Source organism: Thermobia domestica, chromosome 7, assembly GCF_964235325.1.
Source record: "Thermobia domestica chromosome 7, izTheDome1.hap1.1, whole genome shotgun sequence".
Taxonomy (NCBI): domain Eukaryota; kingdom Metazoa; phylum Arthropoda; class Insecta; order Zygentoma; family Lepismatidae; genus Thermobia; species Thermobia domestica.
The window spans coordinates 241,994,642-242,127,317 of record NC_137460.1 but is presented as its reverse complement, the minus strand read 5'-3'; the positions used below and the strand labels follow the sequence as shown (position 1 = coordinate 242,127,317).

Here is a 132,676-nt window from a genome sequence, read left to right as displayed (position 1 = left end):
ACATGATTGTTTCCTAGTGAGCGAAATTTCAGTTGAAAATAAAGTCACTTTTGAGATTAAAAATAAGTTTTTTTTTGTAGTAGGGAAATCCACTTGATAAACAATGTTTTCAAATGTGGGGACACTAATGTAAGGAATGAATTTTTTTTTCCATAATTGCATTGAAATCTGAAATAAGTTTTGTCATCATAAATCTTAGGGTTGATTCCATATTAAGATGGATTCGCTTACTTGAAGGTTTTAATACTGCAAAAAGCAGAAAAGGCATGTTCACATAAGTAAGTGGTAGGGAAAGGCATCAAATGTGGCAATGTCTTTGAAGTCAATAGAAATGACTAAAATTTACATCTTTTTTTTTTTTTTTAATGAAATTGGTGGTAGTGGTAGGATTTTTCACCTAATGAACACGAAATCCATGCAATACCGAGGAATCGTGCATATAACGTTCAACTGCATTTGAAAAAGTGCCCTAACAAAAAAGGAATTTCACTTGAAGTAGCCTATATAACGGGTGATCGGCTTCATAGCAGAAATTGAGTAAAGTAGAAAAATATTTAAATTTGCAAACAGGTATAATTTATAATTGCTTTCCTTTTAGTAACTGAAAAAATATTTCTAGCATAATGCTGTGCGTTCCATTTTATTAGAACAATTCGTGTGTCATATACCCCATGGCTAGGACCCGCGGACCCAACTTTGAGAACTGCTTTAGAGCATGGACAAGTTCAAAAGCGGGCCAAACATCTGAGGGTTCTGGTGTTATACCAAACGATTTTGGTAAGTCTGTATACTGACGTCGAAAATTTGTAATGATATATCGTGATCAAACTTTCTGTAAAGTAACAAACATTGAACACTTGACACGTCAACAACCCAAGCAAGAAATGGCCATCAGCCTTCTTTTTGTGAATAGTAGAGCGATAATATGATAGAAACTAATGTGACAAATCCACGTCACTCTTACTTGAATTATATTGTTCAATAGTTCCTGGTATCCAGGCACGTAGCCAAGGGGGGGGGGTCCGGACCCCCCCCCTTCGAGACCAGAAATGAAAAAATTAAGGAAGGATAAAACAAAATGAAATGACAAAAAGAAGGATCAGCGTTAAAAATTAAAAAGAAAACTACAGGAAGCTTTTGTTTACTTTTTCTTATGAGGAGATTTGTATTACTTGCAATATGGTGGTGAGGTAAGCGAGGTATTTTGGAAGAGTCAGGGAATTTTAAATTTCAAGAAAAGTTATGGAATTCTCAGAATTCCTGCTATTAGTCAGGGAGATTTCAAGCTTTCGAAAGCATAAGTGCCGTTGTGTAACAGCGTGGGCATTTTTAATCATAACTTTTCGTCATCGCATCCTTGCAGTATCAAACATGTTATTTCAAGGACAATTTTCTGTTGCTCCTTTAACCTGTCATTTGGAACCGACAGTAGTTGACGGAATAATAAAAACAAAAAATTACGTTGAAAGAAAGTTCTGTTAGCATTTGATTCAACAGAGAAAGGAACGCATATATTGTAAAACAAGTTGAATATACATATGCTTCGCACAGGGGCTGTATTTGAAAGTCAACGCCTGTGGGAGTATCACCATTGATCTCAGCGACCGCGAAAACTATGGATTTGATACTAATATCGGTCATTTTGGGATATTTTTTATATGCCTCGGTATCGACACCCCGCTGGCTCCCGGCCCGTATACTTGCAAGTCATCGCTAATTGAAGTGTCACCATTGATTTCAGCGACCGCGAAAACTATGGATCTGACACTAATATTGGTCATTTTGGATTAGTTTTAAATGTATTGGTATCTCACCCCCTTCCGGTGACCCCCGGCCCGGAGGCGAATAGCGTGAATTTGGAAGTTAATGCGACTGGAGTTTCACCATTGATTTCAGCGACCGCGAAAATATGAATTCGGCACTAATAACTCAAATGGTAGAGCGTTGGCTTCGCATTTGGGGGGTCGTGGTTTCGAATCCCGCTGCCTAGCATTCTGACTGAGGTTTTCCAGGGTTTCCCTCAGTCCTACCAGGCAAATGCCGGAATAGCACCTACTAAACAGGCCCTGGCCGATACCTTCCCAAATCCTTTCCATTGTTAATGTTGTTGGATATCCAATGTAAAATGGCCTCTGAGCTGTATCTGGTGATTGTTAAATAAATAAATAAATATTGATCATTTTCTACTACTTTTACATGTCCCGGTAAACGCCCCCTGAGACCCTCCTGGTTCGAATTTCGACAGAAACGTTTAACTCTGGTCTGGAGCCTGGACCAAGGTATTCGTGACTAAAATTTGGTAACTCTAGGTCAATTTGTCTGGTTCCCAAGCCGGTTCCGGTAAACGCCCCCCTGAGACCCCACTGTTTCGAAATTTGAAAAAAACACTTCGTCTTGATCTGGGGACTGGGCCAACCCCTGACCAAAATTTGGTAACTCCCGGTCCACTCGTCTGGTCCCCAGGCAGCACACAGACAGACAGACAGACAAACACACAAACAAACTCTTCATTTTATTTATATTAAAGGATAGTTTACAAGACAGTATTCAGTATGTACTTTATAATAATTGAGGTCATAACGAAAGGAAAATTGTTATATTTGAATAAACAGGAGAAGAACGTAAATATTGCAAAATCTTTTTCAATACTTTCTTTTTATTATTTTGCTCGAAATTTCTTCATAGTTTGTTATTAAAATATTTGCCAACATATTCTCATTTTATTGTCCTAACAGACCAATATATGTTGATAGTAAAGTAGTTTAGATTGATCGAGCGCCTGGGCCTTCAGAATTTCATGTCCATCCCCCCCCCCGCCGTTACGAAATCCTGGCTAAACGAACCAATATATGTTCCAGTAAAATAGTTTAGAGTGATCGAGCACCTTTTGTGATGACCACAGTATTTCATGTCACGGACCCCCCCCTTCACGAAATCCTGGCTACGTGCCTGTGGTATCTCAATACTGATTATTTTCTTCTCGACGCGCTAGTATAGTGTTGAATTCTTTGCGGGATCAATTCGATCACAGTTTGTCAATTGTAAGTGATCCTTTCAACGCAAACATAATGGATCACTTAATGACCTTGTGGCCAACTCAAAATGTGGTTTCTTTTTCCATACTTTTTTCTCTGGCAAATTCACGTTTCGAGAACACTTGTTTTCCGAAAAAGTTTCGGTTCCATTTAAATCGTTTGAACTTAATTCTTCAAGTAACCGAATTGAGGTAAAAAAAAAAAAATATCAAAACAGAGTTTTGTATCGAGTTGAAAATTTACAAGATCTACTAATCTAAGCACATCATCATCTCCATGTTCAAAACCTGTTTCTGCGATTCGTGCGAATTTTCTAGCATGGAAAGTCAGCTTGAAAATATATCCAGAAGGATCTGTCATGACTGGAGTTTAACGTTTCATGGTTATGCCATAATGGCTAAATGAGACGTGGACCTACTGATAATAGTGGAATCGAAAACTACTTTTTCCATTCATTTGTACCCGCACCGTGGAATTAAACCCAGAACGATACGCACTAAAGGCAAGCAGAGACATTTTTTTATATATATATACAGATAGGCATCTCCCCACTCACATTTTAAAAGTTAACCTGCATAACTACAAGAACAAATGAGTGAGCTGCTTGCCCATCTAACGAGTAATCACAGATTACAAGGACAATAATTTGCCCACATTTCCCTTGTGGGCAAAAGCAGTGACTAAAAATTTTAGTATTATGGATATATTTTGCTGTGAAGAGTTCGCACTCTCTTCATGAAAGAGAAAAAATAAATACAAATCTCTCGATTTTGAAAACACATATTTCCCAATTTTTACTTCGTGTCTTCCCCTTCGCAAAGTTGCCAGTCGTATTTCTATACCCCTCTTACGAAAGAGTGACACCGTGCTCGTGGGTTTTCACGTTTCCTCCCACTTTCTTCATTCAACCATTTCACTCATATCTCATCATCACCGTCTCCTTTAGCCTAACCGGCATAACCGTGGGACGTAAAACTTACAGATTTCATTTCATTTATGAAACTGAACATAAATTCTCAAAAACTAAAACACACAATACACTAAAACTTTCTTCACCAAAATTGGACTAAATATATCACTGACTTGTCTGTAAATGTATACTTATATCTTTCAAATCAATCCAACTGGGTCTTTCACCTGAAAACTCATTGCTCTCACCTGAAAGAGAGCGAACACAGCGTCCAAATATCACACAAAAATGCAACAATACTATGACGAGACAGACTCCAAGGCTAAAAGCAGAAGTGCCAACCCGTGAGTTTCAACGCTATGACGAAAAATTGCCGTGGCAACTTTAGTTGCCAACGGGCTGCAATGCGTTATGCTTTCTTGCTGCACTCAATTTCTCGCTTTGGATTTTGGTATGCTTGAAGTTTCAACCGCGAGCGCTCAGCAGTAAATTATTTGACCAAAACCAGAAAATTGATGTGCTTTAAGGAAATTCTTTATGCGAAAATACTGATATCAAGAATTCCCTAAAATGTAACTTAAGTCCGTTTCTACAATAACATTCGCATTGTATTTGTTAAATTATTAAACATTGGAACAGAAATAATTCAATGGCGTAGACTAAATGTTGGTTTGTGTGAAATGGTCTAATAACGAGATTTTAATTTTAGATCTGGAGTGTCATGAAGAAATTTATGCTGTTTATGGATAAAAATCGGGTACCACAAAGGAAATCGGTTATCGAGAATCAACAATCAAAATATGTTTAGTATCTTTCACTCTGAAGATTTCAATGTCTAAAATGCAAATCACAGTAGGCAAATTTCGCAGTAAAGTAAATGTTACTGTAAAAAAATTGGAAAAGATGTGTGTGCAAGGTCAAGTCTTCGCCAATGGCCTAAATACTCATCATCTGACTGGTAACCGTTTGAAGAAAGGTGATCGCAAAAAATAACCTCGACGTTGGGTGCCGTATGTTCAGCATAAGAAAACATTAACTAGATCACATTTATATATATGACTACTGCACCAACGAACTCGAGCCAGTTCTGAAGCGGTTATTCACAAATGATAAAAGTAGATAACCTGCAAGAATTTGGGGGTGGGAGGAGATCGTTATCGAAGTGGCACTGTCTGTAGGAAAGCCGATACTAACGCCCAGAAAGATTAAGTATATTTTCGAGAAGTCCATCCATTCAGTTCTAACACTTCTTTCTCTCACATCATCTGGCTCTCTATTCTGTTTTTAGTCCCATCCCCATATTTCTTTTCCGATATCAGGCAAAAAACAAGCCTCATACTTCGCACAGAGAAATAACGAGAATTAATTTCTACAGCTGTACGACCTGTTTGTTTCCTCTGGATAAGATTTGTACGAAAAAAAAAATATGAAAAAAGGCTAGAAGTTATACAGTAATTTTGTTTCTTGTTTTCGGATACCATGAACACATCTCTGTTAAGGAAGGTACTTGTTTTTTACGTGATAAAAATGGTAATCAGATATGTTCTTTGTAGCTATATACAATAATATAAATTTGGTAAAAATTTCTATGTATCAGTTTTGCTTTTAATTTGCTGTAACAACTCTATTAATAAATTAGTAAATTTAGTTTATTCCTCTGAGTGTGAATGCTTACAATAATTTTACAATTTTCATGCATGAATAATGATCATATTCTGTGCTGTGATTGGTTTGGATGAATTTACTGTTTACATGTGTTTAAGGTTAACATATTAATTCAGGAATTCTGGAAATACATCAAAGAAAGTGATTAAAACATACACAACTACCAATTGTACTGTTATTTATTTTGCGCTAACTAGACACTGGATTTCAGAAAAGATATATCAACACATTCTAATGGTATTTTATCACTACAGACAATGCAATATTTCATCTTTGGGTGTTCCATACTCCTGTGCCGTAAAGTGTGGTCAAATTTAGGGTAGAGGGGCGCATTTTGTTCAGATATGCCTCCAACTATTTTCCATTACTCGTTACTGTAATGATCAAAACAATTTTCGCCTCGAATTACATAAACCTAGTCACTTATTATATGACATGGCATTTGGCAGAGTTGGGGATCAAAAGTTACCAAGTGACAGCTTATAGCTTCCTATTTTACCAATAAGACCATTTTTTTCTTACTTTCGTTTTCCCGCTGACTGATGGATACCTGAATTTCTTTTTAACTTATGACGTGGTAACTTTCGTTTTATATATATTTATTAAAGCATTGGGCCACTTTTGTTTAGTGATTGAATTGATTACTTTTGTTTATGCAACAATGAGGTTTTGAGCGATAAGCTCTGCGGTTTTCTTGGGCTTGGAACCACACTAGAACTTGCAGAGTCAGATTGCGGGTGGTTGGTAAGTGTCGGAAGGGTCTGTGGACGTCTTACTCCATTTGCGAAGACGTGCACCCATCCTGCCTAATGGTGTGTGCGTCCACTCTTTGTGTTCTCCGCTGTGTTGAGTCTGAAAATATAAATAATACAAAAAAAATCAAAATTTGAAACTTAATAAAGAGTAAATTTAAAAATAAAAAATCCGCACCTTTTTGTTTTGTTTTTTCTTCTGGCCTAGTGGGAATCTGTCTCTTGGTTGGCCAGGTTTCTTCTTTCCGTTTCACTTCTTCCCTTTCCGGGGCCAAGCGTTTCTGTCGATGGCAATGCTTTTGTTCCAACCGCATTTCCCTTGACCAAGTCCGCCACACGCAGAACTTACGGTGCGGGCGTGCGAATGAAATTACCAGAGGGGAGTGAAAGTTATCCTCTTTAGCGCCTCGGTATGACGTTGTAACGTTCACACACCTTTTTTTCCCTTTCTAAATGTTTATTCCAACTATACATAATATGTGTCCAAAAAAATTAAAATCGGTTCATGCTTGCCTTCTCGTAAAAAGCCCAAACCTAGCAACAGTGAGATAAATACGTCAGTAAGAATGTGGAAAAGACAAGTATCGTCTCACCTACAGTCCGATATCTTGTAGTTAAAGTAGTAGAAAAATGATCGATCTGAAACAGGATAGAACATAAGAGAACATATATAAGGGGAGTGCCGGTTCTGGGTTCGAGTTCCAGATGTCCGTGTTCGAAGCGCCAGGTATAAGGGGAATGGGGTTCGATACTCGTTTGTTCCAGTGCGAGAAGACCGACTAATAATAATAATATTGGGATTCGAACCTTGGATCCCTCAAAGTCTCCTTTACAACTTCATTCAAATACACAAATTAGTAAATAGACGTAAGAAACTGGCAATAAACAAGTATCTTCACTCCTCCACGGTCCTAAGATTCGGGCGTTATATGTGTCAGAGGCCTGGGCCATATACCCACCATCGCTGTTACGTCAGCTCCAATATACATTGGTCAATACCTGTAAAAAAGTGCAAGGTAGGATAGCCATGCGTGATTAACACCAGACGAGTAGTGGGAGACGAAAGTAAATGTTTGTTCTCCGCTATTTAGGAGTACCTTACCTGTTTGGTTCTACTGAAAACCATGTACACTACTAAAAGGTAATATTCTCCTTTTGCTGAGAAAAAGACAATATGGATCACACACTTTGACATTAAGAAAAACTGCTTTCACTTTCATATTGAAAAAGAAAATATTTTGCATAATATTCATCTTTAACCTTTAATTTCACTGGAAATAAAACATTTACAAGCGTATGACAACACAAAACACAATACTTCACTTAAACGAAAAGATGGCCCAATCACTGCGATATGTGCACCGAAACGTAAGCGAATTAATACGCGAAATTATCGACCGAACGCAGTTTACTGCCGGCACTTCACTTCATCACTATATGAAGCTAAGTTTATTTGATGTTTTCAGGGTACGGCTCACAGTGACACTCCTCTCTGCGTATGTTCATTCAAAAGTCGACCATAAATATGAGACGAATATGCATTCCTCACACAACAAAGTTACAAATTACTAATTTTGGTGGTTATGCCATTGTAAATATTGCGTGAAACTTATAAGGGAACTTAAGAATATACTGAATGCTTCACTTGATATATTTGCTAATATGATTTCCATGTTAGAGAGCTGGTATTTTTGCGTTTGTCTTGCTTTGTAGGTGATGACGCTCTCCCCGCCTTTTCGCGCGTACTGTTGCCAGTTCACAGCGCAAGAATACACTGACTAAACTAAAATATAGTTCGTAGAAAACATTAAGCTTTGACTTTATTCTATTGCTAATAATATATAATGAATGGTTCATAAGTTAATAGAAATCACATTAAAAACACTGATTGTTCGAATAAGTTGTACAATCGACGATTATTGATAGACTTCACATTGTCACGTATATCTCTGTCATCGTCATGAGGACTTGTGCGTGGGCGTTTCTCTCGAGGGTAGCAAAATTTTTCTTCTTAATATGGACTGACGGGAGGAAGTAAGAGTGTCTGGAAATGTGAGGTACCTTTTGGGTGAGAAATTCCTGAGCATTGTTCTTCTCCAACTGTTGATTAGTCGCATTTCATTTCCAAGAATTGATGTTGGAATAATACGAGGGTTGGTTTAAAAATTCAAGCCAATCCATCTTGTCACACATAGTAGAACAATCCAGGTCCCGCCTGATACGAAGGACTCGATATTCCAGTGTCGCATGACACGTGATACCAGATGTATCGCCCAGCTATGGAAAATCGAACACCCTGAAAACTTTCTCTTTTACGACCCCTCTTTAGGGGTGTACCCGTATCCTTTTATGAGCACTTTTTTCAACCCTTAATTAACTCGTTCTCTTTTGCGACTCCTTTTTTCAATGAACGCAACATCCTATGTAACATAAAAGAGTGTGGCTTATTTTTTCAACCCCTATTTAACATACCGCAGATTACATAAATTATGAACATATATTACAACCCCTATGTAACATAACAGAGTTGACCACCTTTTTTTAACTTTTATGTAACATAGTAAAAGGGTGTACTCGTTCTTTTTTGTAACCTTTAATTTAACATAACAGAGCTAATAAAAGAGTATGGCGCATATTTTCGCAAACCCCATGTAACATACCAAAGCTGCTAATTAGATTGTGACTTATTTTTCAACCCCTTTTTAACACAGCAGGGAATGGGCCAATAGCAGGGTTCTACCTTTTATCAACCACTTTGTAGTATAGCACAGAATACGTAAGACTATGAACACATTTCCCAACCCCTATTTAACAACAGAGAATACATAAGACTATGAAGCAATAGCACAGGTGTACTCGTTCCCTTTTATGGTATCTTTTATCAACCACTATGTAACATAGCAGAAAATACACAAGCATTCATAAAGTACTACATGTCCAAAACGTACTGACCATCGTGGTCAGAGGTCAAATATTTAAATGTAAATAACTTGTAAACGAGGCAACGCATTGATGTACTGTTTCGACATTCAGTAATACGTCATTTAGTACTACATATCCCAAAACTACTGACCAACGAGGTCAAAGGTCAAATATTTAAACCCAGTAACTCGTAAACTTAGCTACATATTGACGTGGTGTTTCCACATTTAGTAATAGGTAAACAACTACTACAAGTTCCATAAGTACTGACCATCGATGTCAAAGGTCAAATGTTTAAACCCAAATGATTCGTAAACGGAGCAACATATCGAGGTGCTGTTTCCACATTTAGTAATAGGCCATTTAGTACTACATGTCCGCAAAGTACTGACCATCGTGTTTAAACAAACGAACGGTTAGATTTGAGTAGCATATTCAATTTTGTACCAAGCAGAAAAAAGGTAAAGAAATCTTATTTTAACTACCTGAAAACTTCTGTACCATTATGTACTATTTAAATAAACGAAAAAATAAGTTTCAGTTTCTTATTTACATTTCTATTAACGAGAAACAAGCAAAGAAACGCCATTTTAACTAGTTCAATGTTTTATACCTTTTTGGGCTATTCATTTTAGCGAAAACATAAATTTGGATGGAGTATTTATTTTTGTACTAACCAGAAAAAAATATTGAAATAAGCAAGAAAGGTCCATTTTAACTAGCTGAGAATTTTATATCATCTTCTACTATTCAAATAAACGACGGAATAAATTTGAGTATTCTCTTTAGTTTTGTAGCAATCAGGAAAAAGCTAACAAGGTCGATTTCAACTAGCCCAGAATTTTTACCGTTTTGAGGTATTGAAATAAACGAAGGAGTAATTTTTGTGGCGTACCAACTAAAAAGAGAAATGTAATTTTTAACTGGATAAGAATATACCTTTTGACTATTTTAACAAACGTAAGGATAAATTTATACTAACCAGAAAAGTGAATAAGAGCCATTTTATCTAGCTCACTATTTCTGTACAATTTTGTACTATTCAAATGAACGAAGGGATAAATTTGGGTGTTCTACTTTTTGTACTAACCAGAAAAAAACATTTTAACTGGCTGAGTATATTATACCATTTTGCACTATTTAAATAAACAAAGGAATAAATTTGTACTAACCAGAAAAAAAGCGAAGAAGAACCATTCTAACTAGCTCAGAATTTTATACCTCTTGTGCTATTTAAACCAACGAAGGAACGTTAAAATAGAAATTTTGTTTCTTTCAGTAATCAGCCATTTGGATCTAATTTCCTATCATTATTGTGCGATCATGTCTGTTTATTTGTTGGTTTAAATATTAATTCGTCTTTAAAACACTTTAGTCAAAAATATAAACGATTTACGAATATGTTCCATTGGCTAAAGAGAACGACTGTAAGCGCGAAAATATTATGGTGAAATAATATTGACAATGTGTAAAGTAGTTTGATTAAAACATTGGAGGCTTCTCGGAAAGCCCATGCACATGACTATCATCTTAAGTTTTTGCGTCCTAGTATTGAATTCAGTACATAATTTACATTTACTTTATTTAGGAAAATTCTTTCTCCTGGGTAAGTTTCCTCGGGTTCCAACCCTGAACGCATTCCTATTGAATCTAAGATGAACTTGTATACCATAAATTAGCAGCCTACTATTAAATTACCTTGCTTTTGTAACTGTACGACCTAGTTAATCGATTATTAAAGAAGAACATTTTAACTTTTTAAATAAACCTCGCATAAAAGTGCTCTCAAGAATTTTTCTCTCAGCCAACAAACGAATGTACATATATGTATGTGCGTCTCGACTGCGACGGAGATCGCAGAGTTCCTCTCTCCTTCCCATATAAGGAGCTAAAATCTAGCACAATGGACAAACGTCGTCTCTAAAAATTCCAATGCATGGATTGTCATAGTTATTTTTAGCTTCAGACATCAACGAACTGCGAAGCAAAGCGCACTATTGCCTAGCAACAAGACGAGACGAAAAGAAAGAAAAGTTAGTGTTACTGAGACACCCGAAGAAGCCACCACGAATGGATTAGCTGGTGCAAAAATACAGCAATAATGAAAAGTCTGACATTAGTGAAATTAGCATGAGAAACTAGAACGAATCATCGAAATGAACGAGCAACGTAAATAATATCTTTAACAAGTGTGAATAAAGTTGTTTTGGCAGTATGGAGCTGGAGAACGGCATACAATTCAATTCACCGCAAGAAAGATGAGAGGAAAGCAACCCGCAACCTGCAGGACATCTCCCCTGAATATCCAATACAGTCCACCTTCTAGTGTCAAAGCAAGTGAACAGTGCTAGTGAAAGTGTAATAATCAGCAATGTAGCGAAACATAACCAATAATTCGTGGCGACCGCGTCAACCGCGTCCTCGATAATCAACGGGCCTAAATTAAATTAAATCAATATATATATATATATATATATATATATATATATATATATATATATATATATATATATATATAACACAGCGATCAGTTATCCATTTGAAGTGCTATAAAAGTGATGTATTATTTGTTCATAAAGTTTTAGTGTTGTGAATTAAAAGCAAAGATAGAAATCTGAGTATCCTTTCAACATAATAATAATGGTTTAAATTTACATATGTTAATTTTAAGAAATAATATAATTCATTTTTCCTTACAGCACGAGTGATTAGCGCCTATGCAACTTAGTAATACACACATTAATAAATTGCATTAGCGCTAAAGAATACAATTAGAGTTGGTGTTGTGCCGGTTTCCCGTAACGTTCTGACCGAACTCTGAACCTGTTGTCCAGCGGCTATATGGTCAGTTTTAATGGTCGATCCAACCCGCTAATAGATACTAAAGAAGACATTCGAACGGTGGAGAATCGAACCTAGACCATGGTAAAAGCGCAAGCCCACTTTGGGACCGTAGGACACGAACCACATACAGTAATAAAAGGGTTTATCTCAATAGGGTGTGAGACGTACCTGGATCGAACCCAGTATTGTCATATATGGCTTTCTCTCACGGGAACGTACCAGGACTCGAACCCTAATACTGTAATAAATGGCTTTGCCAAACAGGAAAAGACGAGAATCGAATGCTTTACTGTAATAAATGGCGCCCGATAGCACCGGAACGTTCGGTAAAACCGCATAAAGGCGACGTTAATTGTATTTTCTCGATTAAGGTAAATTGTAGTGCCACATTAGTGTTATTTAATTTTGTTGTTCTGGCATTAGTAAATTAATCATCATGTCCGTAAACAGAGAAATAATTCCTGTCTTGCATGAAATGCGAAAAATATGGAAAGAAACAGAGTACTTAATAGTAGAAAGTCAGTTCAGATATAGAAAAGAACCTTTTACATTGTTAGAAGTCGAAAATGCCTTAAAGGTAGAACAGGAAGTTTGTGAAATTCATAAAAGAGCTAAACAGAAAATTGCAAAATCTCTTTTGAAAAGGAACATAGAATATAGGGCCGAAATTGAAGATAAAATTGTTGCTAAAATGCATGAAATACGCAAATCTGATTTCTATCGAAAGGTCAAAGATGAATGTGTTCTTGAATCAGAATTTATTTCCTTGTCAGACATTAAACATAAATTGAAATTCACTATGAAAATTCAGACATTGTACGTACTGCAAAAGAAAGGTTAGCTGAAAAGATATACAAAAGATATTCAAAGCAACACAATGTTAGTGGTAACCAGGATTTCAGTGATAATCAGAAAATAAATTGTAAAGTTGTACAACCGAAACGGGTTAGGTTTGCTTATCCTCTTGAAACTGTAACTTTTGCGCACCCTTTTGTAAAAGTTAATGAGTTAGAAAATATTCAAAATTACGAAAATCGTCAAGGAAAAACAGTACCATTAAAAATAAAATTTGCTGAAAGTACTTTAGAATTTGTTAAACGTGAGTTTGAAGGTATTTTGTGGGACATTGCCCCCGTAGCTCAGAAAGCATACGCACGAACAGTGAAAAATGAATGTGTTGAAAGTTGTACTGTTTTGCCATGTGTTAGGTCTCAGTCACCACCTATCGTTGTGAATCAAGCCAATATTGAATTTCTTGACAATGAATTTGAACAGGTTGAAGAAATGTATGAGAGTGAATCAAAGGTAGAAAATGAAAGCATTTCTGTTGTCAGTCACGTTAACATTGAGTTAGGCCAAGCCAAAGAATTTGTTTTGTCTCTCTCGAATAGCAGTCTAGAAAGAAAAGAAACAGAGAGAAAAAAGAATAACAAGCTCAACCCAGCTGCTTCTTTGCAACTCCCACCAACCATCAAGTTGGTCACGTCCAGCGTAGTTCTGTGTGTGAATCAGCGGTCAGCTGTTCCAGATGTTGTTTATTTGTTTTGTAAAGGAACAAAAGGCATTCATGGATGCAATCCGTGCGTCACTGCAGGAAGGTTTACTAAAGTGGTAATAAATTGCGTTGAGAATGAAGGCGAAAGCGGCCCATTAACACAGTCTTGTAGTGTATGTCTATTAGAGGAAAATTGCCTCTATGGCACCTTGCTAACCAGTAAATTAGAATGCGTTCCGTTTCACAAAACTTGTTTATTTTTTGTGTCTGTTAGGGTTGTAAAGATTTATCAAGAGAAGAGTAGTTCTTTGGGCTGCGAGTTGAAAGCTAAAAACATACAGATAGAACAAATGAATAATGTCATCTTTTGCATAGTTACTTGTATTCAAGTTGTGTATTTAAAAGATTGTTCAAACGGCTTTACGCCAGGCAGGCCTCATAGTAGTAATCATAACTCAGTAACGTGGGAAAAGAAATTGAAAACCTGTCAAGATAATTTTAGTAAATTACGAAATGTTGTTTGTCAAAGGGCAAGAAAATATAGTTCACAGGTTCAATATGGCAAAAAGCACCGGCAATATAAAAAGAAAGTACGTAAAGTCAGACGAAAACTAAAAAGAGTTAAACGTATGCTGTATTGTTTTTCAAAATTTTCCAAGTATGTTCGTAAATGTTTTTCAAGAAATAAATGTAACAGGTGTATCAATGCTCAGACAAGTAGTCGTAAATGTCAAATGATGTTGTCGCACCACGGTGATCAAAATTTTGAATCAAATCACACTAGTAACTTAGCGATCCATGGCGTAGTAAATAGGTCAGGTGCTGACCACTCATCACCTGCAGACAAACATCACGAACCTTTTCAGGAAGAATGTGGTAATCGGGTGAATAAATCTTTTACGTCCAAGCGATTTGAAAGGAAATGTAATAGCAAAATTAAATGTCAATCGCCAATTGTTGTCAGTGATGTGCTATCAGCTGATCGTGACGTCATAACAAAAGCTAAGCATACAGGTAAATGGAAAAACCTAGTGAAAAGAAAAAAGCAATCTAGTGTTCAACCTCAATATAGTAAAATTGGTGCACATCGAAAATTATTACAAATGAAAAGTAATTGCAACTCAATTAGTGATAAGTTAGTCAATTTCTTGTGTCATGCAGCAGTTATACATATTGAAAAACCATTCATGCTAGTTGTTTATTGGCAAATGAAACCTTTGAAAATTGTTTTTGTGTTGAAAAAGCCTCGAGTAGGTGTAGGATAAACGAAACTTCGTTAAGCTGGACTGCTTGTACTGTATGAAACCGACACTTGCAATGGTTTTGATATTTCAAAGAAAGAAAAAAATCTTGATATTTCAAGCATACGTAATACGAAATTACTTGTAGTAGTATTTTTTTTTTCGTTAATGCTTCACCACGAAATTTAATTTTTTGAATCATAGAAAATATAGTATTTCTTTTCGAAGTGCAAGAGTGAATTTGCGCAGTGAAAAATTTCATATATAGTGAAAAGAAATAAGTTTAAATTGTGAAGAGGTGGAAAATCTATACAGATTATTCCATCACAGTGTTGCAATTTTACAAAATTAAAAATGTTTTGAATCACAAATTTAAATATTTTGGTGAGAAACCATTCGGTAATAAACCTGAATAAGCACATTTTAAATTAACGCAGTAAAGATTTCAACTTTTAAACAACATCCATGCGTCAATTAATAGTAATGTATACTTACGATGTGTTATATCAATTTATTTGTTTTAACCAATCAGTATGCCTCTGGGATTAATAATCAGCTGAGGATACTTGAATTTTGATGTGGTAAGTTATGGTCGTTATCTGTACCCACCTTCATGGCGCGTTGTTTAGTTGAAAAGAATATACAACGAGACATTTTATTATAAATGAGTATCAAGTAAGTTGTGTATGTGATAATTATTAGCAACTATTGTTGCTTTCACTTTGTATTAATCTTTTCGTTGAATACGAAAATATTTTAAGTAGAACTTGAAGACATTGAAGCAAAGGTCCCTCCACTATTATGGGTTACTCATATTATGTAATGCCCGGAGTAGGCAATTTTCTTATTAGTCCCCTCTATATTATTTTTAAATTTTACCCAAATATCCTATCTTTTCACTTTGCTTCGGGGATGGAAATAAATGATATTTTAATGTGGGTAGGTATCTTCTAAATTTCGGAGGGCAGACACTTTGAAAAGTGTAATGGTTTCACAAACCATCCACTGCTCAGTCCATTCTTGGTTAATTTTCAACCAGAATGTAATAAATGTAAAATATTATGATAAATTAGTATTGTTGTAGATTTAAGTCACAATTTTCATATCATAACCAATATTTTGAAAATATTTACGTGTGTTCATACTTGAATTTAATTTGTGTCTTATATGTTTGTTTCATAGTAGTAATGATAATTGAAATAACACTACTAGTAATAATAACAATAAATGAAAACAGATATACAGTTATTGTGTTAGTTTTCAAGAATATTAGAAGGTGTTTTCAATGAAAGTAAATATTGAAAATGAATGCTTTTGATGTGAGTAAGAAAATTAATTCATGTCATATTTAAAAGTACAAGGCACTACATTAGTAAACATTTTAGATTACAATTATTACTTAATATACTTGTAATATTTTTGTGTTCAATGGTAAACAATGCCAGTAATTAGTTGTTCAATTATTAAATGTGATATTTTGAAAGAAAATAACAACTTTGTTTATGTTTTGTTGTGTTTAAAATTGTGGCACTTAAGTATTTTAAAAAGACAAATATTAATATAATAAAAGACATTGATAAACTTTATTTGAATTATGGCCCATTCGTTTCGTGTGGCCCACGTGTGCGTTACCGTATTTCCGAATGAACTTTAAAAATTTTTCGTTATATCATCTCAAGAAGACTTAAGTGATGTTAACCCTTTGGAGACCAGTGAATGAAATTTGGTGACACTAGTGAAGTGATCAGTGTTGCAGGGTTCTGTTTGTTTTTCTGTTACTCTCAAAACAAACGTCCTGTCGAACGCCAATGTAACTGTACGACCTAGTTAATCGATTATTAAAGAAGAACATTTTAACTTTTTAAATAAACCTCGCATAAAAGTGCTCTCAAGAATTTTTCTCTCAGCCAACAAACGAATGTACATATATGTATGTGCGTCTCGACTGCGACGGAGATCGCAGAGTTCCTCTCTCCTTCCCATATAAGGAGCTAAAATCCAGCACAATGGACAAACGTCGTCTCTAAAAATTCCAATGCATGGATTGTCATAGTTATTTTTAGCTTCAGACATCAACGAACTGCGAAGCAAAGCGCACTATTGCCTAGCAACAAGACGAGACGAAAAGAAAGAAAAGTTAGTGTTACTGAGACACCCGAAGAAGCCACCACGAATGGATTAGCTGGTGCAAAAATACAGCAATAATGAAAAGTCTGACATTAGTGAAATTAGCATGAGAAACTAGAACGAATCATCGAAATGAACGAGCAACGTAAATAATATCTTTAACAAGTGTGAATAAAGTTGTTTTGGCAGTATGGAGCTGGAGAACGGCATACAATTCAATTCACCGCAAGAAAGATGAGAGGAAAGCAACCCGCAACCTGCAGGACATCTCCCCTGAATATCCAATACAGTCCACCTTCTAGTGTCAAAGCAAGTGAACAGTGCTAGTGAAAGTGTAATAATCAGCAATGTAACGAAACATAACCAATAATTCGTGGCGACCGCGTCAACCGCGTCCTCGATAATCAACGGGCCTAAATTAAATTAAATCTATATATATATATATATATATATATATATATATATATATATATATATATATATATATATATATATATATATATATATATATAACACAGCGATCAGTTATCCATTTGAAGTGCTATAAAAGTGATGTATTATTTGTTCATAAAGTTTTAGTGTTGTAAATTAAAAGCAAAGATAGAAATCTGAGTATCCTTTCAACATAATAATAATGGTTTAAATTTACATATGTTAATTTTAAGAAATAATATAATTCATTTTTCCTTACAGCACGAGTGATTAGCGCCTATGCAACTTAGTAATACACACATTAATAAATTGCATTAGCGCTAAAGAATACAATTAGAGTTGGTGTTGTGCCGGTTTCCCGTAACGTTCTGACCGAACTCTGAACCTGTTGTCCAGCGGCTATATGGTCAGTTTTAATGGTCGATCCAACCCGCTAATAGATACTAAAGAAGACATTCGAACGGTGGAGAATCGAACCTAGACCATGGTAAAAGCGCAAGCCCACTTTGGGACCGTAGGACACGAACCACATACAGTAATAAAAGGGTTTATCTCAATAGGGAGTGAGACGTACCTGGATCGAACCCAGTATTGTCATATATGGCTTTCTCTCACGGGAACGTACCAGGACTCGAACCCTAATACTGTAATAAATGGCTTTGCCAAACAGGAAAAGACGAGAATCGAATCCTTTACTGTAATACTTTTATATCGTGGATTTTTTCCTTAAGAATGAAGAAAATTCGTTTCGTAAGGTCGGTGTTGACCCAAACATGTAGATATTAATTAGTGTAGTAACTCATGCTGGAAACAATGTCCATTTACATAAAGGTAACAACTAAAATTATTATCACAACTGCCTTCGTGAGCTTATATGGGTAGCCAGTGGCGTATTTACGATTTTAATTCGTGGGGGCTTTTAACTTTCGGGGAGCTTTGCCTGAAAATGTGAAAATTCTGCAAGATATTTCATATACTTTACTATAGTAAGTAAGATTTCGGGGGGTATTAAGCCCGGAAGCTTTCCCATAAATACGCCACTGTGTGTAGCATAAATTACAGCTTGTAAACCAACTGCAAAACTTGGATTAGTATGTATGTTCATAGACACTGATTGTCTTGTACTGCTAGAGAAAGTAATACTAGTTACATATTTAAGTGGTTTAGAAAATCCAATACGTTTACTTTATTACTGAATAATACTTCAGTATCTATGTTAGATATTTTATTGTAGGGGAGACAGGGTATGGTTGTAACAAACCGTGTAGTTTCTACGCTAGTCACTAGATGTGGTTCATGTTCCAGTCAGAACACAAGTCCTTCATTCACATTCAGTCACTGTTTTTGTGTGAGGTAAAGCGTGTTCGTCTTGAAGTTATCGCGGTTTTTGTGATTTTAGGCAGGTAAGTAGAGTAGATGCAGATGTGTATAGGGTCTAGTACTATGTTTCATATTGTGGTTATTATAATGAAAGATCTGTTAACATTTTTAAGTTAAAAGAAATGTGTCGATGATAGGCTTGTTAGGGTTACATCTCTTTAGGTAAACCTGATATGTAAAAGGCATAGTAAACCTAAATATATCATACAATTCTGTTAATTCCTCAAACTATTACATATTATATTGTATGTATTCTGTAAACTGTAGACCTAGGTATCCATTTGCTGCTAAGATACAGGGGGTAAACAAAAAGATCTAAAAACACTTCATCCTGGACATGTAAGTTTGACCCTCCACTGTACAACACGTGTTGCTGTTGCCGATCGGTTTTTGTTTTCAATGTGTCATGTGGACCTTCCTCTTCCGTCAGCAGTAACCAGTTCACCTATGAGTGTCGTGGTGTGAAAGTGGTGCGGTAAAATGGGCGACCTGACAGACTTCCAAAGAGGCATGATCGTTGGATGCCCGTCTGGTTGGAGCTTCAGTGACAACAGTGGCGAACATTGTGGGGGTATCGAAAGGCACTGTGTCCAATGTCACGAGGGCATACACACTTCATAGCTAAACGACGTCTGCAAAGCACAACAGTGATCAAAAGACAATCCTGTCAGATAGGGACCGGAGAGCATTGAAACGGATTGATTACGTCTGAACTCAATTCCGGCCTACAAAACTTGGTTTAATCGAAAACAGTGCAACGGGAATTTCATAAAATGAAAATTCATGTTAGGGCCGCTATCGCCAAACCCCTAGTGGCGAGGTGAACAGCAATTGAGGTGAACAGTTGCCAGATGTGTGACAAACTGGGACTACTACAATTCAGTGTTAGCGGAGAAACCATTTGGCGGCACCTCCATCAACTTTGGAAGCACTACAAGTTGGGTCGATGGGTCGCACATCATTTGATTCCGAACCAAAAGGTAACGCGAGAAGACAACTGTGTTTCTTTGCTGTCTCGTCTGAGGAAGGAGCCATTTCTGAGCAGGGAGTTGACATGTGGTAAGAAGTCAGTCCTGTACGAAGCTGCACGGCACCATCGTCATTGGTTAGCATACCATGAACCGGTTCCAAAACAGACGAAACCAGCACTACACTAGAAGGTCCTCCTGTGTGTTTGATGCATGGGGAATTGCTACCAGCTAGTCAGAGCATCAATGCAACTGTGTACTGTCAACAGTTGAACTGTGTTCAGAAAACTCTGGAGCTAGCACTTCTCAATCGCAAAGGTGTCCTCCTGTTACAGGACAACGCTAAGCCCCACGTGGCTAGGATGACCCAGTACACCATTCTACGCCTTGGATTGGAAACACTACTGCATTCGTCATACTTCCCGGACATTGCACCGTCCGATTATCACCTGTTCCATTCCTTGGACATTCACCTTAGAGGACACCAGTTCAAATCCCTAGTAGAGGTGTAAAATGCACTTGATACCTTCTTCGCTTCACAGCCTACCAAGTTCTACCGCGATGGAATCCATGGCCTTGGCAGAAGGTCGTCGATGCTGATGGAGACTACTTTTGATCTTCCAGGTACGTCTTAGGTGACTCGATGTTCGAAGTTAGTGGGTGAAAACGAGACAGAACTTTCTTGGTTACCATTATAGTTTGTATAAATATTTGATATATTTGTAATGAAATAGATGAGTGAACTAGAAACCCGTATACCTTTGACTCTACCATACAGAAAGTATTACAATTTACAATGCAAAACATCAAAATACAGTATTTCTTTCATGAAGAGACGTGGTTTATCTGTAAGAAAACCATGGATCACACGTGTTGGCCGAATTATTGGTTTTAGTAAGACACAAGTTGATATGTTTTCGAAATATAATATTCAACCACATCATATCTTTAATATTGACGAGACTGTTTTTTCAACGCTACGAAACAATTTTTTAAAAAAAAGATTAAACATCATCTGCAGAAAGACGCACCTCCGTAACTGTACTGTGTTGCATGAGCGCAGATACCTTCAGCAATAATCTTTTCACGAGAGAGACTAAACCTAAAACTAATGAAACAATATGGAATGAATGGTTCAACAGAAAACATGGTGGAATGCATTCCGCAAATCGATGTACTTAAATTTTGGTTCTCAATTTATCTCCAATAAAGACTGTAGTGTAACCCAGGAGAATGAACTGTCATTGGATTGTGAATAATATATGCCAACAGTGGTTTTGGAGCTGATTTCATACAAATTTGATGCCTGGATTCACATATAGCACTATTCTTTGCCTAGGAGCTCAAATTTCTAAAATATATCTTAGTAAATAACACGTTACACTATTTTAAGTTAAATCCACAGAAATAAAAAGCTAAACACGGAATTCTTATTATTATTATATTATAGAAAATTATATACAAAGAGGGAAGAATAAGTTATCGATGAAAAGAACACTGAACATTTCAGAAGCTTTCTCCGTGACATTCTTGAATGTCTTTTGGAACAGTTCCTTTGTAAACTCCAGCAGTAATCTGCCATTATATGCATACCCCATCTTCCTTGGTAACGGTCCTTTATACTTTTAATATCCTGGTGAAATCTTTCACTTTGTTCATCATTGGTGCCCCCTATAGCCCACGAAAGATATGCTTCGATATCTGACTCTCAAAATGGTGTCTAAAGATGGCGGCACAAGAATTCGTTACTCTCTCATATTTGTTCCTTTATCTTAAACATGGATTTTCATCTTGTGAACGTTTTTTTCACTTTCTTTTTCTTAATTTTAAAGTCTACATTCTAACTATAAATAAAGATCTCACGTGAAGGGAGGATAAGATTTTTTGATTTTTTCGATTTACCCTTTCGAGACAGGGTGGCCAAATGCCACTAAGGTAGTGACACTTACTTAATCTTCTCCTGTGTGAACACTATTTAAGATACCGGGATGATTTTTTCTATTCCCATATAATTGAACCATAGTTTATCCTGATGGTATTTTTTTTTTTACCTGAGTGTCAGATTTTCCTCTCAAATTTGAGCCGAAAGTTAAAAAATCGAGATTTTTCGAGTTTCGAATTTTCCTTTTAGTCTTTTCAGTATAAGAGCTCCCTCGTGGCTAAGCGGTTAGCGTACGCGCCTTTGGCGTGGAAGACCCGGATTCGATTCCCGGCGGTAGCTCATGTGGTTCGGATTTCACTTTAATCAGTAGGTTCACGTCTCATATAGCCTCGCTGCTCAAAGGGATGCTAAACTAAAATCAACTCAACTCTTTTCAGTATAACTTCCTTCGTTTTACAGAGATTTGCTTAGGACTTGTCAGTTATATAACTTATATAGACACCTAATTTTTTAGACCAACTGAACTAACTCACAATCAGTGTTGCGAATTAGAGAAATTAAAATTTTCCTAGTTTTCGGTCAAAAATTCGAAATTTTCGAAACTTATGTTTATAAATCCATACCTATACGTACGAACGCAAGTGAACTTACACTAGTCGAACATCCATCCTTACTGAACAAAAGCAAGTACAGATCGTTACAATTGGGCAATCAGGGGGCATACGAAAAATTCAAATTTAGGTTCTAAACCTTGTTTTTTTACTTTTCTCTTTACCATAATTATTTTTTTTAATGGAAGCTTCGTTTCTTAGATATCGACATGATATTCGTAGGATATATTAGTGGTGTACCAAAGTTTATTTAAAGATAGTTTGCATCTCTCTAGTAGCAGTGTTTCCAGCCATAGAATTTTTTAATTTCCAATTATAGTTCGGAAATTCGGAAAATATATCATTTTTCCCTCTATAATTTCCCTCTTGTTGGCTATGTTGGAACAAACGTACCAGTATCTAAAAGCTTCGTTGTACGCACCATATAAAGTTTCACTTGGATAATTAGGGGAAGACAGTTGAAGTTTACAGTAGGCCTTGTTCTCCAAGTGGAAAGATAATTCCGACTTTTTTAGGTAGATTTTTTTTAAAATAACGTGCTTAGTGCTTAGTTTATTAGATATCGTCATGATACTTCTAGGATATGTTAGTGGGGTACCAACGTTTAAGATAGTTTGCGTCTGTCTGGTAGCAGTGTTTCCAGTCACAGAAAATTTTGATTCCCGAACCCTCGAGTTTCAGAAAAGTGCTTTATTGCGGGCGAAAAACCGGAGATCAGTGAAGGACAAAAAGGAATCGAAAGCATCATTGATCTTGTAGTAGCAGATGCCAAATATAATCATAACACTGTTACGATAGCTTCATTATTGGTGAGAAAATCAGCAAAGTTGAAAAACCTGTGGATGGAATTAGTCTCCAAGCCTTCAATATACTAATTGGACATATTAATAGTAATGATGGATGATGGATGTCTGGTTACTATGACAAGCAGTTGAAGAAAAAACTTATTCATAACTATCGAGAGGGATTGGCCATAACATTAGGTCGGACTTCATATGGTAAAGAAGTAATATTCACATTTAGAGGTTATGCCAATGAGTTGTTGCATGAATCTTGGTAGGGATACACAAATAAAAAATAATAAATCGAAAGAACTTCGAATCGTACAAAAAACAGGAAAAATTATTAGAGACGACATCCGAATTCAACCGTACAATACTATACACCTTTGAATGAACAAACAGTAAGTGGTTCCTAAATCCCTGAAACTTTCGATTCGTGAAATAACAAAGAAAAGGAACAAGGATGGCAGTTCAGCGACTAACCATAAGCGTTCAGTGATAGCTTAGTTTATCATTTCAGGTTGTCGGCCTACGTCATTTATTTCTCCCCTGTAACTAACGATAGGTGTACATTGCCTGTCTCATACGCATCTAGACAACTAATAGATTTTTTGACTAGTCTTGGAATAAGTGTCCCATAGTAATAGACAGTGTCGCGCGTGACTTTTCTCATAGGGGACTAGGTTCGAAAACAACTCTATCTTACGCGTGAAAAATTTAGAAATTGAATAAATTTTACATAATTTAACAATATAAAGAAATACCTTAATAAATTAATCAAATAAAAAGTGAAACAGTCTTTCTTTTTAAAATTGCAAACTTAGGCTAACTTTATTTGTATATTATTGGAATTATCCTGTCACCCATTTAAAGGAATTTCTTTACTACTGTGTCGTAGAAGAATCCTTGACTTTCCAGTTTACCATCAAACCTTTCTCAATGGACGACAGGAAAAATGTAGAACTCTATTCTTGGTCTGCGTATTATGAATAGACGTCTTGATACGTTTCAAACAATTAACACATTTGTATATAAAATGAAATTGATTCTTGTAAAGGGTAAAGTATACCACAATAATGGAACGGGTAGTATAGTGGGATTAGAGTTATAGTGTGTTGCCTGTCACATGGAGACCATTACCCAAGTGATCCATGACATTTCATTCAGATGTGACAGATAGTAAAATACAAGGGATTGAATAAAAATAATAAGAAAAAAATGCATAATGTAACTAATTAATATTCAGAATAAAAGAAACAATTACACATAAGTCAAATGCACAAATATATTACGGTACTAAAAAAAGAAGCATACAATAACTACAAAAACATGTAAATTGCTAATAAATAATTTTGACTTGTCATATTATACCATACTTTAGTTTAGGGATGGTACCGAGACCGAGACGGACTTTTATATACCGAGACGAGACCGAGACGGACTTTTAAATACCGAGACGAGACCGATACCGAGACAGACCTCTATAAATCGAGACGAGACCGAGACGAGACTTAGGTCAGTCTCGAAAGTCTCGGTCTCGTCTCGAATATTGATATTGATAGATACTAAAATTGCCTTCACAGAAAATTTGTTTCGTTGCTGTGTTAGATAATATGAGAACAGTTGACTGATGTACAGTGGCGTATTTACGGAGTGGTTATCGGGCTCAAACCCCTCCCAAAATAAATTTGTGATAATTTTTTGCATTGCACGTACAACGCAAATGTTTTTTACTCGTTCCTCAAGCATCTCCCGAAACAAAATCCACTGCTGATGCAAATAGATTTCTCTCTCTGTCTCTTTGTCTCTCTCTCTCTCTCTCGCTATTATATATATATATATATATATATATATATATATATATATATATATATATATATATATATATATATATATATGGCCGCAGTGCCACCCAGGTCCGCCCGGTATGGGTTCCCGGAACCCAACTTTAATTTTAAATGGAAGCAAGGGGTGAGTGGTACCTCGTTCGATAGATCTTGAAAAACTAAAAAGCGTTGTGGCAAAAAAAAAAAATCTTTCATATTGGGCACTGCATTCAAAATGGGCGCCAAGACATGTTGCCTCTATCAGATACAGTAAAACGTGCAGTACCACTAATATGAAAACGTTTGAACATAAATGAACCGAACAAAATCTCAAATAGAAAATGTCATGTGGCACATCTATTGATATTGTCGCGGAGACTCCCAGGGCCACCCGTCATTGGGGCCCAGGGCGCAACTTCAAAATTGAAAATGGAAACATGGGGTGTGTGATACCTCGTTCGACTTATCTTTAAAACCTAAAGAGTGCTGTTGCAAAAGAATGTTCATATGAATCACCGTTTTCAAAATGACCACCAAGACATGGTACCTGCATCAGGTAAAACGTCCAGTATCACTAATATGAAAACACCAGAACAAATATTCGAATAGGAAATCACAGAGTGTATTTATCATTCTATAGCTCTGGAATGTTGCAACAGTCGAAATGATGATTAGAGTGAAAGTGCCATAATGGAGAGGAATAAATCTAACTCCTAGAAAATTATCTCTCCAACCTCACTCTGTACGTGAGTGAAACAGGAAGAATCGGTGAAATTGCAAATGGGAGCCTTAGTTTTTGCAAATTGTATCTACGAAACAAAGTTACTTGAAATGTGTTTTTATAAGAGATAAATGTCTCTGTAATGTGATAAAGTATGTAAAATTCTTGTTAAATGGTACCTTCCATTTTGATTGCGGGCAATGGTTTGATGCAAAAATGAATCAACTGAAATGCGAAACCAATTTGTCGAGCAATGCAATTTTAGAACAATGTTTACAAACGTTGGTTTTGTTCAACAGTCGTCTGCATGATATTGGTTCGCTTCTTTTCCTTCTATGTCTTCTTGCATATCATAGAATATGAGTTTCACTGAGATGTCCACAGTTACATTCCGAATAACTTTCAACGGTAATTTCAGTTGTGATCCTTAGTAACGGAACTGTACATACTGATGCAGATATGTCGCAAAAATCTAGCACGCAATGCGTTAAATTATCAGGGGCGAAGAGTCGGGTAAAATGTTATTAAACTTGAATTTCACCTTATTTTTATTCACCTTATTTCACTTTATGTTTATTCATTATAGTACCAGTCATTTGAACACAAGTGTGTCAGACAAACCATATCTATTGCAAATAAAACTGAGGTTCTCATTTGAGATTTTTACCATTCATTCCCGCTTCACCTATTTACGGACAGAGATCGGAAAGATAATTTTCTATCATTTCCTCTTTTGCATCATGTCAATTATACTTTAATAATCTTTTTCTCCGTTGCATTATACTCGAGCCGTGGAATAATAAATACCCTCTGTGCTTTCCTATACGAGTTTTATTCTGTTCATTTATCTCCAACTAATTTCATATTAGGGGTCTAGTTGTACTGGACGTTTTATCTGATACAGACACCATGTCTGGCGGCCATTTTGAAAACGGTGACCCATATGAAAAATGTTTTGCTACAACACTGTTTAGTGTTTCAAGATTTATCCAACGAAGTATCACTTGATCCATATTTCGGTTTAAAATTTCTAAGTTTGGCCCCCTTAAAAGGCAGCCCTGGGAGAACTGCGAGAACATTACTCGACGCGCCCCATGCCTTTCCTGTTTCATTTTCTGACTGTTCGTTTATCTTCAACTGTTTTCATAATAATGGTACTGGACGTTTTATCAGATACAGGCACCATGTCTTGGCGTCCATCTTGAATACGGTGACCGATATGAAAAATATTTTGTCACAACGCTTTTTACTTTTTAAAGATCTATGGAACGAGCCCCATCTTTCCATTTAAAATTTTAAAGTTTGGCCCTGGTCATCCCATGAAAGGCGCCCCGGAAGGCGCCGCGACAACACCATTCAGTGTGTCCCATGGCATTTCCTATTTGAGTTTTTGTTCGGTTCATTTATGTTCAACCGTTTTCGAGATATCTCCGTGGAAAGATTGAAATGGGCCATCCTGGATATATATATATATATATAGCCACGGACCAGTATATGATCAAGAGAGGGGCTAAACCATGGTTTGCCGCTTTATCCAGTGTAAAGAAAGTAGGATTGAAGCCCATTTTATCCAGTGCATACCTGAGCGTTAAGGGGGGCTATAGTCCCTATAGCCCTCCCCTAGAATCTGAGATATATATATTTGGGAAATTCTTCTTGATACTCTGCAATATCACTAGATAAACAAGCAATGTTGCTAAAGCAAAAAAAAGTTGTATTTTCTCAAATTGCGCTACGTAAAGTATTACATATTTCTAATTTAGTTATTTAACAAAACCATAATAGCCCATACATTATTTAGTGTAGCTTGGAAATTTCTAATAACGCAAATGGGATGGACGGTGCAATGCGCATCAACTGTACCATAGCGTCAAATACTGTGATCATGGTATAATATATTTCGAATGAATGAAGGAACAAAGTTACAAGAAACGGAAAATTTAAATATTTCTAGAGACTTTACTTCGAAAACGCTCTGGCATATCACGTCTCATCATGCAGATGCTTCCAAAAGACTTAAATGATTATAACGCCATTTACAACAATTGTTATTTCAAATCGTTTCAGAGATACCAAACACATTGGTAGTGATTGTTATACTGCTTAAAATGACGTATTTGTATTAAATTTTTATAATGATTATTGCTTTCCTTTGCTTCTATAACATTACAACAATAGTTTTTGGTGGTTTTAATTACAAGTCGCAGTTACATTATTTTAAGCAGTGTTGTCCACTTAAATAAATTGCTAAATATTATTCTAAATATGTGCAAATAACGTAGATAAACTGCAAACTATTTTAAAATTGCTCGTAATTTGTTTCATGGTGCAAGAATGCTTTCAAGAGACGACGTTTTTCACAGTCTTTGGGCTACTTATAATGTTAATGTTTGTCTTCGTTCCAGCAACACATGTAAATGCAAATTGTAACTGATACATTTTCAGTAAGACTAGTTGTTCCCCCTAAGCTTTAGGCCTGGTGTACACTTTATATTAAGACCGTGTTTAATTAAAGGTACTAATTACACCCTAATTACATTTCACTTGCTTTAGTTTGACCACCGACCACCTCAAACTCGATCCATACCATATAGGCTAGCTATATGCAATTATTCAAGGACTTACAGTTAGTAATACACAGTGTTCACTTTTGTTTTGTTTTGTTTTAGTTTAACGTCCCACAATTATGCTAGGCCGGCTAAAGGAGACGTGGAGCTAATTATAGTGGAATCCGAACCACTTCAGTCGTTCAACTTTACCCCTACCAGAAATCGAACTCGGGACCACGCGAACCGAAATCAAGAGTGCTAGCCGCTAGACCAAATGGGGGTCCTCACATTGTGTTGATTTAAATCATTCAGTCAGTGTTGCCAGATCTGAAGATTAAAAAGTAGCGTGTTTGTAGGCCTACTCCGAAAGTAGCGAATTCGAACTATTTGTAGCCCAAATATATAGAAATTGATGGTGCTAATGAAATAATTTAATATGAGCTGGAAAGTGTGCTGGTCGTATTGCAAGAAGAAATTATGATCGACGGACGAAAACAATTCTAGACTGGATCTCACGGGACAAAAACAGCCTAGGAAACCTCCCCATACAAGAAGGTGTGACGAAATCAAGAACCACGGAGGAGTAACCTGGAAAAGAATTGCCCAAGTTAGATAGTTGTGGAGAAGACTTGGAAAGACCTTCATCTAGCAATGGATTGTTAATGGTTGATTATGATGATGGTGATGATTTTATTATATCTGGACCTCGGAGGTAAACTAAACCAAGTCATAATTTCGTAATTTTACAGAAGCGAAAAACCGGTTCCTCAACTAAGACTAAATATATAACTTTTACTAGGTAAGGTAGGGTAAAAATGGATCCAAAATTTACTGAAAGTCATAGAGCGAAAAAAATATTTTTGACTATTCAATCCATCATGTTGCAGCAAAACTACGAAAATTAATACAAAAGAAAACTAGAAAGTTAAGAATCACTTGTTTTGGCGAGTGAGAAAAAATAGATACAGATAACTCGAATTACCTATATACTTATATAATACTAGCAGCGTTCACCCCGCTTCGCTGCGGTCACCCCGGAACGCAATAAACTTTGTTACTTAGATAATTTTTACTTTTTCGCTTTCAAGTGATATGATAAAAACCATAGAAGATTGCAGTAAATCTTAACATTATATCGCCTGTCATTTATGTTAACCCGCCCCGCTTCGCTGCGGTCACCCCGGAAGTTTTCGCTTTCAAGTGATATGATAAAAACCATAGTAGATTGCAGTAAATGTTAACATTATATCGCCTGTCATTTATGTTAACCCGCCGAGTGACACGGTCATGCGGGTTGCATATAAATACGTTTATTTTTACCTATGATGATCTAACAAAGGATTTGTACGTTATGGACACTTGAATGGTCAATTATCTCAAGACTCTGGTAATTAAAAATTAAAGTGATATGATAAAAACCATCTAGGGTCCAAATCCTAATAACCCCCCAAAAATAAAAGAAATTGGTTCAGCCGTATTAGCGTGATGAGGGAACAAAGGATTTGTACGTTCTCTTTTATATATATAGATGTATATCCATGTTTCGCAAGTCAGTTTTAATCAATATAAAATTTCAACGTAATGAACGCAAGATTAGTTTTCTCGAATAAAGATTGCATGCACCGTTGAGAGCTCAGGAATAAGATTAATCTATGTTACGGCACTGGATATGTGCTTACGTAATACATTACCACCTTATGAACTTGTATAAGAAACAGAATGCATTTAAAATAAGACGCAAATTATGCAAAACATCGGACTTTGAATCTAACTTGTTTTGTGACCCAACTCGAGACCTCACATAGTAAAGATTAGTGTAGTAGCTCCCACCACAAGGTCCAGGACGTTCGTGTTATAAAGTGTCAATTAAACACGGAGATGTGAAACGGCAATATAGCCTAGCATTTCATCAATTTCAAACAAAATACGTATATTGTAGTAATTTTACCCTATTTGTTAAGATAATGAACGTTATATTTTGTTTTTAAAATGGCAGTCAAAGCAGAATGTATTGAATAATAAATGAGAAATTGTAAAGTTTCAATTTCGGTACGATTAAATACATTCGTGCTGCTATGTGTTGCGTTATCCGTTAGGAGGTATTGAACAATTCTGATTCAAAGGAAGGAAATAAACTACTGTATAGTACTGGAGTTAATTTAATAGAGTTTAATTGTATACGCAGTTCTGAGGCTATATTAGACAAAATCTATTGCTGAAAGTGAAATCTGGGTTCTATTAGGGTTTTAGCGTGATATACCCACTGATCATTGAACCTGGAATACGCACATGGATAGCACTAGCACTAGCAAATTAGCTACGAAGAAGTACACCATACCCTAATTCTAAGTCAAAATGGAAGGAAAAAATAAGCGGAAACGACAGACTGTACCTGAATAATACTTTCACTATTTTAATTTCACAGTATTTATTTCGAGACTTTCGAGACGAGACCGAGATTTGGTACTCGAGACCGAGACCGAGATCGAGACAAGCATCTGTTGACCGAGACGAGACCGAGACCGAGACGGTGATTTTTCACTCGAGACGAGACCGAGACCGAGACAGTTATTTATCAACCGAGACGAGACCGAGACTGTACAAAGTCTCGTCTCGTCCCGTCTCGATACCATCCCTACTTTAGTTATACTTTCTTTCTGAGTTTATACTTAATGTCCTGACGACAGCTACTCAGAGGCTTCATGTCGAAGCTCTGAACGGAACGAAGTGAATCCGAAATGGTGGATTCCGAATGAAAGATTCCAAAAGAATGTATCTTTGGTTTATAAAATCTGTCTTTTTATACTCGTAAATGTTCTTGTTTGTCACAACTAGTTGGCACTATATTTTTGAATCTTAGACCAGTCAAAAAATAGTTTCCTAATAAATATTGTTATGTATACAAATATAAAGGTTATTTTTGTTTTTCCGTTCAGTTTTGGAAAATCCGTGTATTTGTCCACCAGAACATCACCAGATATTGTGTTTTTAACTTTTCTTACAAACAATTGTGAGATCACCGATGCACCTATCGAGGTCAGCTAGGTGTTACGCTATGGCTTGTTATGGGAAAGTTTATTTTCCAGTTCACACAACCTTGGCCTCAGGTTATTCTTATTTTTGGATGCTTTGAATATTCGCACTGAATAATATTATTTTAATTGTCCATTTTGTTCTATGTAAATAAAAAAACTTTATGCACTATTAAGTGATAATTCACTTATTATATGATACAATAGAATATCTGCTCTATAGTGGAGGTGTGTTGACTGGTATATTTTGACACCAAATAACACAATTTACATGTTTCTGGAAACTCTTCTTTCGCCAAGCCTATTTCTTTCAAGAAGTGCATCATTTCAGTCACGGTTTTGTTTGAAAAGTTTTAGAGCCTCTAAACAGATATTAATTTACTGTGCAAACTGTCAAAATTTAAAACCCTCTCTAACTTGGTTTAAGGGTTGAAAACAAACTACTGGGAAACTGAGTTTTGAAGCACTGAAATTTCTTAGAATCAAACAGTTCAAGAAATTGCAACTTACTGAGATCTTGAAATCTCATCTCCATTTTTGCAATCACAGTATCAATAATTTCATTGTAGAGACGCACATATTTAATTTTTGGATCTGTTGGGTCATTTTCTTTACATCTTTTCTTAGAAGGTTCCACGTTGTCATTTACTACTACTTTTTCTATAAGTCTCTTCAAAATAATTTCTTCCATCCCTAAGGTGAGATATCGTCCCTTACTTTTTCAATCCAGTATTCCACATCCAAGTTTTTACTTTGAAGTGTGTTGAACAGTGTGTCCGTGAGCGAAAAAATATGACTGAAAACTTTTAATAACAAATGCAAAATCAAAATTCTTGAATGACGACACATAGCCTCTTGCAGTCATGAAAGCTTCGGTGTCCCAATTATTCTGCAAAGTCCAGTACTGTGCCGTGGGGACAGCCCCGGACGCCGAAGTAAGGGGGCGAAAAATTTGGGAGGAAAAGAGAGAAAAAATACTTGGAGTATATGTATGGGGGCGCCGTCGTATGCTTTCTTCCCGGGAGATGATTTTCCACGGCACGGTACTGACAATGTCCTCGAAAAACCCGTAAGAGTTGTTTTTGATTTTTCATTTCACAATTCAGAAATTGTAATTCCATCTTGCATTTGCAATCGTTGGAAATTGTTTAGTTACTTCCGATTTAGCAAGCGTATTTCGACAAATGCGAAAAGAAATTTGGAATGTCACTCAATGTTTTAATATATATATATATATATATATATATATATATATATATATATATATATATATATATATATATATATATATATATATATATATATATATATAATATTCCCTGATGTAAATAACAAACTCTGAAAGAAAGAGCATAGCAATGTATGAAGAATCCCTTCATACAAGATCCTACTCATAATTGCTATGAGAGAAACCTTCGAAAATAAGCTCATTTAAAGTAATCGCAGTGCGATCACTACTGACATCAGTAAAACCAACGAATCTTTCTGCCATCTTTCACGTTCCGATTGACGGTTGAAAGTTGAGAGAGATTTGCAATGTCCGTTTCTTCGTCCAACATTGTTCCTGTAAAAAAAAACATTTATTGCACACGTATAAAAAACATATAAAAACTGACTTAACCCTCTATTGCACATTGTTAAAACTTTACAATATTGCGTAATAGAAAGCCATATCTCTTTATCATTATTATTTTTTTACTATGTGCATACTGTTGTTTTTCTACAACGTTGCTCTAACACAAAACCAAGTGGAGTCAATGCCCGCCATTTGTTGTTTCTGGTACTGTTTGTATCATGATCGGGACTGGAGGCACGTGTCAGGCACGTAGCCAGGATTTCGCAATAGGGGGGGTCCGTGACGAAATACTATGGTCATCACACCAGGTGCTCATCATTCTAAACTATTTTACTATCAACATATATTCGTTCGTTTAGCCAGGATTTCGTTATGGGTCATGGAATTCTGTGGTTACACACCAGGTGATCGATCAATTTAAACTACTTTACTGGCAACATATCGATATTAGTTTGTTAGGACATTCAGCCCCCCCTCCCTCCGTTTCCTCCACACAAAGCTCCTCATAAGAAAGAGTAACCAAACGCTTGCTGTAGCTTTATACTTTTCACGTTGATTTATCTTTTCTCGTTTCTTTTTGTTTTATCCAATACAAGAAATGTCTCCCGGACCCACCCCTTGGCTACGTGCCTGCACGTGTGCTCTATGCTGCTGTTTTCAGACTTCAAGCTGCAGGTATGTTGTTTCTATTTTTTCTTAGATTTTTACTACATTTTAAATCCAAACGTATTGATAAAAGTATGAAACATGATCTGTAGATATTATAGAAAGCAAATACACATTTATCAGAATTATAATTGTACAGCAACCACTAGACGAATGCTTTGTTATTTTTTTTACATTATGCAAATGACTAGAATATTTTTGCTCTTTCTTCATAGGAATAATGAATCTAAAGGTGTTCTACGGAAAAGGTCGAAGAGAGCATATTGTAAGAAGGGGCGATGATGGTCTGATAGTGAAAATGATGGTCTTTCAGAAAGTGATGATGAGTGTGTCTCCTTCTTTCAATAACATATCCGACATTACTAAATGTAAAGTTCAGTCATGATAAGGAAAACTCTGGGGAGACATTTCTTGTATTTATGTCATTCAGGCATCCATTTCTCGGCCTGCAATGCGGTATTTGTTGCGGCCAGGGAAGATTCCTCCCTTCCAGATTTTATTTACATTATACCAAATTATTTTCATCATGTAGACAGCAGATATCGTGGCTTGTGCTCTCCTGATTTTTTAGTCTCTCACCCTAGACCAGGGGAATATGATGCTCCAAGGATTCAGCCAGTGCAAACTGATAATACCATTCTGGCATTTGAATGATGTGCCTAAGGATAGCCTGTCAGGCTGGTTGATTACCGGTATAATGAAATTTCCACATTTGGGATAATGGAATATTAGAAAATTTATATTCTTAATGGGAGCAGGAAAATTCGGTGTAGGAAAATGCGGTGTACAGAAAATTCGGTGTACGGAAACTATAACAAATTTTAAATATTGTGATCGTGAAATAATTTGAATTGTAGATTTCTACGGATTTTAATATTTCATGACTCGTACATATTGAGAAATTAGTTTTTTAATGTACACGCGTATGATTTAGCGAAGCATACAGGCCACTGCATTCAATGTACTAGCATTTAATTTGAAACTCAAGTTTTTATGCTGTTCTAGAATTTTCGACTTCCAAAAATAGAGGTAGGTTACTGGAGGAATAAAGTTGAAAATTGAAGATTTTTAAAAAAACAGTTTTAACGATTTTATTTATATTCCATAAGTAAATGTTTAAATCTAAATTCTTCAAAATCTTCATAGTTTATTTATTTATCATGTGTTACTCATAATTGTAAAAATAAATGCAACTAAAATGTCTAGCTCTGATTGGAGAAGTCAATAAGGAGCCAATAGGATTACAGTACTTGTTCAGCTTAACTTAAGGTAAACAAACCGAAGTGTCTGATTGGAGGAGAAGTGAATAAGAAGCCAATGGGGTTACAGTATTTTTTTAGCTTTTGCTTAAGCTCAACAAACAATTTAGAAGGAATATATAAACAAGCTAATGGTTTGATTTCTACATATTAACATCAATCTGTGGTTAAGACGGGCATCGTAAATAATTGGTCCGATGCTTCCTTGTCTTACTCACAAGTAAACCTTACGTTTGGGTGAATCGAGTTGCTAACTGAGACACATATGAAAAAGTAGTACTAAATGTGGTCAGTATTTCAGTGAAGTTGTAGGTGCGAAGCTCCAGGGGTTTAGGAGATACAGCTACCAGAACATCACATGGAAGTACAGAATAGTCTTCATACAGTTGGAGGTAAAAGCTCTGTAAGACATCTTGTAACGACGAAAGGTGAATAACAAATATATATGGGTACATATTAGGACTAGGGGGAAGTCATATAGTAAGGGTATACCTGACGGCGGCCATCTTGAAATCCGCCATTTTGATTTAAGGTTAAGTTTTTAAAATAGGAATAAGGTCATGTGATACATGATTTAAGGCGCAAATTTAATCAGAAGAACAATGGTGACGTTAATTTTGATTTACGCGCAATTAGTAAAAAGTTACAGGGAAATTAAATATTGTTGCATCATATGTATTAGTCCTTTACCCCACCTTGTAAATTTTGTGTTAATGATAATAATTAAATAAAAAGCAGGTGGATAAATATTAGGTCTATGGTAAAAGTTGCCTTGGTGGCTGCCATGTTCAAATCCGCCATTTTGAATCAGACAAAAGTTTTAAACAAAACGCATAACATTGACACCTTATTAATAGTAAATTTTACCTTAACTCCAACGTATAACCATTTTTGCTTTATCATTAACCAGCACAAAATTAAATGGATCGCTCCTTACTATTACTGCTTTGACGGAATTGTTAACGACAAATGTGTCAAGTGTAACTTGATTGCCTTTGTCAGGTGTGCTCACTATGAGCAGAGCATTTGTGCAAGTCATGCACTCTTTTCTGAACTACATATTGATTGTACTAATTGAGGACTTTCTGGAAGAAAGACCCAAGTTCAATTAGGGCTCAATTCCACTTTGGACATTTTTCCTTAAACTAGCAACTTGTTTATGCGATAACAAATGCTGATTAATGATAAAGCAAAAATGGTTATACCGTTGGCTTTATGATAAAATTTGCTATTAATAAGGTATCAATGTTATGCGTTTTTTAAAAAAAACTTTTGTCTGATTCAAAATGGCGGATTTGAACATGGCAGCCATCAAGGCAACTTTTACCATAGACCTAATATTTATCCACCTGCTTTTTATTTAATTATTATCATTAACACAAAATTTACAAGGTGGGGTAAAGGACTAATACATATGATGCAACAATATTTAATTTCCCTGTAACTTTTTACCAATTGCGCGTAAATCAAAATTAACATCACCATTGTTCTTCTGATTAAATTTGCGCCTTAAATCATGTATCACATGACCTTATTCCTATTTTAAAAACTTAACCTTAATTCAAAATGGCGAATTTCAAGATGGCCGCCGTCAGGTATACCCTCACTATATGACTTCCCCTTTGTCCTAATATGTACCCAAATATTTGTTATTCACCTTTTGTTGTTACAAGATGTCTTACAGAGCTTTTACCTCCAACTGTATGAAGACCATTCTGTACTTCCATGTGATATTATGGTAGCTGTATCTCCTAAACCCCTGGAGCTTCGCACCTACAACTTCACTGAAATACTGACCGCATTTAGTACTACTTTCTCATATGTGTCTCAGTCAGCAACTCGATTCACCCAAACGTAAGGTTTACTTGTAAGATATTTGCATTTCTCACTGCTTTCTTACCGTATTTTCGAAAAGTCTAATACCATCTCTGCTTTATAATTGAATTCATATTTGTAACTATCAATTTAGAAATATATTGTTGAATTACATAATAATATTTGTTCTGTACATTCTTTCGTATAAATTATCAATATCATAATGTTGAGTTCGTTACTCTTGGTACACGCATAAACCTATATTTCATCATATGAGATATGTATTTCCAAAACATGCTAAATAAGTTTGGTAGAATTTTTTAGAAAGGGCAAAAAGCTATATCTTTTTACATTGAAACAATATGGCAAGTGATATTTCAAACAGAATTTACCACAGAAAATAATGTGTTTTGACAAAAAATAATTACAAAATTTATCGTAAGAGGTTCCATGGTATACTCTTCCATATTCAATTCAAATTCGGACATTTTTTTGATTGAGCATATTTTGGAAATACACTTCTCATATGTAAACGTGCTAAAGTTAGTTGAAAATATTTCGACATATCATATTTTCTAACAATCATTAACAAGAAAGGCATATGTGCCAAATGCATGTTGTTTTTGTACAACAAACCGAGAACCCTCACCCCAAATGACCTTAAATGATTTTCTTTTGTGATTCCATCAAAAAGTCTCGAATGGGAGTCTAAGAAAGACAAAATGTCAAAACACGTAACACCTATTAAGTTTATTCATAATTTTATAGTTTCTTTCTGCTGTTAGCTTGTGATGCCCTCGCTTGTTCTTCAAGTCCCCTCCAGGAGGCGAGCCCTTGGGAACTACTGGTTTAAAATTTAAGGCAATGTAAAGTTGACCCTAGTACATTTATTCTAAAGAAAAATATAGTTAACTTTACATTGTCTGGAACTACCTCGTGGCTATGTCGTTAACGTGCGCGTATTCGGTCCGTAAGATCCGGATTCGATTTCCGGCGTAATCTCATGTGGTTCGCGTCCTACGTGAAACAGTACATCCATGTTTGATTATATCCTTGGTGTTGAAAGGGACGCTAAACTCCAACGAAATGTAATGCAATTTAAATTGTATGTTCCAGTTGGTATTATATGTGGTTCATAAACAATGCTAACTAATAATGGCCATCTAGCTCAAGTTGGTGGGTATTTCTCGCGTAATTGAACCGAGCATGGCTTATCTATAACGACAGAAGTATTTGCCTCAAAATACTTCTAAACCAGACCTACCTCATTGTGATCCCATCAGCTAATACATGTGATCTTAAAAAAATGCTAAAATTGCAGACAGAAATAATATTCATGCGTAGTGCGTTTTTAAAACTTTTATTTGGACGAAGACATATTTAAGGATAGTATATTTGTACCGCGTAAAAAATGAACATAAATCAAGAAGTATAATGCATTGTATTTCACAAGCAATAATATTGATAATCTCCATTCTCTGTTTTTAAACACGCATACACACAAATGAAAGCAACAAGCATAGTAGCAGGTTGAACTTGAAATTTGTGACGTCATCGGAACATGCCCAATAAGAGTGCTACTTCAGCCATGTATTGGATGAATCTCTTGGGATCGGCGAAGATGCCGCCCAAGCTTAGAGCCTATATAACATCATACATTGCATCATACGCGGACTAGCTGACTGGATCCTGTTCCTTTCCCCGAGAAGAGCCGATTCAAAATAAGTCACATTCAAAATAAGCAGTGCGTAGAAACTGATATAATGCTAAATAATCATAAAATCATGTACTCAAAGTCAACCAAATTTTTGGGACTCTGGCTAAATCACAACCTCTCCTGGGAAACTCTCATATTTTCACTGGCCCAAAAACTCAATAAAATGCTCTATGCATTAAAATCAATTAAACATGTTTTACAATTTAACACGATTCGTAACTTATATTTCGGTCTCTTTCAGTCTTTACTTACATATGGCATAATCTTCTGGGGAAATTCTCGAAAAAGTAATATGTTGTTTGTAATACAAAAAAGGCTTTTAAGAACTATAGCAGGGGCCAAAATAAACGACCCATGTAGGCCAATATTTAAGGAATTTAAAATTTTGCCGTTACCCTCTCTTTACATGTTTCGACTGCTGCTCTTCGTCAAAAACAACATTGACTTATTTAACACACCATCAACACATAAATATGATACCAGGCGCAAGGATAAAATCCCCAGCAAACAGCACTTCACTAAGTTATATGAAAGGAATCCAATGTTTATGGGTTCTATATTGTACAATAAACTACCTCAGAATATTCGAAGGACAGAACAAAAAGGAGAGTTCAAGAGGTTAACGAAAACCTATCTGTTGCAGCACTGTTTTTATTCTGTAAACGAATTTTTAGATATGTAAGTGAATTTGTCTATTGATAGTTTTGGGTAGCATAGTAGTTTAATTCAATTGTCTATTGATAGTTTTGGAAATATATTGTTATGTAATGCTTTTATATCGTAGATGTAGCATAGTAGTTTATTTCAATAGGTATGTATTTGTCATTACTACGTGTTTTATATATTTGTACCCTTGACGAGTCTTATTCATACGCACGTAATCGTGCAATATGGATGACTAAAAAGACGAAATGAATGAATGAATGAATGAATGAATGAATGATTTAAACCCGAGCGTTTCCGATCTCTACTCAGCTGTCGCAGCCAATGAATGGGCGCGTACTAAAGTTGGATGAAAACAGGCGAAACAGTTATTTTAGAGAAAAATATATATATATAAACAGTTTTTCTTTTATTCCATTATTTATCACAAAATTCTTTAATTAAAATCCCAGGGGACTAGCCTAGTCCCCTAGTCCCCTTGACTGCACGCCGCTGCTAAGAGATAAGACGATTTGAATATTCAAGAATAAATGCAGAGAAGTCAACAAAAAATAAGTTCATTTATTCAGAGCGCATTTGACAATGCAGATATTAATACAAGGATACTTGACTGTTGCAATACGTTTCATAGTATGAGAGGAATAAAAATATGCACAAGAACTGAAATTTCCAGCCACTGAAGTTGCCAAATCTGATTATGTTGCTAGTCTTTGTAAAAAAAAAAAAAAAAAAATCAAAGTCTACAAAAGGTCAACTAAGTTAATGTGGGAATCAAGAGTTTGATTATAAAGTATGTATTATCAGGAACATATGACCAACTTGATGTTAAAAACCTAGTTTCTTGACGATATATGATTAAGCATTCACTTCTTAATTGTCTCCAAACCCTCCATGGAGTGGTTTTATGCACATCTTGACAGCAAACTCTCTGCAATTCACTGAATAAGACAGTCTCATTGAAACACTTACTCCATTGTTGCTGTCTCAGAACATTAACGTTTTGCAAGCGGAAGGAGATGCTGATAAAATAATCGTGTCGATAGCTATTGATATGTGTCTTACACAACAGTCAGTTGATATTGTTGGTGCAAACACTGATTTGTTGGCAATAATGATATAACGCTCAAAACCAGAAAATCACTTGCACTTGGTAAAACCAAAATCAGCCACAAGGGAAATTAAGTATTACGATTTGGGATGATTAGTAAGAAAATGGAGCCTCTTTCTGCTTTGATTCTGCATTACATGCATTAACAGGCTATGACTCAGCATCAGTTCTTTTCAAGAATGGCAAAAAGTATGTTCTCAAACTGATTCAAACAGATAATGAAATAGCTCACTCTCTAACTGTTTTTAATGGCAAAAATCAAGACACTGAACTTATAATTGCTACAGGAGAAAAATTCTTGATGAGACTGTACGGCGGTAAAGAAAGTGAGGATATATATTTTTAAAAAACTTTTGGGTGAATATCATTGTTACCCACCTTTGGTCTTGCGAACCTACCTCCAAAATCTGCAACTGCCAGACAACATTCACTAAGAGCATACCTTCAAGTCCAGTTTGGTTTGGAAATAAGTTGGAGCCCACAGAATGGGGTTGGTACGTGAAAAATGAAAAATTGGTTCCAATATTAACAACTTTTCCAATGGTGCCTGATAAGCTCTTAAATCAAATTAGTTATCAATGTAAAATATCTCTTCGTAATGATTGTTCCAGAAGAGGTGAATGTCGAAAATATGGACTCTCCTGTACTAAATTCTGCAGAAACTGTAGTGGATGACCAGCAATAATGCTCAAGAAGTTATTTCTGATGAACCAGATGAAGTTGTCGATGATGTCTTATAAACTACACTTGTGCAATTATAAATGCAATTAGAAACTATTATCTTAAATCATTTCTAATACATCCTGCGTTATTGTAAGTACGTCTATTCATAAGAAGTACATCAAACCCTCTAAAAATTTTTTTTAAAAAAGTACTGGTAATTACAGTTTATTGTCTACAATTTTGAGATGACATTTATATTTACAACCAAAGAGAAAAATAAAGTTTTACTCGACAAAATAGTGTTTTGAAAATTTACCTTAATTTCATAATTAACATAAAATAACCCATTTTATTTTGCGTAATTAGGCGTTTAGAAGATGGAAATCCATGTATATTTGTTCAAGTTATAGGGACAAATGTCAGAGAGTAACGAACTCTTGTACCGCCATTTTGAAAGTGAAGCCGGCATGGGATCGATGGGGACTTAGTATGCTTTAAGGTTTGAAATACCGATACTGAGAAATTCAGCTTTCATTTAATTAGCCCGATACGACCCCTATATTTTGCTTATCTTTCCTGGAGTACTTAATTTTCGGGAATACATCTAAGTGACTGTATAAATAGATCATCTTAATATTTAACTTACACTCAAGAGATTTGGAACTTTAACTCTCTCGTTTACCGGTTTAACCTAATTTTAAGCTTCGCGTTTGTCCAAAAAATTTCCGACAACTCCCAAAACAAATGAAATCCAGGATTTTCCCTCAGCCTCATTCATCGAATTTATGAAGGAAAGATCCTTAATTAATTGTCTTATTAGTGGGCCATGAAATATCTCTGCTTTAATTTTTTCGTATTCAACTGAGGCATTGTTTTCCCTATATATTCAAAGTATGGTCCATCGTTATCAAGAATCTTTACGAACTGCTTCGTAAGGCTCAGCTTAATATGCGGTAAAGGAAAAATTATTTTATCTCGTGTAACTAAGGGATCGTTCCCCAACGGCCATGTTTTCTCTCTTAGGCAACTTTTTTATAATCCAGTTGTGTGTTTTGCCTCCATCCCAGAGGGACAAGAAGCAAGGATATTTGGTGTGGCCCCTTTGCTGTCCAAGGAGAAAGTTCATCATGTTTTAAGTCCACATATATCACTCATTGATGCTCATGATACTTTATCTTCTTCTAGATCTAAGCTATGGTGTTATATTCTTCTTTCATTTTCGCTGAGTAGTTGATATTGAACCATATTAGTTTCCATTGTGTAGGACACATTTCAAACTTCGGTTTGAGTTATCAATAAATAGGCGCCAATAACTTGGAAAATACTGAGACCTCTTTTTTTTTTAAGTCATCTGATTTCACGACAAGATACAAGATTGTATTCTTGAGAGAAGAAGGATAGCAGATCCTTTTCTCTTGTACGGTAAAAAGTAATTTTGCTTCCTTGTTCCAGTAAGTTTTTGTCGTTCAACCAGAATGCCAGTAATCCAGAAGCTTCTTTTGGCAAGTTGAGATCTCTGGTGAGGTAACTTAACTAATCCAGGTTGAAACGTTGAGATATTGATGACATCCCCTCATAATCACAGTCATCTTTATCAGCATCCAAAAAGGTCATCAGAGGAACAACACTCGCCCTCACAGAGCTTGGTTAGCTGGTAAAATGTTGAAGTCGGTACTTCCTCTGACTGAGAGACTGGACGTCTTAAGAAACTAAATCAGGGTAAGTCCACTTGCTACGGTTGTTTCGATTTATTCCAGTGATATTAATTAGGAAGAAATAACAGTCATCGAAGAGTTTGGGTTCCCTCCAAACCATCAGTAAGATGAATTTCATATTTCTTCTTTACTCGGTAGTCCACTATCGTAATGTTCTGTATTAGTTTTACAGACCTGATGAGGTGCCCAGGTTTTATCCTGTTCACCAAGCCTAACACCAAACTATCCAACATAAGCTCTCTTTAAAAAATCAGTAACTGATTTTTAATTTGAACATGTATTCTCCACATAAGTAGCAAAGCACAACAGGATCATTTACTCAACTTCTTCTACTTGAACTCATTTTATTTCTGTTTAAAAACACAACAATCTACAATATAGTACGTTTTAGGTAAACTTTATAACAAGTCCTTCCTAAACAAATATTACACGAGGCCAACTTCGATCTACCCTGCATGGCGAGAACTCAGAAACTAAGTACTAACTTCAACTCTAGTTAAAACGTTGAAGGCGGAACTTAAGTCACCGGATGCTTACTCCATCTGGTATATTTTCCTGGAACTAGCTGGATAGTAGATTGACAATAGGGCAAATAACAGGGAAAAAATAAAGCAAATACAGGAAAAACTATTTCATATTTAGATTCAGTGCCCCAAATATAGCTAAAATCAGTTCTAAGGTTCTAGGCACATTTTTTTTCTTGTAGACTTTGTAATCATTTGTTACTTTCAACGTCTAGTACAACTAATAGTAAAGGAAGATCAGACGAGATTATAATTGAGGGCGTGGATGATAATCAGATACCTCCACATCTAGTTTAACATGTTATGCAACAAATAAAGAATAACGGGCAGTCTTACCAGGGGCGTCATTTAGGGGAGGGCAAGAGGGGGCAATTGCCTCCCCCAAGAGTTTGAGGAATACATATACTTTAATCGATTGTCTACTAATATACTAGTACAAAACCGGAAAGTCTTATGTCGTTGGTGCTCTTGCCCCCTCAAGCGAAGTCTGAAATGACGGCCCTGAGTCTTACCCTCAGGTACAGTCCCGTTATTCTAATATTAAGTCTAAGAATGTGAAACAAAGCCAAAAAGTTTGAAACTCTTACGTTCATGCTATGTAAGAAAAAACTGAATAGTGCTCAGGAAGAAAAACAGAAGGCAACATTTGGGAAGAAATTATTTGACTCCGCAGAAAGTTCAACTCCCGTTTCAGTGGAGCATTCATGTTCAAAATATAACGCTAAATATTGTCAATCCAGCAAAGGACTGGATCTAGTGCGATTCGTGCGAACAATGGTGACATAACGATGCAGGAGCATAGTATTAAGGGACTTCTACATATAGTTTTGTAGTTCCGAATTTTTTGTGTGGTATTTAAACTAGTGGAATACTTTCTAGTTTTAGTCTAACTTCTTGTTAATAAGAAAAGAAACTTCATAGTTTGCGCATTTTGTTTAGAGTTCATTAAAAAGTATTACTAAACAAATTTTTGCTGATAACATTCACGCTGTCGAATAGTTTTCTAAATTCTTGTAACCATATTCAGATGTTTTATAGTCAACTTTTTCATTACTCATTGGAAATGTCATTCTAATAAATATGTTAAAAGTTTGCTTGCATTATCGGATCTCTGTTTCTTAGCTTTTATACACACAAAAATGAATATTAATCTTTTCTATTCCTTTAATATTTTGTAATTCTTTCAGATGTTCCCTTGATGTTAAAAATTTATCAAAGTTTGGTCGAACTGCATCAGTTGTTATAGGGATGATACCGTCTGTAATATTTTTACATGGTAATTAATATTAAAACATATCGCATTAGTTTCTTGTTTCAATAAATAAATTGTAATAGCTATATTGTATTTCAATTAAAAAAAACATGCATGTCGATTTCCTACTTTGTGTATTTTAACGGACTTTTGGCCCCACACTGGGGTAAAATCTCCAATTTATCCATTCTGTTTCAAAGGCATTTATCTCACTAGGAAGTAAATTGATTGGCTTTGTAGCAGCCTCAAAATATAAAGCAAGATTTACTTCTATGTCTGTAAACTCAAACTGGGGACGTTTGCCCCAGGTACTCTACATGCCGGCCTTGTTAAGGATTTGTCAGAATATCAATAAGCTTTCTGTGGTTGGTCAACCACCGCGAGTGGACATCAAAATTTTCAGAACGAAAGCAACTGAACAATTTTTTGAGTGTTGCTTTTGATAACGTGTCTTGCCCATAAACCGTACAAATTTCTTTACTGGTTGGGAGGCATTTGCGTCTTTATTGAAGTAAAATTGTTGACCTTCACGGCGCAATACCTTGGATTTGATTATTTGAATTCTAATATGTTTTGCACATCTACTAGAGTCACCGCGACAATTCGTGAAGCCTGAGCTTTACACCAATCATAGAACTGCTTTGCCTCACGTGTGATGCATCGGAATGATTCGTGAAGCTGCAGTGCACCAGCATTGTTACCAAACTTAGACGATATGGTGAACGAACGACCAAAAGATAAAAACACTTAAAGAAATATAACACGAACACTAACAACGAACACTAGACTGAAACACTAACAATAATAATAGCAAAAACATAAAATAACAAAAACAAGGATAACAATAAAACGAAACTTAGCGGCAATCCGACAACACTGCATTCTCAGATGTTCTCTGTATAGCGCGAGAGAGGACACTCGAAAAAAAATCATGGGTGGGAGTTGACGACCGGGACATACCCTCGCGTTCTATTGGGCAGTGAAATTGGTACATCTAGGTCAAGCTTTACGACTCGTTGCGTCACTATAACTTCAATCAGCTGTCAAATGACGTAATGCTTCACCTGTGACTCATAAGATTTCGAACACTAACATAATAGCTAGGGCAACGGCTCAATACATTTTAGAAGACCTGATAAAATTGAAATTACTCGGAAAATACACTAAAAAGACAGGGAAAACAGGTCAATTCCTCTATTGGCTATTGTCCCGCCCTTACATTGACCTGAAAATACGATGCGGCATTTAAAAATGTTTCCCTTATTTTCTAGATTACTAATAATTACAGAACGAAACATATAATTTCATTTTACTTTATCAGTCAATCTATTGTTGTTCATAAAATAAAAGCCCTGGAAACCTACAGAAAGAAAATTATAAACACTACAACTTATGAGGTAAGAAAACACTTTGTATAATTTAAATATATTTATTTTAATTATATTTTTAAATAGTGTAAAAATATCAAACCTTCTCCAATGGCGGGCATTAAATGCCAAATATGGTTTTCCAAAAGATTTTTTTTTTCAATCAAACCTTTCACAAAATAACAATAATTACAGTGTTAAATAAATATATATATACGTACATATTTTAAAAAATCTGTCTATAAACAAATAACAAATTTGGTCACAGTATATTTTTATAGCGCTCTAAGCTCTTGTAAAATATGTTGCTACAAATATGATAATACCTTTGTCATTGCTTAATATACAATGTCTTTTACTGAATTGCTTTGTATTCTCGTGTTATATTCTTTAGAAAATATCATTAATATAAGAGTAAATAATTTTTAAAAAAGAAAAATCTCTAGAGTAGGATATTATAATAGTGTTTTAAACAACTCTTTAGAAACCATAACTTGAATTAATCTTGTAGTAAGTTAAGCATTTTCGAATACTTCTTAAAATAAAAAGAATTGACACAAAAAGTCCAGACAAATTTGCACATTTTAGTAATTTTGCCATAGTTGTCACAAGTGTTTAATTTCTCCTGCACCGGACTTTAAGATGTCCTTTTAAAATACTTTTATTTATATACACTCACACTATTTCTCCCAATGTTTCATACACACACACACACACTGAAGTCAGAAGACATACATACAACTCGGTTATTTAACTGTATTACAGTTATTAAAGTTTAATTTGTCGGCTGAGTCTTTAAAATGAGTATTAAGGTATCGAAAATGCCGCTATTGCTTCTCAAAATTATTTTTAAATGTGTAACTATAATGTAGTCTTCTTTACAAAAAAATTTAGAGTACAACACTGAAATCCTGGTACATTTCTGTTGCACAATTTTGTATCCGTTATTCAGTGCATAGACGCATTACTGACCTGAAACAAAGATATAAAGAATATTTTTAAGAAAAATGATTGAAATATCCAACAAAATATCTTAAAACTATTGGAAATAACTAAAACAGCTATTTCTAATGACAGGGATTGACAGTTTTTTCAAGCTATATTAATCTAATATATATAAGCTATATCAATCAAGCTATATCTATATCAATCAAACGACCTTCCGCCAACGTTCTGGAAGCCCATGGATTCTATCACAGTAGAACTTGGTGGGACGTGGAGCGAAGGTGTCAACTGCATTTTGCACCTCTACTAGGGATTTAACTGGCGTCCTCTAAGGTGATTATCTGACGAATGGAACTAATAATAATTGGATGGTGTAATGACCGGGGAGTATGGCGGATGCGATAGTGTTTCCCATCCACGGGTAGAATTGTGTCCCGGATCATCCTACCGTTGTCCCGTAACAGGAGGACACCTTTGCGATTCAGAAGTGCTGGCTCCATACTTTTGAGTTTTTTTTCTAGAACGCGGTTCAACTGCTGAAAGTACGCAGTTGTATTGATACTCTGATCAGCTGGTAGCAGTTCCCGATGCACGATAGTCGCGAGCAGTCCACTAAACATACAGGAGGACCTTCTGGGTCAGTGCTGGTTTCGGCTGTTTTGGAACAGGTTCATGGGATGCTAACCAATGATGACGGCGCCATGGAGCTTCGTACACGTCCCACTTCTGATCACATGTCAACATCCTGTCCGGAAATGGCTCCTTCCTCAGACGAGACAGCAAAGAAACACATTTTTAGATTATTTAGATTTATTTAGATTAGCTTAGATTAGGTGTCTGCTCACGTTGCCTTCTGGCCAGGAGTCAAATCATGTGGGACCCATCGACCCAACTTATAGTGCTTTCTAAGTTGATTGAGGTAATGCCGAATGGTTTCTCCACGCACACTGAATTGTAGTACAAAGTTCACATGTCTGGCAACTGTTCGCCTCAAAAGCTGCCTGATGATTATTTTGTACATGTGTTGTTCTTCCGGCACGTGGTGCGTCTTTAAGTGTTTTGTCACCGTCCTTAAACTTGTTAAACCATTGCTGCAGTGTCCGCGTAGTCACGACACTCTCATCACAGGCCTGACATATCTTTCGCCCCGCTGCAGTGGCGTTTGACCCCAGTTTGAACTTGTACAACATACACGTTCTTATGACGCTCTGTGGAGGTCCCATGTTCACTCTGTCCTTACCCAAGTTTACGGTGTAACTGAAATGCCACAACCAGGTAATATGTTGGATATACCCACATCAACAACTGACCTTCACCTTATCTCCATTCGCATTCAACTGACTGTGTGAGGGCCAATGGAACACAGACCTCCACAAACAGTGACTGGACTTTTTTGGTTACCTTTATACGTAGTGGAATGCAGTGCTTTCAAAAGTTACAAAAAGTGAATCAGTGTGAACAACTTCATTAGCAGCTCCAAATAAAGAACAAGTCATGTAAATTCTACAAAGAAACATTAATAGAAAAGCAAGTTCTATCACACAGCAGCGAGTGGAATGATGTAATTAAATTGACAGCTAATAAGTGATAATTAGACACCGGATGTTAGGCAAAATGCCTATTCTTTAATATTAAAGATATGATCAAAAGTAACGCCTAATTTGCCTACTTCGCCCATCCTGCCTAAATAATTGCTTTAGTGCCTAATATTGCGTATTCTGTGCATTTTCTTCAAAATAAGACCTTATTGGGGGAAAATATATAATATAGAAAGGATTCTGCTTCTTCCGAGAAATATACGAGTTCTTTGTAATGATAAGATGTCGGAAAACTGTGGACTGTAATATTTATTGATAAAGTGCTGTAAAACTTCGAACTGCTGTGTGTACTGATAAAGTGTATAAAATTTGGAGTGTTATGTGTAGTGATAAAGTGCTGTAGAGAATGTATTTACCAATATACAGTAAAAGAAGATATCAAACAGGTATGTTTCCATATTCTTTGAACATTATCTATGACGAATTTTTTTTTAAATTGAATTGTGTATTTACCTTCATTATTTTGAGTTCCAGTTTAGTGCCTATTTTTTAAATATTAAATGTCTATTTGCCTACTTATTTTCCAGGTTTTTAATGCCTAAACATGCGGTCTCTAGTGATAATTATAACTGCGATAAAGTTTACTGAATTCTATGTGAAATTGTATTTTGTAGGAAAGCTCAAAACTACATTTGAAGATGGAAAGGAAAGGATCTGGTGACGCAGCAAAAACACCGTTGCTGAAGATCACCGTGGAGAGTAAAATTTTCAATGAATGGACAGAAATTAAGGTAATTAAGGTAAAATTATGGTAATTCATATGTCTTTGCTACATAAAGTTGACATGTTTGGAAGGTAAGAAAAATAACAGAATTATGTTATCTCTCTAAAAAAAAAAGAAAAAAGAAAAAGAAAGAAAATGTAAAAGAATACGAATTAGAGAGATAATATACCTCTTTCGTTCTTATGATCATAAAACATAACAACTTCCATGTTCGCATGCAATGTAAAAATATTACTAGGGGAAGATGGGGTAATAAGAGACACTCGGGGTAATAAGAGACAAAAGTAATTTAAAATGTTAACAGTTTTCAAGTCACATTTCTGATTCTTTGTGTATATATACTTTGCTACTGGACAATGCAATAGAAAATTATTTTAATTCTTCCAAATGTATAAGAAGAATGCGAAAAAATATACTATTTTTTAAATTTCAGTTGTTGTCTCGCTGCCCAGATTTCTTCCATGCTGTGCTTTGTTATTAAACTGGGGTTACAAGGGATATGCCTAAGATGTATTCTATTGCCTTACCTTTTTACATGTTTATACTTTGGCTATTTTCGTCAATTGAATGTGAAAATTACGGTTAGTAAAAGCCGTACTTGAAAGTTGAATGATTTTAATTACAAACTATGATACAAATTACAGCCTTTCATTTTTCACTCATTCTGAACATTTTGGAATTACGAAATTAACACATTAGTCATATAAGCCTTTCTTATTGATAAGGTAGGGCCTACATCGTAAAACAATACTTTATGCTACAGTGACTTCTTACACAGTAGGCTATACAAAATTAAATAGGGGGAAATAAGAGACAAGCATTTTTCTGGCAAGCTCATTTATCAGGGAAAAACTGGCACAATTTCACTTTCAGGTATCACTAATGCTATACAAATTTATGCAAACAAATTATTTAGAAAAAAGCCCTTCCGGAAAACGACTGACTTTAGGTACCTAAAGATTTTGGTAGACACTTTTTGAGAGGCAGAAAAGAAGGTAAAGAAGTTGCTTAAAAGCAACGATTTTTTTTAGCTTGTACACAGAAAGATACAGTAAGCTGTGGAATGTCATTTTCGCTTTTTCTGATAAACCAAACTACCATTACTTTTGTCTCTTATTACCCCATCTTCCCCTATGTAATAAAAGGATATAAAATTAATTTTTCTTCTCATTGTTTACTTTTCCTTTCTATTTTCAGCCTTCCTTCATCTATTTCACCTTCCAAATAAGACAATTGGAGAAGAGACATGTTTCTTTAACAAAAATTTCATAATAATAATAATAATAATAATAATAATAATAATAATAATAATAATAATAATAATAATAATAATAATAATAATAATAATATGGGGTCTTATGCAGAGTCGTTTTGACGCATAATTAGCGTCGTACTAAAGGCCTGACTACTGCAGGCAACATATGTTAGTCGAACGCTTTAGTATTTCACTAATCACGCGTCAGAAGGACTCTGCATAAGGCCAATAATGACTAGTTAAATTTCTAAATAACAAACTCAATAAATAAGCTGTTAAGGAACACTTGATTTACAGGACTGAAGAATATTTAAGATAATATTATGAGATAGACTCATTTGGTAATATCATATTTATTATTCTAATTTATTTTATTTTATTATACTTTATTTTATTCAAATTTCATTGCATTATAATACAAGTATTCGTTTTTCTATGTCATGTAGTAAAGTTATATCTCAAATAAAAAATATTTAAAGATAAGTAATCAGCATGAAAACGAACTTCTTACAATTTTGTACTTAGTTTTCTTGTCTAGCTATATAACTACCAACTACGTACGTATACTGTATATTGCTATGTTTCTCTTTTTTATTCTTTTTTTCTTTCTTTCTCATTTCATTTCCCACCGTTCCTTATTATGAATTTTAGTTTGAATTTATTATTATATCATTTTGTAATGTATTATGTAATGTTAATTTCATAGTTAGCTTGTGTTGTAAATTCTAACGTATTAAAATTGAAAGAACGGAGTATTAGTTTCTGAATATTTATGACAAGACAAAATTATACAAAATCTATTTAAGCATTATGTTATTCACAAGTAGATGATTAGCACTGTTTATAATCTGAAGGTGACAACCGTATAGTACATCTGCGCCACTGAGGAAAGTTTTGGATAATATCAAGCAAAGGTTTAGAGCGGTTCTTTAAAAATTAAAAAAAAAAATAGTGCCACTTCTGTTACTGATATATCGATGTAATTTTATATACTTTTATTACTAGAGGAATTGTTTATGTTATGACACCTCTATACCACAATGATGGATGCCATGTGATGTGATATATTTGCTGCATATACTTTTAGATAACGTCGCTTGGGACAATAGGAGTTTTCATTGAAAATTTCAGCAACTACTAACAAGGGACGTATGCGAACCGTGACAGTTAGATATTTGTGAAAATTTGTACCCTGACTAATCGTGGATCGCTAATCATCCTGGTGATAATCACTCGGTGCGGAAATGCCTTGTTTACCCGCTACCTATAATATATATATATATGAAGCAGTGAACAGGTGAGACTATGCCGAGTTATACACCCAAAAACGCCAGAAAAAGGCAAAAAATGAAAAATGTATGCAGGTAAGCTTATACTTAAGAGAGCGGGGCGCGTGACCAAGAACACGGCAGTAGTGTCACACAAACAGTGTTGCCATCCAAATACAAATTCATAGTTTTTTTTTAGATAGAATGTATACCAATTTACGGCATTAAAACAATTGTCATAAAACATGAAAGAAAATAAGCAAAAGGTGGGTTATCATTGTTCCCAAATAAGGGAAATATGAGGCTCTAAGGTTGAGAAATCATGGGGTCCGTACAGAAAAGTGAACAATGTACAAGAAGAAGAACACTGCAAAAGGATGTGTACAGCAAGTCTTCCTGTAGCTCAGCAACTCCAATGGCATTTGTGTGGAAACGATATCTCGAACCGTTCTAAAAAGCTATAAAATTAACGGTCTTGGGGTTGCAACACTGTATAAAATCCTGCATGCTTTCCAAACCACAAAAACAAAGGCGTAGCGTCTGGAAAGAGTACAGAAAAGCTGTGGCAGAAACGGTAACAAATCTGTAACAAGAAAGTACATCAGAATCGATTCGCAAAGATTAATGGACTGTGATATGTGTCAGTCGAGCGTATAGGAAACGTATTGTTAGCATGTGGGACATCGATGAAGATAAAACACACTGCATTCAGGTTATCAGTAATATTCATAACACACTGCATTCAGGTTACCAGTAATATACATGTGCAAAATATTTTAATAAAATACACTAATGCATACAACATAAAAGCCACATATAGTATCGCAAAATACGTAGCCTACATTTCTCGCCCTAGCCGCATACTCGACATGACGTATCAAGCCTGTTAGTCACTGGATGCTTTGCAGGCTGTTCTTTACTCCCTATTATACATTTGGTCCTTCTGCAGTCTGTTGTTATACATTTGTTCGTTTCATTGTACGGACCGCATAATTTCTCAACTTCAGAGCCTCATATCTCCCATATTTGGCAACACTGATAAACCCACATTTTGCTTATTTTCTTTCATGTATTATGTCAATTGCTTTAATGTCATAAAGTTATATACGTTCTATTTGAAAAGCTATAAGTTTGTGATGGGATGGCAACACTGCTGGCGTGACAATACTGCTGTATTCTTGCTTGCGTGTCCGCCTCCGGTAGGTATCAGATTACCTGCATACATTTTTCATTTTCTGCGTTTTTCCGGCATTTTTGGTGTGTAACTCCCACAGTCTCACCCAGTCACTGCTTGGTATATGTGTTATATGTAGCCGGTAAACAAGGCATTTCTGCACCGAGTGACTATCACCACGATGATTAGCGATTCACGATTAGTCAGGGTACCAATTTTCATAAATATCTAGCTGTCAAGGTTCGCATACATCTCTTGTAAATAATAGAGTATACCAACATTAGTCCGAATGAATTTATGTGAATGTAATCAGGGTGGTGTATGTTTCATTTCTCTTATTATTAGATTGCGCGAACATATAAAAATAGTTTAATCTAATTTCTTGATTTGTGTAGCATTGTAACGAACACTTTTTCCGTTCATGAAAAATTAACTAAATAAATTATAGTTAAGTTAAACTATGTGAACTGTGACACAAAACTGTTAAATAAGTTTGCATCACAGGATAAGATATAACGTATCCAGCATGTCAAATATATCAAGAATAGCATAAGCATATACACAAGTGCACTTGTAAGGGCCTATTAGTAGTGCGAACAGATTTATTACATTTGTCCAATACAATATCTCTTGTTCAACTGCGAATATGTAAACTTAAAAAAAAAAAAAATACTAAATTCTGCTATGTCACGTTTAAGCTATTTGACGACCATAGCACGATATTATTATACTATTAACAAAATTGTTGGTAATTTTTCAACTAATTTAAAAATAACTATGAAATTTCTATAGTATAAATATTACTTCTGTTTATAATTTTGCATAAGCAAAACCGTGAGACAGGAAAATAAGCTTTGTAGTTCACCATTACGCAACTTTCCAGAGCCCTTTTCCCTGGTTAGCATACATGCTTTTGGTGCATGTGGTCTCGGCTTGGATTCCAGGTGAAAGAGAACGAAAAATTTAATTTCTCAATCATCCAATTTCATTAATCATCCGTTTCCTCTTTATCCTAAAGGGCATAACCATGAGAGGTTAAACTAAAAAAAAAAAATCATTTTTCAACTTTCCGATTTATGTATGAAGCACACTGAAAAAAAAAAAACTTTTTTTTTTTTTTAGTTTCCTACACTATTGGTACACAGTTTTTTATAAGTTACTGGAAGTACATTGAAAGCAAATGACATACTTAAGAGCCTGACTTACTAAAAATAATACAAAATTTGCCATTTTCTTTTGCTTGTTTTTCATAAGTGAAAGGAGATAATGAAATGCAACTCACCACAATCATAGATAATGTTATTCTACAACACAAAATTTGAACTTTAATAATTTTCAGTGTTGCCATCCATAGAAATTACAGTGTTGCCAGAATAACATTTCCTCCAAAATCTAAGTTACGGCAGCAACTAGAGGAACGTACTCCACTGCATTTAATTACGTATCATGTTGTTTTGGAATCCTGTGAACTACTTTTTAAGTAATAATTGTACCGTACACAAAATAGTTTTAACATACAGTTATTAAAATTAAATAATAATGTTATTTAAAAAGTAGTTCACAGGATTCTAAAACAACATGATACGTAATGAAATGCAGTTGAGTTCGTTTCTCTAGTCGCTGCCTTAACTTAGATTTTGGAGGAAATGTTATTCTGGCAACACTGAAAATTTTTCAGGTTCATATTTTCTGTTGTAGAATAACATTATCTATGATTGTGATAAGTTGCATGTCATTATCTCCATTTACTTATGAAAAAAAAGCAAAACAAATAGTAAATTTTGTATTATTTTTCATATCTAGGCTCTTAACTTTAGAAGCTTGCTTTCCCGTTATCTGATTTCTCATACATGTGTTTGTAATTGTATAAGACATTAGAAAGATGATATTTATCAATATCAGACTTAAATTTCTAGCACAGTTTCCCCGATAGACATAGCTCCATATTATTTTTATATTTTAATTTATAGGTTTATTTGACAATACTAAATATCTCTTATATATTTTATAATCTGGTGAACTTGTTTGTAAACAAACAACGAACAAGATCTTATTTAGAAATAATATGTTGATTTTAGTTGATTATGAGTTTAGCGTCCCTTTCAGCAACCAGGCTATATGAGATGTAGACTTACAGCTTAACAAGAGATCCGAACCACATGAGCTCCAGCCGGAAATTGAACGCGGCTCTCCCACGCCAAAGACGCGTACGCTAACCGCTCAACCACGAGAGCTCTATAAACAATAGGAAATTACGATGAGTTAAAATATAATATGTGTCTATACATATAATGATCAAACTAAAAAGTTTACTTCTGTACCTCATATGCCGTTATGGGAAGTCAATTACTACGCGTAAAAATACATGCTTATATTTTGATGTAATACACAGTGTGTCTACTAAATTTTAAGACTGGCAACATTGTAATGCCACCAATCAGTTATTGTGTGTAACTTTTAGTACCGATGTATTATGCACTGCTTGAAGAATTCACGAATTTATGTTCCGATGTTTTTGAGTTACAGTGATTTCAGTGAACTGTTTTTTTTTTTTTTTTCATGGATGGTAAAGTGGAGCAGAGAGTAGCCATGAAGTTTTGTGTAAAACTTGGTGAAGCAGCCACGGAGACTGTGGACATGATTCAAACAGCTTACAACAATGATGCTCTTTCTCGAACGATCATTTTTGTGTGGCATTGTAGTTTTCGTGAGGATTAGGAGGCGGTCACGGACATTAGACCTGGGCGTCCGGTAACTGTTCGAATTGACGAAAATGTTTAAAACATGTGGGGAAAATCTGACTGAAAGTCATCGTCAGTCCCTCAGAATGATTCGGAGGACTTGAACATTGGTAAGGATACTGTTCGGAAGATCGTGGAACGAGATCTACAGAAGATAAAGATTTGTTCCAGATTTGTGCTCCACAGTCTGACAGAGAGCCATTGAATGTGAGGCATTTTTGTCCCCCCCCCCCCCAAAAGAAAAGGTGACATGTTTCAACCATTCGCCCTAGTCACCTGACCTGGCCCCAGCAGACTATTTCTTGTTTCCAAAGGTCAAAATGACCTTGAAAGGAAAACATTTGTAACGAATGAACTCAACACTGTCGGAGAAGATGACTTCCAGAAGGGAATCCAAAAACTATACAGCTGTACAATTGCCCGTATATAACAAAGAGGGTTATATATTGAAGATTACAACCAATCAAGGTAATTACTCTTGTGCATTATTTTCTGATAATGCCAGTCTTAAAATTTAGTAGACACACTGTTTATTACCTTTGTATAAAACGTAGATTCCAGTTTATTGTTTGCCGTTGAGATACTAAAACTAAAACTAAATAATGATAATAATAACCAAAAGCTTCAGAATCAGCTCTTGAGTGAATTAAGGCAAATATTAATTTGTACATATCAGGGTTAAAATAAGTATGAATGAAAGAAGAGTAAGTTAACAGTATACGTACTTCAGCTCTACGTGCACTATTCTGGGGAGGAATGTCCCTGTATGAATGACCGCCGCTGCTTTCTTTATAGGAATCAGTTTGCTTCCTCTTGGGATAAAATACCTTCGAAATATGCTGGGAGCTATCGTCTGAAGTCTGCACAGCAACCTGTTTCCAACATCTATCTTGTTTGTTTCCTCTGAAAGATAATGTTGTTAATATCATAATATGTAGTCCTGTATTTCTATTGTTTTATTTCTAATGCCTTTTACTTTCACTAAACAAAAGTAGTATTAAAAAGAAAAGAAAGATTGATTGATAATAATGACGGGTAATGGGGATTCAATAAGTTTATTTGTTCGCTTTACAACAGAGGCATGAGGACAACACTATTCATTATTCGTACTGCCTTACAAAAATTAAAGAACGGGCATTAAAAATAGATATTGAAAAGAAGCAACGGATATAAAATGAAAAGTAAAATTAGAAAATATTCGTACACTAGTAGAAAAAACCTTCAGAAACCATGATCAAACATACACACTCACTGTATAGCTTGTACACTACGCATGGTAACGAGCACAGGATCCTACCCTATACACGACCTGTTTAAAACCATATCAGCTACGTACTTTCATATGAAGTTATGTAAGTTAATTGTTTCTACAACCTTTATCCAGAAAGTTTGGTGAATGATGTCATACTACCCACAGTCTTATGAGTGCGTAACCGCCGCATCCCGCACCCCGAGCGGCGGCGCTGAGAGTATGCTTATCGTGTGTAAACAGCACATTGTAGAGTGAAGATGTGTTGCGCGCGGTCGAAACCCAAAATGAAGCAGTGAATAAATTTGCTGTTCTGTTCCAAACTTGGAAAATTAGCGAAAGAGACACATGAAATGGTGCTAATAGTTTACGAAGAGCATGCTTGTCACTTCCAAGTGTGTTTATGAGTGGTTTAAACCTTTCCGAGAAGGGTGAGACAACATGAAAAACGCCCTCCGAAGTGGCTGGCCTGCAACTACATGCACCCCGGACAACGTACAGTAAGTGAAGGAATCGTCGTGGCCCAGGATCGTTGTGTGACAGTGCGAATGATAACGGAGGAAGTGAAAATTGGTCGTGAGACGGCCCACCTTATAGTGACTCAAGATTTGGATAAATGCAAGCTTTGCTCCCGACTCGTGCTCCACACTTTGACGCCGGAATAAATGTAACTTTGGCTTGACGCCTGTGGAGACCTCATCGACATGGGGGATCGAGACACAAATTTCCTAAAAACCATCGTCACGGGCGACTAGACCTGGTGCCTAAGGTACAACCCCGGAGGCAAACGTCGAAGTATAGAGTGGCCGGGTCCAGGGTCGCCGTAAAACAACAAGATACGAAGTGAGATAATCCCGGATCAAGATCATGCTCTTGGTGTTCAACTCTGAGGGTTTCTTTCATAAAGAATTCATCCCTGAGAGCACCACGCTAAATCCCGCTACGTACGTGGAAATACTGAAACGTCTGCTTCAATGGATCAAGTGGATACGTCTCCAGTACGCCAAACAAAGCGACTGGACCTGCTCCCGACAATGCCCGGCCACATATTGCCTTTCTGATGCAGCAGTTCCTGGCCAACAGGAGAGTTGTGCCACTCAATCACTCACCGTATTCCTCAGACTTGTTTCCCCCTGACTTTTTCTTGTCCCACAAATTGAAATTACACCTGAAGGGCCAGAGGGTTTCGGGCATCCAACGTAATGTTACGATCTAGCTGAAGGCCATCACTAAAGATTAGTACACCAGTAATTTCCAGGACCTGTACAACCGTTGCCAGAAGTGCACTACCATCAATAGGGATTACTTCGAAGGACAATAACTGCTTTTTCATGTAAGACAATAACCCATTCGAAAGACACATTCACCGAACTTTCTGGACAGAGATTGTAAAACAAATTTTGATTTTATTACTGCTCAGGTGGTTTTATATTCATTCTCAGTAACTTGTACCTTTCAGCAGAAATATAATATTTGTGCAGTTCTAGTTATTCTACAGTGTATTCGTTTATACTATGCATAAGGTATAGAGACCTAACATTTTTTGTTTGTGATCACCTATGACACGAGTACGAGAAATGACAGATTTAAATCACGTTTTGCAGTCGAAAGCTCACAACACGCCTCTACCCAGTTTGCATACAAATCTAGGAAGAACTATCATTGAAAATAAATTAACTTGGGTTTAAAATAAATTAGGTTGAATTCTATTCACTGAATCCTACCTTATAGGCTAAAGAAAACGATGAGAAATGAATGTTGAAAGGACAATGCTTGAGGAAGATTCGAACCAAAGACAGGCAGGTCTTGTGATTGGCATTTGAAAATCTTAGATCACAAAACCATGCCAGCGTCTATCTATTGCAAAAACAGAATTCAAAAATTTGCTTTCGTTCAAGTTATCTTGTGGAGTAACAGACGGACGTAAGTTACCGTTACTTGTTAAGATGTTAACATAGGTACGGACGTAAGACAGCGTTACTCGTTAGGATGTTAACATAGGTATCGACGTACTAATATTACAATCTTACAAGTCCCACTTGCATGAACCTACTAAACTAGAATTTGTAACTGATTTGTATTCAACTAAGACAGTCTTACAAAAAGAATCTGTACCTGTTTCTCTCGAAGTGATCTGCCTCCTTGTTATAAGTAGGACTTCGATCTCTGCGATTCTCCAGCCCGTAGAAGGCATCCTATAGAAAGAAAAGGAACAGAATAATAAATAAACCTCAGATATTGTTCAGATATCTTACTTTTTAATATGAAATGAACTTTAAATCGAGAGGATGATGAGCGAGCGAGCATGTGATACTGAAGCTGTAATAACTATTTCGAAATATGTCAGTTATCATTCACGTCAGCATATTTACCTCAAGATTAAATTTGTTAATCTCCATATATATATATATATATATATAGTGGCGTATTTACGATTTTGTTTCGGGGGCTTTGCTAACTTTAGTTCTAAAAATGTAAAAATTCTGCAAGATACTTCATTTATTTTAATACAGTAAATAAAATTTCGGGGGAGGGGGGGTGGCTTAAGGCCGGAAGCCGCCTCTTAAATACGCTACTGTATATATGTAAACGTGACTTTTTTTTTGGTAAAAGAATCTTACGTTTTTATCACTGTTCTTTTCTCATAAAGAACAGTTCTCCGTAATTTGATTCCGCAAATCATCAACATCTCAACAGACCATAACTATTTAGGTGAAGAGGTATTTAAACTATTTCCAGTCTGTAGAGTGGAACTTACCACACAGGAATATTATTAATTTCAGTACTAACTAGAGCATTAATTCCAAACTTACCTTTCCTCCAAGTTTTGGCTACCTGGATCTTGGTTATGGATGTAAAATAAATAAATAAATAAATAAAAATAAAATGAAATTTAAAAAAGAATAGATCCAAACAGCCAAAGAAATAACCTTGTCAGTCGTAGTTACAGCTGAATTTCGATACCGTAGTAACTTGAACCTATAAATTTTAATAATTTAAGTAAGTATGACATTGTTCTGAATGTTTATTATTGTCTATTACCATAGTATGCATAGCAACAAAATGTATCCTCATAACTAGAATATCAAAAACAAAAATAGTAACGTGAGTCATGTGCATGGATTTTTTTTTTTTTTTAACTTTTTCATATTTATTTTAGTTTTTACAATAATACAATTTAATCAGAATCAGGTATACAACTTTTTATGTTCTACTAAACATGAAGATACATGATACTAAGAACATATAAGGAAACTACCATTATGGAGATTCCTCGAAGATGCCTACATCGTTCCAACTGCAAGAATGAAGGAAGATCTACTAATTACAAGTTACTTTATTACAAACAAATTATTTAGTATGATAACAATAAGACTGAACATTTTTTTCACTAAGAAAACAATATTGGAATACGTTTCTTTGTATATTAAAATTTTTATTTTGTTATTCTACTACAAAATTTTGTTTGAATCAAACGTATTGAATGAATATGAAAAATCATCTTTTACCAACACATTTTCTGAACACAGCTAAAAAAAAACAAAAACAAAAAAAAACCTCTATGGGCTATGCGACCCGGAGGTTTAATGCCGCGTTCACAAAAGCTCTCCACTGACTTCTATTCTTAGCCAATTGGATCCAGTTTCTACTTTGTATTCTTATCTCTGCGAGATTCATCTTAACATTGTCCTCCCATCTGCGTCTAGGTCTTCCTAATGGTCATTTTCCGATTGGTCTTCTAGTTAAGACTTTGAAAGCATTTCTACTTTCTTCCATTCCAGCTACATGACCTGCTCACCTAAGCCTCCTAGACTTGACGACCCTAACAATGTTGGGTAAACCGTATAAATTATGTAGTTCCTTGTTATGAAGTTTCCACCATTCCCCATTCCCGTTCCTCTTGGGTCCGTATATTCGTCTCAGGATCTTGTTCTCAAATACTTTCAATCTATATTCCTTCCTCAGAGTAAGTGACCATGTTTCGCAGCCATACAAAACAACAGACATGATTATTGTTTTGTATATTTTAAACTTCAAATTCCTCGACAGAATTCGCGACGACAAGAGATTTTGAACCGAATAGTAACACGAATTCCCTGCTTTTAGTCGACATTTAATTTCTTCGTGAATATGATTTTCATGTGTTAATATTGATCCTAAATATTTGAAAGTATCCACTTTATCAAAAGTATTATTTAATATTTTAACGCATCCATAATTTGCTGTATTGCGGTCCCGACTCACTTCCATGTATTTAGTTTTCTCTGAATTTACTTCTAACCCCATGTCCCTGCAAGCGTTTAATAAGATCTCTGCATTTCTTTCTATTGTTCTCCTATCATCTCCTATTAAATTTATATCATCAGCATATGCCATAACCTGGTGAATACCGTTCAACTCTAGGCCCTGGTTGCTATCTTTGATTTTCCTTATAGCGTATTCCAGCACAAAATTAAATAATAGTGGCGACAACGCATCTCCTTGTTTCAGGCCATTTTCGACGTGAAAGGTCGTGGACAAAAATTTTCCTACTCGGACTTTACTTTGGGATTCATTTAAACATATCTTAATTAATCTAATTAGCTTTCTCGGTATTCCAAGTTCTGTAAGGACGTTGTATAATGTTTCTCTCCTAACCGAGTCGTACGCCTTTCTAAAATCAATAAATAGTTGATGTACTGGGGTATTGTATTCCCACTTTTTTCGAGTATTTGGCGAATGGTAAATATTTGGTCGATAGTTGATCGATTTCGTCTAAATCCGCACTGATAATCTCCAATAATTTCATCTGTGTATGAAGTCAATCTTGCTAATAAAATATTTGAAAGGATTTTATAGGATGTTGACAGAAGCGAAAAGCCTCGATAATTATTACAGTCAGCTTTGTCGCCTTTCTTGTGAAATGGAACAATGATTGATTCTTTCCACTCTTGTGGCAATTCTTCCTTGTTCCAGATAAGGAGAATGAGTTTGTGTATCTTGTTCCACAATTTTTTGCCTTCAACTAAAATTAACTCAGCCGGAATTTCATCTACACCCGGAGATTTGTGTTTCTTTAATTTCTTTATAGCGGTTTCTACTTCTATTCGGTTGGGTTCTGGAATATACGATTCTGCGGTGTGTATTTCCTTTTCTCTACGCACATTAGTTTTTGGCTGCGTGTTCAGCAAATCGTCAAAGAAATCTTTCCATCTATTTAAGATGCCATCCATGTCAGTGAGAACTGTTCCGTCGTCAGCTTTCTTTAATATATAAGCACGAGGTTGATAGCCATTCTTAAATTCGCTGATTCCCTTATACATGTCCCGAATATTTTTATTTTTACTATTATCTTTATCTTTATTTACTATTATTTATTTTTACTATTTCTCAACACAGCAAGTAATGTTTTTCAAATTATAAAAGGTCACACTCTCTTACTCTATAAATAAATGTACTATCTTCAATATTTCGACTGACCACGAAGATACGATGAGGTTGTTTCAAAGGTTTTGAAGAAATATTTTTAGAATGCACTGTAAATATTGTTGTACGGTGAGTACATCCGTTTAAATTAACTGTTAGATTTTCAACGGCTTCCAAATAATTTGCTTACATTTATTTGGCTATAGTTTAATTTTGTATATTTTTTTTAATGAAAATTGATTTGAAAACTTTCTTTTCCGTTATTTCTTGTTTATTACTTTATTTATTATTATATTTGGAAAATCCCTGATTTCTGCAAGGATACGGTTTGTTATCCTCAAATCTTTAGAGAGATCTGATATTGTCACCTGTTGCTTCTGATTGGAGTCCCTAATATATTTATTGATCATAGTTTTTGTACTGTGTTTCTATTAGAGACAAAATATTACTGTAGTGTACTGTGTAAAATGATTTCCTAAGACATATTTAAATTAATATTATTTAAGAAGATAAATTGAGACATGTTTATAATAATTTATAAAAACAAAAATAAGATACATTATTTATTAATTCCTTGTACATTTAACCCTTTGCGTACGAGTGACATTCATGTGGATGTCATGAAAACATATCGCTTATTAAGAGTCGTATTAATCCTGGAGATGATGAAATTTGTTAGTAGATGCTAGGCAAGACTTAGTTCTACTATTTCTCCTTAGGTGACAGCACCTTACTGACAGAAAACACAAAAAATGTGTTGTCTTAGTAGATGGGATGCCTAAGGGAGCATTCAATTACGACACACACGTGTTTGTTTTGACGATAAACAATTGACAACTTCGATATCGTATTTCGAGATGGGAAAAAAGAAAGAAAAAAACACACTGTATTTGATCTCCGGTCAATGTTGCCAACCTGAAGCAGCAGAAAATCCCTTCAGAACATCAAAATTTCCCTTTTTCAATCCAAATTTTCCACAATGGAAATAATCGTTTTTATCAGTAATGTGAATGCTCTCTTCACGCGCGCACAATAACTATGCCCTATATAACGGTCTAGACAGTCCTTTAACAGTAAATGAAACCCGCATTACAGCACGCACATATGAAAATGACACCTGGAACGCAATGGGTTAATTCCTAACACATTAAAAGTTGATTGGGAATGACTTATTTTTGTTTTTATAAATTGTACTTATATTGTGTTTTCTTTTGACTTACTTTTAGGATCACATTTACAATAAATAAATGAGTGAAATAAACTGAAAATTTATCTAATATTTTTCAAGTTCTCAACCCGGTTGTCTATATAAACAATGAACCGTGCCATCCCTTTTCCATCCTTCACACACAATTTTTAAGTCTATTGCTAAGAAAGTCTTATCTTATCAAACACCAAATCTTTAAAGATTGTTTTCGCCTTAGATTGATGTCTAAAATGAAATCTGTAACTTAACCTCCCGTGGCTTTATCCTGCAGTATAGCTGAAAGTAATAAATGTTAAACTGAAACAAATAATGAAGTAATACTTGAAATATTAGAAGGAATGATAATAATAGATAGGACGGATCATACACAAAGGAAGAAAGGATTCATCATAAATACTACACATAAAGCTTTAAGCATTTAATTTGATGCTTGAATCTTTTAAAAATTTTGAAAAATCTGATACATGAAGCTTCTTAAATTTTCAATTTCGAGTATGGTCCTTTCTCTTGTGCAAATAATTTTTTTAATCATCCCAATAAATTACTTTTTGCACTCACACATCGTTCTATAAACACACACAAAAAAAAAAAAATATTGTAAGTTCTGAGAAATAAAGATTTTTATCAGTTAATGGAAACACTTCAAAAAAAGTGCAACTTGCCAGATTAGTATTGCGTTGGGCACCTTCGTCCTCAGAACATCCCTGGAAATGGATTAGGGATTAGGAATAGGAATTAGATTTCTGGGCTTTCGGCATCTATAGCCATGTTAACCCGTTACGTATGACGTCCATCAGTGATCACTCGGACTCGGAAGTTGAAGACCTAAAAATTGCCTAAAAAGGAACTATAAAAAGACTTAAAAATATCTATAAAAAAAACTAAAAACTGAAAAAAGGACGTTTTAATCTAAATATATTAAATAAACCGGTTCACTCTTCTTTTTGGAAAAAAATTGAAAAATTTGTATGGTCAGAATTTAAAACTAGTACACAGGGTGATTATAAATCATTAATTAGGTTTTAAAGTGAAATATTTCGAATACTATTAATAAAATATGTTTATGCTAATGAAACGAAAACCATTTTTGGAAGTTTAATTTCTCATATTCATAATCTTGGCACGTGCCGACAGTTGGCACCACAAGTCTAATTTCCAAAATGATGTTTATGTAGCAGAAAGCATTCTGTGTTTTGGAATACGAGAAGTACCTTTCCCTTGTTACCGTACAGCGTGCATTCCACTGACAGTTTGCAACTGCACCGCCAAATCACCAAAGCATTCTGGGATGGTAACAACAGTTTAAGGACACGGCTTGGCTGCATAGAAGTAAAACCACAAGGTCTAAGTGTTTCTGATAAACAGTAAAGTGTTGTGTTGAAGATGATTTAGTGCTTTTCCCATGGCCTTCTTGATTTCCCGAACTAACCTTTTGTGATATTTTCCCTTTGGGGATATATGAAAGACAAAATGTATATGCCTCCACTCAGGACCGGCTCTAGGTAATTTGCCGTCCCGTTCAATGGTATCATATGCCATTCCCTTTTCTCCAGAAAGAACAAATCGTAAAAGCCACAATTTTAAGCATGCTACCCCATCACGAGCAACGAAGAAGAGGAAAAGCACACTTGCACTCAGAAAGGTCTAAGCACTACAAATACAATCTAGTTGTGTCTGTTTTTTTTTTTTTTTTCTCTTAATCTATTATGTTAGTGAAAGATAAAGCAAACACATCTGCAGGGGAAAGATGGTAATCCTTTTCATAGAATTCAATATCGAGCTTCAATTTCAATATATCAGTTTGCTATTCCAGTGTAACTAACTTTTTTATCTTTATTTCTTGACTTTCCTTCTATATCTGTTAACACATTTAAAAAAGAAAAAGAAAACAAACTTGTTTCCACCTTCAATGATAAGGAACTTATTTGTGACAGACAAGACTTGTTTTCATATCAAAACTTGATAACTAATTAATTGCAACAGGTGTTCGCTACTGTTCAAGAATTGAGTTCTTGTATTTGACCACAATTAAGCAATTTATGCTGGGATTTGTTTGATCATTTGCTTTAGCACTTTTTATGTGATCTTAAGCTAATGCGACCTAATCATAATTTATGAATGTTGTATTCAAATAGCTCAGTTTAGTGAATTGAACTATCATAATCATGAAGTCTGTTTCCAACAAGAAATGCTTATTTTAAATAATATAGTTATGACAGATATTGCCATCCCGTGGAAATGCACGTGTTGCACATATGGTAGAGCCGGCCCTGGCCTCCAGTACCATCAACTTTAGGTGAGTTCCAGGATCGCATTACAGCTACACAGCCGTTAGTAGGGATATGCTTGGGCGGGTAAGGGGAAACTAGACTACCGCATCGATATGTATTGTATTGTGTGACGAATGGAAGCCACATCCAACATTTGTAACAATATGTGTTAAACTTGAGCAGTTTATGTATAATTTTTACAAATCATTCGTTATTATGTTTTACATATTATATTAGTACAGCCATTTCAAACTCGATGAATCATTTATAATCATCCTGTACATATAATATTAAAATTAATAAAATTAATTATACTTTTCAAGTTGTTAGTAATTTCTAACCTACTTGTGATTTAACAAAGTGTCACTTACATGATTCTTACTGTTGTCATCACGTTGAAGATACTGTGCTTGTCTCCTTTTTAAATTCCTCAAGCGCGGAATTTCATCTACACGTGTGGTCATAGATTTCCTAGAGTAATTCCTCCTTGGGCCAAAGTTATTCCTTCTGCTTATAGCCCCTGTACCCTTCCTAGGGCCCCTATCAAACCAATCGCTGGTCTTCTCTCCAACCTCACGATTGTAAATGTTACCAGAAGGATGTCTCCAATTATCAAATTCTTTTGAACGATAAAACGATTCATTTCTGGATCTGGCTTCCCTGGCAGTCTGGTAGCCATAATTCTCCATTTTCCTTGGATTGTAAAACGAATTTTTCCTTCTTTTGTCTTCCTCACTGCTATTGTTACTTTGGCACGTACTACCATCGAAATTTTTACGATAGCTAATACACTCCCTTACGCTCCCCGTTTCTTCAGTAATATCATTATTCTGACGTTTGTAAATGTCAGACTCTTTAGAACGAGAAGACTGCAAATATCTTCCGATATTAACTTCTTTCATTGTTCTATTATTTTCAGATCGTTCACTCGTTTCGCATTCATCTAGATCACAAAAAGACTGTCTTGCAGTCTTAATTTCTTGTACCGAATCATTAATTCCTCGTCTACAAACTCCATATTCATTCGAATATAAACATGGCTCTTTCACATTCTTATATTGGTGCACCACATCATCATTAGGACGTCTAAAATCCCCACGTTCATTAGGATTATAGAATGGTGATCGTGCGGTTTTTACTTCTTCCACAAAATCAGTATTTTGTCTTCTGAAATTCTCTTGTTCATTAGGATAACAGAACGGTTGATTTATTCTCTTATGTTCCTCCATTAAATCATCATTATGATGATCTGAATCTTCACATTCTTCACTTCGATTAAAATTTGGTACTCTTTTAACTTTTTCTTCTTGAACCAAATCGTTACTTTCTCGTCTGAAATTTTCATATTGATTGCGATAACAAAACAGTTCCTTCGCAGCTTTTAATTTTTGCATCAAATCATTTTGATTCTTATAATCTTTGTACTCTCTCGAACGAAGAAATTGTTCGTTTGTAGTCTCCGCTTCTCGATCATCAACATTGTTTCGTTCGCTGTAACCTTCATTTTTGTCATAAATTGGATGTTCATGCACTAAAACGTTCTTTTGTTGCGTATATTTTTCATATTCATTAAGATTATGCTCGCGTCTTGCAGTTTTAGGCACTGTCATTAAATCATTACATTGATACCTGAAGTTTTCATAATTATTGCGATCACGAAGAATTTCCCTCTCACTACATATACGACCTGTGAAGTTTTCAAAATTCTTAAGAATAAAGTATGGTTGTCTTGAAGCCCGATCGTCATCTTTACTCTGTTGTGTACGATTTGAAGATTCTTTTGGGCGTAGCGACGCTGGCTTCTCGGACATATCTTTAACAATCTCACTGTCATTACTACAGCGTGTATCATAATTTCCTCCATCCTTTGAATTGCATCGTCTTGTTTCTTCATTTATGTTGTAATTTTGGCTTCTACGAATCTCAAAATCCGTTCTGTACAGGGTTGAGTGTCGACGGCCCATATCTTCTTCGCTACGAACTTCTTTATTTTTACTCGGCAGTTCAACTCGTTTCGGATAACTGTAGCTTTTGTTCATGGTTTTCGATTCTTCACCAAGCTGTAAGCTCCATGGATAAATTGAATATCGATCTGGTTTAGATCCTTCAAAATTTCCACTTTCCCGGTGTATTGTGCCGTCTGCATCTTTGGAACTGACTAGCGATACCCCTGAAGAAGCACTGAGTTCTTCTGTATTGATTCTATTTTTACGTCTGTTTGTCTGAGATTGTTGTAATACTCGATTATCCTCACGTTCTTTATGATCGGAAACAGGATAATACGCTGATTTGTTTCTGGATTTGTCACCTTCAGTATTTTGTTGTTGTTCCTGAGTTACAAAATCCTTAGAATAACAAAAGCATTCATCAGATATTTTATCGCTTTCAAAAGATGATTCAGATGTAGATTCTTCAAGTGTGTCTTCATCCTTCTTCGAATTTTCCCCGTTTTCGTTTATACTGGAAAATACATGAGAAAAAAAGAAAAAAAAGTTGTATCACTAAAAATCTATAAAATTTTACTTCATGATTTCAGTAAAAAAAAATTTTAAGAAACATCCGACTTTTTTCTGAGTTTCCACACACCTGGAAAACATATTCTCTTTGAACAATGTAAGACCAAATAAAAGTACATTAATGTAAACAATATTTAATTACTGACAAGCTTTATACCAATTGACATACATTGATTTACAAGTGCTTTTGATTCTGGTATTTAAAAAATCGTCTGTTCGATAGTTGATTATTGTTTCTCCGAAATCCAAGGTTCATGATTTTTTTTTCTGTGATTATTGTACCTTTCTATTATTAAGTGACCAATTCAATACTTTACAAATAGTGTGTGCGTCCTTGTTAGGAGTTTGTGTGTTTTTGTTAGGAGTTCGTCCGTCTTTATTTGAAGTTTACGTGTCCTTGTTAGGAGTTTGTGAGTCATTGTTAGGAGTTTGTGCGTCATTACTAAGAATTTGTACGTCCTTATTAGGAGTTTGTGCGTTCTTGTTAGGAGTTTGTGTGTCCTTGTTAGGAGTTCGTCCGTCTTTATTAGAAGTTTACGTGTCCTGGTTAGAAGTTTGTGTGTCCTTGTTAGGAGTTTGTCCGTCTTTATTAGAAGTTTACGTGTCCTGGTTAGGAGTTTGTGTGTCCTTGTTAGGAGTTCGTCCGTCTTTATTAGAAGTTTACGTGTCCTGGTTAGGAGTTTGTGTGTCCTTGTTAGGAGTTCGTCCGTCTTTATTAGAAGTTTACGTGTCCTGGTTAGGAGTTTGTGAGTCCTTGTTAGGAGTTCGTCCGTCTTTATTAGAAGTTTACGTGTCTTGGTTAGGAGTTTGTGTGTCCTTGTTAGGAGTTCGTCCGTCTTTATTAGAAGTTTACGTGTCCTGGTTAGGAGTTTGTGTGTCTTTGTTAGGAGTTCGTCCGTCTTTATTAGAAGTTTACGTGTCCTGGTTAGGAGTTTGTGTGTCCTTGTTAGGAATTTGTGTGTCCTTGTTAAGAGTTTGTGCGTTCTTGTGAGGAGTTTGTGCCTTCTTATTAGGATTTTGTGTGTCCTTATTACTCATCGTGATGTAAAGGAAAGAAAATATTATAATTATGTTTACTTCGGCCTCGCTTCTTCCGGGAACTTTTCCTGCTATATATATTTAACATGAGAGAAAATAAAATGATAAATTCTCTTTGGTGTTGTTCCTCAGAATATTAGATTAATGACACTAGTATAATAGTACTTTCGAAATGAACTACAGTATTGTGGAAAGATCCACATTTTGATTATCGTTACAAGACAGGTATTAATAAAGTAAAGTTTCAGTATTCATTTGTAAGATGTATGTATGTCTTTTAATCATGATTTTCAAATAAAAAGTAAGGACACGCGGATTAGGAACAACAGCACTCGTTTTCTCTCTAACAACGAGTCTTTTTTTTTTTTTTTTTCATTGGATCCAACTGGCAGTTATTTGTTTCAAAATACAAAAGTTGCAGGAGAAATACGAACTGGTAAGATTGTTAAGAAGCTTTAGTCTCCAACTTCTGAGTATTTCAAAACTACTATCAAAGTAATCCTATGAAAATAGACGTCATCAGAACAGTAAAAGAACGTGAAACCTTGACTTTCGTTCTTTTTCCTCATCTTCGATCTTGGGTTCACGAAATGTCCATGGCCCTTAATAGTCATCATGGAACCAGTCAAAACATCTTTGTCATGGATAAAATTGCAGGCTCAACGAACTAATTCAAGAAACAATTTTATGTAAGATTTTTGCAAGTGGCGAAAAGAGAAGAAACTTCACTGATTACAAGATTCTCGTCCTCATGGAGTGGCATCTTGAATAGATTCCTCGGTTTTAGCCTCAATAGTTACAAGTGGACTTTAGAACATCTAGTTTCTTCAATGGCTCTACATAACAAATAAGTGCCGTATAACTTTGGCTGCGGAGTTTCAAAGAGATATTCGGGATCACGACGAAGCCATTCTAGTACTTTGAAAGAAAATGCTATTCGTGGTCATTTCCCTGAATTCTTACAAATTGAAGCAAAATGCTTTTAAAAAAGAAAGAAGAAAAAAAAAGAGAGAGAACTCATTCGCGTAAATAATGTAAATTAAATTGTGGCGCAAGCGAGATTGTTTCTTCCTCTTGTTCTGAGATTTATTATTCGAAAGCTATCCTATCTCTCTTGTTCCTTCGCCTCGATTCTGATCGACATTGTTTTATTCCTGCGTCATACTCTTTTCTGACACAGAAGAATAAGAACAAACGCGTCGTATGTCCTTTAACTTTCTTAGGACAAAACAATGAGACAACATTATATTTAAAAAATATATATATAACATAATAATGATCACCATATATTTTTGCTGTTTACATTTAGCCAACTTTTAGGTCTAAGTTACATAATTTATAATCTTGAATTGAATTTTTGTTCCAAGTCCTTGTGCAACCACCAAAGTTATGAAGGATAAGACTACTATCAACGTAGACTATGACACTGGCCTACCCAAAAATTTTGAAAAACATATAAACGCTTAATGATACAATAAAGAGTAAATACAGGGTGTTTCAAAACAACACCGACAACGTTTGGGAGGTGATTCCTGGCACCAAGATAAGACGAAAAGTATTAGACCAACCTGGGTGCACAAATGCTTCTTTTCGGGGTTATGGACTGCCAAAAACATGAAAAAATGAACTTTAAAGGTCTATAGCTCCAATACTATGGGACCCACTGTAGTCGGATCAAGACTTTATTCAGGAACTAGTATGTGTCCTATCAAAATATCCATGTTTCAGAATCCTGTGGTACTCACGCAACAGTTTTTATAGAGGTAGTTGGTGAGCACTTCAAATTATATGTCTCTAGCCAAATTACCTCTATAAAAAATGTTGCGTGAATACCTTAGGATTTTGAAACACGTATTATTGGATAGCCCAGATATTAGTTCCTAAGTGAAGTCTTGACCCGACTACCTTAGGTCTCATAGTTTCGGAAAGGAAGCATTTGTGCACCCAGATTGGTCTATACTTTCCGTCTTATCTTGGTGCCAGGAATCACCTCCCAAACGTTGTCGGTGCTGTTTTGAAACACCCTGTATATTTTCCACTATATACATACATATATATATATATATATATATATATATATATATATATATATATATATATTAATGCTAGGTAATTATTTATAATTATTTAACAAATAGCATCAACCACTATTGTAAAAGTAATTTCCTACTATCATTAATGAATCAAGTGTGTATATGTATCCATAAGCGAGGGAGCGGGCCTACCCAAAATTAAAATCCTAAAGCCGTCTCTCTATGAACTATGGCCGGAACTCGAACTCAGTGCAGTTGATGGGTATACAGACTCATACAGTATCAACTCTCAACTATAGGCCGTTCCCCACCACGCTATCTCGCTTGAAAAGGAACTAGATTACAGGATCTCGGCTAGAATGTGCAATGCAATCTATTACTACAATGCCATGCAAATTAACATTTTTGGGAATTTTCTGCTTACATTTAGTTTTCTATCTTTAGATTTCACGTAACGCATTTGCTACTATAATCGACTTTAACCGTTTACTTTCGTCCTGCCTCTATCACCGTAATTATTTATTTTTGTTTAGCACATCATCGAAAAACTTAGTTACGCTCTTTTATCTTGTGTACCATGATAATATAATTTATTTCTGTTATATGCACCATGGAAATAAAGTATTAATTTTTCTGTAATAACTGTAATATTTCGTTCTCAAAACCCTAAAACCTTTCCATTAGAGTAGTCAACTTAATTCCTGACCATGAGACTGTTGGCAGCCTCTTGAATGCGTTTTTCGATTATGTGCTTAAGCCTGTAAATCCAAAACTATCCACGAATTAGCTTTCGGTGCATGTAATTATTAGAGACCGGATGTTAGGCAAAATGCCTATTCTTTAATATTAAAGATATGATCAAAAATAACGTTTTAAAGTTTATATATGGGGTTATAGTTTCGATTTAAGCCAATTTTATTTTGCCTATTTTGCCTATTTCGACCTTTATTGCCTAAATAATTGCTTTAGTGCCTAATGTAAACAATGAATGAATGAAAAAATGAATGAATGAATATTCTATTCATTTTCTTCAAAATAAGCCTTCATTGGGAAAATATATAATTTATATAACATAAATAATACGTACATATATACGTATATTAGGTGTTCGTAAACACAAGCACGTGGTACGTTACAATATATACACAGGGTGAACTTCAAAGATGTGCACATATTTCCGAGGTGATTAATGATATCAAAAGTTCTCTTGTAGTTTGTCGAATTCAGTGTCGTGTGCCAGTGATAGTGATGCCAATTTGGAATCGAAAATCGAATCTTGACAATTGGAATGGAACAGATAGATGTGCACATACGTTGGAAGGTGATTCGTGACATGAAAAGAAGACAAAAAGTCCTGTTGCATGTGGAATTCCGCGTCGTGTGCGAATGACAGGGGTGCCAACTTGGAATCGAAAATCGAATCCTGACAATTGGAACGGTACAGATAGATGTGCACATACGTTGGGAGGTGATTCGTGACATGAAAAGAAGACAAAAAGTCCTCTTGAATGTCACGAATCACCTCCCAAAGTATGTGCATACTTTTATATCTCGCTCCAATTGTCAGGATTCGATTTTCGATTCCAAGTTGGCCCCCCTGTCACTTGTATACGACGCGGAATTCTACAACATGCAAGAGGACTTTTTGTATTATTTTGATGTCACGAATCACCTCCCGAAGTATGTGCACATCTTCCAGGTTCACCCAGTATATAAGGAAACATAACAAGCTTCGCTTTTATATATACAATAAAAGAAGATATTGACAAAGAAGTCTCTATTCTTTGAGCATTATTTATGACTTGAATCTATTTTTTTAATGGTATCGAGCATTTACCTTCATTATTTCGAGCTACATTTTAGTGCCTACTTTACTGCCTATTTTTTAAATTTTTAGTGCCTATTTGCCTGCCTATTTTCTAGGTTTTTCGTGCCTAAACATCCGGTCTCTAGTAATTATAATTCTTGCTGTTGCGTATTATATTTTAGTATCATTGATTTAGACATTCAACATGTGAATTGTTTCAGTTATTCAAGACGGGAAAATAGTTTTCCAAGTATAGATACAAAGTTAAGACTAGTGACACTAATATGTCGATACTAAACATACAACAGATCAAGTTTGAAGTTATAGTAACTTACACGCGTACACATTTTATCTAGATAGTCGTTTTGTGCTGAAAAGATACAGAAAGATGGATTTTGAAGGACTCACCAGTCACTTTTTTTTTTTTTTTTTTTTTTTAAAGAAGAAAGCAGCTGCTTTTGAAATACTGCAAGTATTCATACAGCTTAAGATAAATAAATTAGAATCTTCAGTATTTGATTACATTATTAGTAATAAAATAAAATAAAATTAATATCCTTAGGAAAATCTGGGGTTAAGCCTACAAACACATTTGATGAATTAATACTGTAAGAAGATGAAGCTGGTTCACTATTTATTTCTTTACATGTTATGTCTACTTTATGTGTTAGTCGGTGAGCTTAATAAAATCTCACATACCTTTTAACATCCCTTTTAGGGGATGGTTTAGATCCACTATCACTAGTAAGATCCTGGTCTTTTTTCGCTTTACCAAATTGATCTCTTTCTAACTGATGCATCTGAAACAAAGAAATACTTGATAATTTAATTGTCAAAGGTAGCCGTGAGCAAGTTAATAAGTGTGAAACAGTCTAAAATAGCATAAATAGTTTGTTCTATTTCAAATGCCAGAATTTTATTTCCTCCCAACAATTTCCTAATACACTGAATTCAGTCAAAGCCAAGGAAATACAGACGCATATGTTCACAATATTGAATTATACAGTTAGAGTTAACTAGCAAAAAACCATATTTTTTTTACCTATATATTATTTTTACCTTAAATACTTGCTATATATATATATATATATATATATATATCACTAAAGTCTCTGTACCTTCGATCTAGCCACACGATCACGCGACCTTGCATTTCAAGGTAGCGTCGCCCACCTGGACGCTGCACAATTTCTCTGCGGCGTCTTGTTCGTATCTGATGAACTATTTAGCAAAAGTTCTTATAGTGTAAGTTTTAAGCATGTTGGATATTATTTTTCCTGGTAATTCATTTTTCATTCCCATTGTAGGATTTCGTTTTCACATGTATATGCCGAGTGTTTCAAATAAAATGTTGAGTGCTTTGAAATGACAAACGGCTGGAAATAAAAGGATTAAAAAAAAAAAAAAAAAAGCCAGGAAATGTCAGAAGGTGCATGGAATGGAACACTTTACTTGACACACAGGCCCCTCTATCATTTGGCTCTGGTAGTTATTCGAAAATTTTAAAAGGCAAGACATATTATCTGATACATCATTGAAAAGGTCATGGAAAACAAACATCTTTTTGTAGGAAACAAATTTTCATGTGGGGTACCGTTTATGAAATAGCCACCACTTAACTTTGAGTTTTATTTCAGTGAGTGTTTATCTGAAACTCTCGGTATATACATGAAACAACGAAATCCGAAAGTGGGAATGAAAAATTAATAACCAGGAAAAAAATTACGCACCATACTTAAAAACCTACACTGTACGAACTTTCGCTAAATAGTTCATTAGATAGGAACAGGACGCAGGAAAAAAAAAATTGATTAGCAGAAAGTTGTGCAACGTTTAGGTGGGCGACACTAAAGGTCGCTGATCGTGTGGCTAGACCGAAGGTGCAGAGGTTTTAGTGGCGGAATTCCTTGGACATTCAGGGAAGCTGTAATCTTTTACATCACATTGTTCCTAAACTAGTGCTCCCAGAGGTTCAGACTAAAAAAAACTGATGTACCTTATGAAAATTTACAATATAGTTATAGCTATGCGCTTGCTTTTTTCTAAAATATCAAGATTAATTAAATGATACGTACTCACTCACCAAAAGTGAGTGACAGAAAGTAGATTATTCTTATTAGAGTATCAAAGATTAATAAAAGCGGTTGTTTTTAAATATCGCACAATTGATATTAAGTTAAGTTTCGGAGAAAAATCAGGATATTTGAAATTTCTAACAACATTTGGGGGAACCGAAGAGGCACATCTGAGACGTTCGGGAACTCTACTCTTAACAACTATTTTAAGATCATCTCTCAGCACTTTCCAACCAGGAATATCTCCTCCAACAATTCGTGAAAAAAAAGAAGAAGAAGAAAAACGCTGTGAAATCCTCTATTTTGAACTTCCTTACTCAATATTATATCAGCCTCATACCCGACACAAACTATGAGTCTTCGCTATCGTATAATCACTAACCTCACGTAGAAGCTAAAAGGCTCTCTCGGTCAGCATTAAAATTATTTACCGAAGACCCTCACCCTCATTATGAGAACTGATCACTTGAATAATCCCGTTTCTCCACAGAATAGATACCTAAAAACAGATATAAAACTTGTCCTATGTTCGATACTGTAAAACTATATCAGAAAAGATCAATTATAAAAAAAAAAAAAAAAAAAAAAAAAAAAAAAAAAAAAAAAAAAAAAAAAGGACCAAATGGTAATCTACAGTTAAGGACAGAACAATTCCAAAGAAATCGTCTCCTTAGCCTAAAGGGCATAATTGTGGGACGTTAAACTGAAATATTTGATGAAATGAAATGTTTCAGTTTTATATCCCACGGTTATGCCGCGTAGGCTAAAGTAGACGGTGATGATTAGAAATGAATGCAATGGTGGAATGAAATGGGAGGAAACGGAAGAATCCCGAGAAAATCCACGTACACGGTACTTGTCCATCACAAAATCCACTTGGCATGGGCTTGGATCAAACCAGGGACCCCACGCACCAGAGGTGAACACTCTACCACTGAGCCACAGCGGCCCTGAAATATTTGATTTAATTTCTCAATTCTAAAGAGAGAGAATGGAAGTTTCAGCTTCAGCAGAAAGTGGTCATGACGTTTACAGTAGGGACATTGATTTTCTCCTACGAAAATCGCACAAAGATAATAATAGCTTTTGACTAATAACCTATTACGTACTAATGTTATAGTTGTCAATAATCATCTCATCTGTGGATCAAGAATCACCGGAAATGACGATGGAATCTGCGATTTGAAGATAGTAAGAGCAGGCGGAAGAAAACACGGTTGAAGGGTGTGGCATAGAATCAAAATGAGAGAATAGAGGTAAATACATCAATAAAGAAATGATAAATAAAGGGGAAGTAGTTGTAGGTATAGGCTGAATTGAGACGGGCGAAAAAAGTTTTAAGTAACTATTACTATACAGAATAGAACAAAACGAAGGGCGATATTTAGTATTAGTTTGATGATGGCGTGAATTATGATTTTGTTGATGCGGTTAATGCTTTAAATATCTGAAACTTGGAGAATTAGAACATCTATTCTTACCCTAAATACTGTCCCAAAGTTTTAAGTACATTGACACAAAATGGTTAGAGATATTTTAATATCCTAACATGACATGACTTACATAGGTGCCTTATGAACCAAAATCACAAATAATTATTCACAAGGATCACCATTAGCACGCACAAAGTCCTTAAGTCTTTGTGGCCACTCATCAATTGCATTACGCAACATATCAACTGGGAAATCTGCAGCTGCCTTCCGAAGAAACAGCTTTAAACTTTCAATATTGGGATACATCTTCTTGCAAGCCATCTCCTGAAGCTTGGACCACAATTTGTAGTCCAAAGGGTTTAGGTGTGGACTTGTAGAAGACCAATCTGAATTGGAAATGAAGTCTAGCACATTTGCTTTCAGCCACTACTGGATATTCTGAGCCTATGTGGGGGAGCTGAGTCCTGCTGAAGCTCCAGTTCTGTCCATGGAAGAGGGTGTTGGTGAGATTCTTGATTAGTCTCTCAACCACTGTCTCCTGGTACACTTTCGCTGACGTTTTGACCCCTTTTTCACAGAAATGAGCTCCGTTGTGCCCTCAAAGCTCACATCCCACCAGACCATGCCTGAGGCAGGATGCTGATGTGTCTGGATCCTTGGAGTCTTTGACCAGTTTCTCTAGAGGGTGTGGCATATTTCCTGTCATTCTGGGCATTGAAAAGTCTTCTCAACACTGTAAATATTTTCATCAGTAAAAAGGATTTTACGGTGCCAATTTGCCCTGGCTCTTAGTTCATTTTTCAGGAGATGGTCTTTGCGATATTTATAAGCATGGAGTCTCAGGTCACTGCTTAACGTGCGAGACAGGCATTTTCGATATTTTTAGCTCACGAGCCATAACTGACTGTTTCGTAACTAGATTTCGTCGGACACCCACAGCCACTGCTTTCACAAGTTCCTGTGTTCGTACTGCGCGTGGTCTTCCTTGCTGCGGGCTATCTTTTACAGTTCAAGAGTTAACAAAGCATTGGATAGTGCGGTAAACGATTTTTTTTTTTTTTTTTTTTACTAATTTGCAGCTTTTGAAGGGTTTTAATAATCTCCCCTTGGTGATTTGCCTGCGTTGTACAACGTTATCAGGGCTACACGATTTTCATACTAGCCCCATTCCATCTTGAACGCTTATAACTGACGCCTTTACACTTCTTCAGCTCATCCATCAATGACTCACGCTTCACGATACCGCTCTTGACGTCGCTCACTTGTACGGGCAAAAGTACAGCTACTCTCAAAATTTGAGACAGTATTTGTGCTAAGACTAGGTAAATGTATATGACAATGCTTTGAGGATAACGATAATGATGGTTGATCATAACATCATAACATAATCAATATTATGAAGATGGAGTAGAATACATTTATTGCATAATTATATCCGATTAGAATTAACTGACTTGTAAGGCCAATAGACAGAGTATTGATGTGAATAGTTTAATAGACAGATTGACATATAACTTTTTCTAAAACGTTAAGGGCTAGCAAGTTAAATTTGTTAATAGACACAACAAATACGTGTTTGATATTCCACGTTCCATCAAGAAGATAATACAGACTTTCCACTATTCTGGTAGTTATGATTCTTTCAACTTCACTTACGTTCCTAAATGCATCTATTATCCAGTCTTCAATATTAGCGACATCCTAATGTCTTTTTCGATTTGGATCAGGAATCGCTCATACTCATTTAGCGCTCAGATGGAAGCCTTGTATATTATCTTAATTGATAGTAAAAATTGTCAAATGGAAACATAAGTGTAGTACGTGAAATAATACTAAATGTTCAAAAACATATATATCCTTTTTTTTTTTTTTTTCGTACTGGTGTTTGTTTTCAAGTTCAGAAATTGAATTCTTCCTGGTACTGCAACACTCTTGATGGCCTTAAATGATGCATTCTAAGTAACCACCATCTTGCATATTTTTAAAGTTCAGTTTATGATGTTATTTTATGTATCAATTTTCATTTGAAATTTTTTGACTTGCAGGCAAGATGGCGAATTAAAAAAAAAAAAAAATTAGCCATTTTGGCAAAATGGTTGGAAAATTCTTCCACACGACAAAAGTATTTGTATGTACAGTCTTCCTCAAAAACTTTTCGCCATCCACATTGCCTTATAAGGCTATATTGTGGCAACCGTACATAGGAAATTATAATACTTTGGCTTTAAAGCTCTGAGCTGGCCAAACAAAATCCACGTTTGTTTGATTTATTTATTTTATTTTATTTATTTATTTATTTATTAGTAGGGCTGTATGCAACATTAACCTATACGCACGTATATCAGTGTTATTCTGGTGCTTACATACTGTACTTTTGGACAATTCTATGAACATATATTGTAAGGATTTACGTACTCTCACACTGCAAGCTACATGTTGTCATTACAAACACGTGTTTTTACAATTAAAAACAGTTGCAGACGATATAAGGTGATGACGCAACCAGGAAGATACGAAGAGGACTTAAGGAACTACGAAGATGACCGACTACCCCACTTGTAAGGTCCTCCCTCCAAGAAGATGTCTATAAAAGAGGGCCACAGGAATAGGAAATTATCAGTTCAAAGCTGGTCGCTCACCTACCAAAATCTTCTCCCGAGGCCGCTATGGGCTACGGAGATTCCTTCTAATATCAACTTCTCGAGCTGCCATGAGCTACCGAATTTCCCTTTAAAACCTATCTCCGAGGCTGCTATGAGCGAACGAAATTCCTTCTAACTCCTAATTCCGTAGCTGTTATGAGCTTCGGAGTAATACTGATCCCTTTCTGAGGTAGCTGCAGGCTAGGACGATTTTTCTATTTCGAGGCCACGTTGTGTGCCGAGGAACATCAAACTTATTGTATACTGAAAACATTTTAGAGACAAAGACATAAGAATTTTGTAAATATATATATATATATATATATATATATATATATATATATCACACAATTCTTATTTATAATAAAAGGTGAAAGGCTAAAACTCCGTTTACATTGTTTAAAGACTCTACCAAACAGAACATTGCAATATTATTAGTAAATGCAAGTAATGAAGTATAAGTAATGAAACCATTCAACACATACCAGTTTACGAGTTATCTCTGACGGCAACTTCTGTTGCAAGCAATATGCTGAAAGCTGAACAGCTTGTTTGGCGAATGTAGTGTTTCCAAACCAAACACAAGGTCCTTCCGATTTAGCTACTGTGGCCTCGTCCAGATCTTCACTCTCAAATTTATAATTGACGATTTGATCTGAAATAAACATAAATAAAATGGTAAGAACGAGCATTACTTATATCATAAAAACTAATTAGTCCACAATGTAAGAAAATCTAGACTGGTACTGTGTAAGGATAGAACGATATAATTTACATCGTAAAAGCACAATCTTGTTAGTTTGCAAATAAGTTTTCCTATTTGCAAAAAATTCTCACCTTACAAAAACCTTTACTTTTTCACTACTAAATGAGTCTGACCAAACCTGTAATAGTTGCTGATAATTAGCTCACAAGGAACTTATCTTTACCACTTGATATAAAAATTACTAACTCATTAAAAACATGTATACTTCTAAAAAAAAGATGTAAATATCCATTGTAATATAAACCGATTGAAGAGAATTTTATGAACATACGAGGGTGATTCAGAAAGTAATGCGTCCAAGCCAACTACTTGGCCAATAGTACTGCAAACATTCTGAACTGTTTACCATTGATGCACTGATGTTTAACCTATATAATGTCACATGTTATCTCTTCTCGTTCCAGAGTAATGGAGCAATTCATGGTATCCATTGGTGACGTCCGGTTGAAACAGCGGGCTGTCATTGAATTTCTGACTGCAAATAGTTGTGGCCCAGGAACATTCATCACCGGCAACGACTCGTGGATACACCACTACGACACAGAAACGAAGCGTCAATCAATAGAGTACCGCCACACGTCCTCTCCTTCGCCAAAAATATTCAAATTTGTCCCATTTACTGGCAAAGTGTTGTTGTCATTTTCCCTTATTCTGCCTATAGTGTGGACCTTGCGCCCCGCAACTTTTGACTCTTCCCCAAACTTAAGGATCACCTTAGGGGCCAACGCTACAGTTGTGACGCGGAAGTGAAAGCAGCAGTTCGTCAATGGTGTCGCCAGCACCCACCACAATTCTTCGCCGACGGCATGGTGCTAGTGTGTTGGCCGTAATGGGAACTATGTTGAAAAATGAACCATTTGTAGCTGACATTGCAAGCTTTCCACAGATACCTATATCGGTGCTATCTATCAAACACAAATAAAGGTATCATCTTGGAGACATTATTTTCTGAATCACCCTCGTATTTAAAAGATACTCACTTTTCCTCTTGCAAATTATTATAGATTGTCAAACATTCAAACATTATTATAGATTGTCAAACATACATATCTATCATATTCAGTTTGATTTCTCCCCTTGTGTTTTTTTAGTCCTATGGCAACGAGGAATGCATGCACTAAACATCTTGTACCTGTGTCCTTAATTGTGATAATACCACGTTTTGCCTTTACATATTCCTCGGTATTCATAATATGTTGTTTCAAACGGCCTTGTCTCCTTGGCATACGAACATGATGAAAATTCACTATACAACCTTCGTTTATAAGAAAAGCAGCATTACTTTGCAGTACTTTCTCGTAACATGTCCATAGAACTTCTGCTGAGAGATTTCTTGCTTCTCTGAACGACAACCAAAAAGAGCGATGTCCTCTCAATTGTGATTGTTATTCGTACGTAATCATGCTGGTCCCCATTACGTAGCAAATAATCTATTAGAGCCCGTAGACTTGTAGCTGATAGCTGTGAGTTTTACGTCCCGCGGTTATGCCGGTCAGGCTAAAGGAGACGGTGATGATGAGTAATAAATGAAATGGTGGAATGAAGAAAGTGGGAGGAAACGGGAGAACCCCGAGAAAACCCACGCACACGGTGTTTGTCCACCACAAAGTTCACTTGGCGGGGGCTGGGATCGAACCCGCGACCCGAAGCACCAGAGGTGAACGCTCTACCACTGAACCACCGCGGCCCTGAGTACGTTTTGAGTTCATTCATAAGATGTAAATGCGTATGTTCTTACATACGGCTTTTGAAAATCAGTCGAGATGCACAGTGGAAATTTACAGTTCACAACTCGGGTTCTTGGAGTATGGAATACCACTATGCCTGGTGGGGTGCCAGGGTACTACACCGCAAAATTTTGAAAATTGGCTGTCCTGAAAATGTAGTTTTAGTATTTTTTATTTTTTATTTTATTTATTATTATTTTTTTACAGTGAAAAATTTTCTTCAATGAAAGTATAGGGAACTTCAGGGGTTCTAAATCGATATCTTGGAACTAGTCACGCCATTATGAATATTAATCTTTAGATTTACCAATTTTAAAAGGATAGAATGCAGAGTTAAATAGAACAAAACTTAAGCGCATACTTTTGTATAATATTGAAAATGAAATGAAATATTTGAGTTTAACGTCCCACGGTTATGCCGTGTAGGCTAAGGACACGATAATGATAAGAAATTAATGAAATGGTGGAATGAAGAAAGTGGGAGGAAACGGGAGAACCCCGATAAAACACACGCACACGGTGTTTACTCACCACAAAGCTCACTTGACGCTAACTGGGATCGAACCAGAGACCCTATGCACCAGACGTAAACGCTCTACTACTGAGCTACAGCGGCCCCTTTTGTATAATAATAATAATACATTGTACAACGCAGCAAATTAAAATGAAAAGTTTGTGTTTACTTCAAAAATTAAAGTCTTATACCCCGTCCCCTCCACTCTATGAAAAACTAGGGCCCTAATAACATTTAAGATTTTTTTTTTTTTTTTTTTTTTTTTTTAATGAGTGCTGAGCACTCCTACAAAACTTTCGGGTGATACTGGAGCACCCACGGAGTCGACATCTCTGCTTACACATACGATCAGGATTTCGTATTTAAGATTCGAGATTTCCACGATTGAAAAAGTGTAAGGTCGAAGAGAAATGTTTTGGTATTACTTGATAGAGGGTTATTATTAACTTTTAACTTCATGATGCGTTGAAATGTGTGCTCATTACATAGTGTAACAATTGTCATGTACACTACACATTTCTACGCATGCTTCTGCTGCTTCGTCTCAGATTCAATAACCATCGACGACAGAAGCTTTGGTATTGAACTGGGGTCATTGTGGTAACAGGAAATCAAATTTGAATTATCAAAAGTGAACTCCAGTCCAGAAGACTTCTATAAAAAATAAGCTTTGAATATAACAACCTACTACGTTTCTTAAAAGATGTTGAAAATGAAACTCTTTTCAGCAGAGGATTTTTTCTTATCCTTAAGCGAATGTATTCTATTATTCAGTAAATGAATACGTTGAAAAAAAATTAACTTCAAATTTTTAGAAATATTTTAAAACTATAATTAATAACTTATTAAATTATGTTTTCTAGGCATTCTACTGAAGTTTACGTAATTCTATAAACTATTGCCATAAACAGTACATTTACTTAGAAATTAATCCTGAACCAAAGTAATGAACCAAAGTACGTTTATGATCTATTGCATTATTATTATTATTATTATTATTATTATTATTATTATTATTATTATTATTATTATTATTATTATTATTATTATTATTATTATTATTATTATTAATTATTATTATTATTATTATTATTATTATTATTATTATTATTGTAAAGGTCTGACAATGAAAGAACAATATTTGGTAGTCGAGGTACTCCGAGTTGGGAAAGATTGTTAAAAAGAAATATATTGAGGGAAGAAAAATTTACTTCTTAACTTTGGAGAAAAGTATTAGTAAGGAAACTTATATTTCTAAGAAACATTAAAAAAATCATAGGACAAACCAAATACAAAATAAAATGTGACAATGTATCAGTGACAGAGACGATTGATATTGAGATTTTTTTTTTCAAAGATGATTTTTACAATTCTTTTAAATTAGATTCTATTCAATACTTAAAATGTGAGATTATGCAATTGACAAAATTTAGTAGCAATTTAGGATTTGTATACCAAAAAATATCGCGGAAACTGATGTAGTTCAACAAATTAGAAAAATTAAAGGGGGTACTACACCTGGACCTGATAACATTCTGTATTATGTAATTAAAGCCTGTAGTAATGATGTAGTATGCAATAACTTTATTGAATACCATTAATATTTCATTTTTTAAAAAAAACTGGAGTATTCCCTTCGAAATGGAAACAAGTATACGTTGTGCCGATTTACAAATCAGGTGATCACGAAAATATTAAAAACTACAGGCCTGTAAGTTTAGTGAATATGTTCTCTATAAGTTTTGAATTAAGTATATATAAGCATTTATATTTTAATGTAAAAAAAATATTTTAACTGCAGTATAACATGGATTCTACAGAAACAGATCGGTTATAACCAGTCTTACTCATTTTACGGAGTTCATATATGTTGTTTCAATCACCATTGAAACGTGAACGTGAAACGTAAACGTGAAATAAAAGCAAGGATAAGAAAGACGAAAGAAACCTTTAGGAAAAAGAGAATACTATTTAGTGGAACCTTGAATAAAGAGTTAAGAAAAAGACTTATAAAATGCTTCGTACGGAGTATTGTACTGTATGGGTCAGAAACATGGACATTAAGCAAAAATGATGAAAAACGACTAGAAGCTTTCGAAATGTGGATTTGGAGAAGAATGGAGAGATTAGGTGGGTCGAGCGGAAAATGAATGAGAGTGTGTTAGAAATGGTAGGGGAGAAAAAAAACAATTGTAAATATTATTAAGAGGAAGAGAAACTGGTTCGGGCATTGGCTAAGAAGGAATTGTATCATGAGGGACGTGCTAGAGGGTATGGTGGCAGGAAAGAGAGGGAGGGGTCGAAGGAGACTACAATTAATGGAAAATCGGAAACAGGAAAATCGTATGTGAAGACGAAGAAGTTAGTGAAAGGCCGTGGAGCATGGAAGCTTCTCAGTTGCAGCAACTGGTCTGGCAATAATGACAGAATACCTATGATAATAGAGATGATGACATATGTTGTATTAAAAATCATTTACAGGTTGATGCTATATATATCAATGTCAAAGTTCTTCAATTCCATTGATCATAAACTACTTTTTCATAAGCGATCTTCGTTTGAAAACTACTCTCAAATATAACTTTTAAGGTAAAAATTGACAACGTATCATCAATAACTCAAGCATAACTTGGATTTTGAGTGAAATAGGGAAAGGAAAACCTCAACAGTCTCCCTCAGGACCCGTTATTTTCTCATTATTTATAAATGATTTATCCGAAAATATTGCAGTGAGTATGTGATTTTACAGACGCGCTCCTAGAAGAAGCCTAAATTTATATTATCTAAAGTTATTTGTCCCTAAACATGTTCCCCTTCTTTTTCTGTATCTGTAAGCCGAAATGGACATAAGAAATGCTCCCTATGTAACAAAATGCAAGATATTGATGTTTCTGTTCAAAAACTGAAACTTACCTACATATAATACATCTTTCAGTCGAAAATCACTGAGATTCAATCCAAACAGTTTCGTCCTACTTCTATGGAAGACTAAATCTTTTCCATCCTCATTTCTGATGACACCTTCCTCATTCTCCAGTCTTTTAACCACAGCCTCTCCTTCCAGCCTGATCGTATTTTGCTCTCCAAACTCACCGTCAAGTTGTTTCTCTTTCTTTTTCGCACTTTCATTTGTTGTACGTGCAACAAGAACTGGAGACAAGATTTTCCATACATGAGTTGAGACATATTTACAAAAATGTTTCGAAGGCTTATAATCTGGTCTCACCATGACTTGAACAAAATCTCGTTCTTGTACATAATCTGCCACATGCGAACCATGAGGCAGCTTCTTTCCTAGTCGCTCTAAGCTAAAGCTATGTGTAAAAGCATACACTTGAACAGTACTTGTCTTCATTCGAACTTCAACGATAAAAGCATGAGGAGGACAAAGTTTTGTGACAACACCTTCGTAAATCTCACCCTGCTCAAGCTCCTCTTCATGGTAGTTGGCGTTTTGAAAAGATTCCGGTTTAGTTCCCACCCAAGCCATACTACATACAAGCCTCACTACATGGTTATCCCCTTCAAAAACAGGCTCACAGTTCATATGAATGGCCATGCCTTTCCTCAAACACTGCTCAATGCGCTTATTTCTACAAGGCCGTTCGTCCATATACAAAACATCTTTGTGACAAATTACTTCCATCTCTTCACCATCAATAATAAAACTAATAATCGCTTCATTTGAATTAAGTATCCTAGACACATGACCTTTCATATTGAAATACATTAGGTGTTCCTCCCAAACAATATCTTTAGTGTAAGCGGATCTTGTAGATGTATGATCACATTTTCTGGTTTTCTCATTGGAATTCGTACAAGATTCACCCGTATTACGTGGCATTGTTGGTTTGATAACTGGCTTAAATCCTTTCCAAACGACAGTCGCTTTGTATGTAGCTCCACTGTTATGCTCATTCTCCATTTTAACGGCATTAAAGTTGAGAGTTTGACTTAAACTGATATAATGACTCAGCGGTGCCTCACCACAAAGAACATCATTGATGTAAACAACGCTCTTATTAAATAACACCTCTGTTGTTGTATTTAACACTGTGCACGAGAGAATACCTTCATCATCTGAGAGAATTTTCAAAACAATTCCTTCATATCCTTTCAACTGTTTGCAAAAAGGTAACAGTGGTGTATTGTTAGTGTTTAACTCGTCAACGCTATTACTGGTTATCGAATTCCACTCCTGAATCAACGAACTTGTACTTGCATTATTAGCAGTTTCTTTGGAATGTGAAGAACCATATTTTTGTGCTCTAAACTGTTGTTCTAGCTTCAACTGCGGAGAATTATCAGCGTTCTGGAAGGGAGCGTCATTAGATTTCCTTGTAGGAGTGCTGCATTCCTCATCACTTACATACAGACAATTTTTCGAGGATAGAATTGGATATTGCTCCAAAAAAGTAAAGTCAGGTTTATCTGGTAATGGTGTACACTTCCAAGCACGACTTGCACTCCATTTATACCGAAATGATTCCCATGTTTTCTTATCGTTCTGTGCCACTACTTTGACCCTATCGCCTTTCGAAACAAATTTCGCTATGTTATCACAAACAAGGGTTATCGCAGCGTTCCCACTTACGATAAAATTCTTCAAAAGTGTCACAACAGGTACGTCTTTATTTTTCAATTTAACAGACGAAACAAAAGCATACGGTGGGATGACATCTGTCACAATTGCCTCATACATGAAGTCACACATCAAGTCCTCAACATCATAAACAACAAAATTGGATTTCTCTCGCATAGCGGCCTCTCCATTCGTTTCTTTAGCATCATTTTGACCATTATTATTATTATTGGAAGAATTTTCTTCCGGTAAATTGCTCGAGTCAGTAATCTCAGTTCCAGATTCTGCTGTCTTATCTTTAGAATCCTCAACATTCTCCTCGATTTCTTTTTCCTCATTTGCTTGTTCATCTGTGTCTAAACTATCTTCAGAAAATGTCTTACCTTCCTCAGTACTAGCAGAACATGAAGATACATATTCAGCATCACCATCAATGTAATCTGAGGCCTGTTGAGCCACAGTATCCATCTGCAATTGCTTTTCAGTTTCTGATTGAACGTCGGGTGGACGAAATTCAGTATTTTCATTCTGTAAATGAGCCGTAACTTCTTGATAGCTTCTTGGCTTCTTTCCAAGCCATGCAAGTGGTGCAAAGTATACAACTTCGCCATTACTATGCATCTTAACAACATCAAAATGTAATGTTTGGCCAACATTAATGTAAGTTTTCCATAAGGAAGAATTACATTTGGCTTGGTGGATGTATACACAGCTTTTATGGAAATGGACTTGAATGTGCTCTGAACGAAAATAGCTTTCAAGAATCCCCGTTTCTCGGTTTGTACACAATATTACTTTTCCAGTACAACCTTTGAATTCATATTGCCTGTTCTGCTTCTCTCTATCTAAAATGTCCGATGGTCTATCGCAAACGCTTGTCTTGCTACCATCTGCTACCACAATATTAAAGGTGTTTGTTGTGTGTTCTGTACAATTTGAATTCGCCTCTGCAATTTGTTGTTCATTGTTTGGTGGTTCAGAAAGGTTATTCTTAGCTTCATCAATATTGCTGTCTTCTTCGCCTTGTGAATCCAAGGAACATGGAGACTCACTGCCTTCCTCACCTGATCCTGAAGATTGGTTTATGTTTAAACTATCAGAACTTGAGCAAGCACATGCTGAACTAGAAGATTCAATACTTGATGACCTTTGAGATCCGTTTTTATTTTCAACCAAAATGTTTTCTGGTTCAGTATTAGTACCTGTGCTGCTAGTGCTAGGCGTATCATCTTTTCTATTTAGTGCATCAATTGAATTCGTGGTCTCATCTGAAAGAGACGCTTTATCACCAATCCATACTCTATCTGCCGTATAGAACACATCAGTGGCTTTAGTATACTCGCGAGCAACATACATCTTTATTTTCTTTCCAACATGCAACACCTCAAACAATGGAACTTGCCGTTTTACTTGCTCTCCATTGATATACACACTCCTCTTTAGAAATTTTGCTCGTTCATCCCGATCTTGTATCGTAAATGAAGCAATTCCAAACGAGCTAGTTAATGATCTAACAACGCCATTCACTTCAAAGGATTCGGACTTCTCATTTTCATAAACGAGTCGTCTAGACTGATGTTCGCGACTCGGTTTGTTTTCGGAATTACTCTTGTCAGTATATGATCTCTTGTTAAAAGCATTTCTGTATCTATATCTACCTCTTTCTTTGCGCCTTACCCTAGAACTATCTCTCCGATCAGACTTTGACACCAACCATGCTAACGTGGTTCGATATGTAGAACCAGAAGGATGAGTACTAGCCAATGCTTCCGCGTGAAATTTCAACTTCGACCCAACAGACATAACATCCTGAAGCGCTTTACCTTCATAAGGTACATCATCCATTAAAAGAGACTCTTTTGTTAGAAGCACAAGTTTCTTCCTTCCTAGGACAAAAGTTTTTAGAACAGCTTCTGTTGATGACTTCGGCTCGAACCATAGAACCCTTCCACACTGAGAATAAATATTCTGCCGCATCTTCTTCTTGGATTTACATTGTTCTGTTTGTTCAGTAGTAGTATTAGTAGTAGCTGTAGTAGTAGTAGTTGCAAAATTTGTGTCTCGGCCAACCGAATCTATCTGTTGTTCAGATAACGATGAGGCTTCCTCACTTTGTATCACAATCTTAACCATGACTCTTTAGAAACGATTACACATGTAATCACCACAACAGAAAACATGGACAGCACCAAACATTTAAAGCAACATTTACTTCCTCTCAAAGAACCAATCTGCAAAGATAAAAATCTTGTATTACTTACGAAACACTATTCACATGTAAAAACTTAACCTAAATGTACTGTATACCTGATATGTGATAAAACTAATACAGCAGAGTTCCTAAAACTCGGCCACACCCTGGCGGGGCAAAAACACCTCACGCGCAGAACCGTTCAAGGTCATCGCCCAGTGCAGTGCGGAAAACAACAGGATATTACACACTTTTTTTTTTTTAAGTGTAGCTAGTTTTTGCAAAGTCAGCTAATTAATTTTCATTATAGACAGCTTTGTGCCTTCATAAAGTATTTTTTCTCAGGTCTGTCTCAATCACGTAAATTACTGTACAGCGTGTATTCACTAATTTTCATTTCTATATACAGTAAAAGCTCTATACTTTCATAAAGTACGTACTTTTCCTTTGTTTAAGGGTATTTGAGCGGTTTATTTTCTGTTATATTCTCAAGCAACCACTACATACAAGTACAGTTTCTGAGAAAACACTCGTACTTATTCTTTTTTAACCCAATTTCCGATAATCCGGCATTTTCACAAACTCGGCCACCCTTCGGCCCACATTAGGCTGAGTTTCCGGTACTCTACTGTAGCACATATACAAACATTTTTACTAGACATTTTGCTATTCCAAAACATATCGTTGAAATTTCATATTTACAACTTTTCTTTTAAAGCTAACTTCGGAATCTCTTTAATGGGAGGGTTATAATTATCTTTCAACCTCAGATACTTTAAATTGAATCTTAAAATTCTAACATTACATAGTATTATACTTTAATTTGGAAGAAACTATGATGATGTAATTGGTGAACTGGTGAAGGAGAAAACACATGTACCCAGTGTATATCAATCACAAAATAGCACATTTTATTATACAAGGTGTTTCAAAACAACACTGACAACGTTTGGGAGGTGATTCCTGACACCAGGGCCGTGCCGTGGAAAATCAGCGCCCGGGGCGAAAGTATACGACGGCGCCCCCATACATATATTCCAAGCAATTTTTCCTATCTTTTTTCCTTTTTTTCTATCGAATTTTTCGCCCTCTTACTTCGGCGCCCGGGGCCGTACCCCCCTGTCCCCCCCTCACGGCACGGCCCCGTCTGACACCAAGATAAGATAAAAAGTATAGACCAACCTGATTGCACAAATGCTTCCCTTTCAAGTTATACGCTGCCGGCCGAAAACACGAAAAAAATGAACTTTAAAGATCCATAGTTCCAAAACTACGGGACCTACAGTAGTCGAGTCACGACCTCACTTAGGAATTGATATGTGTGCTATCCAAAAATACATGTTTCAGAATCCCGCGGTACTCACACAACAATTTTTATAGAGAGAGTTTGGCTACGGGCATGTAATTTGAAGTATTCACCAACTATTTCTATAAAAATTGTTGTGGAACTACCACAGGATTCTGAAACTTGGATATTTGCATAGGGTAAAATAAACATACTGCTGAACAAGACTGCACTTATTTAATATAAAAACACGTGTAAGAGTGTTTTTATATCAAATAAGTGCAGTCTTGTTCAGCAGTGTGTTTATTTTTCTGATTTTATTCGCAAGACGTATGACTATGATTGTATGTCAGTTGGATAGGGTACATACTAGTTCTTAAGTGAAGTCTTGACCCGACTACGGTAGGTCACATAGTTTTGTGGCTATGGACCGTTAAAGTTTTTTTTTTTTTGTTGTTGTTGTTGTTGTTGTTAATGTTTTCGGCAGCCTATAACTCCGACAAGAAGCACCTGCGCACCCACGTTGGTCTATACTTTTTGTGTCAGAAATCACCTCCCAAACGTTGTTTATTTATTTATTTTAACATTTGATGGTTATGCCCTTTAGGCTAAAGGAGAGAGACGATTAATGGAAGTGAATCATTATAAACTAATTGTTGCAATGAAAATGTGGGAGAAAACGGTAGAATACCGAAAAATCCACAGACGCAATGTTCTCCACCACAAACTTACATGACCTGGGATTGAACCAGGGGCGGCTGAAAAGAAAGTCACATCGGGAAAAAATGCAGTTTTTCGCTTGGAACTAAAAGAAAAAAAAACTTTTCTTAATGTACCAATTGTTGTATACAAAAATTAACGTCAGATTACACTTTTTTTTTTTTTAGATCGATTCATATTTATATTCATATTTATTTGCCTGTTCATAGCTTACAAATGAGGACAATCCTCAATTAAGCATTACAGTTGTCAGATATGATTTACATTCTCTATATATTATCAGTAAGGTAAGTTTCCACAGAGTAATAGCTTTTTTCTAACAATAATTCTAACAGAGTATTTCTAAATATCCGTTTTTCGTTAATGTCCTTATACTTTGTTGGTAATTTGTTATATAATTTTATACAATTCATATACACAGTTTTGCTAAAATTTGCATAATTCTGTTGGATAATATACATATTACAATTCTGCCTAGTATTGTATGAATGAATCGTATTAGCTAAAGTAAATAAATCCTTGTGCTCGATTACATACATAATTGTGCGATACATATATAAACTAGGTAATGTCAATAATTTATATTTTTTAAAAATATTTTTACATGAGGATCGTTCAGGCATGCTAAATTATTCTAATATTTTTTTTTCTGTATTCGGAATGTACTAGCACTTATTCTCGAATTCCCCCAAAATATAACACCATAGTTTATTAGTGAAAAAACTTTGCTATAGTATAAGGACATGACAGCTTCCTTGCACAAACTACCTTGCAACCTACGGAATGCAAAGCAGAGTGAACTGAGTTTAGTATTAATGTATTCAACATGAGTATTCCATGTTAAATCTTCATTAACATATACTCCTAGAAATTTAATAGATGGTGTTTGACATAATTCTACAGTGTCTACAGTTATTGGTACAAGTTCATTTCTTTGGCCCGGGAATCGAAATTTGACAATGTTAGTTTTTCCTAAATTCATAGTTAATTTATTTATGTTTAACCAACTAATAATTTTTGTGAGCGTCTTTGTAGTGAGCCTTTCTGCTTCATTTACTGAGTCTCCACTGACAAGAACATTTATGTCATCAGCATACAATGTTGACTTCACACAGCCTAGACTGTTAACCAAATCATTAATATATACAACAAACAAAAGAGGTCCCAATATTGATCCTTGTGGTACTCCTTTTGTTACTTTCATTAAAGATGATTTAAACATTTTTCTTCTACCATTTACCTCTTTACAGATGCCAACAGTTTGACTACGTTCAGATAAATACGACTTTATCCAATTGTTTGCCACACCTCTGATGCCATAAGAATACAATTTTTCTAGCAAAATACCATGGTCTATAGAATCGAACGCCTTAGATAAATCAACAAAAATACCAATTACATACTTTCCTTTATTTATATCCATTGCTACATCAGAGATGAAATTAAAGATTGCAGTGTTGGTTGACTTCTGGCTTTGAAACCCGTGTTGACTTGTGGATATTATATTATTTAAAAGGAAAAAGTTATTTAGTCGCGCTTTCATTGCTAACTCAAATATTTTAGAAAAGCACGACAAAACTGAAATAGGACGATAATTATTTAACTCCAATTTACTTCCCTTTTTATACACAGGTATAACTCTAGCTAACTTAAGCCGCGTAGGAAAAGTTCCTGTCAAAAATGAATGATTTATTATATGACAGAGTTGATGTGCAATAAGAAGAGAACTTTCCTTTACAATCATGGTTGGCACTTCATCCCAACCTGGAGAGCTGGAGCTTTTTAAGCTTTTTATTATTTGTAAGATTTCTTCTGGTGTAGCTGGTTTCAGAAAAAGCGACTTAGTTATTCCGCTCTGTAGCTTAGAGTTATTTTCTTGATGAGCTATTTTGATTGGATTAAATGTTTCTAAAGTTAAGAAATATTTATTAAAATGATTTGCAATCTTATCTGGGTTACATACTACTTGAGAGTTTATTTTTATTGCATCAATTCCTGTTGTTTTTACCTTATTCATCTTACCATTAATTAACTTCCACATAGCTTTACTTTTGTTTCTCGCTGCTAAGATGTAATTTGTACTGTGTAAAAGTTTTGCTGTTCGTATGACTTTTTTGTATGTCTTTCTATAGGATTTTACATATTCAATAAATTGAGGTGTTACATCTTTACACGTTTTTAGTTTTTTTGATAACTCAAGTAGTTTGAGTTTAGAAGTCCTAATTCCTATAGTGACCCATGGTTTCCCCAACCTAACCTTACTGTAGTTCTTTCTGGGAAACGCAATATTGAAGTGAAAGATATATGTATCTAGAAAAAAGTTAAATTTACCATCCGTATCACCAATTTCATATATTTTGTACCAGGTTTCTTGTGCTAGCAAGTGTAGAAAGTAATTAATATTAGTTTTTGAGAAACATCTTTTTGTTATAACTTCTGATTGAGTAGGTACGAATATTTGAGATGTGTGTATTTGCCCTATTATTGCATCATGGTCAGAAAAGCCTGGCTTAAAGATATTCAAAGAGGTAACTGACTCTGTGTATTGTTTACTTATTATTATTTGATCTAACGCAGTTTTCCCTCTAGTTGGTTCTCTGATAAGAGGCTGCAACCCAAACATATCCAATATATTTTGACATTTTGTTTTTTCTCTTGATTGAACCAGCCAGTCAATGTTAGTATCACCACAAATTATTACCGTATTATATTTCTTACACAGAGACTCAAGAGCAGTTTTAAGATTCCTAAAGAATACATTAATATTTCCTGCTGATGACCTATAGAAGCAAATTATACACATGTTTTCAATTGAAATAGCAACTATTTCAAAATGCAATTCAACAACGAATTGACTTACATTTATTTCCTTAAAACGTAAATGGTCACCTACAAATATACATACCCCACCATGTTGCCTACTAGCGCGTGAATAGTTTGTAGCTAACTGATAGTTATTTAAGTGTACCATATTCATCTGATTAGCAGATAACCAATGTTCACTAAAGCAAATGACATGCATACCTTTAAGATCCTCTTCAACTAATACATCAAAAAAATCAAGTTTACTAGCTAAACCTTGCACGTTCTGGTAATATACATTTCAAGTATCTGAAAAGTATTTTAACAAGAGACGCTTACTGCACCAAAGAGATCAGGACAAGAATTGCCATAGCCAAAGAAGTACTCAACAAGGAAAGATAACTTTTAATTAGCAGGCTTAATACTGCGCTAAGGAAGAAGTTGCTCTGGTGCTATATATGAAACATTGGACTTAATGGTTCAGAGACTTAGACATTAAGAAAGTTAGACAGGAAATATTTAGAGAGATTTTTGAAATATGGTGTTGGAGGAAGATGAAATGGAGAAAGAGAGCAACAAGCGAAAGTGTTTTAAAAGGATAGGAGAGAAAAGGACGCTTCTAGTCAGTATCCTTTGTAGAAAGGGGAATTGTATTGGACACATCTGGCGAAGATTTTTTTTCATACCACCATAGAGGGAAAGATGGAAGGAAAGCGAGGAATAGGAAGAAGAAGAACACAACTGATCGATGATTTGAAAAATAGGAGAAAATATTTGGAGTTAAAAGAAGAAGCTGAAGATAGAGAAACATGAAAGACACATTTCCAGTGCCAAATCTAAAATTGAAAAAAATCATTAGTCCCAGGACCCACCTCAGAATGCTTACAATAATAATAATAATAATAATAATAATAATAATAATAATAATAATAATAATAATAATAATAATAATAATAATAATAATAATAATAATAATAATCTTTTATGAAATGACCCGATATGTTGGTGTAACGAAATGTTTATCATTATATCATTTTTCAATGTAAACTAACAACAAAGTCCAAAATACATTTTTTTTAACTATATTACATAACATACAAAGATGGAGCCCTTACGCCATAAAAAAATGCATTAGCAACAAACAAAGAGAAGATAAGTAGACAGTTAATTTATGTACGTGCAATCTAACAAGGTAATTCTTTAAGGAAAAAATACTCGATACAAGAATAGGAGAAAAATGAAAAAGAAAAATGAAAGAGAAAAAAAAAATTAGGAAACAGAAAAGTTTCACTAACTCACCGGGGCGAAAAACGAAAAAGGAAAAAAAAACATTCTAGTCAAAATGGCGACACGGACAGAGGTATGTACCAGATAAAACATTTTTTTTTTTAAATAATAGTAAGATTTTTTTTTCATTTCTGTAACACTTCAAGAGCGCTTTATTTTCCTTACGGAAGATCTAAACTTGAATATGCCTCACTTATTTCGAACACTTATATGAAAACACGTAGTCAAAATATCGAGCAGATACAAAGCAAATTCTTACGTTTTCTCACATACAAAGAATAGGATTCTACCCAATATATGAACCTATGATAATTTATTTGGTAACTTTACACTTCTGACACTTTGAACAAAGACAGGCATTGAACGACTTCCTTTTCTTACATAGACACTTGCACAACAAAACATACTGTACAGACATAATTGAAAAAGATAATGATCCAGGTTCCATCCCTTAAAACACGCAAGGAAAATACTGGCCCGTTCTACTGCCCTACATTATTTAACATACAAATGCACTGCATATGTCACATACATAGTGTTACATACAGTAAAATAAGTAAGGATTATAAAGATGCAGATATATTTAATAGTTGTGAAATGTCGTTGAAAAGAGTAATACTGCGTATTTTGTAAAAAAAAAAAAAAAAAAAAAAAATCAAGGAAAATGTATTATTTTAATTTAATATTCTATATTCAAGTATCATAATAATTTAATATTTTGTATTAAAATATCAAAATAATTTAACGTATTCAAGTACCAATGTAGACACTGTAATTGGGCAGTAATACTTGCTGTGTTGATAAATAAATAAATAAATAAATCCGTATCATATGATTCAATTTACAAGTCTTCATGTTTCTGTCCTCCAGATTACCAAAAATGTTGGAAATTATTTTTCATCATATGTGATTAAACCTGGGAATATATCCTATATCTATTTGATGAACTTTGTTCACTATCTGACAGTAAGCAACTTAATTATTATGAAGCGTTTTTCCATTGTATGTTGTATATTTTATAATAGGAATATACCAACAAACGCTTCTCTACAAAGTTAGCTTTTCTGACTTGTATCCATCTCCGATTAAAGAATCTATTTTTCAACATTAAGAAGTTGTATCTCTCATACAGGGCCGGTACTACCATATGCGCAACACATGAATTTACATAGGGCTGCAAAATCTGTCGTAACTATATTATTTAAAATAAATATTTATTGTTGAAAACAGCCTTCATGATGATGATAGTTAAATTGACTTCTGATGACTAAGTTGACCTTATATTTGAATATTACGTTCATAAATCATGTTTAGGTCGCATTAGTTTAAGATCACATGGATAATACTAAAACAAATGTTCAAACAGCATGAATTGCTTGATTGTTGTCAAATACAAGAACTCAATTCTCGAATAGTAGCGAACGCCTGTTCCATTTAGTAGTTATCACTGGTTTGATATGAAAACTAGTCTTTGTCACGAACAAGTTCCTTATCATTAAGGTGGAAACCTTTTTTAAAAAAATTCTTTAACAGATGAGAAGGAAGATCAAGAAATAAAGATAAAAGAGCTAGTTACACTGGAATTGCAAACTTATATATTGAGATTGAAGCTCGATATTGAATTCTATAAAAAGGATCACCTTCTTTCCTCTTCAGGTGTTTTTGTTTTATCTTTCACGAACATAATACATTATTATCTAATAAAAAAATCAGACACAACGGTATTGTATTTAGGCCTTTCTGAGTGCGAGTACGTTTCCCCTCCCCTTCGTTGTTCATTGTGGCTTTTAAGATTTGTTCTTACTGGAGAAAGAGGGCGGCAAATGGTGTCAGTGCACGGGGCGTCAAATTGCCTAGGGCCGGTCCTGCTCTCATGTGGCTTCTTATATCAATGTGATACGTCAAAATTCTTAAAGTGAAAGTAATTACCTCCTTCCAAGTTACTGTATATGAAAATTATAAAGGTTTGAACTTAAGTAATAATGTATTTGGAAGAAACAGAACAGGAAACTTGTTTAGTTACGAGGGGCCGAGGTGGCTCAGTGGTAGAGCGTTCACCTCTCGTGCTTGGGGTCCCGGGTTCGATCCCAGCCCCCGCCAAGTGTGGTGGACAAACACCATGTGCGTGGGTTTTCTCAGGGTTCTCCCGTTTCCTCCAACTTTCTTCATTCCACCATTTCATTCATTACTCATCATCACCGTCTCCTTTAGCCTCAACGGCATAACCGTGGGACGTAAAACTCAAAGATTTCATTTTCATTTTTTGTTTAGTTACGAGTAATGAATGCTCCTAAGAAAGAAGTCTGAATAGATTTCTTTTGAAATTTTATTTTCTAAATCTGCAGAAACAACTAAACGAACTTTCTCGTGTGTATCTCTTTTAACTACTTAAGTTCGAAATCCGTTCCTGGCGTTCCAACTGTGTGGAAGAAAGTAGTACCTCAAGCTATCGAAAGTTATTCTGTCACGTTCAAGTAAAACAACATTTGAAAGGTGGGACATTCCATGTGAAATCAACCAACGAAATGGCAAAATCTGACCTGACGATCTTAGATTTTTGTAAAAATTGGTGCACAGCTTTATTACAGTGGGAGATTTAAAAAATCCCAAATATTACCTCTCTCCTCCTGAAAGTGTCCCCATACAGGGTGTTCAAAAATGTCAAAAAACGACATTTTTTCAGTTACAGTGATTATTAAAAATTGTCATAAAATGGTTAATATGTGCACTAGAGACGTGGAACAAACACCATTGGAAAGCTTAAAGATTGCTCTACAAGCTGTACTATATTTTAAAAACCTGTAAAATAAAAAAAACACTTCAAAAATTCAAATTAAGATTTGAATTTTGAATTTCGCATAGAAATGTCCCTCTCATTTTTTTCAAAATTGTTCAGATTGTAGTCTCGTATGTGTACTACAACACCACAAAGTTGCATTTTGGGCACTCAATGGGATCCGATTCAAAATTCAACATAAACCAAGCATTGCACGGTATTGACCATGTGAATATCTGGATTCAGATCGATAGCCATTTGCCTGCAGAATCAAAGGAATTTATATTCAGTTTCATTTGTTTCTTGATGTATTCATTTGTTTCTTGATGTATTCATTTGAATTTACACAATTATCCACCTTTCGAGTTATTTAGAGAGGTAATACGTTTCCAAACTACTTAATACAGGTCATTATTCTTGTTAGTCAGTATGGATGTTTCTAAATTTATAATGGCTACATTGGTACATTTATTTTCATTCCTTTGTTTCAGGATTGCTATTACAAAACATATTTTGAAAAGGAGGGATATCTTTTCCTCTTTTTCACAATATTTGTATCAAATATGTTATGAAACACAGTGACACTGCTCACAATCACTTCATACACTTTCAGGACAAACAATTAGTCAATAAATTCTTTTTCCTATTTCAATTATCCACTTCCACATATCTGTGACAGCAATCCTGAAACAAAGGAATGAAAATAACATATATCAATGTAGCCAATATAAATTTAGAAACATCCATACTGACTAACAAGAACAATGACTTGTATTGAGTACTGTTCGGAAACGTAATACCTATCTAAATAACTCGAAAGGTGGATAATTGTGTAAATTCAAATAAATACATCAAAAAACAAATGAAATTGAATATAAATTCCTTTGATGCTGCAGGTAAATAACTCCAGGCAAATGGTTATCGATCTGAACCCAGATATTCACATGGTCAATAAAATATCGTGCAATGCTTGGTTTATGTTGAATTTTGAATCGGATCCCATTGAGTGCCCAAAATGCAACTTCGTGGTGTTTTAGTACACATATGAGACTAGAATCTAAACAATTTTGAAAACATTCAGAGGGACATTTCTATGCGAAATTCAAAATTCAAATCTTAATTTGAATTTTTGAAGTGTTATTTTTTATTTTACAGTGTTTTTTTAAATATAGTACAACTTGTAGATCAATCTTTAAGCTTTCCATTGGTGTTTGTTTCACGTCTCTAGTGCACATATTAACCATTTTGTAACAATTTTTAATAATCACTGTACCTGAAAAAATGCCATTTTTTTTACATTTGTGAACATCCTGTATGGAGACACTTTCAGGAGGTGGAATATTTGTGATTTTTTTATCTCCCACTCTAATAAAGCTGTACACCAATTTTTACACAAATCTGAGATGGTCAAGTCTGATGACTTGTTGATTTGACATGGAATGTCCCAGGTACAATGTCTACTTTCTCTTTCTTTCTTTTTCTTTCTCTTTTTAAATGTTTCTTTCTTTCTTTCAGGACAATTTGAAGTTTTATAAGTTTAAATAACGTAACTTAATATAACAGTTGTAGTTTCTACTACTTCGCAAACAAGCAATACCGTAATTGCGGGCTACTTGGACCCTTAATGGACTACTTGGACCCACAAAAAAAAAAAATGTTGCGTCGTTTTAACTCCCATATGGAATGCAATGTTGAGTGAGTTCACTGTCAGATCCGTTAGATGGCGTCATAATTAAGATGTAGACATGTTGAAACTAGTTCTGTGGTAGGCTACGAAATAGCAGCATTGGTGAGAATAATCGTTGACGAAAAGAGTGTGTTTATTACCCGCCAAACTTTTGTTTGGAAGTTATTTGTAAGGAAGTGGACGGACAAGTAAACACATATGTAATTAATTACATATAGGTTAATGAAACTGACAGGTAAACTTTTTCATATACACTAAGGTGTGTGCGTAATTTCATTATTTATGAGGTATGTACCCATGATCTGGAAAACAGGGCTACTTGGTCCCACCCCATCCTTTGTTATCTTTATCAATGTAGCATAGAGGTTTATTTTTACATGTCACATAAGTAAGGATTTTTCATTGTTTCCTTACAGAAACTGGTACATAATGGTACAACAATATAAACGATTGCCTGGAAGTCGAAACTATGCTGATTTTACAGAACAACAGCTTGAAGAATGTTTGGCAACAATTCGGTCGGGGAAAATGTCGCAAAGAAAAGCTTAAGCTCGCTTTAAGATAAGTCGTTCCACCATAAAGAGAAGATTGAAGAACAGATCAAGGCAGAATCCAGGCCATTCGAAATCGTTCACTGAAGAAGAAGAATTAGCCTTCGCTAGCCATCTTGAGAAAGTCTGTGATTTCGGATTTCCCGTTGATGAACTTTATTTCAGATTTATTGTGAAGTCTTATTTAGCTATTCATGACAGAACTGTCGTTGCTTTCAAAGACGATCTTCCTGGTCGAGATTGGTTGAAGTTATTTTTGAAACGACACCCGCAGTAAATGACTAGATTCGCTGTTAACATAAAGAGGAGTCGTGCAGTTGTACATGAAAGACTAATCAGCGATTATATGGACAATTTAAGTGAGTTGCTTAAGGAAGTCCCCCCAGAAAATATTTATAGACCTAATTATGATGAGACCAACATGAGCGACGACCCTGGAAGAAAAAATATCATTTACTGTCGAGGATGTAAATATCTAGAACAAATAATGAGCTCTACAAAGTCAAGTACCAGCGTCATGTTCTGCGGTAATGCAGCAGGATTTTCACTTCCGCCTTATGTAATTTACAAGGCCGACAATCTTTGGACAACATGGACAGAAAATGGACCCACTGGAATGCGTTACAATAGGAGTAAACACGGTTGGATAGATTCGGCAATTTTTGAAGACTAGTTTATATCTCATGTCCTGCCAACACAGAAAACAAGAGGGGAAAAAGATCCTCATTGGGGATAATCTGTCCTCCCATTTCAGCGTAAATGTCATAAACTGTGTGCGGAAAATGATATTCACTTTGTGTGTTTGCCACCAAATTCCTTCCACTTGACTCAGCCCCTAGATGTTGCCTACTTTAGGCCTCTTAAAATGAAATGGAGGGATATTCTCACAAAATGGAAACAATCAGATGTTAGGAAAAGACTGTCAACTCTGCCGAAAGATCAGTTCCCAATGCTACACAAAAGAGTGCTACTGGATTTGCGACCAAATTTATCTGACAATTTAAAGGACGGGTTCAAGAAGTGTGGGATATTCCCACTAAATAAAGAGGAAATCATGAGGCGATTACCTAATCAAGATAGAACCACAAATTTGGATTTAATTGGAGAAGCATTCCTGGCACAGTTTGAGGAGAAAAAGAATGAATTTGTCACCCCTCGCATCAAGAGAAGGAAGAAATTGCAAGTGCACCCCGGGAAAAGTATTTCCGAAAGTGACCTTCAGTCACAAGAATTGTCTATTGGCACACCTAACAAGCAATGTAGAGAACAAGGCACGATCAGATCCGACTCAAACTTAGCCCATAGAATACATAATAGAAAAGAAGAAAAAATGCCAAATTGGAGCTGCCCCCATCCAGAAACACCGGAGATATGCTCCGCAACATAACGCACCACGCGACAATATGATATAAGGTAAACATCGCAAGATACCAGTTTATGTCGGAAACGGAAAGGATGGGCAGCACCAGGATATCAAGATATTTGATATGCTATAACACTGACTTGGCGGCCATCTTGGATATAGCGTAAGGTATTGAAATGAGAAGCGGGGTGTATGATATATCAATGTAAGGTAAAATGCAAAAGGAAAACCAATGATGTAACCGCGAAAAACATATGTGTAATGGTATGGACGGGACGAAGTGTAAAAGGCTTGGGCAAAAGAAACGTGTACTCGAAGGGCAGAATAATAGAGCAATACCCCACGATAAATGGTACGCTACAAGTAACTGCAACAGTGTCTGTGCATGGAAGTGCATCCGCCTTGACAGATTATGCCTTCCGAGGATATTGGTGCCTTTCTCTAATATTGTGACTGTTTGGGACCGTCGTGAAACAGTGTAACAAACCGTGCGAAGGAAAAGATACATTCGTAAAGAAATGTAAGCTAGAACAGGGCTGGCCTTTCCCATCCGTACGCACTTTGCTTCAGATAGTGTTGTTTAAACAAACGTGGGCCGAAATGTCTCTTGTTCACACGAAACAACAAGAAAATTGAACAAGAAACCTACAAAACGGTGTCCAGGAGTGGGCTTCAATCACAGGTAGGTCGCGCTTTTGATCACCAATCCAAGATGGTATGTCCTACACTCCGGAGTGAGGTGCCGAATTGTTGTTCCATAAGAGGTAGTCCTTTGTAGATTATGTAGTCTCCAAACGAGTGATCGTATCGCGGGTTGCAATTGTGGTTTTCACTGTTCCAAACGGAATCCCAATATCCTCGGAAGGCATAATCTGTCAAGGCGGATGCACTTCCATGCACAGACACTGTTGCAGTTACTTGTCGCGTACCATTTATCGTGGAGTCTTTTATTCTTCCCTTCGAATACACGTTTGTTTTGCCCGAGTCTTCTACACTTCGTCCCGTCCATACCATCATACATATGTTTTTCGCGGTTACATCATTGGTTTTCCTTTTGCATTTTACCTTACATTGATATATCATACACCCCACTTCTCATTTCAATACCTTACGCTGTATCCAAGATGGCGGCTTTCAAGATGGCCGCCAAGTCAGTGTTATAGCATATCAAATATCTTGATATCCTGGTGCTGCCCATCCTTTCCGTTTCCGACATAAACGGGTATCTTGCGACGTTTACCTTATATCATATTGTCGCGTGGTGCGTTATGTTGCGGAGCATATCTCCGGTGTTTCTGGATAGGGGCAGCTCTAATTTGGCATTTTTTCTTCTTTTCTATTATATGTTCTCTGGGCTAAGTTTGAGTCGGATCTGATCGTGCCTTGTTCTGTACGTTGCTTGTAAGCAAGATCGTTCACCAAAAAAAGGGGGAAACGACAAAAGAAGAAAAAAATGGAAGATGAAGACTGTTTTATCCTTCAGTCATCGGGAGGTAGTGATCTATGTGCTTCTAGTACTGATGATGAAGTTACCAGTCATTTGGAACAAACCATCCCTTTTTCCAGGAAAGAGAAGTCAAATGTCAAACCTTCATTTCAAAATGTGCGGGCAGGGGATTTTGTTCTTCTTCTGTGGAATGGGAAAGAATTTTCAGATGTAATAATGAACACTTTGCCTGAAGGTGCCATTGTAGACTGTATGGAGTCTACAAAAGAAGCCTGGAAATGGCCCAAAGAGAAGGACACACTTTTCTCCAAATGGCATGATATTACGACGAAGATAAATTCTCCTCAATTAATTAAAAGGGGTTTGTTTTCACTACTTCTGAGACTTGCAACCTAACTACAATTTCTGAAGATGACCCACGACAGATATGCCTCATTTTATTTTATGTTCGTAACTATGTATTATTTAATTTCAAATACTTCTCTTGGGCTAAGTGGGAGAGTTTGTGCCATTAGAGAAATCAATTTATGTTTTTAGCAGCAACATGTTCTTGTGCCTACAATATGTCTCATAGCTTATTTGATAGTACCTCCTAACATATTCTATTTCTGATTTGCAGTAAATAAAAAGTGTTATTCTTTGAACACTTGCGTCCTACTTAGTTCCAAAGCAGATTTCAATGGTATTTTTGTTAGAAAATATGAGGGTGGGCACAAGTAGTCTGAACGCGAGTCTTACTTGGGCTCATGAATATTTAAATGATTCGTTAAGTAAAGAATTGGTAACAGATACTTACTCGTGAGTACATGCCTGATGTGGTACAAACGATTACCTAATTACAATGTAAATGTTCATGTATATACTGTGTATACATATTTCATATATCTTATTATATGGTTCTATATTTTAGAAAGATGCATAGGTACAACATGTTGTATATGAGCTCCTTGTGGCTAAGCGGTTAGCGTATGTGCCTTTGGCGTGAGAGACCCTCAAACCATCTTACTTTCACCTAGTAATGCGACCGTGTTGCTGCCAACGAGGAAGAAATATGCCAAGGTGTTTCCTCTCGACGTTTCTCCCATTGTGCGCTTGTTTCAATGGAGGCACAACCAACCCCTGTTTCCATGTCTAATTTTGCAGATGACCCCCGTGGTAGATATTCACGATACGCCACTGGTGTCGCTACTATTTTTATTGCATTCTACACATACGATTTGGTAGTTCAATTGTTTGTTTGACGGCTCTATGTGCATTATTAGCTGAGATAAAGGCCTGCTACGGGTAGTCAGATACAAGTCTGCAACAACGCCTCTAGCGGCTAAATGGGAAAGGATATAAGAAAGTTTGTAAGTTTGTCCTCTAAAAGTTGCCTTACATTTAATGTCCTCTCGAACGATTCCAACAGTTATACCACTTTCCATTGCAAATTTTGAAATTGACCCCCGTTGGAGGTATTCACGAGACGCCACTGGTCTCGCTACTATTTTTATTGCATTCTACACATACGATTTGGTAATACAATTTTCGTTTGAAGGCTCTACGTGTAGTATTAGCTGCGATATAGGCCTGGTACGTTCTTATTGAATCGCCCGGTGTATATATATTGTTATCAGTGGACGAAGTGAGGCAGTATGCAGTGGTATGCCATACCGCCTCTGGTTTTTCAGTGATAAAGTCATACCGCCTCTGATTTTTAAGTGAACAAGACATACCGTCACTGGAAAGTGGATGCTAATATATATTTAATAAATCCATTTTTATACACAGTAATTGACAAAGAGCTTTGCACGTAAAATATTTTATTTCTTATGTAGAAATAATTTCTAAGTTGGTAACACCAACATTTTTTTTTTTTTAATGAGGTGTCTACAAAGAAGTTCACACCCTCCTATGAAAGAATTCGTGTTGGTTGCAGGTAAGGGTCATATGGCAGGCCCAATCCAAACAAAAGGCAGTGTAATTGAGGCGACTAATTTAAACTCAAATCGGAAAATATTGTTATAAGTTTGCCAGAACTTCTTTTGTGTATAGAATGATAAAGAAATATATCTAGTATAACAGTTCAGTAGTTACGAAAAAAAAAAAAAGATATAGGCCTATTTCATGCAATCAAAAAATCTGTTTCTCGTAAGTGTTCGGTTATTATGCGGTATGTCAAAAAGAATAACTTGATGGAGCTTATATATTTTCATTAAAACATATTTTTACGTCTTTCTAATAATTGGATAACAACCTTCCGAGAGCCTGGAATACCCCTCAGTCGTATGGGGAGTCCAGGAGTTTTCCTGCGCGAAATAGTTTAAAAATTGTTAATATAAGAAAATCGGTTTTAGAGCATTTTTGTGTATAATTTTCTACAACATAACGGAATGTTTCCATTCTCAGAAAGTTGGGGCGGGGACAAAGCCTCTCCATGGCCCCCATAATTACGAAAAGTTCTCCCATGGTTTTGAGTCATCATGTAAACATAAGTAGAATATTTTAGGCAACATACCCTCACTGTATTTCAACATTTAGATAGCCGGTATGTCGAGTCAAAATCGTAATAAAACATACTACCTCTGCTTTTTTTTTTTTTTTTTTTTCATTTCGAACACTGAATGTTATATTATGAAAGCATTTGACAACTTCTTAAACTTTGTCTGAATACATATTTTAGTAGAGAATTTCTGTTATAATAAACATTAAAAAAAAAAAAAAAAAGTGTCAAAAGAGTAACAAAAATACGAGGAAGAGTCCAAAATAAGTAGAGATGCAAAAAAGCGGGCTTTTTTGAATCGATGGTTTTTTTCACATAAAAAGCCGGCTTTTTTGGGAAAAAAACGAGAATTTTGGAAATTTTGGCTTTTTTCAGTTTCATGATTTTTCTATCTAAATAGCTTTCTTATAGTATATTCTATACTTAGATAAGAATTCCATGACCTAAATGCCATATTTCGCTCTAAAATTCACCATCAAGATGGATGGAGCACATGTTTTACGAATTAAAGCTAACATGAAGAATGTAGTATTTGAGGGCAATTTTAGAGGCTATTTAACTTTATTTTAACTTTTAAGTTATCGATATTTTTTCTTCTCGATATCATTTCAGTTTGTCGTCTGTTTCATTTCTAAGAGCTTAGTACTCTAGCTTCTAACGCAGGAGTTAAACTTACGTTTTTCTATATATCCGTCAAAGCGTACGTTTTTCAATATATCCGTCTAACCGTACTTCCACATTTCTGTTATACTGTAGCTGTGCAACGATTTAGCAATAATTTTCCGTATACAACCTTGAATACTAATTTATACAAATAATCAGTAGCGGATTTAGAAACGTACTTTGGGACGGGTTTCTCTGATTGTTTCATTTTCTAAAATGTCCTAATTTTATTTGGGAGGAGCTTGAAGTTTATGAGTACAGGCATAACTAATACTGCATTTCGTTTCGTTTATATATTTAGCGATAATCTTCCGGATACAACCTTGAAGATCATTTTATACTGAGAATCAGTGGCGGATTTAGAAAAGTATTTTGGGAGGGTTTTTTTCTTACTAATGTTTAGTTTTTCTAAACATTCGTAATTTTTATTTGACGGCAGCTTAAAGTTAATGAGTAAAGGCATAACTAATAGATATTTCGTTTGTTTTAGACATTCCGTAATTTTGGGGAACAGGCTTTAGTCTGAAAGACCGCCCCCCCCCCCTAACCCTCGCAAAACCGTAACTGCTGGTAATTAGTAATAATAACGATTTAAAAATAATAAGAAATGAAGTCAGCCAACTCACAGTACACGCACTATTTCTACTTCATAGATGGAATGAAGAAAAGTTTTGTCAGAATGGTCGAATGCTGAGTTGAATTCCGGACTTCTTGATAGAAGCGCAAAAGCTCCAGTCAATCATGTTTGTTGTGCAGTTGTATTTATCTTAACTTAAATATATTCCGTAGTCCTTTTTTTGTGTGTGTTGGTGGGGTGGGGAGAGTTCCATAATGATATGAAGGGTGTGAGCCAAGAACATGGTAACTAACAAATTTTCAATTGCTGAGTTACGCAGCATCAGATAGGCAGCAACGCATACCGCTTCGTTTAATCCCTCATGTATAGACTTATGTGAAAAATCAGCTTTCCGACTTTCAAAATGGATTGTGCAGCAGAAAATTTCTAATTTCTTAAAATAGTAAAATTATGGGTTACCATGTTCTTATCTCACACCCTTCATGTTCAATCCCTCTTGTTAAAAATACAGAAAACTTGAGGACTGAATAAACCGTGATGGTGCTTATATAAAACTGTAGAATTTCAAGAATATACAAAACCAAAAGCTCTAGGTGTGCAGCCTTTAAGTGTACCATATAAATCTAAGTATTTCTCTTATGTTTTATTTTAATTTTATTTTGTTCCAAAAAGAGGGTATGGAATATTTTGAAGTAAAAATACTACATAGAATTTTGCTACTTATTTGAGTATTTTTTAAAAGTAGTATTTACTTTTAGGGTTGGCTGGTTTACACCAGCTGTTTTTCTTCTTTTTTTAAAAATAAACAACTGCTTTAAACCGAAAAAAAAGGTACGAAAAATGCGAATCGTGTGAACTTCATGGTGACGTTTCCATACATCAAACCATCTGCATTAGTTTTATTTCCTTTTCACCTTTTAATCAAGGTGTCCCATGTTCAATTCTCGGTCGAACCACGACCCTTCTTTCATGCGTAAACAAAGTAGCGGTTCGGATGTCACTTTAAGCGAAAGTCTTCTCCTTGATAACCTCGGTATTACGTAAGGATGTTAAGCCTGAACATACGAAACGAAACTAAATTGTATATTTCTGCATGCCTGGATGCCTGTTGTTTTATAAAGAAGCCAAGGTTGCTTAAATATACTGATATAAATTGACAAAATTTATCGATTGCCTACGTAGCTTCCAACATTAGCTTGGATTGTATTTTCAATGATATGTACGCACTAAATTTGTAATTTAATACCTCAGTTTTAGCGTACTGATTATGATACATTGACCTTTAAATTTTACATGCAAAGCAATAACAGGATTTTTCCGTTATTGTTTTACATTTAGAGTAATGACGGGATTTTCCCGATGGCTAGGGCGAGAGTTTCTCAATTTAAGAAATTTACTGACCCGACTTCTTTAAGCTTATGTGACCTCTTCCAGCATAAAACCGTTGTTGCATAATAACACCAAGGCGAAACAAACTTATTTCTGTCAATATGTAATATAAATACATAAAGCAAAATATCTAAACCCAAAAAAACCTGGTTTAAACCAAAAAAGCCTAGTTTAAACTCCCCCCAAAAAACGGGTTTTTGGCATTTTTAAAAACAACCATGGCTCTTGCCAACCCTGCTTACTTCTGTATGTAGGAGGTTAAAAAAAATCTTATTATATATATTGGTTAATCCTTTGGAATTCATAATGTAAATATGTTGAGAAATAAAACTGTTTGAAATATCTTTTCGAAATTCATGGTTTATTTTCGAGGTTTTATATTATTATTGGCATCAACCACTAATTAAATGACTTTTTGTGTTGTAGAGAAGCGAAACAAAATCTGGTTTATCAATTTAAAGCAGAATTTTCAAAAAAGCCCAAAATTTCCCAAGCAAAAAAGCGAAGCAGAAAAAACCGAGTTTTTTTTTCCAAAAAAGCCGGTTTTTTCCGAGCCCTTGCATCTCTAAAAATAAGTTTCCTGAGGCGAGTGTGGACAAAGGTGGTAATGCAAGACCAAAACTAGCATGTGACATTAAAGATAAGACGTACCTTTATTTTTCCACATAAGTACCACGTCCATTGAGACATTTGTCATACCGGTCTATAAGCTTCAAAAACCCTTCGAGGAAAAATTCCAGGCTCTGCATACGGAAGAAGCGTTGAACTGCTTCTGTGAATTCAGCATTCCTTCCAAAGCGTCTGCTGCCGAGAGTCGTCTTCAAAGCCGGAAACAGATCGAAGTCACTGGGTGCGAATGCGAAATCAGGACTTCCCTCATTGCTGTTCACTTTCCTAGGGAAAACTTATTTTCGGACTCCCCTTCGTATTAATATACAGGGTGGTAGGTAACTCCACCGACAAACTTTGGGAGGTGATTCCTTATATGAAATGAAAGAAAAAAAAAGTTCTTATAAACATAGGTCGAAAAACGTCTCATTTCAGACTTATCAACCGCAAATTTTCGAAAAATCATGTTTCGAAACTCCCTGCCTTAGAAACTATAGGATCTATAACAAGCGGTTTAAGGAATTACACAGGAACTAGTATGCGAACTATCTAAATATCCATGTTTTACCATCCTCCGTTATCGGCGAAACGAACGCGTTATTAGTACTTAAAGAAGTATCCCTATACCTGAATTTCCTTTTTACGAACGCGTTATTAGTACTTAAAGAAGTATCCCTATACCTGAATTTCCTTTTTACAGTTCGTTTCGCCGATAATGGAGGATGGTAAAACATGGATATTTAGATAGTTCGCATACTAGTTCCTTTGTAATTCCTTAAACCGCTTAGAATCGGTCCTGTAGTTTCTAAGGCAGAGCGTTTCGAAACGAATTTTCGGCGGTTCATAACTCTGAAAGGAGACGTTTTTCGTCCCATGTTTATTAGAACTTTTTTCTTTCATTTCATATAAGGAATCACCTCTCAAAGTTTGTCGGTGGAGTTACCTACCACCCTGTATTTTCACAATAAAATGAACACTTTAATTGGTAGAAAGCATGGGCGTAAGACGAATGTAGTATATTTGATAACCACAATTAAGGACGCCTTTGGTTTAAGAGAGGTTTGGCAGCATAGATAAGTCAAATTGTTTCCACAACAGTGATGTATTTCGGGGGGCTTCCAGACTTAAGACTTCCGAAATTTTATTTAATATTTTGAAGTAAATGACATATCCTGCTGAATTTTCATGTCCCCAGGAATAAAGTTAGCAGAGCTTCCCCCGAAACAAAATCTAAATATGCCACTGTTTTAGAATCTTATCTGTATCTATCATCATAAGCAGATGAGATTTTTTTAAAAAAAAATAAATATACTGTAGCGTTTAATAGGTAATTAACATGTTAAAATTGCAACGCTTGTAAACCATAGTATGCTAACGGTACACCAAGATGGTTTTGTGTTCAATGTTTTCATACTACAGAAATAACTTTTGTTATATATTATTTTAAAAATAGAAACTAATGCAAGTAAATAATACTAGCAAACTCGCACGTCCTGCGCAAGGGTAGAATATTATTATTGTCTTCGAATTTAAGACGTCCTTAAATCTAAGATGCACCCCGATTTCGCTCGGTTAAATTAAGGAAAAATAGTAATATGTTCCGTTTTTACTATTACTAAAGCTCTCTTTGATATTGGTCATTTTCGGTGATTTTATATATCCCTCTCCCCTCCCCATGTTGCGGGGCACGGCATGATAAAAATTATCCCAGGCCCGAATGCCATGTATGTTGATAATTTCATCGACATTGGTTGGGTGGTTCAAGAGTTATTAAGTGTTATTTATTTTTATATATCTCTCCCCTCCCCTCCTCCTTCCCTAAGTTCTACCGTCAAAGGGATATGATAAAAACCACCCCAGGTCCGAACCTCATCTATGTTGATTATTTAAGATCGGTTCGGTGGTTTAAGCGTGATGAAGTCACAGTCACTTTTATTTTATTTTATTTTATTTTATTTATTTATTTATTTGGGGGCGCGGTGGCTCAGTAGTAGAGCGCTCACCTCCGGTGCTTGGGGTCCCTGGTTCGATCGCAGCTCGCGCCGTGTGAACTTTGTGGTGGACAAACACCGTGCTCGTGGGTTTTCTCGGGGTCTCCCGTTTCCTCCCACTTCCTTCATTTCACTCCTCTCATCGTCACCGTCTCCTTTAGCCTAACCGGCATAACCGTGGGACGTAAAACAAAGATTTCATTTCATTTTTATTTATTTATTTATTTATTTACATATCGTCGCATGAGAACCAGAGGGACGTAACTCCAAAAATGCGGTTTTCGTTTCCTTCATGTTTGGACGTAATACTGAAAACCCCGCTTGGTGTAAATGGAACGGAACGCCATCTGCTCTTCTTGTCGATCATATATTGTAATGTAGCTCAATTAGGCCTACTATCTTATTAAAAACACATCTTTCTAAGAAAATAATATTTTTGTCCTCTCCCCTATAAACTTACGCAAATGGAGTTACGTTCGTCTGGTTCTCATGAGACGATATGTCCCCTCTTCCCCTCCCCTACATCGTGCTGTCAAAGTAAAATGACGAAAACATCCCAGGTCCGAACCTTATCTATGTTGAAAGTTTGTTGTTGATCAACTAGATATAACTTGGGCCAATTTGTGTCAAAAAATTATTACTATAGAGAATATTTCAGTATTACATATTTCTTTTGAACTATTAGTGATGTGCAAGGTGACCAGACGTCCCGTTTTAGCCGGGACAGTCCCTTATTTTCAACCGTTGTCCCGTTTTTTCTGATTCTCAAACGGGACGCCTAAATGTCCCGTTTTTAAGCAAACATGACCCAGGTGTCCCGTAATTATTATTCAAAATATAAATGGCCAATGCTAATTCTACACTCTTCCGTACCAACACGCATTCGGAAGGTTCAGCCGTGCCTAGAACTTCTGAATATTCAAATGAGAATTGAGTGTTCAGTGGTTCAAGTGGGAATTCTGAGTGTTGAAGTAGTTAAAAGTATTGTTGGGTAGTACTTAAGTAAGAAATGCTGTGTTATCATTCTTACTTGTGTATTTTGTAAATTGAAAACACTGCTGATTCCCAAAATGCAATGTGCAAGTCACTCCCCCCCCACCACCACCACGTCGCTGATTCGTATGCGTCCCGTTTTTGAAAGTAAAAGTTCTGGTCACCTTGGTGATGTGGAAAAAGAACTAAGTTTGGTATTGTAACGGAAATTTGTAAAATAAAAAAAAAAAAAAGAAAAAAGTTTTGATCTCTGAAATCATCAAAAACTTGACAATAAGTTAAAAGTAATAGTTTGCAGTTTTGCCGTCTGGTGGCTTCTTTGATAGAGAGCTTCTGTGAACATTAAAGACATGGTGCCAACTATCGGAAGTGTAATGAACTTCAAGAATTAACGTGAAAGAATGTTACTTTGGTGCAGTTGCATTCAACGTTTTGAAATCGAGGGAATACGGCCAAAACGGTAACGGTCTAGTCCAGCGTTTCCCAACCTATTTCAATTTGCGGCACACAGAATCTATACTTTAATTTTTGAATTATCGAAACCGTAAATTTTTGTTTCACTTGTGTGTGCTTAATACAAGCTCATTGCGAGGTACTTTGTTTCATATTAATAATTAAAATGGAAGTATTTGCTTTTTAAACATTAGAACAAAATTATATTACAGCAATTTTAGATTATATCAATACAAAATAGGAGCATTATGTTTTATTCAACGTTTGCACTCAATTTTCTACTTATCCTTGGTTGCTTGTCATGGTAGCAGTAATAGGGTATGGTTTGAAGTGGCTAAAGGTAATGGAAGATATTTGGTGCATCTAGCAAGAAACATATAATTTTACACAGAAATGAGTAGAATTCGCAAAGTTGAATTTAATTTGGTAAATGTGATTGTAAGAATTTAACTAGTTTTGAGTCAGTTTGAAAATTCTCTGTAGCGTTATTTTTTAGAGGGGGCATAAAATAATTTAGGGTGCAGTACCCCTCTAGCCCTTTCCACGCTACGGGCCGGAATCCTTACCAAGCCTCTCCTTTACGCCGTGAATACAATAAAATACAGTATATTCCCTAAAAGACTGCCTTGAAAAGAATATTTTCTGTGTTGTCGGGGTTCCATTAACTGTAGGCTGATTCCTATTCCACTTTAAATTGTTGTCCAATCTCATAGAGCTTGCTAGTACTGAGAACAACATTAAAGAAAGTTCCACAATTTCCAGATTCACTTCTTCCTTTGCTATTCCATTTGTGGCCCCGCGTAACGTAGTTGCTAACGATCCCAGGTCCCTGGTGCGAGCAGTCCCGGGATCGATTCCCGGAGGGGAACACTCGGTCGGAAAGGTGTAAGAGCTTCTTAGGCCAGCCATTCTGAGTTAGGTTTTTCCTCATTCCCACCAGGCAAAATGCCGGGATGGTACCTTACATAATGGTCCCCCCGTTCCTTTCTTCCTCTCTAATTCCCCGGGCAGTGTGATCACCTAAGGACGTCATCCAAGGGCGCCAATCCTGGGGGGCCGGAGGGCCCGGACCCCCAAAGCTCATATGTGCCCTCCTATTGTATTTATGAATATACAATATTTGGCATAATTTAAATGCAATCTGTCTTAAAATCCTCATATATATACCTTCTGCATCTGAATGTCCCCCCCCCAAAAAAAATACAGAGAAATCGGCGCCCTTGACATCATCCCTCATAAGTATGACGAGCTAACATGTCTATAGATGCCGAAAGCCCAGAAATCTATTTCCTAATCCTATTGCACTGCACTGGTCAGTATTTTGGCATTTCCCTAAAGTTCCAAAAAATTTCAAAATTCTAAATTCCTAAATCATACTCCAAGGATGTTTCTTTCACAATTATTCCCGAAATAAATAAGTAAAGTAGCATTACGTTCTGTACACCACATGAAGAAGTTTGGTTTTTATGGCGTGATATTTTTCTCAATTATTATTGAAATCGAAAATGGAACATATTCTTGGAACGCTTAATCGAATGTAGGAAACCATTTATCACTATTTGGTGTCGTTATCACTCTATTATGATCAACCTTAAAACCGGAAGTGGAGCTCCCTCGTGGCTAAGCGCTTAGCGTACACGCCTTTGGCGCGAGAAATCCGGGTTTGATTCCCAGCGGGAGCTCATGTGGTTCGGATTCCACGTTAAACTAAAATCAACTCATATCAACTCAAAACCGGAAGTGGTTGATCTGCCCCTTGCGGTTTTAGTAGAGATATTATAGTGGCAATGGAATGCATATATTCTTGGGACACTAATTGATTACAGAAAACAGCTTTTCAGTAACTGTTACAGTTTTCACTCTATAACGATTAACATTAAAACCGGTAGCTGTTTGATTTCTTACTTCCGGTTTTAGTAGACAGATTACAATGGACATGGAGCATAGTTTTGGGACGCTTGATTGATTACAGAACACCATATCTTGCTATTAATTACGGTTTTGCTTCTATTGCGATCAATGTTAAAACTAGAAGTGGTTGATCAGAGCCACTTCTGGTCTGAATAGACGGTTAAGAGAGAAGATGGTACCTATTCTTAGAACGGTAAATCCATTACAGAAAAAGCACTTCTCGTTTCTGTTTTATGTAGATGAATATTGAAACCGGAAATTGCAGTGGATTCCAACAATTTACTTTTGATTTTAGTCGAGAGCTAAGAATGGAGGCGTAATGTATTTTTCGGACCCTTAATCGATTGCACAAAACCATATGTCTATATCTATGACAGTTTTTGCTCTACAGCAATCAAAATTAAAACCGGAAATTGCTCATTTCTACCGCTTCTGGTTTGGGGATCAGGTCCAAACCAGATTTTTTCCCTAACTTTTGACATCCTGAGCAAATTTGGTGATGACTGATCGGGAAGTTCTTGAGTTTTTTTTCTTTCTTCCAGACGAATAAACGAGGTCAATTGGTAAACCAACTCTTTAATAATAAATACTAAAAAAAAAAAAAAAAAAAGCAACTACGTGTTTTCAACCCATGACCCTGATTCTGAGGAAATTATATTGATTTTTTTTTCCTGTGAATAATTTAACCTTGATAGTTGCACGTGGTACAAAAGGTAAAATCATTTCCTGTAAGAATAATATTCAATTCTAGATATTATCATAAAAGTGCTTATACAAAAAGCGTTCAATAAGTTTTGCACAGATGGTCATAAAATTATTATTAGTTCCAATGTGATGATTAAATTTTAGGTGAACATACTTTGATCCTTTGGCTATAAGGCCATCCCAGTCAATGTAGCCTCCATCTGCTGTGACGCATCTTGTCCAACGTTCTTTCCACGCCTTGAATGCACTTTGGTAAAATTCAGGTAGATTACTTTTACGACACGACCGTTTCATACAAGAAATTAGGGCCTTATCACTGTCGAGTGTTTTTCCTCGCAGGTGGAACTTCAGATAACCTAATAGGAAGAAATTCGGAGGAACGAAGTCCGGACTATAGGGAGGATGAAGGACGACTTTCCATCCCATTTTGATTTTCTGCTCTGCCATCATGGCTGTGTGAGGCTTGGCATTTCATGATAAAGGTTGATGACCTTTCCTTGCAGCTCTGATCTTTTGGTCGGAGAGCACGTCGTGGCTTATTCACTGACAAACAATAACGCTCGTTGTTAATTGTGGAGCCATGTTTCAAGAAGTCTATGAAAATGACACCACTCTGAACCCAGAAAAAGGAGGCCATAATATTTTGGCCAGATCTGCAAAGTATAGGTTATTTAAACCGCTGCAACCAACGTTGGATTCTGGCGCGGTCAAATATGTGACTCCCATAAGCCGGTAGCAACTTTCTATGAATGATGCAAAGGCACCCATCCCCCCCCCCTATGGAAATTGTACTTCAGAATATCGAAAATCCAATGGAATTTTTACATTAGTTACAGCAAAATTTGAAACTATTTTCGAAACGTCGCTTATATTTGCCCCCTCTTGGAAACCACAACATGGGCGCCCTTGGAATGATGTGGTTGATTCATTACCGGTTTTGAACAGAAATTCGACTACCGACCGTTTCGGTTCCTGATGTCTACTATAGCGTCCATTATGATTTACCTGTGACAATAGGGAAAAAAAATTATCATTTTGAAACCAAATTATCAAAGTGTGTTCACCTAAAATTTCATCATCATATTGCAACTAATACAATTTTATACCCCCACATGTGCAAAACTTATTGAACTCTCTTTGTATTTATACCATGAAAAGCAAGTATATAAACTTAGTTTATGAATTCATTCACTTTATTTCGATGAGAAACTCGAATGGCCACATTAAACATGAAAGGCAAAATATTGATGTTAAGAAAATTGAAATGAATAGAAAGCAGCAATGAACCCATATTTTCTCTCTTCAATTCAAATAGTTTTTCGACGATGCTTTTTATCGGAGCAATTTTCCTTTTTTTTTTTTTTTTTAATTATTTCACATCAAAATTGAAGCAGTCCTACGTTCGCCACTGAGTTCTTCAGCACTGTTTTCCGTAAACCTATAATGCACTACTGTTTGTGAAAATATGTTTAAACTGGTATCATTTATAGAGCATATAATTTTAACAAAATGACATATGCATAAAACCAGCAGCACCCTCGGCTCGTTAAACGCAATAATTAAATAAAGAACAACCGTGTTAATTGTAAATTAATCCATTTTAAAAATTACAAAATTACAGAGAAACATGCTTGGTGTAAGCGTGTTGATTGTTTAAAATTGTATAATTGTTGTGACTTTTATTAGTAAGAAAACACCAAAAATCGTGTTATTGAAATTACTTTTCTGTGTATAGTGTTTGTTTTTAAAGAAAAATGAACAGCGTTAAAAGCAAACTTTCCAGGTTTAAACTTGGAAGACAAGTATGAAATCAAGTCGATTGTCAATATTTTTTCATTTTCTTCTAATGATAATCTCTTTGCGGAAGATCTTAAAAGACATTAAAAATCTCGCGACACACCTGACGTATATTCAATACACCAATGTGTTGCGACATAGCGATTGAGAAACGCTGGTCTAGAAGTACTTTTCTCTGTAGTCTGTGGTACAGTGATTACATCAATAAAATGGAGGTCTCGCTTCAAGAACTTGCAGGGATGACTTTTTGTTTTTTTTTTTTTTTTTTTCTGTACAAGGTAATGCAAGCAGTAATGCAACCGCTAGGTTATATTGGAACAGATATCCCGACAGGATAGATCCCAAATACTTCATGTTCTCTACTATTCTTCCGTTTACGGATAACAGGGCACTTTTGACCAGTCTTTTATGGCCATAGCAGGAGACGAACTGCCTGGACTTTGAAGAAACGGTATTTAATCGTGTTGCAGAACAACGTCAATAAGTACTCGGAACTTAGCACAGATATGGGGCTGGTGCAAAGTACTGTTTGGAAAGTACATGAACTGCAAATGCACTCCTATCATCCACAGAGAGTTCAAGGACTCAATAGAAATGATTTCGAAACTCGTGTTGTATTCTGCGAATGGCTAGTTCAAGCGCTGTTTTGTCAGACCTTCCATTTCATCCCTATATAAGCCTACTTTTCACAGATGAAAGCTGTTTTACGAGAGACGATGTACTTAACAGCGGAAATAGTGCTGTATGGCTGAAATAATCATCTGTGGACCGATGCAAATTCTCATGATACAGTTGTGAAAGGAAATCAAGAGAGAAAAATGAAATGAAATCTCTGAGTTTTACTTCCCACGGTTATGCCGGTTAGGCTAAAGGAGACATGATTATGAGAAATGAATTAAGAAAGTGGGAGGAAACGGGAGAACCCCGAGGAAGCCCACGCACACAGTGTTTGTGCACCACAAAGTTCACTTGGCGGGAGCAGGGTTTAAACCCGGCAGGTGAACGCTCTGCCACTGAGCCACCGCGGCCCGAAATCAAGAGAGATTTGCACTAAATGTGCTTTCAGACTGCAGTTGCATGGGATAGGGAACTCATACAAGTAATGCAAATGAGTACCTCAAAAGTTATTAGAACAATAAATGAAAGTGTGTTTGTTCTTGCTCACTCGGCACCTGAACACACCCATCTTTGATCTCTTGCTCACTGATGACGAAAAGTGGATCCTCTATGACACACTCAGGCGTACCAGACATTGATTGTCTCCATATGACCCTGTTACTCACACCTCAATACCACCTCAGCATCCACGAAAGATCATGTTCTCTGTATGGTGGAATTGTCGGCAAGTGGTGCATTAAGAGCTCCTTCTATCTGGTCAGATCATTACTGCTGAACTCTACTCTCAGCAGTTGCAAAGGATGCACTGTATGTTGCGGCAAAAGGAGCCGGCAATGGTGAATCGCAAGAGAATGCTATTCATGCATGGTAATGCCAAGCCATATGTGGCAAAAAGGGACCAGCAGACCCTTCAGCAACTTGGCTGGGGACACTTTACCATGCACCATATTTACCAAACTTTGTGCCAACAGATTACCACTTGTTTCATTCCCTCAAGAGCCACCTCCTTGGCAAATGAGAGAGATCTGCAGAACTTCTTTGCATCCACGACCGCTGAATTTTATCACCAGAGTATTATGCATCTGCAGAAACATTTGCAAGAGATATTGGATGCTGATTGAGATTACTTCGAAACTGAAAGGTTCGTGCCGTCCATTATATTGCTCTTTGTTTATCACTGCTCTAAAACGGCAAGAACATTTTTGGCTATCTTGTATGTTCTCTCATCGTGCTTTTGTATGACGTGCCAAATATTCTATTTTTGTTTGAGAGTGCCCTTACGCAGCCTCTGATATTACCATCAGAAATATAAAAAGATATGAAACATAAAACTAGTTAGGTATTTGTCACATAAAACTAGTGATTTTTGCAAAGCATATCTATGCGTGGACGAACTCTGAACACAGTCTCATGTCCAGTGTTTCTTCCCAAAGAAAAATGAACAGCGTTAAAAGCAAACTTTTCAGTTTTAAACTTGGAAGACAAGTGTGAAATGAAATCGATTGGCGATGAATATTTTTTTTAAATAATCTCTTTGCGGGAAACCTTAGAAAACATTAAAAAATCTCGCGACACAGCGGTTGAAAAACGCTGCTTCAACGTATTTATTCTTTTCCAGTCCCACATTTTTACCATGTTCTGCCCACTCTATTCGAAACAATTACGGTGATTACAGTATATAGTTTCTCGTCGTATTTTGTACTTTGATCCTACTTTTGTTTGGGATGACCACTGATATTCCGCTCCATTTTTACATTAATGGAGTCCAACAACGACGACACCGCACCTCAATCCGACAACTCTTTTTCCAATTGTAGACATTTTTGTATCATTCAGTCAAAAATTTTGGCGAATTACAGCTCAAAACCGACACATTTCCGGAGAAGGGTTCCTTATTTCAAATTCTTTCTTTCATCGTTGTCCGTTATCCCTTCCAAGGTTACAAACACCCTGTAGTTTCATTTTGTTCTGGTCACTCTTTTTTTTTTTTTTTTTTCCTTGTTACAATATTCCCAAACAGCAGTTCAGTTTATTAAAGAAATTTTCAGAAAAAAATAACCGAAAATCGTCCAAATATTTTGGAAATGAATATTAAGTATTCCAATTGAATGGCACAAAATACTGTTCAATAATACCATAATGAAATACCATACCGCCACCATCGGTGATATTTTATGTAATGGCCGTGAGTTTGGGCTATTGCTCTGAAGCGGAGTTTCTATTGAAACTAACTCGTGCGAAGTACAGTCACGTCGAGATTAGTCTACTCTAATGGTTCTCAACTGTTGTATCGCGACACACTGAGTCCCGCAAAGTGTGTATTGAAATTCGGGAATTTAATGAGGCAATTAATCAGAATCAATTTAGAGACAAACTGTAATAGCCAGTGCCTCCAACGACAGTAACAATGATCAGTACTATAGAGTCACTACTTTTTATAAACTTATAGTTTTATACTATTATCAGTGGCGTAAACCACAAGGAGAGTTTCGGGATTTTAACACCCCTGAACAAGATATTATGGGAAAATAAACATTTGCTATATATTCTCCTAAAGATGTACACTCATGTCCAAAATTATTGTCGCATGTCTATAAATATGTTGTTGTAGGAATATAATTTGAAAACGAATTCGCCCGATATTTCTTATAATATTAGTATGTGTATAATCGGCAGACATGTATGTGGCAAATTTTATGTCAAAAGAACGAAAATAAAACTTTCTTGTCCATTTCGCAACAATTTGTTTTACTCATTCTAATTTTCGTATTTATAATTATTTTCCTATAAAATTTATCAGTAATATACATTTCCCGATTATACACATAGTATCAGCATTAAGAGTACGCTGCAAAATCATTATCAAATTATATTCTTACAAGAAGACAGTTATAGATATGCGACAATCATTTTGGACATGAGTGTACATAATCATGCATGTGGTGAAAGAAAATGAGTTTGAATGTTTGACACCCGCTTGATGAAACTCTTCGTATTCCACTGAAGTGAAATTTATATAACTTTAATATATCAAACAAGTGTGTCATGATGTCGTATGTGCACAGTAAACTGTGCCGTCAGTCAAAAAAGGTTGAGAACTACTGGTCTACTCCCAATGCTTCGCTTTCCAGAGACTAAATAGTATGAGTCGTCTGCATTCAAGGGCCCTTTTCCATTAGCGAAAACGCTGCACAGAATCACATGTATTTTCCTTGTATGTTCTCTAAATGACCACCATACCAGCGGGAGTGCTAGGGGGCGTTTGCTAGTTTAATCTATTTTAAACTTATAAATATGACTACTGCTTGTTTTTGATGACTTAATCAAATGAAGTTTCTTCCCTCCCAGCTAATCAAGTGGCCACCGCATGTGGCTTTGGTGCACGTGGTCCCGGGTTCGATTCCCGGTGCGAAAGCACAAAAAAAAATTAATTTCACATTTATTCACTTTCGTTAACCTTTTGTCTATTTTAGCTTAGATACGAGGGTGCATTAGAAAGTTCGTGGCCTGGCCTACAAAATTAGAAAATATTTGGATAGCTAATACCGTAAAATGGGGGAACATCAGCACCCAGGTGTAACATTTGCACAGGAAGGGGTAAATTTGGCAACGCGGTTCTGCAGAAAAAATCTCTCTTTTTTAGCTCTTTTTTTCCTTTAATCTCGTTTTCAACAATTACTTTAACATAGACCAACAAATAGACAAGCATAGTATATTGAAGCGGTTGCGAACAGCTCCACCAATGAAGACCAATATATCTTTTGTTCATATCTCTGAAATAATTATTCAGGCCTGGACTGGATTCACTGGGTGAACTGTTTAAATTGGGTGTATGGCAATTGTAGTGAGAACACTACAGACCATAAGCGCCCGAAGGGGGGGGGCAGGGTGCGACCCCCATGGCTCATGAAAATGTATACGTAATATAGCAAATCACGTATATTAAATACCAGAAATGCCAGACATAATATATCAATCAACAGACAAATTCTGACCAAAGCATATATTAACTAATAAATAATAGCGTTACAGTTTCGGCAAATTAACTTTGCCTTCATCAGACACATTATCTGTTATCTGATAATGTGTCTGATGAAGGCAAAGTTAATTTGCCGAAACTGTAACGCTATTATTTATTAGTTAATATATGCTTTGGTCAGAATTTGTCTGTTAATTTATACAAGAAGTTCCAAAGATAGAATGAATATATCAACCATGGAGATGCCCCCCTAGAAAATTTTTCTTCGGGCGTCACTGCTACAGACCCTTATTATGAATGTCCAGTGTGCAATACCGGTATCCCTAATTGAGCACTTCAAATTCTGTTATAGTATTTCAGCACTATTTTTGTAATTTATTCATCACTCAAGTTATGTAATCAAGGGATGTCTGTTTTGCTATACATAAATTATACAATTAGTGGTTTTAATAAACTAAAAATATAGTAAAATATTTTTTTAAAATGTTTTTAGGTGCCAATGTAGCCTCCATTGAATACAAATTTTCTAAAAAAAAAAAAAAAAGCCATATAAATGACTTGCCAAAGTTACCCGTATACGGGGTAAAACTGGTATAAAAAAATTATGATGATACAAATTCGAATTTTGAAAAAGGTGTTACAGATATTACAAGAGAAAGGTTCAAATGTCATGTTGACTTTTTTTAAAAAAAATTGAATCTTCAATAGTTTTTGAAAAATCTTTTAAAAATCTCAAAAAAATTGCCAATGTTCCCCATTTTACGGTATTTTTTCACTTAATCCCCCTCGACTGAAATACATTTACGCAGGTTTCTAAACAAGTGAAAGAACGATGGGGGCAGATCAGGCGAATAGGACGGGTGCAGCAACAGTTCTAACCTACAGGAATGAATTGCTAACATGGATACAAGGGACGTATGAACGCGCGCATTGTCGTGGTCATTTTCTACAAGTCACAAATTTCCGTCACTTCCGCCGACTTAGCGCCTTATAAACTCCTCACCTCAAACAACAGAGAAATGAAATTTTACACAGTGAATACCAACGGACATAGCTACGCACCTAAAGTATACAAACATAAAATAATTGCTTTCTTCCTAGTCAGGTCACGAACTTTCCAAGTCCCCTTCGTATCAGACAACTATTTTTATAAGTGGGTTAATATATATATATATATATATATATATATATATATATATATATATATATATATATATATATATATAGATAGATATAGATAGATAAAGAATATGTGACAAATCATAAATGTTGAGTTGTGACCACGTGAGAGCTAGTTTCAAATCGACCTACAGCAATATTTTGGCTCATATTCAACATATCATATCTTAACTACTGAATTTAAAACTTTTTGATTTAACGTCCCAGAGTCATGCCCTTTAGTCTAAAATACGGATGATTAAAGGCAGTAAATGATTGTGAAATTAAATTTTTGTGCTCTCACACAAGGAACTGAACTCAGGACAACGTGCACCCAAGACACACGCACCAGTCTGTAGATCAACGGCCACGGCTTATCTGAACTACTTATTGTATTCACGTTTTTTTTTGTTTTTTTTTTTAATTGAACGTCCCACTATTATGCTCCGAGATAAGGAAGACGATGACGTTGATAGTGAATGAAACGATAGAATGAAGAAAATGGAAGGAAACAGGAGAACCCGTGCAGATGGTGTTGGTTCACCACAAAGCCATGACCAGAGTTGGGTTCGAACCAGAGACCCCACTCATCGGAGGGAGGTCTCTGAAGTTGCTTCTGATGACCAGTAGCGTAGAAAGCATCTCATCAAGGGAGCTTTAAGAAACCAAGTTTATATCATTTCAGAACGTGGAAGTAACATTTTCAAGCCAAAGCCCGAAAACTAATAATAACCTCATTAGTTCCAGGACTTGCCAACAGACAGTATATTTAATAATAATAATAATAATAATAATAATAATAATAATAATAATAATAATAATAATAATAATAATAATAATAATAATAATAATAATAATAGTTTCAGGACATGCATGATTTTTGTACACTTAGAGCTTCCAAATCTGGTTGGAGGAAGATGTAGAAAGATAAAATGGACAGGGAGAGAGTAACAAACGAAAATGTCTTAAAATGGATAGGAGAGAAGACGCTTCTAGTCAGGGGCGTCATTTAGGGGGGCAGGAGGGGGCAATTTCCCCCCAAGAGTTTGGGGTTTACGTATACTTTAATCGATTGTCTACTAATATATTAGTACAAAATGAGAAAGTCTTACGTCAGTGGTGCTCTTGCCCCCCTCAAGCGAAGTGTGAAATGACACCCCTGCTTCTAGCCACCATCCTTCGTAGAAAGATTAATTGGATTGGACACTAATTGCGAAGAAATTGTCTTCTTCATACCACCATAGAAGGAAAGATGGACGGAAAGCGAGTAGTAGCAAAAAGAACACAAGTAATTCATGATTTGAAAAATGGAAAAAAATATTGGGAGTTAAAAGAGGAAGCTGAAAATCGAGAAACATGGAAGAAACATTTCTAGGTCCAAACTGAAAATTAAGAAGAAAATGAAACAACTCATTGGTCCAAAGACCTTCCAAAAGGCAGATTACTTAATAATAATAATAATAATAATAATAATAATAATAATAATAATAATAATAATAATAATAATAATAATAATAATAATAATAATAATAATAAGAAGAAGAAGAAGAAGAAGAAGAAGAAGAAGAAGAAGAAGAATATGGTAAAGTTTATTTTTATACGAAGGCTATTTCTTCAACCTTCGATAGAGCATAACACAAGAAAATGTGAATCACAAAATCATTTTATTACCAAAAGTCAAGCACAATTACAGTTACTTCTCCGCATAGTCACCATAAAGATTAAGGCATTTGTCATATCGATGAACGAGCTTTCCAATACCCTCTTGCTAAACGGTTGTCGCCAGCGTATGGAGATAGGTTTTCACATTGAAGTTCTCCATTGGTGCGAAAGTGCTATCCCCCCAGACCTTGTTTCAGCAGCCGAAAAAGATGAAAGTCACTAGGCCACTCATCTCTCAAACCACTTGATCCATTTGCTCAACAAGGTTTTTGTCATTGGCGACAGACTTGCGTCTTTGTCCACCTTCATCATGAACATCCGTTCGGCCTTTTCTACACCATTCACACACAACACCCTCACCAATACAGTGTGCACTATAAACACAGCTTATTTTGCGATGAATTTCTGCTGTACTATTCCCTTCTGCCTGTATAAAACGAATGACGCTTCACAACTCACACTTGGCAAGAGAATCAATGATTGCAGCCATGTTTACTCGCCTGTAGCTTAACTCCTACTAACATGCTGAATCTTGCCGTGGCAGGTATCATGGAATGGCCTCCTCAGTCTCCAGATCCTAAACCCCGTCGAACTTCTCTGGTAAGAGCTTGTCAGAAGTGTACGAAAAGACTGTCCAACATCTGCTGATGATGTGTTTGATATTCTGCAGAACTCCTGGAATAATAATTCAGATGAAAATCTTCAAAAACTCGTAAGCCACATGCCCCAATTCGTGAAACGAATGATAGCGACGAAAGGCGGTTTCTTTGACGAGAAGAACATTTAAAGAATTTGCCAATTTCCTTTGTTGGATAAAGTTATTATGTTATTCTGATGTTAAAACTATCACTGTGTTCCTAAACTACCAAGTATCTTGTCCAAAATTGCATTGGATTACAAGCCAAACTTAATATTTCCCTGTTCTTTGGTCTGTCCGGAAACTTTTGACCGGCAGTGTATATATACTATTGGTAAGGCAAATATGTCATCCTTTTTATCGGATATGACACAAATTCGTAAAAAATAGGAATAAAATCAGGGGTAAAAGTGAGGGGGAAAGCGGGAGAACGCCGTTTCTCCATTTCCAGAAAATACAGGGTTTTCATAAAGTCTGGACGGATTTAATTTGCTTATAATTTTCATAAAAATGCTCATAATGAAATCAAATAAAGTGCAAACGGTAGCGGAAGGATTAAATTTTTACCTGTAATCTGCACCAGCTCAGTTCATTGACCGCCACACCTCCAACTGGGCACCATTTACGTCCACTTCTGTGGGCTGTTGATGATGCTTTCCCTTACCCTGCTCACTGTTGCAGGCGATGTTGGCGGCCTCCCACTTCGAGGACGGTCCAGGACGCTTCCTGTATCCAAGAACTTAGCATGCCACTTTCGGATTGCACTCTCAGTCGGTGAACACTTTTTGAACTCTTTGGTGAACTTTCGACACACCAGAATTGGTGATTTTAGCTCTGCGTACTACAGAACACATTGCGCTTTCTCTTTCACCAACGCCATCTTTGATACGGTAAAAAAATTAGTCTTCTCAGAGGAGTTTTTCATTTATTTATTTCTTTAAAAGACACACACACCAATACAGCTTACAACTTACTTTTAACAGTCAACATTGAAACAACAATGAAAACAACAATGGATGAAATTTGGTAAGAAACTGACCCTTCCCCTCCCTCTCCCTCTCTCAACGTGTTCAGAGTTGCCGCTTATCTAACAGTGTTGCCAACTAAAAATTTAATATTTCCGCTACGGTTTGCACTTTATTTGATTTCATTATGAACATTTTTATGAAAATTATAAGCAAATTAAATCCGTCCAGACTTTATGAAAACCCTGTAGTATCCATGGCGTCCCTCCACTTAAAAAATTACAATGGGCAGATTGGTACGGGAGACGGCGTGATCCACTTTACCCTGAATAAAATTGCCTTTCAATTGTTTCAAATTGCCGTCAAACGTTCCTTTTTTCGCGCATCCATAAATTTTCAAGATTGTTTGTATAAATAGACGCAGAATTTGGATTTCAAAAATCTGATGCGTGATAACGTCATGAAGATAAAATTCCATTTTGGACTTCCGCTGGTCATCCATCGGAAATTATGCGGCTTCCTAAAAGTATACCATCTAAAAAAAAATCTCTCAAAGTTCTCATTTTCACCCTAACTTCGACAAGGAAAATCTGTCACTAGAATCTGAATTCCTGCAAAAATCCGCGGTCTTCTCGCTATAAAATAATATATTATCTTCTTCAGAATTTAGTTTAATCGATTTCGACAGTAACGGGATATCATTTGAAGTTACGATTTCCGTTAGTAACGCAGGTTTCTTGCTAGATTGTAACAAGCCGATAGCCAGCCCAAAAATGTAAGGGGGCGGTAGAAGTTAGGGGGACTGATCCAACTATACTATAGTTTATCATCATATTACAGTTCATTTGCAAGCCTACTGTGAAAATTTTAGGGGGCCAGTAAAAATTTATAGGGGCCGTCCCCCTCTAGACCCCTGGATATGGGCCTGGATTGTAATACTTGGCAGCCCCGAAATTCCTGTAGGATTGAGTATAGCCCGCTCTTTCCAGTGATTTTTAACGAATCATAGTGATTCTAACGATTCATATTAGTTCATAATGAATCGGAATCGCATATAACGATTTAAGATGTAAATCTTGTAGTAATCAAGTTTTAGTATAAGTAGTAGTAGTAGTAGTAGTAGTAGTAGTAGTAGTAGTAGTAGTAGTAGTAGTAGTAGTAGTAGTAGTAGTAGTAGTAGTAGTAATTAGCAGTAGCGGATCGTAATCTGTACAAGCACCGGTTGCAATGTTGCAATATCAAAGGTATGTAGGTACGCGCAAGTGTTCCTCTCCCCCAGCATTCTTGAGTCTTATCCAAGAAATATTCAGGAAATATGAAGAGGAAAGTCTTTTAAGCTCTACTTGTATATTATTGATTAAATTATTTCTATAATATTAATTTAATATATAAGCTATTTCCTTTTTTTCAAACAACCACTATCAATGTACGTTTATACACTATTTATATACAAAACCTCTACACTCATGTTATTGAACACGAGATAAATCGAATACATAGTATGTGCTGTAAGCCATGAATGATGGCGTTAATCCGAAAAGAAAAAAAAAAGCAAGAAAATTGCATGCACGCAGTTAAACAAAATTATTTAATTATATAAACTATGCATTATTTTAGAATGGAAGGTCTTTCTTCGATCTTTCGGGCTTCAAATTTTTCTATTACTTTATTGAAATCTGAAATGCTGCTCGCCAAGTTTCTCTCAATAGAAAGCATCGCTACCGCAAATATTTTCCGCTTTATTTTCTTTAGGGTCCAGAAACACCTCTCTCCTCCGACAATATGCATTTTGTTAGCATTTCTTTGTATAAATATACGGAACAAAAAGTCCATTTTCAGGAACCACGTATTTTTTTGTCTGTAAAGAAGCATGAAATCTAAGATGTTTTCCTTTGAAAATGAAAAAAAAAAAAGTTTAACATTCCAGCAAATTAGGCGAAAGAAGACAGATGAGTATTGGAAGTGAATGATTTGATATTAATTTATGCTCTCCGTCGGAAATCGAACACGGAATCATGTGCACGAAAGACACAGAGCTAGGAATTAGACCAGTAGTAAGACATTTTCTTCTTGGAGACTCGATTGACACCCCCCCCCCCAGAATAGGATTTTTTTTAAAAATAAATCTTATCCCAAGGATTTTCACCTTTGTATTATAAATTTTAAATAAAATCTATTGACTTCGAACGACCGCCCTCCAAACTTTCAGCCTGAATCCGTCCGTGCTACCACCAGACTTATATTTGTTCTTTGCGAGTTTATGTTTTGTGAATAACTTCTTTCTTCCACGCGTCTGTATCTTCCTCACCCTATCAATTGAGTCAAGCGCTGCTAAGCGGAGGAATTCGTAACTGTTACAGAAGCTGACCAGTTGCGAAGAAAATGCAACTGCAAGGGACCAGTACGGGAAGATAGGAGCGTTGCAAGAATAAATCCACTTCCCCATGTTAAGAGATAGGAGCTCGCTGCCATATGCTCAATGTTACTGCTTCCAGTGGCAACGTTCGCTGCCACTGGAAAGGTAAATCTCTCTCTTTCTTTTCGTTTTTTAATTGACTTTTTTCAGAAATGCATCAATTCTGTTTTGCGCTCAAGAGCAAAGGTTTATTTTTTACTGATACACTAACACTTAAAAATATTTTTAGTATTTAAAAAAATATCCGGTTGCACAACCATGCAACATATAGTACCAGCCGCCACTGGTAGTTAGTAGCAATAGTAGTAGTAGTACTAATAGCAGTAGTAGTAGGAACGGGTTAGAAGCCCCGCAGGGGTTGGTTGGGTTCTGTTCTCGATATAAGTAGCAGTAGTATAGTAGTAGTACCGGTTGTAGTAGTAGTAGTAATAACTACTAGTAGTAGTGACTCTTCCAGTTCCGGTGACAAAGAACTGGGGGGAGCGGGACTACACAAGCCTTACTGTACACTAATAGGCGACGCTTGTCTGTATTACCGAGCACGAAAATCTTAATGATGATAAGACGTACATGGAATAAGCCTTTTGCCGAGTACATTATTAATTAGCACTTTCAATGATCAAAATAAAACATATTTACGAAATACGAAACCTGAGTAAAGGGGCTGAGCATAAAATAAAGAACAAATTCCAATCAAGTATCAACACAGTACTTTCTCCTAACTTGATTCGTTTGACCTCATACTCGATCAAAAAACTAACAAAATACTACTGTCATTTATTTTGTGCAATATAGCGAACTACTATCACATCAACTAATGCTTGTTACACATTTGAGTTTTTTTAGCGAATGCTAGATAAAATATTAAATAGAGAAGAACATAAATATGTTACTTTCTTACCTGTACGATTTCTCTCCTCAACTGATGCCCTATAGATAGAGTTTATTCTTATAATGCATGTGCTTATACTATGCACGTAGACGTAATGAGTATGATAACACATTTAAAAGCTAACTATACCGAATATTTTTAATAATAACGTAAATCGACGACTTTAAGCACACCATGAAAGACGGCCTTCATCGCTTCATTCTCCACCAATGAGATGACAACAATCAACAATATCATGTTTGCCAGATGTTCACAGGATAAACTTAATTTTTTTCTTCTTTCTCAATTGAGGTTTTAGTCTTAAGATGCAGACCGACATGCAAGTTACTTACATATATCAATAAGTAATGTTATTAATGACCTAAAATATTTTATTTTAATTATAAACTGAAAGTTATATTTTTCTTGAAGCATATACTAGAAGTAAAAACTCACGGTAATTTTATGGTTATTATTTTATGGTTAAGTCATATTAGTCATGTCGGGAGAGTAAGGAGTCTGACGAACCACAGGTGTGCTCTGTTTAGCCAGGAAAATTTGTACCAAATCCTTCACCTCGGAAGGTCTGTCGAATCTTGCAGATCGTTTCCACTTGGGATTTGTCAAGCTCGACACAAATTTTGTCCAAAATGAAATTCCGACACTGCTAACTTAAACCTCCTCACTCATCGGCGTTCTGCCAACTGACTGCTTTTGCAGGCTGGCAAAGTATTACTAACACGTACTAAGATCATCTACAGAGATATATCAAACCATGCCTTCTTAACCACATATGTTTACGCCAAAAATATTAAGGTCAGACACTTTTTGAACAAAACTCGTATTTCAGACCAAAAATCATATCCTAGCAACATATTTGATAGGTCATCAATAGGATAATATTGGTATGGTTGCCAAATACTAAATGCAAAAATAACGTTGAAAGCATATTAGCCCAGCATAGTGTAAAGTATATGTTGGCCAACCAACAACCTCCCATCCTTTATCCAACAGTTCGACGACACACAATCGCAATGGTACTCCTTTCGTAGCAGTTACGTTGACAATTGAGTTGGTTGGCAAATGCTCGCCAAAACAGCTAGTTACAGAGCAGGGCGAACGTTTGCAATTGAGTTGGTTGGCAAATGCTCGCCAAAGCAGCTAGTTACAATGTAGAGCCAATATTGGCAATTGAGTTCATTCGCAAATGCTCGGCTGAGAGGCCAATTACAATGTAGAGCCAACGTTGGTAATTGAGTTGGTTGGCGAATGCTGAGCTGAGCGTCCAACGGCCAACGTTATCAATTGAGTTGGTTGTCAAATGCTCGGCAAAGCAGGTAATTACAGAGTGGGGCGAACGTTACTAGCAGTCTTGGGAAGTAACGTAACGCAAGTAACGCGTTACATTTTTTCCAAAGTAACTGTAACGGTAACGCGTTACAAATTTTTAAGTAACGTACCTAGTTTGCGTTACATTTCGGATGAGTAACTACAATATATGTATTTTTTTCGGAAACAAATGTTTATTTCCTGTAAGTGAATTTCTCAGAATGAAACAATCGAGCATGAACTACGTATGTCAGTGACCGACAGTCACCGACACACAGAAAAACAGATAAGTTCGTAGTGCCACTTGCTGTTTTTGGAAGATGAGGACAGCCTAAGGGAAATCACGTGTACTGATTGCAAGCATCTGGAAGATTTTGTCGTAGATTTTGACAGTTCCAAATCAATACATTTAGTGAGTGAACTAGGAGTGCAATGATACCGGTAGTCTATTTTACTTTGATTGGTATTGTTTTTATAAAGATGGAAAACCGAAAATATTTTACCGTTCGAACATTTGCAAGAATACTTTCTTCTTAAGAGCTGAGGATGATGGTGGACAGAATTTAAAAGTAAAGTATCTGAAATGCCCCGGTGGAAAATATCAACAACTAGGGTGCCATAATTAACGATATATAGTAAGGGGTTAATGTGAATAAACTGTTCTGATGAGCAGGCCTACTTTATTACTAGAAAATAGTTTGCTAATGATATGTAATATTAGAGTTCTCTCAGATCAGTTTGCTTATCCTAGAGTCCCATTGAATATAGAGTTTGAAACTAGCTTTAAAAAGCATGTATCGATTTTAGAGTTACTGGCAAGTTTTGATTCACCCACAGTTCGTGTGTTCTCATATTGTAAATTAGTTTAGCAGAATAATAATAAGCAACAATTTTTTCTAACGCATAAGGTTGAGCACGAGTCAAGATAAAACTCGACAAGACTGGAATTCAAGTCGAGTTTCGAGTCAAGTCAAAGGTAATATTCTCGAGTCGAGTTCCGAGCCGATTCAGTTTTTCGCGTCGAGTTTCGAGTCCAATCGAGTGTGATAAATGGCTCGTTCGTTTTAACTCGTCTTGAAATCATGGCCTGATTACACTGGAAAGCGAAAGCCATAAGAAATGTAAGCTAAGCAGTAATATGGGTTACTTTTAGTGTTGCTCACTAGAGTGGACACTGCTCGCATCTCGTCTCGTCTCGATAGCGAGACCACAAGAGATTTTTTATAACAAGCTCAGCTCCGCTCGGCTCAACTGAGAAGATGGCTCGAGCCGGCTCACTTGGGGTGAACCACCGACTCGAGCTGGCTTGGTTGGGATGAGCCATCTGTTCGGTACGGCTCAACTGAGCCGAGGGCTCTAGCCAAGTCGATGTCGAGCTGGCTTGGTTGGGATAAGCCATCTGCTCGGTACGGCTCAACTGAGCCGAGGGCTCTAGCAGAGTCGGTTGGGTGAGCTGTTGGTTCGGCTCCCTTCTCGGTTTGGGTCGATAGTGAATGAGCTGTGAGCCGAGCTGCTCGAGTCGTTGAAAATTTTAAACCCGGGCCGAGCAGTTTTGAAGATATTTGGCCAGTGCCCTATAACTTTTAACAGTGTTTGGCTCGATTCCGAGTACTCAACTTAGACCCTCAGCCCAAATTCAAAATCTCGTGAACAATGTCCTTGACTCCTAGACTTCACGACTACCGAGGTTGGAAATCAACTAGTTTTTTAGTATTCAAATACAAACCACCTATCTTTCATGTTTATAGTGTTATAATAATAATAATAATAATAATAATAATAATAATAATAATAATAATAATAATAATAATAATAATAATAAAATTTGTAGTAGTAGTAGTTTCACTGTTAATAATTATATTGTCTATGTAATATACTTGAAGAGAGTACTCGAAACTATACACCGGATTTGGCTCGACTCGACTCGAAACTCGACCCCAATTCGAGTCCAGTTGGAGGAAATTTTTCGAGCCGAGTTCTCAGATCGAGTTCAAAGATGTATGTTTCTAGTCGAATCGTGTTTCAAAGAAAGCTCGCTCGAACTCGCTCGTGCCCATCCCTACGAGTAACGCAGTATGACATTTTATCAATGTTACATTATATGAAAATGTTCATAAAGCGATTCAGAAGTGCAATAATAATAATAATAATAATAATAATAATAATAATAATAATAATAATAATAATAATAATAATAATAATAATAATAATAATATAATAGCGGTGGTAGAGATGCAAAAAAGCCGGCTTTTTTGAATCGATGGTTTTTTTTCACATAAAAAGCCGGCTTTTTTGGAAAAAAACCGAGAATTTTGGAAATTTTGGCTTTTTTCATTTTCATGATTTTTCTATCCAAATAGCTTTCTTATAGTATATTCTATAGTTAGATAAGATTTCCACGACCTGAATGCCATATTTAGCTCTGTAATTCACCATCAAGATGGATGGAGCACATATTTTACGAATTAAAGCTAACATGAAGAATGTAGTATTTGAGGGCAATTTTACAGGTTATTTAACTTTATTTTAACTTTTGAGTTATCGACATTTTTTTCCTTGTCTAGATCATTTTAGTTTGTCATCCGTGTTTCATTTCTAAGAGCTTAGTACTCCAGCTTCTAGCACGAAAGTTAAACTTACGTTTTTCTATATATCCGTCAAAGCATACGTTTTTCAATATGTCCGTCAAACCGTATTTGCACATTTCTGTTATACTGTAGTTGTGCAATGATTTAGCAATAATTTTCCAGATACAACCCTGAATACCAATTTATACAAATAATCAATAGCGGATTTAGAAAAGTACTTTGGGAGGGGTTTCTCTGATTGTTTCGTTTTCTAAAAAGTCCTAATTTTATTTGGGAGGTGCTTGAAGTTTATGAGTACAGGCATA

The 132,676-nt window shown here is 35.7% G+C and overlaps 1 protein-coding gene across 1 annotated transcript; it reads right to left on the bottom strand.

Annotated features, from left to right (window-relative positions):
* Positions 1-45,556: 45,556 nt before the first annotated feature.
* LOC145690790 (uncharacterized) lies at positions 45,557-128,676 on the bottom strand. The gene is made up of 8 exons (XM_081766066.1): positions 128,485-128,676; positions 84,801-88,700; positions 79,366-79,535; positions 73,430-73,530; positions 65,708-67,796; positions 58,569-58,648; positions 55,930-56,107; positions 45,557-46,471 (listed from the first exon to the last, which is right to left on the bottom strand). Exons 2-8 carry the CDS (start codon positions 88,600-88,602, stop codon positions 46,448-46,450), a joined length of 6,444 nt encoding a protein of 2,147 aa, XP_081622192.1. The 5' UTR covers positions 88,603-88,700; positions 128,485-128,676; the 3' UTR covers positions 45,557-46,447.
* Positions 128,677-132,676: the final 4,000 nt, after the last annotated feature.

What these genes read in the sequence shown, in the direction of transcription:
- LOC145690790 (XM_081766066.1), bottom strand. Translation starts at nt 88,602, where the DNA reads ATGGTTAAGATTGTGATACAAAGTGAGGAAGCCTCATCGTTATCTGAA. An exon ending in CAGAGATAACTCGTAAACTG is followed by an intron (nt 73,531 to 79,365) that starts GTATGTGTTGAA and finishes TCTTTGTTTCAG; the next exon opens with ATGCATCAGTTAGAAAGAGA. An exon ending in CCTAAAAGGGATGTTAAAAG is followed by an intron (nt 67,797 to 73,429) that starts GTATGTGAGATT and finishes TGTATTTTCCAG; the next exon opens with TATAAACGAAAACGGGGAAA.